This window comes from Microcebus murinus, chromosome 14 (genome assembly GCF_040939455.1).
Source record: "Microcebus murinus isolate Inina chromosome 14, M.murinus_Inina_mat1.0, whole genome shotgun sequence".
Taxonomy (NCBI): Eukaryota; Metazoa; Chordata; class Mammalia; order Primates; family Cheirogaleidae; genus Microcebus; species Microcebus murinus.
The window spans coordinates 73,705,624-73,849,802 of NC_134117.1; the positions used below are offsets into that span (position 1 = coordinate 73,705,624).

At 39.4% G+C, this 144,179-nt stretch overlaps 1 protein-coding gene across 4 annotated transcripts; it reads right to left on the reverse strand.

The window, feature by feature from the left end:
- Nucleotides 1-15,129: 15,129 nt before the first annotated feature.
- LOC142861047 (uncharacterized) lies at nt 15,130-74,199 on the reverse strand. Of its 4 annotated transcripts, none has more exons than XM_076010277.1 (6): nt 73,740-74,199; nt 69,231-69,347; nt 22,705-22,831; nt 22,280-22,408; nt 19,658-19,721; nt 15,130-19,180 (listed from the first exon to the last, which is right to left on the reverse strand). In XM_076010277.1, the coding sequence occupies exons 2-6, from the start codon at nt 69,243-69,245 to the stop codon at nt 18,112-18,114; spliced, it is 1,404 nt and encodes a 467-aa protein (XP_075866392.1). In that variant the 5' UTR covers nt 69,246-69,347; nt 73,740-74,199; the 3' UTR covers nt 15,130-18,111. The 4 variants fall into 4 exon arrangements, with proteins under 4 accessions (XP_075866392.1, XP_075866393.1, XP_075866395.1 ...); XM_076010278.1 differs by having other exon boundaries at nt 73,350-74,199; XM_076010280.1 differs by having other exon boundaries at nt 22,313-22,408; nt 73,740-74,193.
- Between the last annotated feature and the right edge of the window lie 69,980 nt (nt 74,200-144,179).

The following is a 144,179-nucleotide window of genomic DNA, read 5'->3' on the forward strand; positions in this document are numbered from 1 at the left end:
ATTATGTGAGAACTTACTGTATCTAAATTAGTCAAATTCATAGAATCAAAGAGTACCATGGTGGTTGCCAGGGTTGGGGAGAGGGAGAAATGAGGAGTTGCTATGCGACAGGTTCCAGTTATGCAAGATGACTGAATCCTAGAGATCTCCTGTGCAACGCTGCACCTATAGCTAGTAATACTGTATGATAACCTTTGTTACAATGGCAGATCTCATGTTAAATGTTCATATGTGCAACTGAAATAAAAATTTCATGAAGAAAACTTAAAAACAAAAAATAGACTTCTAATTAACATATGAATTAAAGAATAAGTCTCATGAGAAATTAAAAAATATTTTGAATTAAGTGAAAATGCAACCTTTCAAAACCTGTGGATGAACCCACGGCAATGTTATAATCTATGTTTTAAACAGTCATTTATTTTTAAAAAATCAAGATTTAAAAAGCCCTTTTATTTTTACTCAAACATTTACTATTTCTGATGCTCTTTAGTCTTTAAAATCTGAGTTTCTTTCTAGTATCATTTCCTTTCGTTTATAAGAACATCCCTCAGTATTTCTTGAGGGAAGGCCTGCTGGTATAAATTCTCTGAGTTTTTCCTTATTTGAGATGTCTGCTTTTAGCCTTCATTCTTTAAGGACATGCAATTCTAGATTGACCTTTGTTTCTTTCAGTACTGAAAAGATGTTGCTCCATTGTTTTCTGACTAAGTTTTAAATGTATTCTCTTCATTCTTGGTTTTTTTTTTTAGCATTTTGATTCTCATATATCTATATTTGGTTTTCTTCATATTCATTCATCATGTTTAGGATTAAATATTATTTTTATACAATTTTTATACAATCCTCTCTCTCCTTTCCTAGGATTCTAATCCCATGTATATCTGGATTGGTTCCACATGTCTAATGTTCTAATTTTTTTCCAATTCTTTATTTCTATCTCTTCTTTAAATTGGACATTTTCTATTGATTTTTCTTCAAATTCACTTACTCTTTGCTCTGCCATTTCTATTAGACTTATAAAGTCATCCACTCAATTTTTATTTCAGATTTTATATTTTTCTGTTCTAAAATTTCTAATTGGTATTTTTAAAGAATTTCTATTTCTATGCTAGGACTTCCTATCTTTTCACTCACAAGTATACTTTCTTTTATCTCACTGAGTGTAGTTATGATGCATGCTTTAAAGTTCATATCAGATAATTACAAACCTGGACAACCTTGGTGTTGGCCTTTTTTAATCATCTTTTCCCTTGAGAATGAGTTAGATTTTCTTGGTTCTTCCCATATTGAGTAATTTTACATTATATCCTGCATAGGGAAATGTAATGTTGTGGAGACTCTCAATCTTAATGCTCTGGATGATTTTTGTGTTGGCAGGCAATTAACTTGGTTAGATTATAACTGAAAACTTATTTCACTTGCAGTGGGTAGTAGCTGAAACGTAGATTCAGATTGTTTGCAGTCTGTTCTGTACAGATCAGATCCTGTGTGGATCTGGAATCAGTGTCTTGGGAAAGTTCATACAGAATTTAATGTTTCTCTTCTCTACCTCTCCTTTTTTTTTTTTAGGATTCTCCCCTGTCACACTCTAACAGCCCTTGTTCTAGGCTCTTTCTCTTGGTTCATTCAGCCAGAAAAATGGTGAATTTTCTGATAGAATTTTATCTGCCATGCCATGCTGTTCATGTGGCTGCCCTGTCCTATGGACAAGCCACAAAAATGGAAAATTCACCCTATGCTAGCTTTTTAAAAAATTGATGGGCAGGGGGTGTTTTATTTTATCCAGAATTTATAGTTGTTATCTGTGGGAGAGTCAAATTGTTAGGAACTCACTTCTCCAAGGAAGAAGCAGAACTTTGCCTCATTGCTTTCAGACCAGTAACTAACTCAGCATAGCTTAAGTGGGGAAAATATATACAATCTCTGCTGTACTGGGAACTTATTCTGAGGAGGTTTTTGACAAGGCTAATCCTAATAAAGGACCAGGGAAATTGACTAGGAGGGGGTCTTATGGTTATCAGACAAAGGAAGAGTATGTGAGACATAAGACTAGATAGGAGGGAGTACATCTATATGGCACATTCTCCTTTTACTTAGAACTTAATCTTTTGACATGGACATCTGAAGCTGGTTATGATACACTGCTGGGATGGCTTCTTGGCACTTGGATTTAATAATGGAGCACAGCAAGGTAGAGATTGTGGAGTTGCCTTGGATGAAAGGGACCCTGAGGTTAGGAATTTGGGCATGGTAGAATAGATTAATTATGTAAAACTGGAAGACCAACTATTTAACCATGGTACACAGGAGGGCTCTATTAATTCACTAAGGCAATAAGGAAATACCATAGTGGTTGAGACACAAGCATTATTGAAAAGCTCAGTGGTGCCTGTTTTCTATAGTCAGAGGTTAGCAATAGAATATATAGCCAAGGAACTGGCTTCATAGCACCAATGGGAGGACAAGATTCTGGGATAGCAGAGGCCAGATTTTATCACCTAACCAAAATGGATATAATCACCGTAATAGGCAGGATAATTGTCCAGGTGACTTGATCATCTGGGATATGTAGCAATGGGTAGTAGGTAGTGGTGTTCCTTGGGGTGAGACAGATTGATGCCCAATCAGAATATATATAATCTTATGGAACCACTATCATATATGTATTCTGTCATTGACTGAAACATCCTTATGCAGCACATGACTATACTTGTATAATCAGAAAAAAGTTAAGAGCTGAAAGGCCAATGTCATATCCCAAAGGAGAATTATTATCCTCATCCAAGTATTATTTATAAGCCATTTCTCAGTCCCTAATCCCACTGATTTACAGGGTGGCCAGACCTTATTGAGGAAGTACCCTGCAATGGAAGCACAAGTGTTTTCTGTATATATTCTCCTAATCCTTTCTCAAAAGTATTTACAGTCATTTACAAGAGCAAATTAGCACTAGGGAAAGGGCAACATCTACACTCTTGGGGAATCGTGGGCCCAGAGTGCTGACACCATTGTGACTTCAGTTATTAATAGAAGGTGTCTTATGGAGATCGTTGATGCAGGGCCTGTCACAGTTCATTGTCACAGTTAGTGCACCTACAGATCCACCCTGCAGTCATTTCCCCAGTCTCCATGTGTGGGTGGATATTGCTAGAAGAACCCTCATCTTGGTGCTCTACCCTGAGAGTAAGAGTCATTATGGTAAGAAGGGTCAAGTGGAAGCCTCTGGAACTTTTCCCTGGCCAAAATAGTACTTCATCCAGAGTGGTAATTTAGAGACCTTTGAAAACATAAGGATTCAGGGCTGTTTTGTCCACATTATATCCCAATTCGTTTTACTTGTTTGACCCCTGCAAGAACCAGATGATGGCAGATGATGGTGGACTACCATAAACTTAACCAAAATTACCCAATTTTAGAAGTTCTGCTAGATGTGATATCTTTACTAGAATAAACACAGTCTTTCATTTATAATCTGGAAAATGTGTTCTTTTAAACCCCATTTTACTAAAGGATCAAGAGCTACTGCTATTCACTCTCTGTCTTGTTCCAGAGCTGTGGTTGCACACCTTCTCTCTGTCACAAACAATTTTGGGGATCCTTGATCATCTTCTGTAGAAGAGCAAACTAGTCCATCATATTGAAGTCATTGTGCTAATCAGACTTGGTAAACAAGAAGTAGAAATACTCTGGATGCCTTAGTAGTTAGACACATTATGCCAGAAAGATGAGAGAGAAACCATACAAAAAGTGTAGAGCCCTGTCACATTGTTAATTTTTTTCAGGAGCCCAAGGGTCTGGGAAAGACAGGGCATAACTTTAGATAAGCATAATGTTTTGTATTTTGCACCCCTTCCTACTAGAAGGTTCAGCACTGTCTTGGGGTTAAGAAGCAAAACATAATGAACTTGGGAAAACTATTCTGACTCAAGTATTGCTGATTGTTTTGAACAGGGCCCACAAGGAGAATGGACTCTACAGCAGGTGTACTCTTTAGTGCAAGATTTCCTGACACTCAGGCCATATGACCTGTGAGATTCAGTCTTATTTTTCCCAGGCTCCGAATCAGCAAAGCATTTGCCATTGCCAGAGCATCCATGCATATTCACACTTCCCAGCATTTTTTCTATATCTAGAATTGATGACTAGGTTTCCTGCTTACTCAGAGGATATCTCCTCCCCACTGTCAGGCCTGGTTCTCAGGCAGGCTGAAGGACAGCATCAGCTCATTTTTTAAAAAACATTTTTTATTTTAGCGTATTATGGGGGTTCAAGTGTTAAGGTTATATATATTGCCTACGCCCCCCTCCCCCCTTGAGTTCAGCTCATTTTTTAACTTTCACTATCATGCCGTGCTAATCCGTCCAAAACTGGGCCTGGTTCTTTGCCTTCTCCATCAGTAAGAAACCCCTACAAGACAGGGGAGAGGCAATAGGGGCAGGTCACATGTGGGTCTGGGCCACCACTCTGTGCAATATGCCATCGACAGACATTTCCTTTTTATATTGTTGACACTTCATGTTGTTCTCTGCCAATCTTTTCTCTATGTATATATATATATATATACTTTTTTTTACATAGACATACAGATGCACAATTAGTGTCATTTTGTACCTATGCTTGTTGTTTTCTCTTTTCTTTAACCTTATAGTTAACTAGTTTTCCATATTTAAATATAATTTGAAAACATAGATATTAATGGTTATGTAATAGTCTATCATCTATTTTCCATAATTTATGTTCCCCCATCTCCAATTTTATTGCTGTTACATATAACACCATATAAATATCTTTGTCTCCATCCATGACTTCTTTAGGGTAATATCCTAGAAAGGGGAATTAGTGAGTGAAAGGATCAGAGCTATGTTCATGCCATGGTACTACCAAGGAGATTGTGCCAATTTGCATTCCCACCAGCAGTGCAAGACTGTAATTCTCCGAATGCATGCTAATATCATATTTGCTAAATTGGTAAGTAGAAAAAGTTATGGTTTTTTGAGTTTACAATTTGTACTGAACATTTTTCCTTAATTTATTTCCATGTGAATATCTTCTACTGTGTCTTGCCTAACCATATCCTTTGCCCATTTTCTGTTTTCATTTTAGGGTTTTGATTTTCTTGGTAATCCATTTTTATAAGGTATTTTTATGCTTGATATATTAGTCCTTGTTCTCTCCAACACAAGTGGTAAATGATTTCCTAATTTTTTAACTTTTTTTTAATTGACAAATAAAATTGCATATTTACCATGTAAAAAATGACATTTTGAAATATATATACATCATGGAATGGCTAAATTGAGCTAGCTAATCTATGCATTACCTAACATAGATATCATTTTTGTGGTGAGAATACTTAAAATCTACTCTTAGCATTCCTCAAGAATACAGTATATTGTTAATATTAACTATAGTCATCATGTTGTACAATAAATCTCTTGAACTTACTCCTAACTGGAATTTTGTATCCTTTGGCCAACATCTCCCTTACTCCTACCCTACTGCCCCAGCCCCTGGTAACCACCACTCTACTCTCTACTTCTATGAGTTCAACATTTTTAGATTTCACATGTAAGTGAGATCATGTGGTATTTGTCTTTCACTTAACATAGTGTCCTCTGGAATGTACCATTTCCATCGTAAGATAAATTGCTCCTTCATCTGTAAGACCTATCTTAGGGCTGGATATCTTGACAGTAGCCAGTGCCTCGTGCAGCTTCATTTGCATAGTCACCTCTTGTCTTGGTGAGACACTAACAGAGCCAGTAGCATTCCCAGCTTTTCAAATGGAGAAGAGTTCTTTACTGAGAAATATGTTTCTAGTCACAGAAACCTAGGAACTTGCACTGCAACTCTCCTATATTGTGTTTCTCCAAAGATTCTGCACGGCATTCTAATCTAACAGAACCTTTGGAGCTGTCATGTTACAAGGCCTGTGTGTAGGATGGCGTGTCTCATAGCCTGATCCTGTCTGAAAGAATTTGCTCTGCCTCACAGCAGGCCGGCAGTGGGTGGGTAGTGTTGCCCTGAGTGGTGCACGGCGTCTCCCAACCCAAAGAGTCCTATCAACTGCTCTGCCTCTTTCTTAGTAGAGGATGTGGTGCCTTGGAAGGATATCCCATGGGCCCCAGAACACTGTTCTTGAGAGCTTCACTGAGGTGACAAGCCCCACCGGTGCTCCCCCTCTGTGCCTCACCCTCTGTTGCTCCAGTTTCTGATCAGAGCATCTGAGTACTTGCTGCTTGTCACTGACACCATGTTATTAATAGAAGGGTCCCGGTGTTCTCCACAATTCCATGATAATCAAGGTCGCTCAGGGATGTATTGTGATGGAGAAAAGGAGAGTTAACAGTCACCAGGCAAGACAGCAAATGTGTACTGCTGGCCACCCACGTGACCAGTGTTGACCTTTTGAGTTAAATAAGTCAAGCAATGTCCTCATTAATTAGCTGCTGACTGCCTGACTCTTAGGAGCATGACAGTCTACATGCTGTCACCTTGCGTCCCTGGGGGTCAAAGTCCCCTGGTCCCCATTTTGGCCCTGCAGCCCTTTGCAGTCCTTCTGCCCACTTTGCTTATGAGTGTAGTGCTGCTGCCTGGTTGCTGCTGCTTCAGAATTCTGCCGTCTCCACTGCGTTCAGGAGACCAGTTCCACAGCGGTATCTCCTGCCATTAGTCCTGCCCTGCAGAGGGCAGTCACTGCCGTTTCTTTAGTCCTAGCCCCCACAGGGGTCCCTACCCCTTCGTGATAAAACCATTGTAAATTGAGGTTACCTGAGTCATCTGACCCTTTCCTCAATGTGCTGTCAGTGTTGTTGCAGTATCTGCGTCTTTGTGTTGTGGAGTATTGTTCTTTCCAAGATGCAGTGCGCCACTGGGGCCAGCACCAGGTGTTCTTGCCAGGATGCTAAATCCTGACTCATAGGAGGGTGGCTCCATTATCAATAAACTCTCCACATCAAGTCTTAATTCCACCATGCCTAGTTCAGGATCTATAACTTGCATTTATCCAGTTGTATAGCTGGTTTTTTTGTTTTGTTTTGTTTTTGTTGAGACAGAGTCTCACTTTGTTGCCCAGGCTAGAGTGAGTGCCGTGGCGTCAGCCTCGCTCACAGCAACCTCCAACTCCTGGGCTCAAGCAATCCTTCTGCCTCAGCCTCCCGAGTAGCTGGGACTATAGGCATGCGCCACCATGCCCAGCTAATTTTTTGTATATATATTTTTTAGTTGGTCAATTAATTTCTTTCTATTTTTAGTAGAGATGGGGTCTCGCTCAGGCTGGTTTCAAACTCCTGACCTCGAACAATCCACCCGCCTTGGCCTCCCAGAGTGCTAGGATTACAGGCGTGAGCCACCGCGCCCAGTCTGTATAGGTGTTTTGATGGCACATCCATTTTCTCCACTGAGACACTTAATCCATTAATCTCATTTCTCTTTGTAGCCACTGCAGCTTTGGTTTTAAGCCTGAGGGAGAACACCCATTAATTGGTTGTGAAATTCTTCAGTGGATGTAAGCAAAATGTTCTCATATATGAGGCTGCAATTAGAATATAAAATAGAGTATATTGTAAGTAGTGAGAGTATTCTTTCAAGAAAATGTTTTGGGATATCTATTTTCTTAATTGTTTATACAATAGATATACACATTTTTTTCTTCTACCTTTAATACTTTTACTCTAGATATCAATATGGGCTCCTTCCCCTATATCCTTCAGGGTTTCCTCAAGTGTAACCTCAATGAGAACTTCCTTGGCCACACACTGTATGCCTCCTCCATGAATTCTCTACCTTTCTTTCTGAGTTTTTTTCCTAAGAACTTATCATAATCGACAATAATAGGTGTTTTACTTTTTCCTCCTGTCTTCCCCAACTACAATAAAAACTCCATGAGCATATGTGGTTTTCTTTTGCTCACTGCTGTAAACCCCATGCCAAGAATAGTGCCTGCTACATAGTAAGTGCTAAAAAGTTGTTGTATACAGGATGTGCACATTTATGTTTTTATTGTCATACAAACAAAAGTGCATTGTTTAGAGTTGGATTAAGGCTAAAAAACCAGAAAAAAAATCCTCTTTAGAGAAACTCTCATAATCTGTACAAGACCTATATGAGTGTTCGTATCAATAAAAAAAGGATAAAATAGTACAAAATTGATTAGAATAGAATTGATTAGAAAATATAAAACACATCATGGGTAGAAATGGTAAGTGTTGTTTCTGAAACACAATGTTTCAAGTTGATATATGTATATTATTCAGCTTTGAATATATTTGTAAATATATGTATAATTATGTATATTATCTATAAATACCATATATTCGCATATTATATATTCCCACACATATCCACTAAGTCGACTTCCTCATTCTTTAGCTATTTGCTGAAATGTCATTTTCTCATTGAGGCCTTCCTTGACCACCCATTACAATTGAATCACCTCTCTATAATTCCCTATCTACTTTTCTTTTTCAGAATAGCACTGGCCAATCTCACCTACTACATATTTTTACTTTTTATATTGCTCAGACTCGGTTCCTCTCCTCCCCTGCCCTACACTATGACACAAGCATCATCAGGGCAAGGTGCTATTTTTCACTGCTGTGTCCCAGTACCTACAAGAGTTCCTGATGAATGGTACGCGCTCAGGACAATCCGTAAATGAGCTTAGGTATTTGTGGGTGTGTTGAGTCTTAAAATATAACAAATTATTTCCTACAGGGTGTTAAGCATTTTCATGTCTGTGTTGTAGTGTTTTAAAAAAAAGCTTAAAATATGTTTAAAACACTCTCTAAAGAAATTCTTACACGAAGAAAACATGAGCAAAAATTAATTTTCATTACAATAGTGAAATTATTTTACTATATTTCACTACTTATAGTAATGGAAAATTGGAAACATTTTAAATGTTGAACAGTTGAGAAGATTATTGTAGTTTTATAAACTAGAATATTATACATAAGTTGAAATAATCAACTTGAGCTATATAGATCAACATGGATAAATCCCCAAACCACAGAATAGCAAGTTTCAGAAGAGCATATATGTTACCATTTATATAAAAACAAGCAAACCAAAAATACACATTTACAGATACAAACACATGAAGTAAAAGTGTGAATAAGTAGAGGGGATCAACAAACACTGAGCTGAGAGTGGCTGTCCACAGTGGGAGAACTATTGGCTGGGGGATGATTTTGCTAAGGTACACGTGGACATTGAGTTTTATAATCTTTTACTTGTTAACAAGGGAGTAGGTGGTCTTGTTATTCTCTGTTCTTTTCTCTTCGTGTGAAATCCTGTATTTAAAAAATTACCAAGTTTCCTATACCCTAAGAAGGTTGGCTGTATCTCAGTGCACATCCCCTGCCCCCACTGCTTTCTGGGAACTGGAGCCCTGGGGGCCTCTGGGATGGCAGTTCTTCAGCCCTGGGTGTGGAAACGCTGTGCTCCCAGGAGAGGCAGAATACCCTGGGGTAACAGTGTCATCCACTACCACTGGCTCCTCTCAGTCTCTCTTCAGGGGAAGTTTTGACCAATCTTAAGCTTCCCTAAGGACAGCTCTAGAATGAAACAGACAGGCAGGCAGCAAAAGCTGACAGTCCTGTGATAAACAGGTGAAATGCAAAAGTCACAGTTTTGCAAGGCTTCCCGCCAAAGTATGACAAGAGGCTGAGGACAGACTTTCACACCAACGGGATGATGAGATACAGGCACTAAGTGTTGTAGCCTCTGAAAGGATGTCTATAATTAGGAAGTCAATATTTTGTCAAAGAATTACTTAGATGTATTTTGCTTTCTGTACACAAATTTGCTCATATTAAAAAGCTGCTCATTAGACTCTTGTCAATGGACAAATGATGAAATAAGATTCATATGTGAGGGCAAGTAGGCAATTGGAGATACAATGGAAAAAGGAATCTGATGTTTATATTTTTAGGTAAACTTAGTTGGCAGCTAAGAGTTCAGTCTGGGAAGTCCATCTATCCTATCCAGAACACCCAAGAAAATATTAGTTTTCATGGATTCTCTAACAAAACTTGAGAGTTTAGCTGTTGAGTATATATAACAGGTTGTCTCTTGAAAATTTATGTCTGTATCCTATGAATATGTATGTATCCTATGTCTGTATCCTATGAATATCAGCTAGGGCCGATCTGTATTAATTCCCTCATTAGAATTGCTCAATTTCCCTCACTTTGGTCAAAGCAATTTTGACCACGAAATCTTTAGTCTCCTTAACACACAATCATCATTGGGATGTCAGCTGAGCAAACTGGCTGTGTAACAACATTTAAGCATCTGGAAATCATATATATATATATATATATATATAGATAGATAGATAGATAGATAGATATACTCTTTCTATGCAATATTTAACATTAATTTCATTTCTTAGGATTACTCTAGTCAGGAAATTTATTTTAGTCTGAAGGGCCTTTACAATTTAACCTGTTTTGTCATTTATTTCAAAGTAAGAAATAAATAATGAACCATACATTCTGATAATTTTTAGCCATGGTTTTATTCTTGTTATATTTATATAATGGTCATCTTCCAATGTGATTTTAAAGCTTACATTGATTGGTGTCTTTTTTTTTTTTTTTTTTTGAGACAGAGTCTCCCTTTGTTGCCCGGGCTAGAGTGAGTGCCGTGGCGTCAGCCTAGCTCACAGCAACCTCAAACTCCTGGGCTCAAGCAATCCTTCTGCCTCAGCCTCCCAAGTAGCTGGGACTACAGGCATGCGCCACCATGCCCGGCTAATTTTTTCTATATATATTAGTTGGCCAATTAATTTCTTTCTATTTATAGTAGAGACGGGGTCTCGCACTTGCTCAGGCTGGTTTCGAACTCCTGACCTCGAGCAATTCGCCCGCCTCAGCCTCCCAGAGAGCTAGGATTACAGGCGTGAGCCACCGCGCCCGGCTTGATTGGTGTCTTTTTAAACATAGTTAATCTGATTATGTTACTGTCTGCTGAATGGAGGTACTTTCAGATTTGGTGCTCATTGGAAAAAAAGAATTTTAGGAGGCACCACATAAGCCAAAGCCAGCAGCTTTTATTGAAAGACTGAAAGTGAAAATACACCCTCTTGAGAGAGAGAGAGCGGCTGTACCAGGAGAATATGGTTTTTGGTCTTATGAAGTCTTACTAATTGAGGGGAGGAATATTCAGGCTAAGGGGTTGGTTTTTACTAATAATTTGGGTAGTAATCCCTAGAGTTGGGTTCCTTCCCATTTTCACACTTTATATAGTTGTTTCAGAACTTTCATGGTGATTTCAAGGGCGGAGAAAATTTAAAACCACAATGCAAATGATATTGTAATTAGCCAAAGTTCCTGTAAGGTGACCTGGATAGCTGACAGGCTGGTGCTGGCCTCTGGCTATCAACCCCCCTTAGTTAGACTCTAACACCTGCAAGGACTCTGCAAGCCCCTGTATCTGGTCCCAGCCCTGTTTCCTGCTCTAACAATTGTATAATATGTAGAGATGTTTCTGGTGACTTTCCCTTTAGAAATGCAAAGTTTTCACCTGTTGGGCATATGACTATTTACCTGGCATGAGTTATTTGGTAATCTCAATTTGGAATCTGTAAGGGGAAAATCCAAGCCAAGTTTCAGATTGTTCAGTAACAATTTTATATGATGACAGTTTAGAGGTATTCTAAGGTTTAGATCATAGTCATTATCATTAGGGGTAGTTGTAGAACTTTCAGCTAAGGAATATGAACTTTTTTGAAAGTATAGTATATTATGTTAATTATATTTTTTAATTATGCTTTTTAGAATTTTCTGCATCTATGATATTTTGACATTTTAAAAAACTTACTGGCCCCAGAGAGACTGCCCCTCACAAGACTAAACAATTCCTACAGATAGCAACGTGCTCAGCCTGGAGCACATATTTGATTTGCAAACCTACGGTCCCAACCTCAGTCACCTCCTTATCTCACTGTCACACATCAAGCCAGTATTTATCCTACCCTAAATCATCCCAAGGTCAGGTATCAGACCACTAGAGACCAACCCCAAAGCTTGCTGGAATTACTCACATTAGCCAATCCTAAACTGTTTGTTCTACCCTGCTTTTCCGTTTTCCTGGATTTCCCAATAAGGGGCATGGCCTAGGCCTTCCCCTCAATCCTGCTTCTTCCTCCTAACTGACTGGTTCCTCCTCCTAACTGGTGGCTTGCTGTGGCCCTGTGTGGCACATGGTGACCCCTCTCTGGGACCTGTGAGTGTAATAAATGTCTTCCTACCAAGCCTTGTTCTCATTTTCTCCTGTGGCTACACCAACTTTCCCACACTGTGTCCAACATTTACATTCTTAGAACACAGAAAATTTTGAATCGAAAGTAATTCACTTGTTTTATCTTCTCAGAACTTTGTGGATTATGTGGACGATGAAACTTATTTTTAATGAGAGTATCTTCATAGTTTAAGTATTTCACTAGGAAATGAATCTCAAGGTAGGAAAAAAGTCAGAACACTCTTGAATCAAGATATTGGTTCTTACAAGGAAAAGTTTTAATCCAAACAATTTACATAAACTATTCTAAAAACATTTCATGCCTGAAGTAGTTGAATTGAATTCATTTATAAATGTCTAAATGCTCAGTGAGTCCCAAGCCATATCTCAACTTTACAGATAAGGCAAGATCTGATCACCTTGAATCTCTTGCATAAAATCCTTATTTAAAAAAATATGAACAGGTTTTTTTCCTGTTATTTAGGTGTATTCTTTACTATGTAAGTTTCAAGGTCTGAACATAGTTTTAGGTGACACCATGCAGGATAAGACAATTTAATTTCACCAACACTGCTTCTCTTTCATGGAGGAAGATTGTTATATTTGAGTAAGCCCTTTTGAGAAATCAGATTAAACAACTGTCATTCCAAATGGTTGTGAACTTCTAACTGCCACTCACACTGCATAACTATTATTGTGAAAGAAGAGACTGACCATCTAGTTTCTCAAAAAAGCTTGTTTTATTGCTTACTTCCTGTTTCAGTTCAAAATGCCCAAAACTTAATGGCTTAAAACAATGATTTATTTATTACTTCTGTGTGTAGACTGGGTGGTTCTTCCACTCCACTTGGCATTAGCTGGAGTCCCCAATCAGGCCAGCTACCATGTTTCCCTGAAAATAAGACAGGGTCTTATATTTATTTTTCCTCAAGAAGACACCCTAGGGCTTGTTTTCAGGGGATGTGTTATTTTTTTTTAAGTACGGTACAAGAATTTACATTTATTCAAATATAGTAAGTAAAATTAGTAAAATGGCAGCCACAGCTTTCCTCCTTCCCCTTGGGGACACAACACCTAAAGCGGAGCGTCCCGCTCCTCACTTCACTGAGGAGACTTTCCCCTCAAAGCCTCAGCCTGCAGCACGCACAGGATGCCGGGACCCAACAGGGGGAGTGACCTTGTTGGTGGGGCTGCCCGCACCTTCCCGGTCACCTCTGGGATAGTAGCTGTCACGATGGGGCAGATGAGAAGGGCTGTTGGTCTTCTTTACGGCTCCATGACAAAATGCATGGGTTGTGCAGATACACTGTGCAGGCACATCCATCACTAGGTCTTATTTTCGGGGTAGAGCTGATAATGCACAAATATTTAGAAATCCTGCTAGGGGTTATTTTATGGGTAGGTCTTATTTTCGAGGAAAAACAGTGTGTTCAGCCAGCAGAGAGGCTGGGCTGGGGAGACTAAGAAGGCTTCACTCATATGCCTAGTACCATGGGGTCCACCACAGGTGGCTTGACTTTCTTCGTGGCATGTCCACAGACTAGTCCCACTTTTTGCATGATGGTTAGCTTCAAGAAGGAAAGTGGAAGCTGCCACACTTCCTAAAGGGTATGCCTAGAACCTCTGCCATATCCTACTAGGCCAAAGCAAGTCAGAGGCCAGCCCAGATTCAAGGATGGGAAAGAGAATCTCCCTGTTGTGAACAGAGTGGCAGGAGGGAAGGAGTTGGTAGTGCTTCTCTGGCCATCACACTAACCAACGAACCATACTTGCAAATCACAAAGTATGAGATGATACAAGGCTTTGGGAAACAAAGGATTTATGGAATGGTGAGCTTTTGAAAGCAGGAGTGTTGAAGGACTGGCTTTCTTTCAGCTGTAAAGTGTGGTCACTGGGCTGAGCCAACTTGCTAACTTTTCAAAGCGTGGTCAGTGTGAAAGCTGTTGTTGACTGCCTTTCAGAAATGTGTCGCTGTCACAGATTGGGTGGCTTTCATAAACATGTGTGCTGATGAGGGATCGATTAATTTCTATCAATGTCTGATCAGTTGTCTCATCAATTTTGGTGTGACCAATTCATGGAGTGCAACTATGGCCAAGAAATAGTCTCAGGTTTGAATCTGGAGAATAAGAAAATCATTGAATTATTGAATAGGAATATTCCTATCAGCTAGAGTATTTCTTTTAAGTATTCTTGAAAGTATAGGCTTCATTCTTTTTAACAGATTTGCCTTGTCAGTTATTGGACTGTCCCCAGAAAGTACTGATTTCTATTTATTTTTTGATTGAGAAGCCTGAGGAATTTAGAAAGTTTCTTTTATTTCTTTATTTCACACAGGCTGAAATAAAGAATGATCTTAAAGGCCTATATGTAGATAGATGTTACCATAAGCCTCTATCAAGATGGCTTGGTCACACCAGAGCTGAGTAGAATAAAATATTGGTTACAATGTTTCCCCATAGAGTATTCAGAAGTTATAACATGTAAGCACAGAGTATATTAATTAATCACTAAATATCTTCATATTAGGTGTTCATCAGTGCTAAATATAAGACAAATCAGAATGAGGAATCATGCTTAAGAAGTTGAATATCAGTGAAAATAATCTGTATTAGGAAAGAAAAGCAAGATGCTGGCAGGGCTTAGGTTGAAGCAGCATTTGAAAATTACAGGGAATGCAGGCAATAAAATTTTATAGGTTACTAGTAATGTAGCTGGTGTAATTAGTATAAGTTTTTAGTTATTGGGTTATGTAAATTAAATATGACATAAAGATGGTAACTTATGGGAAAGTAATATAATTATAAGATGATATGGCAAAAACTAGCCATTATCTTGGAAGAACATAAAGGAATACTGTGGGGAGGAATCAATTAAGAATTTGATTTAATTTAGACAATATTTATTTCATATATTTACTGCTACATTCCATCAGGAAACATCTTACTTTGATGTTATAACAATTCAGCAAATAAAAAACACATTCTTTGGGAAAAAATACTTCTAAGCGTAGGCTTTTAACATACAAATATAATATCCAAAATAAATATACTGAACCAAAACCACCCACCCACAAATTGCTGTATGCATCATTTCTGAAACACATAACATTTTTCAAAGTGTATCTCTACATTTGTGATGTTTGCAGTTCTAAGTAACAGAAAAACTTATTTTTTGAAGTGCCAATGAGTAAGTACCTTATGTTCTGTGGGCCACATGGTATCTGCCACAGCTATTCAACCCTGCAGGGGTAGTATGAAGACAGCCATAGGTAAAACATAAACAAATGGTTTTTGTTTGTGATAGTGTTCTCAAAACTTTATGGACACTGAAATGTGAATATCATATAATTTTCATGTGTCACAAAATATTCTTTGATTTTTTCATCCATTTAGAAATATAAAACTATTCTTAGCTTACAGGCTAAGTGGACAGTTGGCCAGATCTGTCTGACAGCTATAGTTTGCCAACCCCTGACTTCATCTCCTCAGGACCTGCCCCTGAATCACTTACAGGAAAATGAACTACCAAACCAAATCAAGGCATTAGCAGCAATATGGTGGGGGATGAATTTGGGTAACTAACTTTTTTTCCCAGCACGATTCAGGAAATACAAATTATAATAATAATATCTAACATATAGCTCTTCCTGTGTCTCAGACACTGTTCTAAGTGCTTTAAAAATATTAATTCATTTGGACGTCAAAGCAATCCTAAGGAGTTGTTACTATCACTACACTTATAGAAAAAGAACTGAGGTACAGAGAGGTGAAGTGGCATGCCCCATGCTGGAATCTGGGCCTAGACAGCAGGAGTCCAGAGTCCACACCCTCAACTATGCCGTGTTGCTTCTACTGGCAAGGACAAGGTAGTAAAGAACATTCAGGATGCCCAGACAAAATACAAACACAGATAACTCTGCACCCTGCTAAAACATCAACAGTATGATAGATAATATTTCATACATAGCACTATTCCATTTCATTGTGTAATAAATATTACTGTTTTCAGCTGCTTTAAAAACAGCTCAGGCTTTTGTTATAAATAAAGGCAAAATTTGGCTGACCATGAGACAGTTGAAAATTTTACAAAAACATTTTAGCTTCTTTTTGAAGTATTAGTTTAGTGACAATGTCTACATCTCATTTACAAATAGGATGAAAAGATACATTATAATTTAAAAAGAATATTATACTTACAATAATACATTAACAAGAGTCACTACTGAGACTTAGTGTGAGATATCTTCATATACATACCAGTTATTGAACTAAGGTTATATATTTACCTATGTACAATTATGGATGGGTTCCACATACATGCCAAATACCCACAAGATATGTTTTGTAGCACGCTCACAAAGTCCTGCATACTAAAGGACTCAGCATATGTGATGTTGCCTGATTTTTTAATGTATTTGTGCTTTTTAAAAGTTTCATCTATCTAGACATTTAAAGGTTTCTTTAAAGAAAAAAAATCTTAAAATCAGATCTGCAAGCCGGGCGCGGTGGCTCACGCCTGTAATCCTAGCACTCTGGGAGGCTGAGGCGGGTGGATTGCTCGAGGTCAGGAGTTCAAAACCAGCCTGAGCAAGAGCGAGACCCCGTCTCTACTATAAATAGAAAGAAATTAATTGGCCAACTAAAAATATATAGGAAAAATTAGCCGGGCATGGTGGCACATGCCTGTAGTCCCAGCTACTTGGGAGGCTGAGGCAGCAGGATTGCTTGAGCCCAGGAGTTTGAGGTTGCTGTGAGCTAGGCTGACGCCATGGCACTCACTCCAGCCTGGGCAACAAAGTGAGACTCTGTCTCAAAAAAACAAACAAACAAACAAACAAAAAAAATCAGATCTGCAACAAAACTTCTAGTATAATTGTTTCTCTTGTTCAAATTCTTTGAATTTTTGTTAAAAAACTTTCAAGCATTTAAAGTATCTATTCAAGTACCATTGGTCTGTCAATGAAATATCAATTCTTGATAAAGGCTTCTACATCTGTCACGATCTTTGTAGTAATCCCTGTTGAATTCTCTGATATAAGAGCCCCACTTGTGTAAGAGATTTCTGAATACTCAGGATACTCAAAAGAGTTTCTCATATGACATTTTGCATGTCTAGTGTTGGCTGCCCTGACAGAAAACTTCTTGACATTTATTTTACTTATAGGATTTCTCTGTGTGGTTTCTATGCTATAAAACAAAGTATGACTTCTTTTTTTTTTTTTTTTGAGACAGAGTCTCACTCTCTTGCCTGGGCTAGAGTGCCATGGTATCAGCCTAGCTCACAGCAACCTCAAACTCCTGGGCTCAAGCAATCCTCCTGCCTCAGCCTCCCAGGTAGCTGGGAGTACAGGCATGCGCCACCATGCCCGGCTAATTTTTTCTATTTTTAGTTGTTTGGCTAATCTATTTCCATTTATAGTAGAGACAGAGTCTTGCTCTTGCTCAGGCTGGTCTCGAACTTCTGAGCTCAAACGATCTGCCTGCCTTGGCTTCCCAAGGTACTAGGATTATGGGAGTGAGCCACCATGCCTGGCCAAAGTATGACTTCTAACAGTAAGGTTCCTCTCACATTTTACAAGTTGTATGATTTCTGCCACCTATGCTGTCTGATATTTAGTAAAGTCTACCATATGGTAAAAATTTTTCCCTTATAAATTTACAGAATTTCTATGTTATTTGTAAGGAAAGATTGTGGCTAAAGATTTTACCATTTTGATGATATCTTTAAGAATTCACACCTCAATATCATTATGAATGAACCTTATGAATATCACTCACTATTGATATTTGTAAGGTTGCCCTCACGTGAATCATCTTATTATTCTGAAGGATGAATTCCGACAGGATTTCTCAACTCATGCTACTTGTCAGCTTTTCCCTTCTTTGTGTGTGTCTTCTGATGTGCAGTGAGTTGTGACTTCTGGATAAAGGTCTCTCCACACTCCTGACACTCATAGGGTTTCTCCCCTGTATGTTTTCTCTGATGTATGATAAAATGTGACTTCTGAGAAAAGGATTTCCCACATTCCTTGCATTTATAAGGTTTCTCTCCTGTATGGGTCCTTTGATGTAATCTGAGGACTGAATTCACAGAGAAAGATTTCCCACATTCTGTACATTCATAGGGCTTCTCCCCTGTGTGTTTTCTCTGATGTTTAGTGAGGTCTGATTTATAAAAAAAGTTTTTCCCACATTTATTACATTCAAAAGGTTTCTCTCCTGTGTGAGTTCGCTGATGAACTGTGAGGGCTGACTTCTGGTAGAAGCATTTTCTACATTCCTTACATTCATAGGGTTTCTCTCCTGTGTGAGTTCTCTGATGGGTTTTGAGATGTGAATTCCTAGAAAAGAATTTCCCACATTCCTTACATTTATAGGGTTTCTCTCCTGTGTGTGTTCTCTGATGTACTGTGAGGTGTGACTTCTGGGAAAAGGCTTTCCCACATTCCTTACACTCATAGGGTTTCTCCCCTGTGTGTGTTTTCTGATGTACCATGAGGTATGCCTTCACATAGAAGAACTTCCCACATTCAGTACATTCAAAAGGTTTCTCTCCTGTGTGTGTTTTCTGATGTTCAACTAGATGTGGCTTCTGGTAGAAGGATTTCCCACACTGATTACATTCATAGGGTTTCTCCCCTGCATGGGTTCTCAGATGTCTACTAAGAGATGACAGGTGATAGAAAATTTTCTTACATTCTTTACATTCATACGTTTTCTCTCTGTTATGAGTTTTCTGATGTATTGTGAGTTCTTCGTTTTTAGAGAAAGATTTCCCACATTTATCACAGTCATAGGATTTGTTCTTTGAATGAATATGCTGATGTACTATGAGGGCAGTCTTCTGGCAGAAGAATTTTCCACATTCCTTACATTCATAGGCTTTCTCTCCGGTATGAGTTTTGTGATGTTTTTTGAGTTCTCCATTCCTAGATAAAAAGTTCAAAATTCATTAATATATGAGACTTTTAAGGCTTTTATTTTCCTGCTGTGTGTATTTTCCAAGTAACTCTGAGGGCTAATTTTTAGAGATGTTCCCATATTCATCATATCCACAGGGCTTCTCCACTGTGAGCATTCTCTGACATACACTGTAGTTTAACATCTGATAGAATGAACCTTATCTGCATGGGGTCTCTCAACTGCCTGCATTCTATTTTGTGTATTAAAGCCTTCCTCATTATGTAATTCAGAAAAGTCAAAAGACTACTTCAAAGTTTGAATCTCCTAATCCTGAATAAGGTCCATATGAAAAATGGCATTCCCTTTTGGATTACATTCTTTGAGATTCACTCCAGTGTTAGTTTTCTCCAATTAGTATTAACTAGTGCTCTCCCATTTCCAGTAACCACTACAGGACTCTTTTTTACAAAGCTTCTATCTTAAACATTAATTCTTGAACTTGCCTTGAATTTCCAGCTTGGCTTTCCTGGTTTCTTGCTCCTAGGTCATGAATATTCCTTAGATCTTCTACAAAGGAATCCAAAATTTAATACTTTAATAAATCTTAACACATTATTATGGTCATAGGATTGATTCTTAGCTTCAGGCCAATCTCTCAAAATGAAAGAACTCTCAAATGAAAATTTCCTCTCTCCTATTGTTTTAGAAAAAAAAAACAAACTATAAAAAAACACTGTGGTGGACAGGGAAAGGAACCTGATTATAAACCCAGATACTCTGACACTTTTACAAATATGATCTTAAAAACTGGGAGGAGAAAGTTCAGATAAAAAAGAAAAAATAGGAAGCAGAGAACAAAATATATTCAAAGTGTTGCTAAAAGGGAATGCAGAAATCATAGAGAATGCTGTGAGTCCCTTAAGAACAATGAACAGGAAGTAGGATAAGAAAGAGCTGTGTTCATTGGAAATATCAGGGAAAAGATTAAATTGGATGAAGGAGCTAAAGTATAGGTCTTATCCCCTCAAACCTAGATTACTGTGTTAGGATTCTTAGTAGTTAGCAAACTATAAGCTTCTCCTTTGTTTCCTCTTTATCCATCTACAACAATCTCCATGTCAACACTAAAGTGATTTTTCTTAGAACATCAGTTTCCTCCTACTTAGGGGAATAGTCCTATAGCTGGGGCTTTCACTTTCCATCTAGTTGGCTTAACTGTCACTCGGACAGGAAGGCCCAGGAACACATACATCCAAAAGGAAGGATTTTTTAAAAAGCAGAGGGCAAGGCTTCTATCCAAGGATGAATTCACAGTTGCATCATCAGAGATTTTCAATCCCGAACTTAGACTGAGCACCAAATCCTGCACTTCCAAAGCAGCATTACTCACAACCCAGCACTAGCCTTGAGTTCTGCTTTCATATCTGGCCTCCTACATCCCTACTTCCAATTTACTACATGATCTTTAGAGATGAGATTATTCAACATCATTCTAGAACCTTCACTGACCTTAATATTTATTCATCTTTAAATGCATGGAAGCAAGTGAAAGACTATAAGCAGGGGTTTGGGGTTGGAATCTCATGGCATTTGTGGGTAACACATAAGAAAAGTCATTTGATGGGGACCTGTGTAACTTCAATACACACCAAATAAAATCCTATGTATGGAAAATATTTAAAAGGATGGTAAAATTGAGATTAACATGTGTTTTGGGGCCATAAGGAGAAATAAGAGGCAGTAGGCAAGAAAGGGTCAGAGACTAGTTCTTGACAGAAAATTAATTTAAATGTGTATTGAAATAGTGAGTCAGTATAAGTTTACCATGACAGGCTAGTGGCAATATAAGTTTGCCAGATTATGTAGCTACTATGAGAATTTAAATTAAGAATTTGGTTTTAAAGCTGGGGGTGGTGGCTCACACCTGTAATCCTAGCACTCTGGGAGGCCAAGTTGGGGAAGATAAACTGAGCTGAGGAGTTCGAGACCAGCTTGAGCAAGACAAGACCCTTCTCTACCAAAATCAGAAAAAATTATCCTGGCGTGGGGATATGTGCCTGTAGTCCCAGCCACTTGGGAGGCTGAGACAGGAGGATCGCTTGAGCCCAGGTATATGAGGCTGCAGTGAGCTATGATCACACTGCTGCACTCTCCCCAGGGTGACAGAGTGAGACTCTGTCTCAAAAAAAAAAAAAAAAGATTTTGTTTTTGATTCTAAGAAGGAAGAAAGCAGAATCAGAGGAACTATTTTGTAAGAAGATAAAATATGGGACCAGAATACAAATACAACAAGGATGCTGGACAGGTCGATTTTAGGACTTCTTAGTGTAAAACTCAATGCTTAAGAATGGATGAGCCCTTGCAGGAGTTACTATGAAGCAAAAGATAGAGTCTGTCTCTTGTTAATCAAAATTCATTTCAACAAATATCTAGTGAGCAAGTAATACGTATATGTACCACGCATTGTTCCTGATCCTGACAACACATCAGAACACAAGTCAGAAAATACAAGAAAAACAATGAAAGAAGCAGGATGAGATTATCTTATTGTTATAACACTCCAAATAAGGTGCAGGAGATTGTAGGAAGGATAATTAGCATTTTGTGTGAAAGATAAACACATATCTTTAGATATGTGTTTAGATAGAAGGAAGTATCAATTCTGAAATGATACACTAATAACTGATGAATGGTGTAATGATTTATAATCTGCATTCGGAGTTTACAGAAATAATAGGAAGTTAAAACTGGTGGCAAAAATAATTGAGGCACTTTGTTGTTTGTAAAAGAAGAGAGATGTCATTTGAAAAAAAACTGTAAGTCAGATTTATAAACACTAAGATTATAGTTGTATACTCCAATGCCAGAGAGTAACTGGGAATTCTACAGAAAAAGACAAAATAAAAGACAAGGTTATGTAGGGATTAGAGTTTATATATAGGAAAGAAAAGTAAATCAATTTTTTAAAAGTCAAGCAAAGAAGAGAATTTAAGTGGAGAGACTGGAGGTGTGATTTAGGTTTCTGACATGTGTACATCAAGTGTCCTCAGTCATTTCCAGAAGGATACTTAAGAAAGAGAGTCCTGAAAAACATTTCAAAAGGCAAGAGGCACCAACCACCTCACCAATAACATGGAGTATCATTTCTTCTAGCTCACCAGGGCAGCTCCGATGTGGAAATTCTACTTCTAATACCCATGGCTCTTTTCCTTGCTTCAACTTGAAAACTCCATTTGGCTTATTCACACGATAACCTATTAATGGAAAAGATAAAGGAAATGATACAAATTGCTTGGAATTTAGATATTCTGAAGGATAAAGTAGTTTCAGGAGAACAATAAAGGTCCCACTTAGGTTTGGCAAATTTAGATTCTTTCAGTGGGGATGTAGGGACACAAATATTTTTTCCTACCACCCAAAATGGATTCATTAACTTTGACCTCTGAAATAAACCTGTTATCATTCAACCCTATACAGACCTTATATGTTACAGCAACTGGGAAAAGAAATGCAAACTAATGGGAGCTACATATGGAGAAGTTTTTCTCACCCACTGAGACGAGGTGACGATAGTTTTCCAGCATCACATCCTTGTACAGGGTCCTCTGAGCAGGGGTCAGTAATTTCCATTCCTCCTTGGTGAATTCCACAGTAACATCCTTTAGTGTCACTGGTCCCTGGAACAACATACTTCAGTTCAATCTGAAGTAACCAGAATAGAGTACTATTGAACAGACACATGTGAACTGACTCTTAATATACCAACTGCAGAGTTAACTTTGGAAAGTTATGGTATGCTGCTACATATTTGACCTATGTATCCTGCTGTACACATAGGTCAAATATTTGCTTAATACATGTTTGCTGAGCTACCGCTCCATGTCTGGAACTCCGCTGGAGATACAAAGATGATAAAAGCAACTATAGTCATGCTCTGCATAATGACATTTTGGTCAATGACTGACTGCATATATGACAGCAGTCCTATAATGCTGTATTTTTATTGTAACTTTTCTATGTTTAGATATTTTCTATATTTAGATATGCAAATACTTTCTGTTGTGTTACAACTGCCTACAGTATTCAGTACAATAACATGCTGTACAGGTTTGTAGTAGTCTAGGAGCAAAAGGCTATATAGCCTAAGTGCACTATTTAAGTTGGTATAAGTACTGTATATTCTATGATGTTTGCACGATGATAACATCACCTAAGAACACATTTGTCAGAACATATCCTTGTTGCTAAATGGCGCATGACTGTATTCCTGTTATCAAGGAGCTTCCACTTGACACAGAGGCACAGATATAAGTGCTTAAAATACAATGTACTTGGCAGGTGCTATGACAGAAATATGCACACAGTAAAAGATGGTCACAAATGGGGACAGTTATTTGCATTTTGTATTATCATGTTAGATTTTATTAGATGGTCAAATTGACTAATGTAAACTTTAGGAATAAAGGAAACACAGTTGGCAAAGGCATGGATGTAAGAGAAATGGCAAATTTAGGAAATTACAAATAACAGCATGATACGAGAATAGGGTGTAGAACCAAGATTAGTAAGAAGGTTATAAAGTCAGGTGACAGAACATGAAGAAATTCTGAATTTGTCTTTTGGACCAATAAAATATATTTTACATATTACTTAATAGATCTCTGCTTATTAATATATTACATACATTTATGTTAATCTGTTTATTAAAAATAACAAGTTTTTGTTTATGTGAGAAAAATATAAATATTCTGCTATTTCATACTATGTGGACTGTCTTATACAGTTTTGGGATGCTTACGATTCATGTGCAGATACAAATACAGACAGTGGGAGCTGCAGAAGAGACAGGTGAGCATTGGGGTTACAAGAGTGGATTAGTTTAGAAGAAAACTCTAAAGTGACAAATGGCACATCAGCAGGAAGATACAAATGTGAGTAATACACATTTGCATTAAGGTAATACACATTTGCATTAAGCAGTAGGGGGAAAGAAGTATAACAAAACTTTGTAATTAATTTGGAAATTAATAACCACTGAGAGAAAGGGGAAGGATCATTCCCATTGTGTCTGTATGCTTTGGTAGTAGCTAGAGTCAGAATGCCAATTATTTTCATTCATATGTATTGATAGAAGTATTTAAGGGTATCAAATTTCCTCTAGTCATTACTTTATTTATATTCCATAAAATCTGAAATATAGTATTTTCACTTGAAGATTATCTTTGCTAGATATAAATTCTTGATTCATACTTTTTTCTTGAGTTTCTTTTATTATTTATTTATTTATTTTTATTTTAGTGTATTATGGGGGTAACATGTGTTAAGGTTACATATATTGCCCATGTCCCCCTCCCCCATCAAGTAAGAGCTTCAAGCATGGCCATCCCCCAAATGTTGCACATCTTGCTCGTTGTGGTTGTATATACCTATCCCCACATCTCCCCTCCCACCCTTCCGACACCCGATAGATGTTACTCCTATATGTCCATTAGGTGTTGTTGAGTTTCTTGAAAATAATTGTTCTACCACTCTTGCTTTATATATTTATATGTTGCTTTTAAGAATTAAGTAAATTTTGTTTTCTCTCCTTGCCAAGTGACTTGGACTTTTTCCCTTGAGACCAAAAGTAATGTTTTTTCTTTTCTTTTAAATATGGCAGTTTTAATAGTCTCTCTTGGCATTTACTATTCTGGGTCAATTCTCTCTGGCATTCAGGGGCCCCTTAAAATATGTATATTCAGTCTTATTTATGGAAAGTTTCCTTGGATAATAGTTTAAATATAAGTTTACTTTCACTATTTAGTTTTTGTTACTTTGGGACTCCACTCTTTTTTCTATTTTTAGTACTATCTTCCTCATCCTTATCAATTCTGTTTCGTCCCCAACTTTGGTCTCTTTACACCCATCTCCTCCTGCATGTCATATACTGTACCTTCATTCATCTCTTCTCCCTTGGGCACACTGCAACTTATAAAAAATTTGCAAAGATATAAACTGTAACCAAAATGTTAAAAAAAACACATATTTCGGTGTCAGGCAGGTGGGGGGGGAGGAGAGGATAGGTATATACATATATAATGAGTACGATGTGCACCATCTGGGGGATGGACACACTTGAAGCTCTGATTTGAGGGAGGAAGTGAGGCAAGGACAATATATGTAACCTTAACATTTGTACCCCCATAATACGCTGAAATAAAAAAAAAATTTGAGTTGATTTTCTATTCTGCTACTTATTTCCTGAGTTAATTCACCTATATTTTATATTTACTTGTTTTTCTATTTCTGTTGTGAGTCTTTAACTTCTGGTTTTTAAGGTTCTTTCCTATCTGAAATTACTTAATATTGGAGAAGTACAGTTTTCCTCTAGTTTGTTTATGTTTGGGGGAGATTTATATCAATTAAAAATGTTAACTCATACTTTCTGCTTTTATCTTATATTAGTATTATATAGATGTTGGGTAACTTATTTTATTCATGATCAAATGAAGATAAAAGTTGATTTTTATGGTGGGGAGTAGTGAAGGGGTTACTCTAGGTTTAGTTCAAAAGCTCCCTCTTCTGTTGGCATAGTAAGTTACACATCCTTCCATAGGACCATTTGGAGTGGTGTATTTAGGTTCTGTGATACTCCTGGGAACCCCGATTTCAGCAGCTTACTTTGTTATTAGCCTTCACTATCAAGAATCTGAACCATTCCTTCCTTTCCTGTGAGGTGTTACCTGCTCCAGGTTGCCACCTGTGTTCCTGCACCTATCCCTAATCCCTTCCTTTCTATTCCCAGTGCCAGTGCTTAGACCCCATACATCCTAGACCTCTTCTCCATCCTTCTCCAATCGGTGTTCTTTCCCAGCAGTATGCCTACTTGTAAAGTAGCTGTAAAGTCTGCTTCCTTTATGGCTATAATATCACCAACTCTTCTCTTTCCTCCTGATGTCCTGCTCTGGTGTCAATTCCAAACTGTTTCTGCCATTTGGCAGAAACTGATCTCCCAACTTATATGTAAATTGAAATCCCTTAGTTATATAGTAGAAGCAGGTTATAGCATATTAAGACATTTGAATTTTACCCACTAACATTATTCTATAGCAACCAGGAAATCCATAAATTAAAATAGGAACACAAGGAAAATGATAAGTTGGGCAGAAGGAGGCAATGATTTGAATTTTGTTCATGCCGTGCTTAAAGTGACTATGGAACACAGAGCTGGAATTGCCCATTTTGGCAGATATACATATAAATAAATTTCCACAAATAATGTTTTCACATATATGAAAAAATTCTAGAAGAGCCCAAAAATGAATACATGGGAATAGCACTATTTGAGATGAGGGCAGGAGAAACTAGGCCCAGACAGTGAAGTCTGAGAGAGCTTCTAACTATAAGAGTAGGCCAGGAGGAGAGTGTTTATGAAACGAAAGAAAGGGAGATTCATAAATAAGGGACAGTTCTAGTTCAGAATCCAATTGTGAAAAGTCCAAATTTATTCTATCCCATAACAGCACAGCAAAGGTGTGAAAGCTGTAATCAGTAAGCAAGACTTTTGAGAAATTTTGAAAGATCTAGAATTTACAAGACTAGATAAAAGAATCCAGCTTCTGGACACACATCCTAACAAAGGGCTCATGAAAATTTCTATGTTCAGAGTCAAAGGGCTAGGGTTTGACAAGAGCAGAAGAATGACTGATTTTAGATACAGAAATTAATTAAAGATCTGTCAGTCAAGCTTAATGACTCCTCAGTTCTTTTTTAAACAAACAACATCCAGCAGAAAGCAAAAGATGATGAAAAGAGTTCATCACATAGAGAAGTAATTCAGGTTTCTGAATATGGGCACAATACAGCCAAAAAGAGAAATACAAAATTGTGGTATACACACACACACACACACACACACACTCTTTTACAATACATATGGATTTTTTTAAAATAAGATTTTTGTGAAATATATACACATACTCTTTTTCTAGAGTACAGCAATCCCACTTCAGCAATTAAGAGATCACTTAAAAGAATAATAAAACTGACATACAATTTTTCATATGTAGAACCAAATGCCAAAAGACAAAGGAGGAATGCTCACACATTCTAAAGGACAAAGGTTTTGAACAAAGAATTCCATGCCCTGCCAAATTTTTCATTCAAGGATAAGAAAAAAAAAAAGATATTTTCATAAACACAAAGATGTTAAAAGCATATAAACTACTCACCTATTTTGCTAGGCACCCTAGAATACACTTCACAGAAACCATGAAAGAAAAGCACATGTCAAACCAAATATAAAAGTTAACAGATATAAAAGATTAAGAAATTATTTCTGGTATAGCCATGATAGGAGGCTGTGGAAATTAAAATGGCTTGCTTGCAGAGGAAGTCAGAAGGAAAAGACTGTTCTATATACTAAACAATTACACTGTCCTTCCAAGATATTTATAAATATGTTAGCAAAGTGCTCACATCTTTTCATGGAATATTCACTGAAAGACCATTTCTGGGCCAGAAAACAAACCTGAAACTTAAAGGAATTGAAATCATACAAAATATGTTCTCTGACTCTAGCAGATTTAAACTAGAAATCACAACAGAAAGTTATCTGGAAAATCAACAAATATTGGGAAATAATAAGCAAGCACTTTATTTAATATTAGAAAACAGTAATACTCCAAGTTGGTTCTCTGAAAAAGCCAAGAAAATTGATAAAACTACATCCAACAATCAAGAAAAAAGAAAATACATGTTAACAATATCAGAAATGAAAAGGGGGATAATTACTACAGATCCTACAAACATTAAAAGGATAATGAAAAAATACTATGAACAATTCTATGCCCATAAATCTGACAACTTAGATGAAATGGACCAATTCCTTGAAAGAAACAAACTACCAAAATTTAGGGGAAAAATACCTAAGCTGAAGTCTTTAATCTATTAGTCCTATATCAACATGAGTGAGGGCATAAGAGATGGTGACTTAGGGAGCTCCAAAATTGGACCTTCTATTGAGGCACCATTAAACTTGCAAAAACTGATAGAATCAACTTTTGGAACTCTAGAATTTAATTTAAAAAAACTTATAGCAAACAGTGGAGTACTTAATGAAGAAAGAGGCTGCTAAATTTGGGGAAGAAAGCATGTAGTATTTTTGCTTACTGACCTACTATCGCCTTCTTTCTAGCTCTGGTAGTAGTGAGGACAAGGCCTATGTTTCTGGTGTAGCCTGCTGTGCTACAGGACCTTGTTCTCAAATTATTGCCATGTATTTTGATCTGTCTGACAGTTACCTGATATACAAGTGCAGGGGTGTGCCTTTGTTTCACCCCTCTGAGACTGGAGTAGCTTCCTGGCCACGGTCAATTAAAAGCATTCAAAGACATAGACTATCCACAGTCATGAGGGACACATAGGGCTGGGGATGGAGCATGAGGCAGGCAGAAGACTGTTCCAAGTACCCAGGAAGGAAGAGGGAGAGGAGGATGATACTAGTGAGAGTAGAGCTTTGAAGGACTTTAGCACACAAACTGGGGAATCCAGAGAGCAACATGCATGCCCATGGCTGGATGCATGCTCAGAAAACACCTGCGAGGACACGTGGCTGATTTTAGGACTCTGTACAAGCCAAGAGGTGAAGAGTAAGACAGAGGTATAGGCAGCCTGGCTAAGTGTTGAAGGACTGCCCCAGTTCAAAGCCAATATGTAAAGACTGGGTATTTTATTTTTCTTTTTGGCTCCAGAAATTTAAAAAGACCTCTGTCAGATCACTGGCTGACCACTGAGATAATGGCACAGAGACAACAGTGACCACCCATAACAAAGGATACAGGTTTTTAAAAATAGTTTGGAAAAGTAACCAAAAAATGAACAATTCCAACTTTCAATAAGCAATAATAGCAAACCCTGGGAATGGGGCATAATCTGATTTCCAGAGTAACCACATTATAATATTCAAAATGTCCAGGCTTTAAGAAAAATTACAAGTCATACAAATAAACAGGTAAGTATGATCTATTCATAGGAAAAAGAGAAATTGACAGGAATAGTTCCTGACGTAATTGAGACATTGGACTTACTAGATAAATAATTTAAATCAACTTTTTAAAGTGTGCTCAAAAAGCTAACAGGAAACCATGGACAAAGAACTAAAGGGAACCAGGAGAATGATAAATAAAGAATATCAATAAAGAGACAGAAGTTATAAAAAAGAACCAAAAATAGGCCAGGCATGGTGGCTCATGCCTATAATCCTAGCACTCTGGAAAGCCGAGGTGGGAAGATCTCTCAAGGTCAGGAGTTCAAGACCAGCCTGAGCAAGAGCGAGACCCCATATCTACTAAAAATAGAAAGAAATTAGCTGGACAACTAAAAATATATATATAAAACATTAGCCAGGCATGGTGGCACATGCCTGTAGTCCCAGCTACTTGGGAGGCCGAGGAAGAAGGATTGCTTGAGCCCAGGAGTTTGAGGTTGCTGTAAGCTAGGCTGACACCACGGTACTCTAGCCCAGGCAACAGACCAAGACTCTATCTCAAAAAAACAAAAACAAAACAAAACAAAAAATAACAAAAAAAGAACCAAAAAAAATATGGAGTTCAAAGGTAGAATAACTAAATGAAAAATTCACTAGAGAGGATCAACAGCAGATTTGAGCAAGCAGAACACAAACTTTGCAAACTTGAAGATAAGACAACTGAAATGATCCAGCCTGAGGAGCTGGAAGAAAAAGAATAAAGAAAGATGGACAGAGCCTAACAGACCTCTAGGACACCATCAAGTATACCAACATAAGCAGAATGGAAGTTCCAAAGTAGAAGAGACAAGGAAAGGAACAGAAAGAATACTTGAAAAAATAATGATCCCAAACTTCCCAAATTTGATGCAAGACAGAAATCTACATATCCAAGAAATTCAGTAAACTCCCAAGTAGAATAAACTCCAAAGAGATCTACACTGAGACACAGTATGATCAAATTGTCAAAAGCCAAGGAAAGACAAAGAATCTTGAAAGCAGCGAAAGAAGCGAGACATCATGTACAAGGAATCCTCATTAAAATTAAAGCATTTTCTCAACAGAAACTATGAAAGCCAGATTACAATGTGTGACATGCTATAGTACTGAAAGAAATTAAAAAACCTGTCAATCAAGCAGTCTAATATCCAGCAAGACTATACTCCAATAATGCAGAAGAAATTAAGGCATACTAAGATAAAGAATAGCTAGAGGAGTTAGTTGCTAGATCTGCCCTACAAGAAATGTTAAAAAGAGTCCTTCAGCCTGAAATAAAGGATACTAGACAGTAATTCAAGGCCACATGAAAATATAAAAAACACAGGCAAAGATAACTATATAGGTAAACATGAAATCCCATATTATTGTATTTTCGGATTACAGCTCCTCTTTTTGCTTTCTATATGACTTAAAAGACAAATGTGGCTGGGTGTGGTGGCTCACACCTGTAATCCTAGCATTTTGGGAGGCCAAGGCAGGAGGATCACTTGAGGCCAGGAGTTTGAGACCAGCCTGAGCAAGAGCAAGAACCTTGTCTCTACTAAAAAATAGAAAAATTAGCCTGGTGTGGATGCCTGTAGTCCCAGCTACTCAGATGCTGAGGCAGGAGGATCACTTGGGCCCAGGAGTTTGAGGTTGCTGTGAGCTATGATGACACCACTGTACTCTACCCTGTCTCAAAGGAAAAAAAAAAAGAAACCAAAAAGGACAACTGCATGAAATAATTAACTATATGTTAATGGGCACACGACATACAAAATATAATTTGTGACAGTAACAACATAAAGGGGGGAGAATCAATAGATAATTATAAATTAAGGATGTTAATTGTAATCCCTGGGGTAACCTGGGTAAAACAACTAAAAAAACATTCACAAAAGGAAATGAATAGGAAAGCAAAATGGTACATAGAAAAAAATTAAAAACATAAAGGCAGTAATATAGGAATTCAGGGAAAAGATATAAGGCATGTAAGAAAAAATACCAACGTGTAAAAATAAATCTTTATTAAAAATCACTTAAAATATAAGTAGATAAGACTCACCATTTAGAAGCATAGATGGGCAGAATGGATAATAAAAACATGATCCAAATCTATGCTGTCTAAAACTCACTTTAGAGCCAAAAACACACATAAGGTGAAAGTGAAGGATAGAAAAAGAAGTTTCATGAAAATAGTAACCAAAAGAGGGCTGGCTGGCTATAATAAGATCAGACAAAATAGACCTTAAATTAAAAAAAAATGATACAAGAGACAAAGAAGGACATTGTATGTTGTTAAGAGTGCCTCAAAAAGGTGTAACAGGCTGGGCATAGTGGCTCACACCTGTAATCCTAGCAGTTTGGGAGGCTGAGGCAGGAGGATCACCTGAGGCCAGGAGTTCAAGACCAGCTTCAGCAACATAGCAAGACCCTGTCTCTACAAAAAAAATGTTTTAATTAGTTGGGCATGGTAGTGCACGCTTGTAGTCCTAGCTATTTGGGAGGCTGAGGCAAGAGAGGATTGCTTGAGCCTAAAAGTTCAAAGCTGTAGTGAGCTATGATCACATCACTGCACTCCAGCCTGGGAAACAAAGTGAGACTTTGTCTCTCTAAAAAAAAAAAGATATATTTATAAACATATACTAATCAGAGGCCCAAAACATATAAAGCAAAAAATGACAGACTTCAAAGAAGAAATAGAGAGTTCGACAATAGTTGGAGACTACAATACCTCACTTTTAATAAAGGATAGAACACCTAGACAGAAGATTAATAAGGAAATAGAGGTCTTGAACAACACTATAACCCAACTAAACCTAACAGACATATATAAAACATTCCATCCAACAACAGCAGAATAAACATTCTTCTCAAGTAAACATGGGACATTGTCTCAGATAGACCATTGTCCCATATAGACCACATATGAAGCCTCAATAAAGTTAAAAAGATTAAAATCTTCCAAGGTATCTTCTCCAACCACAATGGAATAAAGGGAAAAATCAATAACAAGGAAAACTGGAATCCACAAAGAAATGTGATAGTTAAACAACACAGTCTTAAACAACCAAAGGGTCAAAGAAAAATCACAAGGAAAATGGGAAAACACTTAAAGAAGAATGAAAATGAAAAAAAAAAAAAAGGCATACCAAAACTAATGGGATGCAACAAAGGCAATGCTTAGAAATTTATAGCACTAAATACCTATATTAAAAAACAAAGAAATTTCAAATCAATAACCTAATTTTATACTTTAAAGAACAAGAAAAAGAGTAACCCCAAAGCTAGCAAAGGAAATAAACAATAAAGACTAGAGTGGAGATAAATGAAACATAGAATAGAAAAATATAGATATCAACAAAATCAAAAGTCGGTTCTTTAAAAAATTGATAAACCTTTAGCTAGAATGACTAACAACACCAAAAAGACAAAAATAATTAAAATCAGAAATGAAAGAGAGAACATTGTTACCGACCTTTCAGAAATATAAAGTATCACAAGAGAATATTAAGAACAATTTTATACCAACAAATTGGATGACCTAGGTGAAATGGACAATCCTAGAAATATAGAAACTAACAGAACTGACTCAATGAAAAACAGAAAGTGTTAACAGGGCTATAATAAAGAGATTGTTATAATCAAACACTTCCCTCTCAAAAGCAGTTCCATGACTAGAAGACTTCACTGGTGAATTCAGTCAAACATTTAGAACTAACATCAATATTTCTTGAATTCTAATTCATTTTATGAGGCCAGCCTTACTCTGATATCAAAGCCTGAAAAAGACATGAAAGGAAAAGAAAACTACAGACCAACATCTCTTATGAATATACAAGTATAAATAATGAAATACTAGCAAATCTAGTAACATAAAAAATAGATTATTGGCTGGGTACAGTTATACCTGGGAGGATGACTTGAGGCCAGGAATTTGAGACCAGCCTGGGCAATACAGCCAGACCCCATCTCTACAAACAATAAAAAAATTAGCCTGGAGTAGTGGCATGTGCCTGAGTGGTCCCAGCTACACAGGAGGCTGAGGCAGGAGGATCACTTGGGCCCAAGAGTTGGAGGTTGCAGTGAGCTGTGATCATGTCACTATACCTGAGTGACAGAGCAGGACCCTGTCTCAAAATAAAAAGTTATATAAGGTAACCTTTGTGAAAGTTGATAATATGATTGGGTCATTCTTGTCATACCCAACTAAAACAGCCAGAGGGAAATGCACTCAGGGCATAAAATATTGCTCCAAAAATGTATTACTCTGAAGCCTGGCGACTGAAATTGCCTGCTGTCCTGAAACCATTTTGATCTAGTGAGTTGAAAAGACCTACTGCAATTCTTAAGACTAGTTTTGCCCACTTCAGTTACCAGTCAGAACCTGCCAGGTCCTTAAAATGTCACCAGTGCCAATGGAATTTTTCAAAGAGCAATAATTTAAAATTTCTCTTTTTTTTTTTTTTTTTTTTTGAGACAGAGTCTCACTTTTTGTTGCCCAGGCTAGAGTGAGTGCCGTGGCGTCAGCCTAGCTCACAGCAACCTCAAACTCCTGGGCTCAAGCAATCCTCCTGCCTCAGCCTCCCGAGTAGCTGGGACTATAGGCATGCACCACCATGCCTGGCTAATTTTTTGTATATATACTTTTAGTTGGTCAATTAATTTCTTTCTATTTTTTTAGTAGAGACGGGGTCTCGCTCAGGCTGGTTTCGAACTCCCGACCTTGAGCAATCCGCCCGCCTCGGCCTCCCAGAGTGCTAGGATTACAGGCATGAGCCACCGCGCCCGGCCAATTTCTCCTTTTTATACAACCTCTAACCTTCTCTTCTCAGGACATACCAAAGACCAGCTGGTCTGCATTGAATTGCAATTCTTTACTCCCAAATAAAATGTTTTGAGAGATTCATCTCTGTATGATTTCCAGACATGCAAAGGTGACTCAACAAATGAAAATCAATTATATTAATAGAACAAAGATATAAAAGTAGATGATTAGTTCAACTGATACAGAAGAAGATTTGACAAAATTCAACACTTTCATGATTGAAAACACTCAAGTTCAGGCAGAGAGCGCGGTGAGACGCGGAGCGGCAGTTCGCAGGCCGGCCGGGCCTTGCAGGCGCTCCAGCCCCGGGTGAGCTGGGGCCCCGGGCCGGCCGGGCCTTGCAGGCGCTCCAGCCCCGGGTGAGCTGGGGCCCCGGGCCGGCCGGGCCTTGCAGGCGCTCCAGCCCCGGGTGAGCTGGGCCCCGGGCCGGCGGCCTGCAGACGCTCCAGCCCCGGGTGAGCTGGGGCCCCGGGCCGGCCGGGCCTTGCAGGCGCTCCAGCCCCGGGTGAGCTGGGCCCCGGGCCGGCGGCCTGCAGACGCTCCAGCCCCGGGTGAGCTGGGGCCCCGGGCCGGCCGGGCCTTGCAGACGCTCCAGCCCCGGGTGAGCTGGGGCCCCGGGCTGGCCGGGCCTTGCAGGCGCTCCAGCCCCGGGTGAGCTGGGGCCCCGGGCCGGCGGCCTGCAGACGCTCCAGCCCCGGGTGAGCTGGGGCCCCGGGCCGGCGGCCTGCAGACGCTCCAGCCCCGGGTGAGCTGGGCCCCGGGCCGGCGGCCTGCAGACGCTCCAGCCCCGGGTGAGCTGGGCCCCGGGCCGGCGGCCTGCAGACGCTCCAGCCCCGGGTGAGCTGGGCCCCGGGCCGGCCGGGCCTTGCAGACGCTCCAGCCCCGGGTGAGCTGGGCCCCGGGCCGGCGGCCTGCAGACGCTCCAGCCCCGGGTGAGCCGGGGCCCCGGGCCGGCCGGGCCTTGCAGGCGCTCCAGCCCCGGGTGAGCTGGGGCCCCGGGCCGGCGGCCTGCAGACGCAGGAGCCCTCGCTGGGGCTGCCCTCCGGCCAGGCCCAGGCCTAGAAGCGGCGGACGTCTCCGCCAACCACCTAGGCGACCTGATGGCGGCGGCCTCCCCGAGGCCGGCCTCCGCGACTGCCGGGTCTCCTGGCCCGGCCCTGCCGACCTAGGCCCTACTTGGTCTGGACAACGGCGGACGAAGGCCGGAGCGGGCGTGGAAGGCGAGCTGGGATGACGACGGGCGGAACGGTTAGCGGGCCATCGGACGGTTGGTCTTCGTTCTGCCACGAGACAGAAGAAAGAATACCACATTTGCAAATGCCCAGCACCTTTGAGAAGATTTACTGGCCGTTTATGGAAGAAGGCTTGCACATATAATATAAAAAAACTGCTCTCAACTTTTCTCCCAGCCTTTGAAAGAAAACGTTTACTACATCTAATCCTTCTAGATGTAAAGAGGTTGCTGACGTATGATAGAGTTAGAAAATAACACATCTTGTAAATGCCCATTTGTTAAAAAAAAAAAAAAAAAAGGAAAAAAATGTCTTCTGCAAATGACTTTTCCAAATGGAATTGTTAGACCACCTCTGGAAGCGACACTTGTCCACATTTGTTCAGTGGGTTTAGAGGACATGGAGCAGAAGACCTTGAGAAAGAAGAGAAGATTCTGTGCCAGACTGGTCATATTTAGAAGACATTTTCATATCATAAGCATTGTTTTGTGTGTGCATTTTATTCCTCATTACTGTTTCTATAGTTGACAAAACGAACTACTTTTTTGAAATATCTAGTCTTTCTAGATGTTCTGAAGTGACTGATATATGTTAATATATGTGAATACCTTTTTGTAAAAGTTCATATGAAATTTTGGGGGGGAATGGCCAAACCACCTCTTGAGCAGTACACATTCTGTTTGTGCAGAGGTTCAGGGGAGGAGGGAGGAGAAGGAAGAGCTCTATGTCAGTACCCTTACAGTGAGGCAAGATTAACCATAGTTCCTGTGTCTGTGCATTTGGTCTTACTTACCTGTGTATATAGTGTATATAAAGGACAAACAAGTCCTAATTTACATCTAGTCTTTCTAGATGTTAAAAGAGGTTGCCAGTGTATGACAAAAGTAGAATTAGTAAACTAATATATTTTGTACATTTTTGTTTTTAAATTCGTAGGAAAGATTGTCTTCAGAAAATTTGAGCATTATAGCCCACTGGGTTGGTGGAGGAGGGAAGGGTTCTAGGCCAGAATGTTCATATTTTAAAGACACTTTCAAATTATAACTGTTACATGTGTGCAGTTTATTTAAAACTGCTGTGTATATAGTGGACAAATTAAATCCTTACTCAAAACATCTAGTCTACCTAGATGTTTAGAAGTGCCCGAACTATGTTAAATGTAGAGGTAATAAAATATCATTTTGTAAATATATTGTTGATAAAATTCACAGGAAATAATGTCCTTTGGAAATAAAATTGCTAAACCATTTCTTTTTTTTTTTTTTTTTTTTTTTTTCACTCGTGTTGAGGTTGAGCTAAACCATTTCTGTGAGCAGTATATATACCATCTATACTCATTCAATGGTTTGGAGGAGGTGGGAGGGAAGGAATTGGCAAAAGGTAATATGCTAGTGTGTTCATACTTGGACATTATCAGATATCAGTTTTCTTATGTTTTGTGCATTTTGTTTTTCTGTGTGTATATAATGTGTATAATGGACAAATGAGTCCTAATTTTGCAATATCTAGTCTCTAGATGTTAAAGAGGTTACCAGTGTATGACAAAAGTACTTAGTAAAATTAGCACATTTTGTACACTTTGTGTTGAAATTCATAGGAAAGCTTGTCTTCTGTAAATTACTTTTGGATATGAATTTGTTGAACCATTTCTAAGCATTACACATGCCTGTTCTTGTCCACTGGATATAAGGCAGAGAGGAGGAAATGAGGAAGGAATGGTTCAAGGCCAAAATGGTTATATTTAGATAATACTTCAGATTATAACAATTGCTATGTGTGTGCAATTTTATTTAACAGTGCTGTATACATGATGGGCAAGTTCTTATATGAAATATCTAGTCTTTTTAGATATTTAGAAGTGCCTGATGTATTTAAAAGTAGAATAGTAAAATAACACTTTGTAAAATAGCTTTTAAAAATGGATGGGAAATATTGTGTTTGGAAGTGGATTGTTAAACCGCCTCTGTGAACAATATACTCTCTGTACTTGTTCACTAGGTTGAGGTAGGGAGGAGGGAAGAAATTGCAAAAAGTCTTTTGCGTGTGCATACTAGAGAATTTCAGCTTATCCCTTGCCCTTGCACATAACATTGAAGTGTTATGTGCATTTCATTTAACTTTGCTATATTGTATATATAATGGGCAAAAATGAGTCCCAATTTTATAATACCCAGTCACTAGATGTTAAAGAGGTTGCCAATGTATGACAAAAGTAGAGTTAGTAAGATAACATTTTGTACACTTTGTGTTAAAATTCATAGAAAGGCTCTCTTCTGAAAAGGACTTCTGGAAATGAAATGACAACATCACATCTGAGTGACACATGTGCCTATATCCACTGGATTGTTGGTGAAGAGGAGTTAGAAGAAATGAAGGATTCTAGACCAAAATGTTCTTTTTTAGAAGACATTTCCAGTTATAACCATTGTTACATGTGTGTATTCAACACTACTGTGTATATAGAAGACAAACTTAAGTCCTTATTTGAAACATGTAGTCTTTCTAGATGTTTCAATATGCATAAAGTATGTTAAAAGTAGAGTTAGTCCCAAAGTGATCTACAGATTCAATGCAATCCCTATTATAATACCAACGTCATTTTTCACAGACATAGAAAAAATAATTTTATACTTCATATGGAACCAAAGAAGACCCCATATAGCAAAAACAATCATAGGCAACAATCAAAAACAAAATGGGGGGTATCGATTTACCAGACTTCAAACTATACTACAAGGCTATAGTAATTAAAACAGCTTGTGATTGGCACAACAGGGACATTGACCAGTGGAACAGAACAGAGAACACAGATATAAAACCATTCTCATATAGCCATCTAATCTTTGACAAAGCAGACAAAAACATACACTGAGGAAAAGAATCCTTATTCAATAAATGGTGCTTGGAAAACTGGATGGCCACATGTAGGAGACTGAAACAGGATCAACACACCTTTCACCTCTCACAAAAATCAACTCATGCTGGGTAACAGACTTAAACCTAAGGTATGAAACTATTAAATTCTAGAGGAAAATATTGGAAATACTCTTCTAGACATTGGCCCAGGCAAAGAATTTATGAAAAAGACCCCAAAGGCAATCACAGCAACAACAAAAATAAATGGGACCTGATCACATTAATAAGCTTCTGCACAGCCAAAGAACCTGTCATGAGAGCAAACAGACAACCTACAGAATGGGACAAAATTTTCGCAAGCTACACATCTGATAAAGGGCTGATAACTAGAATCTATATGAAACTCAGGAAAATCAGCAAGGAAAAATCAAACAACCCTATCAAAAAGTGGGCAAAGGACATGAACAGAAACTTTTCAAAAGAAGACAGAATAATGGCCAACAAACATATGAAAAAATGCTCAACATCTCTCATCATCAGGGAAATGCAAATCAAAACCACAATGAGATAACACTTATCTCCAGTGAGAATGGCCTTTATCAAAAAGTCCCCAAACAATAAATGTTGGCATGGATGTGGAGAGATAGGAACATTCATACGTTGCTGGTTAGACTGCAGACTAATGAAACATCTGTGGAAAGTAATATGGAGATACCTTAGAGATACAAGTAGATCTACCATTTGATCCAGCAATCCCACTACTGGGCATCTACCCAAAAGAACAAAAGACACTCTATAAAAAAGACATCTGCACTCGAATATTTATAGCAGCACAATTCACAATTGCAAAGATGTGGAAATAACCCAAGTGCCCATAAATACATGAGTGGAATACATGTGGTATATGTATACCATGGAGTACTGTTCAGCTATAAGAAACAATGGTGATATAGTATCTCTAGTATTTTCCTGGACAGAGCTGGAACCCATTCTACTAAGTATTCCAAGAATGGAAAAATAAGCACCACGTGTACTCACCAGCAAATTGGTATTAACTGATCAACACCTAAATGGACCCTAAATGGACCCTAAATAGGAATAACATTTATTGGGCGTCGGGCAAATGGGAGGGGGTGGTGGGGATTTAAATACATAGTAAGTGTGATGCACAGCATGGGGGGATGGACATGCTTGAAGCTCTGACTTGGTGAGGGGCAAGGCAATATATACATAACCTAAACATTTGTACCCCTATAATATTCTGAAATAAAAAGAAAAAAAAAAAACAAACGAAGATCCAAGTAACAACAACAACAAAAAAGTAGAGGTAATAACACATTTTGTAGATGTCCTTTTGTTAAAATTCATGAAATACTGTGTTTTGAAAATTGATCAAACACTTGTCTGGGCAGTACACAGTATTTGTGCTGTTAATGGAGGAAGGAGAAGAAAGTGCAAAGGGCTTTATACCAATGTGGTTATGGTGAGGTGAGACTGATTATTGTCCCTTATGTCTATGCATTTTATTTTACTTTGCTGTGTATATAGTGTATATAAAGGACAAATGAGTCCTAATTTATAACATCTAGTCTTTCTAGATAAAGAGGTTGCCAGTATATGACAAAAGTAGAGTTTAGTAAACTAATACATTGAGTAGAGTCTGAGTTAAAATTCATAGAAAAGACTGTTCTTAAAAATGCTTATTGAAGTGAAATTATTAAAATGCCCTGTAAGTATTACAGATGCTTAGAACTATCCACTGGGTTGGTAAAGGGTAGGAAAGGGAAGAGTTCTAGGTTAGAATGTTCCTAATAGAGGACATTTTGAAATTATAGCTTTTGTTATGAGTATGCATTCAATGCTACTGTGTATAGTGGAAAAAAACTTAAGTCCTATTTGAAACATCTAGTCTTTCTAGATGTTTAAAAGCGCACAATATATGTTAAAAGTAGAGGACTAAAGTAACACCCCTTGAATGTTTTTTGTTATTTCATAGGAGTGGTTGCATTTGGGGAATGGAATTGTTAAACTTGATGTCTTAGAGAGTATGCTGTCACTGGGTGGTGGGGGAGGGGAGGGGAAAGTCTGAAGAGAAGGGTTCTGTGCCAGTGAGTTTGATTAGTTAACCATTGTTCTATATGTGCCTTTTAGTTAATGCTGCTGTGTATTAAAGGATAAACAAATCCTAATGCTCAAAGTATGTTAAAAATAGAGGTAGTTAAACAATCCCTTTATGTATGTGTTTTTGTTAGCTTTTAGAAAGGACTGTCTTCTGAGAGTGACCTCTGTTAATCCACTTCTTGAAGCTAGACTTAGTCCTGTCCTTAGTCGCTGGAGTGGGGGAAGAAGAAGAGGAAGGGTGAAGGGATGGGGTCTTTGCTAGTATCTCCATATCTAGAAGATGGCTTTAGATTATAATCATCAGTCTATATGTGCATTTTTAGTAAAGCATATGTTTATTGTGGACAAAGTTCATTATTTTGCAACATCTAAACTTTGGAGATGTCTTGAGGTGACAATGTATGATAAAAAGTAGAACTAGTGAATAGCCATTTTGTGAGTACTTTGTTGTAATTGATAGAAAAGATGCATCTTGGACATGTAATTGTTAAACCACTTCTGAGCAGTGTATATCAGGACTTGTTCATTAGGTTGGCAGCAAAGGGGCAGAAAGAAGTATGAAAGGCGAGAAATATACAGATGTCTTCATATTTACATTTTGATGATAGCCAATGATGTATGTTCATCCCTTTTGGCTATACTATAAGAATATATTAAGTAATTCAATAGAAACATACCTTCTTATTAATACTTTAATGGTATATATCTGATAATGAATTCTCTTAGAAACATTACACTTAGTGTACTCTGTTGCGTTATGTTTGATTTTAAATTGAGCATTAAGGGAATGCAGTATTTTGATTGGAACTCTGCCAGTACTTTTATCTAGAGGACTGTTGCCATTTTTGTCTTCTATGAAATTTTCATCCTAATAAAGGCAGGATTACATTTTTTCCTAACAGATTGAGTTGGTGTAGTGTATTCTTGGCTATCAAAATACTCACAGAGCTTTGGGATTTTGGATTGGTAAATATTCATGATGTGTGAAAAAGCACCATGCATACTGTACTAGCCCAATCCCATAACATTGGATGTTGTGTTTGTCAGGATCTAGAAGGACATGTCAGACTGTGAACTGCTCGTGACTGTGCATGACTTTGTTCTTTGCTTCTTGTGTTTTTCAGTTTCCTATACTGCACATATTAATTTTTTAAAAAAATAAAGGTTATTTTAAAAACTTGAAAAAAAAGAAAGAAAACACTCTGTGAACTAGGAATAAAAAGGAAGTTTCTCAACATGATAAATAGCATTTATGATTGCCTCCTCCTTCCCCCAGATAACAGAGTGCACAATAATAAAAGACTGAAAACTTTCTCACTATGACCAGGAATAAGATATGGCTTTTGCCACATTTAATCAACACTGAACTGGAAGTTCTAAGTAGACCAACTGGACAAGAACAACAAATAAAGGCATGCAAATTGGAAAGGAAAAAGTAAAACTATCTCTATTTGTGGAAGACATGACCTACTATGGAATATTCCAAAGAATCCACCAAGAACCTCACAAACTATTAAAGCTAATAAATTCACAAAATTTCAGGATATAAAATCAATCCACAAAGCAACTGTGTTTCTATGCAACAGCACTGAAAATCCAAAAAGGAAATTAAAACAATTCTATTTAGGGTAGCATCAAATAGAATATCTAGAAATAAATTGACTTTGTGTGTGTGTGTGTGTGCGCGTGTGAAATGTGCGGCACATTACAGATGAACCCTAAGCCCCACGAGCCAAGCCGGAGCTGGGGGGCGGTGTGGAGCCAGGCGCAGTGCTGCGGCCGGCCCTCGGGGGTCGCTGTGCGGCACTGGCTGCCGGGCTGTGGCAGCGGCACCGGCAGCGGCAGAGAAGGAGGCTGGCGGGGAGGGAAGCGGGCGGGCGGCGCGCAGCAGCTCAGCTGCCACCCCTGCCTCTGCCTGGGGATGCCCCGGCCGGCCTCCGGCCGAGACCCAGCGTGAATGTGTGCAAGGGCCCCGCTGAGCCGGCCGGAATGTTTTAACATAAGGAGCTGTTTATCAGAGATAGCCACCTGACATAGATTTGTTGTGTAAATTGAGGACCTGCAGGTTTGTCTTGCATACCCTTAGGCCTGTTACTGGGTCACAAAGGATGTCTCCAAGAAGGGAGGGGGGCATTATGGGGCATGTCTGACTTCCCTCCTGGCAGGCAGTTTGGTTTTAGGATATTCCTTTGGGCACCGGGGGGTCCATTCAGTCAGCTGGTGGGGGTGGGGGTGAGCCTTAAGATTTTATTTTAGTTCACAGTAACATCACTAATGTAGTGTATTTATACTTGAGATCTGCATCAAGTCCAAATCCCTCCTAACCAAGTTATGACAGTAAGCTGAATTCATGTTGATAGAGAAAAGGAAAATTCCACTAAGCTAAATTCCTCCCCTACGTAACTGCTAAACTGCTGCCTCTTTTGCTTCTCTAAACTGCTTGCAGCAACTTCTGCCATGGTGTCACAGCAAGTGTTACAGTGGGTGGTCTCGAGGACAAACTGAGTGGCACATGGAGAGTTTGAAAATCAAAGTTTATTTTGCCAGTGGGCTCAGAGGGCCCTCACCACCAAATTCTGAGCACCATCTACCTGATTTTCCCCACTTTTATTAAGTTGAAGTGGTCCGAGGGGTGGGGTACCAGGTGTAGGTTAGTTGATGTGTCATTCAATAGGTTAACATTATGTTGAGGCAATAGACTTAGTGTTATGCTGATGCCAGGCAATAGACTAGTTGATGGGCCAGGAAACAGGTTAGTATTATGTTGATGTGGGTCTTCTGTGAGTGGCAGGGGGGGAGGGGTGTCTCTGGTGCCTGATGCACCAAGTAACAGATGGAGGTTTCCCTTATCATTCCCCCCTTTGATGCCCTTATATGTCTACTATGCATCATTTCCCAGTGAGTGATAGCCTGGTAAGGCCATATGTGAGCTGTTGCTCTCCAGGTTACAGTTGTCTATGAATTTTATAATCACACTCAATACGCAGGGGCCTGTAATGGTGCCAGTCCAGTATTTCTTTCCCACTGGCACACCTGAGCCCGACTATAACACGTCTTTGGCATGTAGGTGCGGACTGTGAAACTTCCCATGGTCCAGAAGCGTCCAGTAATCCCATTAGTGGGGGGGATCTAAATCCTAGCATAACAAGCCTCAGGGCAGTGTTTCTCTGCCATAGTTTTTAGGGCGAGTGCCCCAACCAGGAGGAGGGTAGGGACTGAGGCAGGAGTAGACATCCTATAATGAGCCAAAACACCACAGTTAGAGACGCTCTCTGCAGTACAGCCCAATATCCCGGGGCTACCAAGAAGAGTCCAATCCCCAGTAAAGTCACTACAACCCCAATGAGGTCCAGGGCCAGTGGTCCCATTTACTCCTGTTCAGTCATGGGTGTGGCTGTCCTTGTTGGGAGATGGTTAAGCTGGATCTTTAGTGGGTTCTGCTAGTCCTGATGCACAGTCCAGAGATCAGTTTCGTTGTCTGGTTCACCCTTTTTCACCCAGGAGTGATGGATCCACGGGGTGATACCTGCTTTAACAGCAGTGGGAGTAACCAGTACCACAGCATGAGGATCCTTCCAGGTGGGCTCTAAGGGTGTTCTTTTCCAGTCCTTTACTCAGACTAGATCCCTTGGTTGGTGGGGGAGGACAGGGAAACCCAGGGTGATAGGGATTTTTCTAGGATGGTGTGGTGGATATGGTGCATAGTTTTGGCTAAGGCTTGGAGGTGTGTGTTTATATTCAATTCCCCTAGTTGTCTAATGTCTCCCCTTAATCACCTGATGAGTGGGGGAGGTCTAACGAACAGGATTTCAAAGGCTAAATATCCTGTAGGCCCCAGTGTGCACTGGATTCTGAACAGGGCTAGGTTTAGCATGTCTACCCAGGGTAATTGTGTTTCCTGACATAGCTTTGCTAAAGTGGTCTTGAGGGTACGGTTCATGCCCTCTATTTTCCCTGAGCTCTGTGGCCTGTAGGCTGTATGTAGTTTTTTTTTTTTTTTTTTTTTTTTTTGAGACAGAGTCTTGCTTTGTTGTCCAGGCTAGAGTGAGTGCCGTGGCGTCAGCCTAGCTCACAGCAACCTCAAACTCCTGGGCTCGAGCGATCCTTCTGCCTCAGCCTCCCGAGTAGCTGGGACTACAGGCATGAGCCACCATGCCCGGCTAATTTTTTATATATATATCAGTCGGCCAATTAATTTCTTTCTATTTATAGTAGAGACGGGGTCTCGCTCTTGCTCAGGCTGGTTTTGAACTCCTGACCTTGAGCAATCCGCCCGCCTCGGCCTCCCAAGAGCTAGGATTACAGGCGTGAGCCACCGCGCCCGGCCTGTATGTAGTTTTTATTTGATTCCTAGTGCCGTGGTGAGGGTTTGTATGACCTCTGCAGTGAAGCTTCATCTGCCAGGCAATTGCTGGTGACAATTGGATCTGTGCTCTTTTGGTGCCCTCAACAGCGGATGACTGCAATTTATTTTGGCTCCCAAACTGCCTCCAGTAGTTGGAGGATTTCATTCCTATTTTTGATCTTCTTTCCTCCTGTAGTCAGCAATCCCTTCTCCTTGTATATTGCCCAGTGGATATGTATTATGGCAAAGGCATATTTAGAGTCTGTGTATATGTTTGCCTTCTTACCCCGGGCATGCCTGAGGGCTTGGATGAGGGCTCATAGCTCTACCCTTTGTGCCTACCACCCTTGGGGCAAGGGAGCTGACACGATGACCTCATCAACTGTGGTGACTGGGAAGCCCGCCAGTTGTTTCCCATTCTGGACAAAACCACTGCCATCTGTGTAGAGTTCTAAGTCCAGTGCCAGTAGTGGACTGTCTTTAAGATCTGGCCAGCTGGCATAGACCTCCTCTACCACCTTGGTGCAATCATAGTCCTGGTGACCTGGCTCGGTGGGTAGGAGGGTGGCGGAATTCAAGGTCTGCACAGTCTTCAGGGTGACCTGCAGATTTTTGCACAGCAGTCCCTGGTATTGCACTAATCGGTTGCTTGAGAGCAACTGGTACCCTGAGGTGTTCATTAGAGATATTACTGAATGAAGGACTCGCACACGGAGGTTTTGTCCCAGTGTGAGTTTCTCTGCTTCCTTGACTAGCAGGATGGTGGCTGCCAGAGTGTGGAGGCAAAGTGGCCATCCTGCCACTACTGGCTCCAATTGTTTTGACAAGCAAGCCACTGGTCTCTGCTACAGGCCCACAGTTTGAGTCAAAACCCCCAGAGCCACTTGTTTCTTCTTATGTACAAACACGTTGAAGTCTTCGGTGAGGTCAGCTAACCCTAGGGCGGGAGCTCTTTCAGTAAGTCTTTTATTTCCTGGAAAGCCCTTTCCTGACTCTCGGCCCATTCCAATTCTTTGTCTTCAGGCCCATGTAGGACCTTGTACAGAGGATTGGCCTTTAGGGAGAAACTTGGGATCCAGATGTGGCAGAATCCGGCCACTCCGAGGAAATCTCTGAGTTGTCTCTGACTGGTAGGCCTGGGAATTCTACAGATGGCATTCTTATACTCATGTCCCATTGTCCGGCATCCCTGAGTGACATGGAAACCCAGGTACTTCACCTGTTGCCTGCAGATCTATGCCTTCTTCCAGGAGACTTTGTATCCTGTGTCAGTGAGCAGCTGGAGCAGGCACCAGGTTCCCCGGTGGCAGTCTTCCCTGGTTGGGCTTGCTAGGAGGTCATCGACGTACTGTAGAAGTGTGCAGTGGGTTTCTTCTTGTGTAAAGGAGATGAGGTCAGTAGCTGGAGCCTCGCCGAACAGAGTTGGTGAATTTCAAATCCCTGTGGTAGCTGTGTCCAGGTAAGTTGGGTTCTCCTTCTAGTCTGAGGATCCTTTCACTCGAAGGCGAACAGGGGCTGGCTCTTCGGAGCAAGCCTCAGGCAGAAGAAAACATCCTTCAAGTCCAGGCAGGATAGCCAGGCAGCATCAGGTGGAATGAGGCCCAGGAGGGTGTATGGATTCAGTACCACTGGGTGAAGAGTCACTGTGGCCTCACTAATCAGTTGCAGGTCTTGGACAGGCCAGTATCCACCTCTATTGGGCTTTTTGACAACATAAAATCCTGCCGAAGTCAGACAGGTTCTGTTGCTCTTTGGCCTCATCTTATAGCTTCCATTCTGATTCCTGGGGCAAGAGTGACTGCCATTATGAGAGTCTCTGGGGCGCCGAACATGAGGCTTGTGGTCCCTTCCAGGTGGGAGGTGATCTGGGCTTGCAGTTTGCTCAGGAGATCTCGACCTAGAAGGGGAACAGGACAGTCCGATATTATAGGAATTCAAGTCTTATCTAGTGGCCCCCCCATCTGGCATATTTGGGATTACCAGATGGGCCGAGCTACTAAAGTTCTTGTGGCTCCTCCATTCTGACCATAGGCTACCGGAGGCCAAGAGTCAGGGAACCTGGTCAGTCCTATTCTGAGTTGACCCCAATGAGACAGATGAGGTCCTGGGTCTCTGACTCCTACTGGAAGCCCCTGGGCAGGTTCCTGTTTGGCAGTGGGTAGTTTTATTGTTGGGGCATTCATGCTTCCAGTGACCAAACTCCTTACAACAGGCACACTGGTCAGGCTTCAGGGTCCCTCGTCTCCCAGGTCCTCCTTCCTGTGATGGCCCAGGTCTCTTGGCTGGGTCAGGTCTTCCAAGGGCAGTGGCCAGGAGAGCAGCTTTCTGTTTCATTCTCTAGTCACTGTCCCTCTGGGCAGTCTGGTCTCAATTAACGTAGGCCTTCTGGGCCACTTCCAACAGCTGTGTGATGTTCATTCCTGCAAACCCATCAAGTTTGTGGAGCTTCCATCGGATGTCAGGATAGAACTGCCAGGATAGGACTGCCTAACAAACGCAGCTTTCACCATCTGCTGATTTTTGTCTGCCTCTTGGGTCGAAGGGTGTGTAGACTCCGTAGGCCTCACAAACGCGCTCGGCGATTCCTCTGGCTTCTGGGTGATCAGAGCAACTTTGCTCATGTTGATTGGTTTTCTGGCTCCCTCGCAGACCCCGTGGAGGAGAGCTTCCTGATACTTTCTGAGTGCCTCTCATCTGCTCAGGGAGTTGAAATCCCAATCCAGGTTGGTCTCGGGTGCTGCTCTCTGCACCCACTGCCCCATGTCCAAGGTCCCTGCTGAAGCCTGGTCCTGGAGCCACCTCTGGGTCTCAGCTACAATCCAGTGTTGTTCTTCTGTGTTAAAAAGGGTCAAAAGGAGTTAGCAGCAGTCTTCCCTAGTGGGATGGTGGGTCTGGAAGATGGATTCCAGAAAGACAACAAGGGCCTGAGGTTACTCGGAGTATGGCGGTGTGTGGTGCTTCCAGTTCAGAAGGTCAGTGGTGGAGAAGGGCTGGTAATACAGGACTGGTTGACCTGGCTAAATGGACCCATCGTCTGTAACCTGCATCGGACCTCACACCTCATGCAGGGGCATCTGGAGGGCTGAAGTTGGGGCCTGAGCTGACCGTAGCCAGTGAGTGATGGGAGTGTCAGCACCCAGTTGGTCTGGAACTGGCAGGGAGACTGACAGTGGTGGGGTGTCTGGTGGATTTGGGGGTACTTCATGAGGTGTCATGGTAAGGTTGTAGGGCAGTGGTGGTGGATCCTCTTTAGAAGCTTCCTGATAGGTTTGGACAGTTTGGAGTCTCTGGCTCTTTGGGCCACAAAAATCCTGCTCTGTCCCTTATTAGCACAGAACCGGACCCCAAGGGGGCATGGTCTGAGCAATCTCTAGCCATGAATCTATGTAAGGAAATTGGTCAGGGTGGCTGGGAATCCCAGTCACAATTCTCCAAACTACTGGCACTGTGAGGAGGTCTAAGGTTCCTGTTGTGGGCCAGTCAAACCCGAATGTGGGCTGTTCCTGTTCACAGAGGGCCCTGAGTCTACTGGGATTCAGTGTGATGCCATGATCTCCCATGAAACCCTTATTAAAGTTCTTTAATATGCATTAAGGACTGTAGGCTTAGATTCTACCTTACCCATCCTAGACCCCTGAATGGTGTCACAACTTAACAGACAAAGGGGGAGGGTTTCTCTCAGGTGTCCGCCTGGCTGCGTCCCTTGTGGGAACGCAGACATGTCTTGGCTAATGTGTACCTAAATAAACCCTGGGCCAGGTCACTCCCTTTGGGGGAGTGAATCACCGTTATGCCAAACAGAATCACAGGTTCTGTAGCCGTGGAACCACAAACAGTCACTCTTCATTCACTCACTCAGATAGGCAGAGGTTACACATTCCCACCCTGGGAATTCCCTGCACTCAGGAGGTGATCAAGCTCCTCTTCCATCAACTGACCGGCCTGACTCAGACTGGTCCTGGGACCTTACCTGGTCCAATGCCTCCAGACTTGATTTGACTTATCCTTCCCTCCAGCGTGTCCAGGCAAGTTTGGGACTCTGCGGCTGACGGGAGCTCCCGAGGAGAGAAGATATTCTGCAAAATGGCGGTTGGTGCCAGTTCGCTTCTGTCGCTGAGGTCCCGCCGGTCGCTGTGCCCGTCCCTGGACTGGTGACTTCAAGGGGCCAGCACGGTCGGTTTTCCCAGTCAGGGAACCAAAATGTTAAAGCAAGTGTTACGGTGGTCCCGAGGACAAACCAAGCAGCACACGGAGAGTCGGAAAATCAAAGTTTATTTCACCAGCGGGCTCAGAGGGGCCTCACCACCAAATTCTAAGCACCATCTACCTGATTTTTCCCACTTTTATTAAGTCCAAGGGGTGAGGTACCAGGTGTAGGTTAGTTGATGTGTCACTCAATAGGTTAACATTATGTTGATGCGTCAGGCAATAGATTTAGTGTTATGCTGATGCCAGGCTAGACTAACTAGTTGACGGGCCAGGAAACAGGTTAGTATTATGCTGATGTGGGTCTTCTGTGAGTGGCAGGGGTCTCTGGTGCCTGATGCACCAAACAGATGGGGGTTTCCCTTATCAATGGTAAGATAAGACAGGAAGAAATTCCATAGAAACTCTATACCAAGAACTGGGGTCGCTCGAGACCCTGCCCTGCTAAAGATAACCACACTGTAACTGTGCCCTATATCCTCCCTCAAATGAAATGTACACACTCTGTTCAGGGCTCAGTTTGGTAGCAATCCCCCTCTGGGCCCACTGGAGTAAATAAACCTGGTTCTCTCCACCCTTTTGGTGCCATTCGGTTTGTTCTTGGTCAGCTGTGCTGTAACAACATAACCCAGCAAATTGTAAACTGAGACCCTTCCCATGTGAAAGCAAACTGTGGTTAGCTCTTTTCTGAAATTAAGATATAGAAGGTATTTGAAGGTCAATCACTGAGTACCAGTCTCCTTTGACCTGTTGTATATTATGTATGGCTGAAACCATGTCTGGGACTGCTGAGCCTCTGGGCAATACAACTTTATTCAAGCCTCAATAGTCTACTGTTAGAAGCATCCACCTTTCTCACTAGTCACACAGGATTACTGTACAGACTTTATTTGGTACCAGCACTCCAGCTTCTAGCATGTCATTGATTAAAATGGTAACCTCTTTCTGCCCTCCAGGTATTCTATATTGTTTTAAATTAACTACCTATGTGGATTTAGGCAGTTATAGTTGTTCCTATTTAGCATGGCCATTCAAGACTGGCCTGAGGGTGGACTTACATGCCTTCTGTTTTACAGTATTAGGTAGAAGAAGTGATTCCCAGGTAGATATAATACCTATCCCAATAATACAATCAGGAGATTATAATATAAAGGAGACATGACCACCTCATATAAAGTTTGTTTAAAAGTCTGAATTTTCATCCAAACCTTCACCTTAGTCCCATCAACTGCTATAAGTCCATATCCTCCCAGTCTAACCTTAGCCACCATTAAGATTCGGCTTCAGAATCACAGTGTATTAGGCTGCTGTGTCAAGGAGTATCAAAAAGGTTTCTTGTCCCCTATCTGGCCATTTTACCTACACCTATACAAATGGCCTCAGGTCCCCAGTGGAGGTGGGGGGACTGGGGAATATTGTGGGGGTTGGACCCGGAGACCCTGACCTGTCAATCATTACCCTGATTAATCATTGTAACCATCCTCCAAGGTGATTCCAGGTGGGGTTTCTCATGTAATCTTTGGCTTCTGACTTCTTAAATTCCTCCAGACTAGGATAATGGAGCAAACTTACTTGGGGCATTTTAAGGTCAATGGTTAGTAATGGAGCGGGGGGGTGGGGGAGGGTGGGTCCCAAGGTGTATCAATACCTTAGTTTCAGCCCCATCAACGTCTCCCACATTCATCCCATTTTTTAATAACCAAAGTTCCCTGATTCTCCCCTCTGCCTCTCTCCCCATTTTCTTTTTAATCAGTTTAATATCCATGGTATCAGTAAGACCAATACAGGGAAATTAAGACAGCAAATCAAGTAAGGTTTCAAGTAATGTCTGCCTCAGTGCAGAAGGGACACCCTTAACCACAGCATTTACCATAACCTGGGTAATGGGAATATTTAGTAGGTAAATATCCCAGTCATCATGAAGCCAGTGCCACACTGGTTGCATACGAAGCAGGTCAGCTGCTTCCTCTGGGGTCCTCCACTTAGCATTTATAGGGAGAGTTGGGCAGTTCCCTTTCTCAGGATAAACACACTTTATAGTGGTTTTTATTGATAGTCCTCCAGGCTGGCCATTCCCTCGGGAAGAACCTTCCATGTGTCTAGATCATGTATAGCCATCTCCGACTGTTACATAGTAAGCTGTGGGTCCTGCATCACTTAAAACATGTTCTTCCATTCTGCAGCATTTAAAACCAAAGATACTGTCCCAAATGAGTTATCCTAACAATCCATTTTAGTAAAAGCTCCTTAGGAAGCTGATGATACCAATCCACAAATGAGAAAATTCCTTCACATTATACCTCCTGATCTCAGTAGTTTCTTGGTTTTTCCCTCCCCCAACATTGACTACTTTCTTGGTAACCAAAGGTTGCAGAGGTACTTCCTATTGTCCTGGCATAATCTTCCCCTTTGTGGGTGGCTTTGAGGCTAGTGGCCTGAGCTCAGACAGACCCACATCTGAACTTGGTAGAGCCTTAAGGCCCAGCCCAGCACTGCTCTTTTACTTTCATTTTATAGATAGCAATTACCAAGAGATTATGTCTATCATGATTCTTATTATTTTGCATTTCCTTAAGTATCCAATGAGCCAACTACCCTGGAATTGGGTCTACCCCCATCTCTAAATTCCATTGATAATTTTTACCTTTAGTCACTGAATGCAGAGCAGGTGCAGTTTCATATTATGAGTGTCTAGGGGGCTCTCCAAAGAGCAAAGGTTCCTCATCCCCCATCCTTTAACCCCTTCTCTTCCCTAATCACGTTTCTGTGAGCTAGGGCTGTTCTAGGAAATCTTGTGTCACTGACACCAAATGAGTAAAAAAACCAAACAAACCATTTTTCCTCTGCTTTCACCCTACAACAATCAATACAGAATACTTCTGTGACCAAATGTGTGGGGTTATTTCCCCGCAAACTAAGAAAGCAATCAATTCTGCAGTGGATTCCATCTGAGTGTCGTTTGATTCAATTCAATTTTGACTCTATCTACTGGGAGACAGTGTTATATCCCACAGGTTGAAGATGCAGTCCCACAAGACTGAGCTCCACTTCTGATGCCAATCACAAGCCCAAGGTTATTTTTTGTTTTGGGGGTTTTTTTTTGCCTGTGCTTCTGACCAACTCAATAAATCAGAGTTCCCACAGCCCTCGCCTTGGATTAGATTAATTGCTGGAGCAGCTCACAGAACTCAGGGAAACAGTTACTTAGGTTTAGCAGTTTATTACAAAGGATATTTTAAAAGATACAAATAAAGATGAAGACATACATAGGGCAAAGTCTGCAAGGGTCTCAAGCACAGGAACTTCTGTCCCTGTGGAGCTGGATTGTGACATCCTCCCAGTTCATGGATGTGTAAACCACCAGTGTTCAACTCTCTGCAAGCTCCCTGAATCCTATCTCTTTTTGATTTTTTGTATAAGCTTCATTAAGTAGACATGATTGATTAAACCACTGGCCACTGGTGATCAACTTAATCTTTAGCCTCCTCCCTCTGGCCTCCTCCCTTCCTAGAGGTTGGGGGTGGGGCTGAAAGGACCAACCCTCTGAGCTTGTGGCTGGTTCCCCTGGCAACCAGTCCCCATCCCTTGGTATCTAAGGACTTTCCAAAAATAGACTCATTAGCATAAGCTCAGGTGTGTTTGAAAGAACTTGTCATTCATAACAAACGACTGTCTTTCACCTTTGTCATTTAAGAGCTACTTTCGAGAATCAAGAAAAAAGACCAAATAATTTAATAAAAGATATTCTTATCACTCTAGTCACTTTTGAAATGAAAAGGTTTATAGAAGCTGAGAGCCAAGAGTCAGGGAGAGAAAAATCAAAATATATGTATAATAATATCACAAGTAGTGTTTGCTAGTTTTCTCCACTGTAAAGTAACTATTTTTTCTTTTTCTTACTTTATTCTTTAACCACTTCGGTATGAGCGTCAACCATAGTCATAGCCACGGATGAACGCACACAGCCAAGCAATGACTTCAGCTGACAGCCGTGATATGAAGGCACACAGCCAAGCGTCAACTTTAGCGTTAATAACAAAACTTGACTTTTCTAATTTTTCATTTATCAAAATAAAATTGTGAACATTTAAAAACAATGTAATAAAAACATATATGTAAATGTTATCTATTCTGATTTACAAGTAATGCTGCCTGTAAAGTAAAACAAGCTTTCAGTGCTTTCAAGCTTTCCTCATCACACAAGAGCAAAATGGATTCATCATCAATGCACAGCACAAACTATCATGTTGACTATGAGTACCAGCTGTGGGCAAGGTTTTGTGGCTGATGAGCTCCGTACCAAAGTGGTTAAAAGCAAATCAAAGTCCAGTCCATACTCAAGGAGGAAGGGAATAAGCTCCACCACCCACAGGGGACAGTATCTACACATATTATTTGGAATTCATAAAGAAGAGTTGTCTCTTCTACCAATTTATTGATTTATTCAATTGTTTATTTTTATCAATATGGCCTTGTGTGTTTATTTTGTGCTTTAAGTAAGAATCCAATACTGTGTTATTTGTTTTGTTGCTCAAATCATTCCAGCTTTGCCTATTAGGAGCTATTTCAGGTCATCTCCTATGTCTATTAATATTTAACATGTCTCCATCATTTTGTAAAGCCCTTTCTTACTTTCTGATACCACAAAATGGTCTGAGCTTATTTTGCATTTCCCTTGCCTGGGTCCTATAATCAAGCAATTCTCCACAAAGTTCTAGTTCGTTTCATTGGAGAATAGTATCCAAGATCTGGATGCTAAGATACTAGGATATTTCTTTGAGAAAGAAAAGAAACTTTTTATCTGAGGAATCAGAGCCCCCTTTAATTATCAGGCCCAGAGAGGCACTGAAATGCAAGAGCAGTCATGTCTCACTCTTCCCTTGAGCTAAATTATTACCTCTTGAAGCCACTTGCTATATGGCTCTAGACTAAGACCAAGTAGCCTTAAATGCCATATGCAAGACACCATAACTCATATCCTATAGTTCTACAATGTACAGCCATTAACTAATCAATGAGTGATTAGTATTGAGAATTCCTGTCAAATAACTTTCTAGCTGCCCACTTCTAGTCCCCTTTGTCTTTAAAAACCTGCTTGTAACAAAGGCTGAAAAGAGCACTCCCCAAGGAAACTTGGAGTGTGTCCTGGGTGCTAGTCCTCAACCTTGGTCCAAATAAACTCTGTATATTAATTTTGCCTCAGTTCCTTTCTTTAGCTCGACAGCATCTAGGCCTTCTAAGCACAGTTAGTAAATACTTGTATGTAAGTATATTAACCCATTTATTTACACATATATATAATTATTTACCCATATCCCTGTTAAGCCAATATATATTAAGATAATATAAATATACACATAGACACATTACTTTCCAATTAAAAATCACCTCAAAATGAAACACACAGAGAGGTGGAGCAAGATGGCGGATGAGAAAAACCGCCAGCCAGAGTGGCTCTGCAAAAAAGACAGATTTTTGGAAGAAAGTAGAAGAAATAAGTAAGTAGACAGGCATACATCAGACAAGGGTCAGAAGGAGGGGTACCTGAGACTAGGGGAAACCCCATGGGAAGAGGCTGCAGAGAAGAAATGGAAGAAGAGACCTCCCGAGAAGCTTGGAGACCAGTGACAAGGGTAGGTGGAGCAGTTAACTTTCCCCTCCCTTGCATCTCGGACTGCTGGTGGGCTCCCCAGCAGTTGGAGAGACCTGCGGACACCAGCCCAGAGACGGCCACTGCCAGTGAGCGGTGAGCCTGTTGTGGACATGGCACCAGGCTCCCAACTCCCTTGGGGCACCTCCCTGTGGACAGACCTGAGCTGCTCAGCAAGTGCCATATTGCTATATTCTACCCTCCCCCTTCCCTATCCGGGCTGCTGAGAGAGACAATTTAGCCACCAGCCGGAAGCATCTCCAGGGAATGGGACCTTTCCTTTTGGGTCCCTGCAGCTGAAAGAGAGGTACTCTGACAGTGAGCTCCCTACCTGCTAGCCCTCCCAGGTGCTGCTGGCCTGGTGACTCCAGGAGAACAGGGAAGATCCTGAGGCTGAGAGACATCAACCCAGCTTGGGTACCCCGTGGGTGACTTAGGACCAGCACTCCTCTCCCTGGCAGGGTCAGGGATTGAATTCCAGGGCCCAGAGAACAGGCCTGCAGACCAGATCCCGTGCACCCAGGTCTCATATTGCCCTGGGCACAGAAGGGATATTTGTGAATAAGCCTACTGAGGTGTGTCTGCCTTCACCGGGGGATGAATGTGATTGAGGGGCAACCCTCCTCCCACAGGAAGGCTGTGAGCCCAGCCCAGGCTACGATCCTGCACAGGGAACCTCCCAGCCCGCATCACAGCCAGGGGAGACCCGCTGGCCTGAGATCCTGCCTACTGGCAGAGGCATAGGAGAAGCTGTGGAATGGGGGAGGGTGGAAAGGAGCAAGGCATGCTCCAGACTGCAGGTCTCAGACAGCCCCACCCCCACATGCAGACTTTTCGGCTAAATGGGGGCATTGCAGCTACTCCCGACAGTTTTGCCAAGAAGCAGAGAACAGACCTTTGACCCCTGCTAACAGCATCTGTGGTGCTTGACAGCAGGCTCACCCAACCCAGCTCTGCCCAGACTCACTCCTAGACCTGCCCTCACTGAGGTGGAGAAGAAGGATACACGTGGTAGTCCCAGGGCCCCATTCACCATGTGAGGCACAAGAGTGCCTCTCCAGAGGAAGAAGAGCTGGTTACAGGACCCCAAAACAACACGGTAGCCTGCTACTCACAGCAAGTACCATCTACTGACAGGGAGGTCATTCTGCACACACTTTTACTGCATCTATTGACTCATCATACAGGGTGTGGTCGAATCTCACGCACAAAGACCACCTACTGGCTCAGAGACTAAACAGGGCGAGTCATTATCCAAACAAAAATCTAAAGGTAAGAAGCAACAACTGATCCAGATGGGAAGAAATCAGTGAAAGAACTCTGGAAGCATGAAGATTCAAACAGAAAGCACACCCCCAAAGAGGAACACCAGCTCTCTAGAAATGGATATCAACCAAAATCAGAACACCAAAATGACAGAAGAAGAATTTCAAACATGCATTGTAAGAAAACTCAATGACATGCATGAAAAAATGGATAACCAACACAAAGAAACCACACACAAAAAAATCCAGGACCTGGAAAGAAAAATTAACTAAAGAAATTGACATATTAAAGAAAAATCAAACCGAACTCTTGGAAATGAAGAATCTATTCAGGGAACTACAATACACAGTGGAAGGCCTCAAGAACAGGGTAGATCAAATAGAAGAAAGAATCTCAGAGCTTGAAGATAACACCTTCCAATTAAATAAGTCAATCACCGAGATAGAGCAGAGAAAAAGAGAAAAGAACAAAGCCTACGAGAAATGTGGGATTATGTGAAGAAACCTAACGTGATGGTTATGGGTATTCTGGAATGGGAAGAAAAAAACACGCAAGGATTGGATAAGCTATTTGAAGATATAATAGAAGAAAATTTCCCAGGCCTTGCTAAAAATCTAGATATCCAAGTACAAGAAGCTCAAAGGATTCCTGGGAGATACAATGAAAACAGGAAGACACCATGACATGTAGTCATCAGACTGACCAACATATCAACTAAAGGGGCCCTTCAATGAGCTGTAAGGTGAAAGAAGCAAGTAACATATAGAGGAAAGCCAATCCGAATAACACCAGACTTCTTTACTGAAACCTTACTGGGAAGGAGAGACTGGGGCCCCATTCTCACTTTTCTGAAACAGAATAATGCCCAGCCTAGATCTTGTACCCTGCAAAACTAACTTTGTATATGAAGGAGAAATAAACACATTCTCAGATAAGCAAATACTGAAGGAATTCACCAAGACAAGACCAGCCCTGCAAGAAGTACTCAAAACAGTGTTACCCACGGATCAGCACAATAAACACTCATGTAAAACCACTCAAAAGCTAAAGATAAAGATAAAGGCCAGATACCACAATGTCTCAAGAGAGAAAACAGAGCAACAAAGTTCAACCCAAAAGGATGAACAGAAATTTGCCTAACCTATCAGTTCTCTCAATAAATGTGAATGGCTTGAACTCCTCACTCAAGAGACATAGGCTGACTGAATGGATACAAAAATACAAGCCAAGTATCTGCTGTCTTCAGGAAACACATCTAACCTGCAAGGATGCATTTAGACTAAAGGTAAAGGGGTGGAGAACAATATTTCAAGCAAACAGAAGCCAAAAAAAGGCTGGTGTGGCGGTTCTGATTTCAGATAACTTAGTTTTTAAATCAACAAGAGTAATAAAAAGACAAAGAAGGTGACTATATAATGGTGAAGGGCACAGTCCAACAACAAGAAATAACAATTTTAAATATATATGCACCCAACTTAGGTGCACCCAGATTCATAAAGCAAACCTTACTGGAGCTAAGCAAATGGATTAATAGCAACTCCATAATCGCCGGAGATTTCAACACCCCACTGACGGCACGAGACAGATCCTCCAAACAGAAAATTAATAAAGAAATAATGGACTTAAACAAAACTCTACAACAATTGGGTCTGACAGACATCTACAGAACATTCTACCCAAAATCCACTGAATATACGTTCTTCTCATCAGCTCACGGGACATTCTCTAAGATTGACCATATCCTAGGACACAAAGAAAATCTCAAGAAATTAAAAAATAGAAATCATACCATGTACCTTCTCAGATCACAGTGGAATAAAACTAGAAATCAACCCTAACAGAAACTCACATTTCTACACAACAACGTGGAAATTAAACAACCTCCTACTAAATGATTACTTCGTAAATGAAGAAATCGAGACGGAAATAAAAAAGTTCTATGAAGAAAATGACAATGGAGAGACAAGTTATCAACTCCTCTGGGACACAGCTAAAGCAGTTCTGAGAGGAAAATTTATCTCCATAAAATGCCTATAACCAAAAGACAAGAAGATCACAAATAGACAATCTAATGAAACGACTCAAAGAGCTGGAAAAAGAAGAACAGACCAACCCCAAACCCAGCAGAAGAAGTGAAATCAACAAGATCAAATCAGAACTAAACGAAATTGAAAACAGGAAAGCTATTCAGGAGATTAATAAAACAAAAAGTTGGTTCTTTGAAAAAATAAACAAAATTGACACACCATTGGCTAAGCTAACGAAAAGCAGAAAAGAGAAATCTCTAATAAGCTCCATCAGGAATAAAAAAGGAGATATCACAACTGATCCCAAAGAGATACAAGATACAATTTATGAATACTACAAAAATCTTTATGCACACAAACTGGAAAATGTGGAGGAAATGGACAAATTTCTAGAAACACACAGCCTCCCTAGGCTCAACCAGGAAGAAATAGATTCCCTGAACAGACCAATCTCAACAGCTGAAATAGAAACAGCAATTAAAAATCTCCCTAAAAAGAAAAGTCCCGGTCCAGATGGCTTCACATCTGAATTTTACCATACTTACAAAGAAGAACTAGTACCTATCTTGCAGAAACTATTCCACAACATCGAGAAGAACGGAAACCTCCCCGACACCTTTTATGAAGCGAATATTACTCTGATACCAAAACCAGGAAAGGATGCAACAAAAAAAGAAAACTACAGACCAATATCCCTAATGAATATAGATGCAAAAATTTTCAACAAAATCTTAGCTAACCGAATCCAGACACTTATCAAAAAAATAATCCACCACGACCAAGTGGGCTTCATCCCAGGGATGCAGGCATGGTTCAACATACGTAAATCTATAAATGCAATTCACCACATAAACAGAAGCAAAAACAAAGACCACATGATTCTTTCAATAGATGCAGAAAAAGCTTTTGACAAAATTCAACACCCTTTCATGATACGAACACTTAAGAAAATAGGCATAGAAGGGACATACCTAAAAATGATACAAGCCATATATGACAGACCCATAGCCAACAGCATACTGAATGGGGAAAGATTGAAATCATTCCCACTTAGAACTGGAACCAGACAAGGCTGCCCACTATCTCCACTTCTGTTCAACATAGTGCTGGAAGTCTTGGCTACAGCAATCAGACAGGAAAATGGAATCAAAGGTATCCAAATAGGGGCAGAAGAGATCAAACTTTCACTGTTTGCTGATGATATTATATTGTATCTAGAAAACCCCAAGGATTCAACCAAGAAACTCCTGGAACTGATCAATGAATTTAGTAAAGTCTCAGGATACAAAATCAATACACAGAAATCAGAGGCATTCATATACACCAACAACAATCTAATTGAGAACCAAATCAAAGACTCAATTCCCTTCACAATAGCAACAAAGAAATTAAAGTACCTAGGAATATATTTAACCAAAGAGGTAAAAGACCTCTACAGGGAGAACTATGAAACACTGAGGAAGGAAATATCAGAGGATGTAAACAGATGGAAATCCATACCATGCTCGTGGATCGGCAGACTCAATATCATCAAAATGTCTATACTACCCAAACTGATCTACAGATTCAATGTAATACCTATTAAAATCCCATCAGCATTCTTCACAGATATAGAAAAAATAATTTTACGCTTCGTATGGAACCAAAGAAGACCCCGAATATCAAGAGCAATTCTAGGCAACAAAAACAAAATGGGAGGCATTAATATGCCAGATATCAAACTATACTACAAAGCTGTAGTAATTAAAACAATATGGTATTGGCACAAAAACAGGAATATTGACCAGTGGAACAGATGTGAGAATCCTGATATAAAACCATCCTCATATAGCCATCTCATCTTTGACAAAGCAGACAAAAACATACGCTGGGGAAAAGAATCTCTCTTCAATAAATGGTGCTGGGAAAACTGGATAGCCACCTGTAGAAGGCTAAAACAGGACCCACACCTTTCACCTCTCACAAAAACCAACTCACGCTGGATAACAGACTTAAACCTAAGATATGAAACTATTAGAACTCTAGAGGAAAAAGTTGGAAACACTCTCCTAGACATCGGCCTGGGCAAAGAGTTTATGAAGAAGTCCCCAAAGGCAATCACAGCAGCAACAAAAATAAATAAATGGGACATGATCAAACTACAAAGCTTCTGCACAGCCAAAGAAATAGTCATGAAAGTAAACAGACAACCTACAGAATGGGAGAAAATTTTTGCATCCTATGCATCCGATAAGGGACTGATAACTAGAATATACTTAGAACTCACGAAAATTAGGAAGAAAAAATCAAATAACCCCATTAAAAAGTGGTCAAAGGACTTGAACAGAAATTTTTCTAAAGAAGACAGAAGAATGGCCAACAAACATATGAAAAAATGCTCAACATCTCTAATCATCAGGGAAATGCAAATCAAAACCACAATGAGATATCACTTAACCCCAGTGAGAATGGCCTTTATCAAAAAGTCTCCAAACAATAAATGCTGGCGTGGTTGCGGAGAGAGAGGAACACTCCTACACTGCTGGTGGGACTGCAAACTAGTTCAACCTCTGTGGAAAGCAATATGGAGATACCTTAAAGCGATATAAGTGAATCTACCATTTGATCCAGCAATCCCATTGCTGGGCATCTACCCAAATGATCTAGTGACACTCTACAAAAAAGACACCTGCACTCGAATGTTTATAGCAGCACAATTCATAATTGCAAGGCTGTGGAAACAGCCCAAGTGCCCATCAATCCAAGAAGGGATTAATAAAATGTGGTATGTGTATACCATGGAGTACTATTCAGCTCTAAGAAACAATGGTGATATAGCACATCTTATATTTTCCTGGTTAGAGCTGGAACCCATACTACTAAGTGAAGTATCCCAAGAATGGAAAAACAAGCACCAGATATATTCTCCAGCAAACTGGTATTAACTGAGTAGCACCTAAGTGGACACATAGGTACTACAGTAATAGGGTATTGGGCAGGTGGGAGGGGGGAGGGAGGCGGGTATATACATACATAATGAGTGAGATGTGCACCATCTTGGGGATGGTCATGATGGAGACTCAGACTTTTGGGGGGAGGGGGGGGAAATGGGCATTTATTGAAACCTTAAAATCTGTACCCCCATAATATGCCAAAATAAAAAAAAAATTAAAAAAAAAAAGAAGACAAAACAATTCTAAATATGTATGCACTCAACTTAGGTCCACCCAGATTCATAAAGCAAACTCTAGTTGATCTAAACAAATTGATAAACAACAACACCATAATAGCCAGAGACTTTAAAATCTTGTTGACAGCACAGGACAGATCCTCCAAACAGAAAATTAACAAAAAAATAATGAACTTAAACAGAACTCTAGAACCAATGGGCCTGACTGAGATTTACAGGACATTCTACCCCAAAACCACTGACCATATGTTCTTCTCATCAGCTCATGGGACATTCTCTAAGTTTGACCATATCCTAGGCCACAAAGCATGTCTCAAAAAATTCTAAAAAATAGAAATTATGCCATGTATCTTTTCAGATCACAGTGGAATAAAAATAGAAATCAACCCTAAAAGGAACTCTCATTTCTACACAATGTCATGGAAACTAAACAACCTTCTGCTGAACAATCACTTCATAAATGAGGAAATCAAGATAGAAATCAAAAGATTCTTTTAACTAAATGACAAAGGAGATACAAGTTATCAAAACCTGTGGGACACAGCTAAAGCAGTCCTGAAAGTTTATTTCCATAAATGCCTATATCTAAAAGTCAAAAATATCACAAATAGACAACCTAACAAATCAACTGAAAGAGCTAGAAAAAGAAAAACAGACTGACCCCAAACCCAGCAGAAGTGGTGAGATCATTAAGATCAACTAAATGAAATAGACAACAGGGAAACTATATGGAAGATTAATAAAACAAAAGTTGGTTCTTTGAAAAAATAAACAAAATTGAAAAGCCTCTGGCTAGACTAACAAAAAGCAGAAAAGAAAAATCTCGAATAAGCTCCATCAGGAATAATAAAGTAGAAATTATAACTGATGCCACAGAGATACAAGATATAATTTATGAATACTACAAAACCTTTATGCATACAAACTGGAAAATGTGGAGGAAATGGACAAATCCTTAGAAATACACAGCCTCCCTAGGCTCAACCAGGAAGAAATAGAATTCCTGCACAGATCTATATCAAGTATTGAAATTGAAACAGCAACAAAATACCTTCCTAAAAAGGAAAGTCCCAGACCAGATGGTTTCACAACCAAATTTTACACCATGTACAAAGAAGACCTGGTGCCTATCCTGCAGAAATTATTCCACAACATTGAGAAGGATAGAATCCTCCCCAACACATTTTATGAAGCAAACATCACACTGACACCAAAACCAGGAAAGGATGCAACAAAAAAAGAAAACTACAGATCAATATCCCTTATGAATATAGATGTAAAAATTCTCAATAAAATCCTCGCTAACGGAATCCAGGTGCTTATCAAAAAAATAATCCATCACAACCAAGTGGGCTTCATCCCAGAGATGCAGGGATAGTTCAACATATGCAAATCTATAAATGTAACTCACCATATAATCAGAATCAAAAACAAAGACCACATGATCCTCTCAATAGACGTAGAAAAAGCATTTGAGAACATTCAATATCCTTTTATAATAAGAACACTTAACAAAATAGGCATAGACGGGGCTAAAAATGATACAAGCAATACATGACAAACCCACAGCCATCATCATACTGATGATGAAAAATTAAAAGCATTCCCACTCAGATTTGGACCAAGGCAAGGTTGCCCACTATCTCCAGTTCTGTTCAACATAGTGCTGGAAGTCCTTGCTATAGCAATCAGACAAGAGAGCAGAATTAAGGGTGTCCAGAGGGGAGCAGAAGAAAACAAACTCTCACTCTTTGCTGATGATATTATATTATATTTAGAAAACCCCAAGGAGTCAACTATGAGACTCCTTGAATTAATAAATGAATTCAGTAAACTCTCAGGGTACAAAATCAATACACACAAATGAGAGGCATTCATATATGCCAAAAACAGTCAAAGAGAGAACCAAATCAAACACTCAATTCCGTTCAAAATAACAACAAAGAAAATAAACTACCTTGGAATATATTTAAGGAGGTAAAAGACCTCTACAGGGAGAACTATGAAATGCTGAAGAAGGAAATAGCAGTGGATGTAAACAGGTGGAAGACCACACCATGCTCCTGTGTTGGCAGAATCAACATTGTTAAAATGTCTATACTACCCAAAGTGATCAACAGACTCAATGCAGTCCCTATTAAAATGCCATCATCATTTTTCACAGATATAGAAAAAACAATTTTACACTTTGTATGGAACCAGAGAAGACCCCTTAGAGGAAAAGCAATCATAGGCAATAAAAACAAATTGGGAGGCATCAATTTACCAGACTTCAAACTATACTAGAAGTCTATAGTAATTAAAACAGTTTGTGACTGGCACAAGAACAGGGACATTGACCAGTGGAACAGAACAGAGAACCCAGATATAAATCCATCCTCGTATAGCCATCTAATCTTTGACAAAGCAGACAAAAACATCCACTGGGGAAAAGGATCCTTATTCAATAAATGGCGCTGGGAAAACTGGATAGCCACATGTAGAAGACTGAAACAGGAACCATACCTTTTACCTCTTACAAAAATCAACTCACACTGGGTAACAGACTTAAACCAAAGGTGTGAAACTATCAGCATCCTAGAGGAAAACATTGGAAATACTCTTCTAGACATTGGCCTAGGCAAAGAATTTATGAAGAAGACTCCAAAGGCAATCACAGCAACAATAAAAATAAATAAATGGGACCTGATTAAAAAGCTTCTACATAGCCAAAGAACCTGTCATGAGAGCAAACAGACAACCTACAGAATGAGACAAAATTTTCACATGCTAACACATCCAATAAGGAGCTGATAACTAGAATCTATTTAGAACTCAGGAAAATTAGCAAGAAAAAAAAAGCAAACAACCCTATCAAAAAGTGGACTAAGAACATGAACAGAAATTTCTCCAAAGAAGACAGAATAATGGCCAACAAACATACGAAAAGATGCTCAACATCTCTAATCATCAGAGAAATGCAAATAAAACCACAATGAGATATCACTTATCTCCAGTAAGAATGGCCTTTATCAAAAAGTCCCAAAACAATAAATGTTGGTATGGATATGAAGAGATAGGAACACTCAGACACTGCTAGTGGGACTGCAAACTATTTCAACCTGTGTGGAAAGCAATATGGAAATATCTTAAAGTGATATAAGTGGATCTACCATTTGATCCAGCAATCCCATTACTAGGCATCTACCCAAAAGAACAAAATACACTCTATAAAGAAGACATCTGCACTCGAATTTTTATAGCAGCACAATTCACAATTGCAAAGCTGTGGAAATAACCCAAGTGCCCATCAATACATAAGTGGATTAATAAAATGTGGTATATGTATACCATGGAGTACTATTCAGCTCTAAGAAACAATGGTGATATAGCACCTCATTTATTTTCCTGGATATAGCTACAACTGATTCTACTAAGTGAAGCATCCCAAGAATGGAAAAACAAGCACTACATATACTCACCATCAAATTGGTAGTAAGTGATGAACACCTAAGTTCCTATGTAGTAATAACATTTATCGGGCATCGGGCACATGGGAGGGGGATGGAGGGCGTTGGTATATACATACATAATGAGTGCAGTGTTCACCATCTGGGTGATAGACATACTTGAAGCTCTGACTTGGTTGGGCAAGGGCAATATATGTAACCTAAACATTTGTTCCCCCATAGTATGCTGAAATTAAAAAAAAAAATTGAAAAAATAAAGATCCTACAATGTATATACAGTAAAAAGAAAGAAAAAAAGAAAAACGAGCTCTTAAAACTCAACAGTAAGAAAACACCAAATTTTAAAATGGACAAAAGATATGAAGAGATACTTCACAAAACAAGATATATGGCCAGCAAATAAACACATCAAACAATGTTCAATATCATTAGTTGTTAGGGAAATGCAAATTAAAACCATAATGAGATATTAATATGCACTTATCAGCATGACTTAAAAAAAACCTGACAATACTAAGTGCTGTCAAGTAACATGAAGCAAATGGAATTCTACGAAATTGTAGTAGGAATATACAATAGTACAGCTACTCTGGAAAACAGTTTGGTAGTTTCTTATAAAGTTAAACATAATACTTATCAAGGACTCAACAAGTGTATTGCTAGGCATTTACCCAAGAGAAGTGAAATCTATGTTCACACAAAAATCAGTACACGAATATTTGTAACAGCTCTGCTCATAATTGCCAAAAAACTGGAAACAATATTTTCAATGTTTGTTCAACTAGTGAATGGATAAATAAATGGGGTACAATTTATTTATCCCATTATTTATTCTACAATGAATACTATTTAGCAATTAAAAATAATGTATTACTGATACATGCAACAACATATTCAAATCTTAAATGTATTATGCTAAATTAAGAAATATAAGTCAGAAAAATTTCATACTATATAATTCGATTTATATGACCTGCAGGAAAAGGCAAAATTATATGAATGAAGAATAGATCAATGATTGCCAGGAACTAGTGGTGGGAGGACTACAAAGAGGGAGGTGATAGAGCTGTTCTATAGCTTGACCATGGTAATGAGAATGAGTATGTGCTTTTATGCGTATGCCAAAATTCAATGAAATGTTCACCCCAAAAGAATAACTTTTGCTGTGAGTTAAAAAAAAATAAAAACACAACATGAAACAAAAACAAAACCTCTTTACACTTATTAGGATGGCTATCATCCAAAAAACCCAGAAAGTAACAAGTATTTGTGAGGATGTGGAAAAACTAAAAACCTTGTGTATTACTGATGGGAATGTAAAATGGTGCAACTGCTATGGAGATCAGTATGACAGTTCCTGAAAAAAAAATAAACATAGAATTACCATATGATCCAGTATTCCACTTCTGGGTATATACCCAAAAGAACTGAAAGCAAGAACTTATACACAGATATTTGTATCGTGTTCATAGCATTATTATTCACAATGGCCAAAAGATGAAAAGTAACCCACGTGTCCATCAATGGATGAAGAGATAAACACTATGTGGTATATACAAACAATATAATATCATTCAGCCTTAAATACAAAGGAAATTCGACACATGTTATAACATAGATGAACTGAAGACATTATGCTAAGTGAAATAAGATAGTCACAGAAGGACAAATACTGTATGATTCCACTTACACGAGATGCTAGAGTAATCAAATTCATATAGACAAAAAAATAAAGTTGTGGTTGCCAAGGGCTGGTGGAAAAGAGTATAGAAAGTTAATGAGTACAGAGTTCAAGTTAAAAAATAAAACACAACATGAAACAAAAACAAAACCACTTCACACTCATTAGGATGGCTATCATCCAAATAACCCAGAAATTAACAAGTATTTTTGCAAAATGAAAAAAGCATTAGACACGGATGGTGATGACAGTTATACAACAATATGAATGTGCTTAATGCCACTGAATTGAAAGCTTAAAAAATGGTTAAAATGGGCTAGGTACAGTGGTTCATATCTATAATCCTAGCATTCTGGGAGGCTGTGGTGGGAGGATTGCTTGAGGCCAGGAGTTAGAGACCAGCCTGGGCAACATAGCAAGATCCTGTCTGTACAAAAAATTTAAAAATTAGCTAGTATGGTGGCACATGCCTGTAGTCTAGTCCCAACTACTTGGGAGACGGAGATAGGAGGATTGCTTGAGCCCAGGAGTTGGAGGTTGCAGTGAGCTATTTATATAATAGCACCACTGCACTCCTGCTCTGACAACAGAGCAGGACGCTGTCTCAAAAAAAAAAAAAAAAATTAAATCAAGGTGAAATAAAGACATTTTCAGAAAGGAAAGCCAAGTGAATTTGTCACCATTAGTCCTGAGTACATTAAATGATAAAAATAAGCTGTTTAGGCTGAAGGGAAAAGATATGACCAGAGAATCCCAGACCTGTAGGAAGGAATAAAAAGCCTCTGAAGCATATATATGTATGCTATTTTATTTACATACACATAGATTTTTTAAAGATTAATAATTGTTTACAGCAAAATTAACAAGTATTTGAGGTTAAAATATATGAGAAATGAAATATGAGACAAAGACCACAAAGGGTAAAAAGGAAGTAAATAGGATAATACTACTGAAAGTTTATTACATTGTCCATTAAAAAGTATATTATTATTTGAAGATGCTATGATAATTTAATTATGCATATTATAATCTCTAGGCTAATCAACAAACACCACAAAAAAGTACACCTTAAAAGTCAATAAAGGAAATACAGAGTAATACTCAAAACACTTAAATAATCCCAAAGCAGCACAAATAAATTTCATTGGGATAAAGAGAAATCCACACATAAATACACTAGAGTAAAAGATATCTTAAAAGCAGCTAGCCCTAAAATAGACTTGCCTCAAAGGTCTGGCAAATTGACAAGTGAATTTTCAACAGCATCAATAGTTGAAGACAGTGAATGCTTTTCAATGTTTCAAAGGATGAAAACTGCCAACCAAGGCTTCCATACACCATGAAAAAGTTCTTCATGAATATTTTAGATAAACAAACTGAAAGGTTTCCACCAGTAGATCCTCACTAAAACAAAATAACAGTAACTATGAAGAATGTTTCTGAGCAGGAGAAATTTATTCCAATAGAAGTTTAGAGACATAAGAAAAAACGCAAAAGATATCAAATCTGACCAAAATGGCTATGAACAAACAAAAAGTTAGAGGATCTGCATCAAGTAAACTTTTCCAGGAGTCAGCAGTGACAACTGCACTCAAAATTACTTCAAAAAACAAAAAGGCTAACTAGTTATTTCAACTATTCAAGACCATTCAGCAGTTAGTTATAGAGCATAATGTAGCGAAAACATCATGTATACTCTCCAGTGAATTTTGGATAAGGAGAATTTAACATAAAAGTCAGAATTATGTTCCAGATCAACTGAAGCAGAACTATAGAATAGGTTAAATTGTTTGAATTTCCTCTTACATTTTTCTCCTTCTTTCTAGAGATTTTCTCTCTACCAAGATGCCCAAACGCCGTGGTTTGGAAAGACAAGCAGATGGTGTTGACACTGAAATTTGACACATTGATAACACTCCAAAAGGCGGTTGGGAGGATTATGTGAAACAATGTCAGGTTCTTAACAGAGGGTTAGGTGTTTAATTAATTGCCAATTATGTTGTTTTGTTTATAAACAATTAAATTTTAAAAAGCAAGGAAATAGTTATCATAGAATTCAGGATTCATTTTCTCTGGGTGATAGTAGAGATGAAACTGAGAAGGGGCACACAGGGGCTTCAAAGTACTAGTAATTATCATTTCTTAAGCCAGATAGGGGATATACTGGTATTTGCTTTATCAATATCACCTAAATCATACATATGTTATATATATTATATACATTTTTTTTATTATATAAAAAGAAAGATTTTTAATTTTTTTAAGACAAGGTCTCACTCTGTCACCCAGGCTAGAGTACAGTGGCATCATCATAGCTCACTGCAGCCTACAACTCCTGGGCTCAAGTGATCCTCCTGCCTCAGCCTCCTAAGTAGCTGGGACTATAGACACATATCACCACACCTAGCTAATTTTTAAATTTTTGTAGAGATGGGATCTTGCTATTGCTCAGGCTGGTCTTGAATTCCTAAACTCAAGTGATCCTCCTACCTTGGCCTCCCACAGTGCCAGGATTATAGGCACTGTACCTAGCCAATTTTTCAATTAACAAATAAAATTAAAGTTGCCTACAGTGTACAAGGTCCTATGTGTTCCAGCTTTCCTTTCCTCTTTGATCTTACTTCTTACCAGGATTTCCCTAAGTCACTTCTCCCTAGCTTCAATTTTCTCAAAACTGTTTCTAGAACATGCCTCAAAGTGTTTGTATTTGCTATTCCTCCTACCTAGAATGTTCTTCCCACAGATTTCTATCTTGCTCCCTCTCTCATTTAATTCAGGACTTTCCTCAAATATTACCTTTTGGAGTGTCATTACCTAATCAACCTATTATCTGTTCCTTTCTTATCTGTATCGCTGTGTCCTCAAAAATTGCTGAGTTTGTCTCTGAGTACACACCTTAGAAATATTACTCAAACATTGACATTTTATTATAAAATACTTTAAAAATCATATTTGTTAGTATTGGTGTCATTGTCTTAATTCATGCCAAACAGGCAGCAATCTATGTATTACTTTTATACCATCAATACAAATATCTGCTAATACTATGCATATGGATCCCACAGACCTCTTGAGAGGGTCTTGGGGCTCCCAGGGATCTGCTGACCACACTTTGAGAACTGCAGTTTTATTCAAACAGTATTTTCCCTGAAGGTGATTTTTAACTATTTCCACTTTTCTAGTTCTACGGACTGGTTCTTTCATAAAATGCATTAAACACACACACAGTGAAACAAAGTAAGGGCTAAATAAATGACTCACCCGGAACTTGTTCATTTTCTGCTGTTCTTGGGAAAGGGTAGAAACTATGAAACCAGAGCAGGGAAAGTTGGAAGACAGAAGTCATAAGAGACCTTATCTTGCAGCTCCAGGAATCACCTGTGAGAAATTTCCATACAACATTTTAGTAAGCTATACCTCTGGGAAAATGTCCTTATGACCCATCAGAAGGATTAGGAAGGAACATGATAAAGTAGTACCCACATATCCACGGGTGACTCTCAAATAAATCATGATGAACCTAGGATATTTCTGAGGGAATCTAAACATTTCTTTCCTATTGGCTGTTTTGAAAATTATGAGTCTGTTTACTGAATAATACAAAATAACTGAAAACAAATATCCAATAGTAGCAGATTATTAAGAACAGGTGTTAATATATCCAAAGTATGGAATCCTATGCTGACATTAGAAGTGATGTTGAGAGACATATTTATTGAATACATAAAAGCTGTTTTAAGTGATATCATAATTTTTCCTATGAATATTATAAACCCCACAGGGTTGTAAAGTCTTTTTAAAAGTTCTCAAAAATAAGATGTTTCTTCACCTAAATTGCAGTTTCTAAAAAACCACTTCTCCAAGAACCTTTCTCTGACTTAAATATGATATAGCAAACCTGGAGACTTCAGTTCTACCCCTAGGCTCAGTTCTACCCGAGGCTCTGCTATTAACAAACCTAATGATTGTCTTGGTTTCAATGATTCATTTTTAAAATGAAGAGGAATTAGATAATCTTGAACAAAACTTCATGTGCCATTATGATTCTATAAGTCTTCACATAGATTCACAAATCCAGACAGGGTATCTGGAATTCACCGTACCCTCAAAACTTGGGCTGGGCCTAAGGTAAAATTTAATTAGATCTTGATGAACTCTGATATGGCCATCTAATCTGTTGTTATGACACAAATATAGCTTCTAAAATAATAGTTTGGCACCATAATTCCCAAACAGGTACTTTACGTATATAGCAAAAGACAACCAGATGCCTTAATTCTGAGATCCTTTTCATAAGCAGCAGAAACCATAAAGGGCATCCAAATTGGAATGGAGGAAATCAAGTTATACTTGTTCACAGACAACATAATACTATATTTAGAAAAATCTGAAGATTTTGCCTAAAAATGGTTAGAACTTATAAAAGAATTCAGTAAAGTTGCAGGACACAAAATCAAGATACAAAAATCAGTAACATTTCTACACTAACAGTGAACAATCTGAAAAAAAAATCAAGAACACAATCCTATTTATAATAGCTACAAAAAATATTACCTAGAAATAAATTTAACCAAGTAAGTGAAAGATCTCTTCTATAAACTATATAACTATAAAACACTGATGAAAGAAGTGGAAGAGGACACACACAAAAATGGAAAGACATCCCATGCTCACGGATTAGAAGAATTAATGTTAAAATGCCCATACTACCCCAAACAATCTACAGATACAATGCAATTCCTATCAAAATACCAACGATATTCTTCACAGAAATAAAAAAAAAATCCTAAAATTCATATGGAACCACAAAATACCCTAAATAGCAAAAACAATCTTGAGCAAAAAGAACAAAGCCAGAGGCATTGCACTACCAGACTTCAAAATACACTATAAAGCTACAGTAACCAAAACAGCATGGTGATAGCATAAAAACAGACATATAGGGCAGTGGAATGGAAGAAAGAACCTAGAAATAAATCCATGCATTTACAGCCAACTCATTTTCAACAAAAGTGCCAAGAACATACACTGGAGAAAGGACAGTCTTTTCAATAAATGGTGTTGGGAAAACAGGACATCCATATGGAGGAGAGTAAAATTAGAACCTATTTCTTACCACATATAAAAATCAACTCAAAATGGATTAAAAACTTAAATCTAAGACCGGAAACTATGAAACTACTAGAAGAAAACACTGGAGAAATGCTTTAGAACATTGGTGTGGGCAAAAATTTAGGGGGCAAGATCTCAAAAGCACAGGCAACAACAGCAAAAATAGACAAATGAAATCATATCAAATTAAAAAGCTTCTGCAGAGCAAAGGAAACAACCAACAGAGTGAAGAGATAACATAAAGAATGGGAGAAAATATTTGCAAACTACCCATCTGACAAGGGACTGATAACCAGAATATATAAGGAACTCAATTTGATAGCAAAAACCAAATAATCCAATTTAAAAATGGACAAATTTTCTGAATAGACATTTCACCAAAGTCATACAAATGACCAAGTATATTTAAAAAATGCTCAAAATCACTCATAAGGGAAATGCAAATCAAAACCACAATGAGATATCATGTAACCCCAGTTAAAATGGCTATTATCAAAAAGACAAAAAATAACAAATGTTGGCAAGGATGCACACTCATACATACACTGTTGGTGGAAATGTAAATTAGTACAGCCATTATGGAAAACAGTATGGAGGTTTCTCAAAAAATAAAATATAGATCTACCACATGATCCAGCAATCCTACTGCTGGGTATATAGTCAAAAGAAAGGAAATCAGAGCCGGGCGCGGTGGCTCACGCCTGTAATCCTAGCACTCTGGGAGGCTGAGGCGGGCGGATTGCTCGAGGTCAGGAGTTCGAAACCAGCCTGAGCAAGAAAGAGCAAGACCCCGTCTCTACTATAAATAGAAAGAAATTAATTGGCCAACTAATATATATATATATAAATTAGCCGGGCATGGTGGTGCATGCCTGTAGTCCCAGCTACTCGGGAGGCTGAGGCAGGAGGATCGCTTGAGCCCAGGAGTTTGAGGTTGTTGTGAGCTAGGCTGACGCCACAGCACTCACTCTAGCCTGGGCAACAAGCGAGACTCTGTCTCAAAAAAAAAAAAAAAAAAAAAGGAAATCAGTACATTAAAGAAATATCTGCATTCCTATGTTTATTACAACACTATTCACAATAGCCAAGACATGGAAGCAATCTAAGTGTCCATCAACAGATGAATGAAGAAATATAGTATATATACACAATAGAATACTAGGAAAGGAAATCCTGTCATTTGCAGCAACATGGAACGAATCGGAGGATATTATACAAATATCACATGTTCACATTCATGTGTGGGAGCTAAAAAAGGCTGATCTCATGAAGATAAAGAGTAGAATGGATACCAGAGAAGGGAGGAGATAGGGGAGAGGGGGGCGATGAACAGAGGTTGGTCAATGCGTACAAAAACGGGGTTACATAGGAATGAATAAGTTCTAGTGTTTGATAGCACAGTATGAAGACAATAGTTAACAATAATTTATTGTGTATTTCAAAATAGATTTGTGATGTTTCTAACACAAATAAATGATGAATGTTTAAGGTGATGGATATGCTAATTACCCTGTTTGATCATTACACATTGTATGGATGTATCAAAATATCACATGTATCCCATAAATATGTACAATCATGATATAACAGTAAAAAAACAGAAAAAATCTAAAAAATAAACAAAAAACAGCAGAAACCACTTCCACCCAGCTTGGTGCTCACAAAATGCCTAATAAGCTCAGATATCACAAGCCTGTCTGAGACATTATATCACTAACATAATATGGAGCATGAATAAATTAGTTTTCATCTTTAAAAAAAATCTGTTCCATTTCTCTCTTTAGAAACTAGCCTCTGGCCTAGATAGGATTCCCAGCTTCTCCAGTAAAATTTAAAATTGAGGGCTCAAATTGTGGTTTCAATTTACGTGTTTAACAGTCCTCTGAGAAGACAGAGACAGTTTGGAAGATGCTGGATGGATGGCCTTAAATAACATTTTGGCTGACGGGTTCAGAAGACTCCCCAAGCATTTTCGGAAATAGAACACTACATGAAAGATCAGGTTTAGTACACTCCACAACTATGTTCTGGTGGTGCTCAGGAACAACTGGTGTGCTAAATACAAGCCCGAACTGTGGGTTTTAGCGTGGGATAGAGTAAAACAAGTGAGAATTTAAGTGCCACCTGCTAATACTGGGTAAACTAATCTCTGAAGGTTTAGTACTCTTATTTATTAAAATGGAGGTGGTTAAAGGGAAAGGATGGTTGTGACGCTTCAATCAACCAATAACGAACACAGCATGCCTTGTAATAATAAAAGCTGCTCACCTTTATTGAGTCCTTGACCATACTTTATAACTACTACCCCACTCAATGCGGCAAGCGACCCTAAAGGTTACTGCCACCATTTCACAGACGAGTATCTGAGACGCTGGACCCCAGCCCAGGCCCTGCGCTTTCCAGCCGGCGTCACAAGCAGCCCCACGCGCGGGCCGGGCCACGTCACCGGGGCCGCTCCCTCCGGGAGCCCCGCTTTCCCGGTCGCCCCAGACCTCCTGGGCTGCCCCGAGGCGGGGCGCGGAAACAGCTCCTGGAGAGGGACGCGAGGGCAGACGGCCGGCCTCGTCGCCAGGGCCGCTCCCACCCGGGGCCCCCGCGGGGCCCCCCGCGCGACGCCGAGACCCGCTCCCGGCCAGCCCGCAGACGCCTTCGACACACCTGCGGGGGCTTTTCCTCTGCTCTCAGCCCGCTCGGAGCCGGCCCCGCCCTCTGCCGACCGCGGAGGCCTGGAAGGTGCGGAGTCCGCTCCCCTGAAGCAGGGGACACTACGCCAACGCCCGGACGGAGCCGGCACTGCCCCTGCGCACAGCGCGCCTCTGCCCCGCGGCGAAACTACGCTTCCCAGCAGCCCCGGCGCGCACGCCGCCGCGCACAGCGTGGGGGCTCCCCCTGGCGGCGCGGGGCTGCTGCTGCGTGCCCGGAGGCGCGGCCGTCCGGCGCAGGGACGCAGGCGTGGGCTTGGCGGCCGCTGCCCGCGCGGGGAGGCGGAAGCTGCCGTGATGTGGCGGGAGCAATGTCCGTGGGTAATTTAGTTAAAGTACTTGGAACTAAGTACGTACAGGAATGCATTCAAAGAATAATGCCCCGTAAGAGCTGACTTTATCTTAGGCATGCTAGCTTTCAATATGCAAAATACAAATGGTCCGTGAAACGTGTAATAAACTAGAAAACGTGTAAGCTGAAACATGACGAGGGCCACATGTGTCACTTCTCAAAAGAAAAAAACGCTTAATGTTATGTATACATTGTCAGATTGTTACACAGATTTTATCCTCGTGGTATTGAATATCATGGCTATCATTTCTCTAGGGAATATTATACAGTCCTCCTCCTTATCCACGGGGTCCATGTCCGTGGTTTCAACCAGCCTTGGATAGAAAATATTTGTGGGGAAAATTGCCTCTGTACGGAACATGTACTAACTTTTTCGTTTGTCATTATTCCATAAACAATACAATGTAACAACTATTTACATAGCATTTACATTGTATGACGTTTATAAATAATCTGGAGATGATTTAAAGAGTATGGGAGGATGCACGTAGCTTGTATACAAATACAAGACCATTTTGTATTAGGGACTTGAGCATCTTCAGATTTTGGTATGGGGGAGGTCCCAGAGTCAATCCTCCACAGATATTGAGGGATGCCTTTACTGAATATGTAAAATAAATTACATGATTTCTTGGTCCAATGACTATATGAAATTAACTCTTTTTTAAAGTTTTTTATTTATTACTTTTTTATTTCATCGTTTTATGGGGGTACGTCAACTATAGAAATGAGTTTCCATTCGAAATAGTTTCAAAAATATTAAATTTTTGTAATAAAATTTAATTTAAAACATGTAGAATCCATATAGAGAAAATATATATATACAGACACATATGACATCTATCTATCTATATATATATAAACACTTTTCTGGATGGGAGGTTGGGGAAATAATAAAGTCTTTTTGCCAATCCATAAAATGCTCCCCACAGATGGAGAAAAGAACAAAACCGTTTTATTATTCAATAAACATTAAACCAGACTGTGATGAGCATCACAGGCAATACACTAATGAGATTTCAAAGACAGAAAGAAACATCACATTTTTATATAGCCACACAGGTACAACTCATCCCATTTTCTCAAAATGAAAAATAACTTGTCCTCAAGTAGTTATGCTACACATAATTCATCCTAAATTCACCTGGTAATTGGGATAAACATCTGTGTTAGTTAATTTCCTTTATCCAAATGAAAAATAAAGCTTCTTGTATTTCTATGACAAGAAGATAGTTGCACATATAGCCAGGAACCTGAGAGTTTACCACAAAGACAGAGAAAATGAGGTGCAATCTTCTTTGATGTTCACCTTTCAAAGACATAGCTTAAGGTCATTAGGAAAAACCTTCTTGGGTTGTAAAACTAGCAATAAACTTGCTTACTTTTTAGAAAGATTTGCTAAATCTCAAAGGGTCAGAGGAAGGATTTACACTTGCAAGTTTTCTCAAAGAAATGCTCTAAGAAAAGAGAAGGAGAAAAGGTCTTTTTCCCTTTTTGCAAGAGGGAAAATACAATCTTTTATTTTTATATTTACCATTACAGAAAACTGTATTAAAATTTAACACAATTTCAATGAAAATCTCAATAAAAATTTTTGATGTAGAAGTTGGTTTTGTTTTACTTGACAAAGCAATTTTTACCTTCCTCAAGAAATAACTTTGGAAAATAGCCAGGAACATTTTTGAAAATGCAAATTATAAAAGTAATTTAGGCCAGCGCGGTAGCTCACGCCTGTAATCCTAGCATTCTGGGAGCCCAGATGGGAGGATTGTTTGAGCTCAGGAGTTCAACACCAGCCTAAGCAAGAGTGAGACCCCGTCTATATTAAAAATAGAAAAAAAAATTAGCCGGATATGGTGGCGCATGCCTGTAGTCCTTGATACTCAGGAGGCTGAGGCAGAAGGATTGCTTGAGCCCAGGAGTTTAAGGTTGCTGTAAGCTAGGCTGATGCCACTGTATTCTAGCCTGGACAACAGAGTGAGACTCTGTCTCAAAAAAAAAAAAGCATTTAAAAATTTGGTGCTTGTTTCAGAAAGGTACAGAAACAGATCCAAATATATAATACATGAGAATTTAGTGTATGTTAAAATTGCCATTTCGAACAATAGAGATAGTGTGGATATTGCATTTTTTTTTCTTTCTAATTTGGTCTTGGGGGGTCTCTCTCCTGAGGGTGGCTATGAATTCTAGCCCTGCCCTGACAGGGCTCCAGGGACTTTGTCATGGATGTTGACAGTGTGCCCTTCATGGATTACTTCTTTATTATGGTGGACACCCTACTGCCTAAGTGTCTGAAATATGACAAGGTGTACCTCTTACTGGAGACCTTTTTATACAGCAGATACCCTGTGGCTCTTGTCTGACTCAGGTTCAGTTTTTACCTACCAAGATAGCCACTCTCTAGAAGAACCCTAACTGGAAAGAGAGTTAGGTTCAGATGTGTCAATCAGGTGAGACACAGAGGAAGCAGCACAACAAAATACATGAAATAACAGAAGCAGTTTTTATTACTTAGAGATTCCAGAGACAAGAAGGCAGCCCACCTCCACGGGCCAACGAGGAGACAGCCATCTGTGACATGCATACTCAACCAGCAGGTGGGGAGCAAGAGAGAGAGGGCATAAGAGACCTGGTACCAAAGCCTTTTTAGGGGTCTAGGTCATTATTCAAGCAGGTTTCCACAAAGGAGCCTAATTTGTGGGCTTAAAATAAACAGGCACGGGTTTCAGGATTTCACACTGTGAACCAGAGGTGGTCGCTCACAATCCATGCCGGGTGTGGACGTCAGAGGGTGAATCAAGTAGTTGTATCCAGTTGTCCCATAGGAAGGTAGTCACCAGGAGGTGGTTGCATAAGGCAGGTATCTAAATGGATCATTTTGAGGAACTGGGAGAGGCAGAGAACTAGAAACTGTGTCAATGGGACTATATGGATTCTGAGGCAACATAAAATTATACAGTGAAGTATATCAGTTTACAATAGTGAAGTATAATATGTAGTAAGTGGTGTTGAGAAAATAATATTAGACAGTTATCTCACGCATGAAAACAAATACATATATTCAGTATTTAAAATTTTCAAAAAGTAAAACATTAATTACTTAAAATATAAATAAAAGATTTTAAAGAACACATAGTTTGGGATAACACAAAAAGCAGAAACCACAAAAGATATAAACATTTTGCTATGAAATATTTAAAAGTCCAATTTCAAAAGAAAAAAAGTTAAAACACTGAGAGAATTTATTCAACACTTATGAGACACAGTATTCACACTCTTGATAAACGACTCTTACTAATCAATTACAAGGTTAACATCCAATATGCAATGAAAATAATATAAGAATAGCCTATTCTTTTCATCCAATCAAGCATGCCATGGATTGCCAGATACTCCATTGTTTTTACTGCAAAAGAAAATATTTGGTCAAACTGTGACATGCCATTGACTTTAAGATGTTTTATAAAATGCAATTTCAGAGGTATTGAAATAAAATATGAAAAATGCATGTGTCAGAAATATTGAAATGCAGTTATGAAAAAGAAAGTACAATTAACCTCTAAGTATATAAAAATATATTCTATCACTAAAAATCAAAGAAATGTTAAAACAAACATGAAGTGCTATTTTATTTCAAATTTTTATTCTCTTTCAAATATACTGCCTTAACTGAAACACCAAATAAAATGTTGCCCAAATTTATTTTCTTCACACAGTTTAGCCCAGTAATTTCTGTATGAGTGATCCTGGGGGATGACAGTAGGATAAATGTGTAGACTAATACTATTCATATGGCCATTTTATTGTCAGGTATTTTTGGAGTCAGGTCAGAGCATTTGAGTCTGACTACATTTCTCCAGTTTCTAGATTCCCCTGAACTATATAGTTATTTGCTGCCTGTCCAGAGGGACTGGTTCAAATTTACTGAAAGTCCAGCCTTAGTTTCTAGGAGTCCATAAGTTCCAGAAGAAGTGGCAATTTGGGGTCATTTGTAAAGTCCTCAAATAAAGTGAATTTTTTTCTTTGGGCTTCTCTACAGCACAGGAATAAAACTATTATTTTGAAATAAGGAGGGGGGGCAGCAAGAAGCACATGATCCTGACTTGAGGCCTTTCACCAGAGATTTAGGAAAGAAGTCACAGAAGGCAAGTGATCCTGGAGTTGTTACATCTGGATCAATTCTTTTTCTTTTTAACTTTTAAAATGTTTTTATTGAAGCATTAAAAAATATTAAAGTGCACATAGAATAAGTATATCATTGTATATTTGATACATGAATTACAAAAAGAGCTGAACACATCCATATAAATACTGAGAATTCAAACAGAACATCACTAGTGTATGAAGTTCTGAAGTCCCCCTTAAGGACCCTTTCCCTATTATTAGTTTTCTTCTCAAAAGTAGACACATCTTGACTTCTAACACTAAAAACTAATTTTGTAATTTGTTACTGTAATTTCTTTTATCCGTTTGTTTTGTAATAATCTTTTTTTCTTATTTATTTATTTAATATTTTTTCTTTTCTTTCTTTTTTTGTTTCACCTCAGCTTCCCTCAATAGTCCTATGTAATAATCTTTAACTTATAAAAAAAGTTGCAAAATAGGATAAAGAACTCCCATATATACTTCACCAAGATTCTTCAAGCATTAATTTTTCCATATTTGCTTCATAATTTTTGTGTGTATAGTACGTATTTACTTTCCCTCCCCTCCCCTCCCCTCCTTCCCCTCCCTCCCCTCTCTCCCTCTCCTTTCTTTCTTTTCCTCTCTTTTCTATCTTTCTTTCTGTCTTCTTTCTTTCAACAGACAACAGAGTTTCTTCTGTTGTGGTGTGATCATGGCTCACAGTGACCCCAAACTCCTAGGCTCAAGCAAGTCTCCTGTCTCAGCCTCCCAAGTAGGTGGGAGTACAGGTACATGCCATCGTGACTAATTTTTTTCTATTTTTGGTAAAGATAGGGGTCTCACTCTTGTTCAGTCTGGTCTCGAATGACTGAAGCATCTTGGTGAAGGATATATGAGAGTTCTTTATCCTATTTTTGTAACTTTTTTATAAGCTAAAGATCATTACAAAATAAATGGATAAAAGAAATTACAGTAATAAATTACAAAATTAGTTGTAATCCCAGAGTGCTAGGATTACAGGTGTGAGCCACCGCGCCCAGCTGGTATTTATTTTTCTTAGTTATTTGAGAGTCAGTTGTAGGAATATTTCCCCTTCTAAATTCTTAACTGTATATTTCTTATAAGCAAGGATGAAATTCTTATATAAGCATAATACAGTGCTCAAAATCAGAAAAATTTAACAAAGATAAAATACTAACATATAATCTACAGTCCATGTTCAAAAATTTCACTAAGTGTCTCAACTAAGACTTTAAAGGATAATATTTTCTAATTCAAGATCTAATTCACAGACTCTCTGTTTCTGGCCAAGGTAGAGTAACAGGGACTAGATTTACCCTCCTGCTTGAAACAACCAAAGAAACCAGATAAAATATATGAAACAATGGTTTCAAGACACTGGATATTAGGCAACTTTAAGCTGCCTAACATAACATGAAACTGAAGTCCACAAGAGAAAGCAGGGGGAGATAGAAAAATTATTTGTAAGATTAATAGCCAGAAATTTTATGAAAACCATAGTTGAGAAAACCATGAAGCTCAATAAACTATAAATAAGAAATATTTTCTAAAAACCTGTGCTTAAATGTCATAATCAAATTTCTCAATACCAGTAATAAAGAGAAAATCTTAAAAGAAGCCAGAGTAAAAAGACACATTATGTAGAGAGAAACAAAGATGTAAAGATGACTCTGTTTCTCTTCAGAAAAAAATGCAAGAAGATAGTGCAGAAACATGTTTAAATACTCAAAAATTATCAACCTAGACTATATAACAGAGCAAAAATAGCTTTCAAAAATAGCTTATTTTAGGCATACAAAACTGAGACTAATCACTAGGAGATACAAATTCTAAAAAATGTTAAAGGAAGTCATTCAGTAGAAGAAAAATGGTACCAGATGAAAGCATGGATCTATGTAAAGAAATGAAGAACATCAGAAATGATAAGTATATAAGTAAATATAGAAGTATTTTTCTTATTATTTAAATCTCTTTAAAAGGTAATTGCTTAAAAATAGGAACAATGTATTATGGGGTTTATGACATATGTAAAAAATAAAATGTATGATATTAGCATAAAGGTCAGCAGGGGACAAATGAAGCCAGACCACTGGCAGGTCTTATAGTATATATTTGAATGTTATAATATCATGTGAAGGTAGCCTGTGATAAGTTAAAGATGTACATTATGAATGCTAAAGCAATCAGAAAAACAAAACAAAGAGTTATAGTTAATAAGCCCACAAAGGAGATAAGAAAAAATCATAAAAAAAATACTCTATTCCAATGAAAGTAGAAAAAGATTTTTAAAAGGGAACAAAAAACAGATGAGACAAATAGAATAGGAATAGCAAGATGATAGATTTAATCTTAATTATATCAATTATCACATTAAATGTAAGTTGACTAAAGACCCTGATTTAAAGGTATAGATTGTAAGGTTGAATTTAAAAAATAAGAATCAGGCCGGGAGTGGTGGCTCATGCCTGTAATCCTAGCACTCTGGGAGGCTGAGGCGGGCGGATGGCTCAAGGTCAGAAGTTCGAAACCAGCCTGACCAAAAGTGAGACCCTTTCTACTAAACATAGAAATAAATTAATTGGCCAACTAAAAATATATAGAAAAACTGTAGTCGCAGCTACTCAGGAGGCTGAGGCAGGAGGATCTCCTACACCATGGCACTCTAGCCCGGGTGACAGAGTGAGACTCTGTCTCAAAAAAAATAAATAAATAAAAGAATCAACTATATGTTGCTGATTAATATAAAGACAAAAATAGGTTAAAAGTAAAAGTATGAAAATATATACCATGCCTAAACTGGTTGAGAAAGAAAGCCAAAATAGATATGTTAATATGAGACAAAGTAGATTTCAGAGGAAAAAAATACAATAAGATAAAAAGAAGATTATATCATAATAGATAAAGGGGTCATTTTTATCAAGAGGGCATACAATCCTAAATGTTTACGTGCCCATGAGGGAGCTGAAAAAATACATAGAAGTTATTCATAATTACAATTTGAGATCTCATATCCCTGTCCTTTTTTTAGACATACAAAATGTTATATTTGGTAGAATAAATAGAAAATCAGCAAGGATATATTAATAAAAGACTTAAACAATCTAGTATCTATAAAACACTCTGTGCTTCAATGCAAAATACATGGAATATTTACCAAAAGATACTATATTTGGGGCCACAAAAGAGGTCTCATAAATTTAAAAGAATTCAAGTCATTGAAAATGCATTCTCTGACCATATTGGAGTTAAATTATAAATTAATACCAGAATATATCTGGAAAATAATCAAATGTTTGGAAACTAAATAACATGCTTCTAAATAGCCCATGAGTCACAGTGGAAATCAAAAGGGGAGATTAGAAGGTAATTTGAACTGGATGAAAGTAAAAGCACATGAAAATTTGTGTGATGCCACTACAACTGCACTCATAAGGCACTAAACACATTTTTTTAAAAAAGGATTAGTCTTTAATGAAAGACCTCAGATTTGACCTTCAGAAACTAAACACATAAGAGCAAATGTAACTAAAAGTAAGCGGAAGAAAGAAAATAATAGGCATCAGAATGGAAATCAATGTAATAGAAAAAAAAGGGAAAATCAGTAGACTCAAAAGCTTGTTCTTTGAGAAGATAAATGAAATTGATAAACCTCTAGCCAGAGTGGTTAAGAAAAGAGAGGGAACAAACAAATGACCCATATCAGTAATGAGAAAGGTTACATCACTAATGAGTCAACAGATATTAAAATAAAAATAAGTGAATATTGTGAACAACAATTTGACAATAAATTTGACAATGTAGATTAAATAAAAAGATTCCTTGAAAACACATATTACCTAATCTCATTTATGAAAAAAATTATACAAACAACCCTATATTTATTAAAGAAATTGAATATATTTTATGAGTCTTCCCACAAAGAAAACTTCAGTTCCAGATGGCTTAACTAGTAAAATAATAATATTGATTCTACACAAAATCTTTCAGAAAATCAAAGACAAGAGAATACTTCCCAAATTGTTTCATGATACCAACATTAGTGTGACATGAAAGCAGACAAAGATACTGTAAGAAAATAAAACTATGGGCCAGTATTCCTCAAAACATACATGCAAAATTTCTAAACTAAATTTTAAGCAAATTGAATCCAACAATAGTTTTAAAGGAATAATATGTCATAGCCAAGTGGATTTCTACAAGGAATGAAAGGTTGTTTTAACATTTGAAAATCAGTTTGTTGTAATTCATTATATAAATAAACCCAAAAAAGAAAAACTATATAATCATATCCATAGATGCAGGAAAAGAATCTGACAAAATTCAACAACCATGATAATAAATCTGAGCAAATAGGAATATGAGATAATTTTTCAATTCATAAAGAACATTGTTAAAAATCTCACAGCTAACATTGTACTTAATGGTGAAACACTGAATGCTTTCCCCCAAGATTGGGAACAAGGCAAGGATTTCCACTCACACCACTTCTATTCTACATTGTTTTAGAGGGTCTACTAGCAGAAAAATAAAGTAGTTGACTTCTGTAATGACAAAATGAGGATTTCCATCGACCTTCTCTCTAGTGTAACAACCTTAATTAGTGAAAAATATTTTTTAAAAAAGCAGCCATTTAATGTTTCTGGAAGTTGTTTTAAGGGTATACAGAAAATGAAGAAAAGGTTACTCAAGAAAGTCCACTAAATCTCAGTAAGCATAGCAAGAGTCTTTGACATTTGAACCATGAACTCTTTTCTTCCGTCCACTCAGCTCAACATAATGGGAGCTCCAGTTATGGGCAGGTGCAGCAAAGAACACGGTTCCCGTTCTGTTCACCTTCCTATATCTCTCTGGAAAGGACAGGCCACTAGAATCTCTCATCACTCTTCCAGAGGATATATTCCAGGTAAGTATACTGAGGTGTCAGAAGCTCCCTTTCACTACCCAGACCCTGCTCATAGAGCACAGGCTCTATTGCAGCCATAGCAGACTGAAAATAGGGGACTCTGATTGCCCTTGCCACAGGATATCTATAGGGTGAAAGTTTCATGCCAGGTGTCCAAGCCAATACCAAAGATCATTGTCCTCATCCAGTGGCTTGCCTGCAAAGCAGGGCTGTCACTCAGAGAACTGGACACTGTTCCTGCCCTGACTCCAGAGCAGTGGCACAGAGGTTTCTGCACAGAGGGAGAAACAGGCCCCAAGAACAGAGAGCTTTGAAGCTGTCTCTGTGAGAACTGACTGTATTTGCGACAGAGTGTAGGAAAGTTAAAGCTTAGGAAGCTGTTGAAAACAATGGAGATTTGGGGGTGTTGGCAATTAAGGAGGTGACTAGCTCAATGAGAGCAACAATCTAAACCATAAACCAATTAGAAGTTCCCAGAGAAAAGCAGGCAAAAAGATAGCTATGAAGAATGCTCCTGGAATCAAAATGAATCTGAAAGCCTGACCTCAAAGACTACACTGGCAAAGGGGCCTGAATCTAAATGGATCACTGCAGAGCAACTTATGCTCTAGGGAATTGTGAAAATGATAGCTCTATCAGCTGGAAATTAGTAATGACTAGCCAACGAGACAGACAGCTTAATAAAGAAATCAGGGAAAGAGACAGTCTAAAAGACCCTTGCTAGAAACCCTGCTATTCTAGGGTAACTGTACATTTGCCCAGGGCTGAGCTTTCTAAGGAGCAGCATCAGAGGCTGTATGCTACATGCAAGGGAAATGGACGTCATTATAATAGTCCAGACAAGTTATTAAACACAAGAATATACCCTGGGGGGATCAAACTGGATATTTTTCCAGCTATTGATAGCCACACTTTCTACAGTATATTATGAAAAATATCCAGTTTTCAACAACAACAAAAAATGAAATGCAACGAAACAGGAAAGTGTAACCATGTGCTAGCAAAAATGCAGGTAACAGAAACTGCCTTTGAGAACCCAGATCATATGTAGCTAAGAATTAAAAGTAGCTCTAATAAATATGTTCAGAAAACTAAAGGAAACTATAACCAAGGTCAAGCTCATTACCACTCACTGCTGAACAGCCAATAAGTCAAGAGGCAAAGTGATGGGGTAAGGGAAGTGACTTTTATTCAGAGAGCCAGAAAACTAGGAAGACAGAGGACAAATGTCCTCAAGAACTACCTTAAGTGAGTCTGAACTTTAGGCATCTTTTTCTTTTAAGGCAAGGGGGAAAAACAGGGAATTTGGGTTGCAAGAGGTAACCAAGGACTGTAGACATCTGGGAGTCAGCAAGTGTCTGAAGAGATTGTAAAACTTCTCTGTTCTTGGTCTGCTAACTTTGAAAGTCAGGATGTTTCTACATATCTTCAATATAGCAATTGTTACCCATATTATGCTTTCCTTATCTCTCTAGGAGTTGGTGTTTAAAAAGAGATTGTTATCACCTTTCTTCTAGCCTACTGCCAAACTAAGCAGAAGTTTTTAACCCAAAAGATATTACTATAGGGGGTCAGAAACAAAATGGAGCTAGTTACGTTACACCTCCGTTCCACTGTTAACAACATTTAAGGAAATAAAGATATAAAGACAATAATATCTCATCAAATGGAAAATATTAATAAAGAGAGATAAAATATTATTAAAAAGAACCAAATGGGGGGGGGTAGTGGAGCAAGATGGAAGACAAGAAACACTGCCAGACAGAGTGTCTCTGCAGAAAAGACAGATTCTAGCAGAAATGAGAAAAAAAAAGCAAGAAGACGAGCATACAGCAGATGAGGGCCGGAAGGAGGGGTACCTGAGACCCCGGGAGACTCCACGGGAGGAGGCTGCGGAGGAGAACTGGAGGCTGAGACCACCGGAGCAGCCCGGAGACCAGCAGCAAGGGTAGGTGGATTTGCCATTTCCCCTCCCCTGCATTTGGGACTGCTGGTGGGCTCCCCAGCGGGTGGAGAGACCTGTGGACACAAGCCCAGAGACGGCCGCCGCCAGCCAGCGGAGAGCCTGTAGCAGATGTGGCACCAGGTTCCCAACTCCCTCTGGGCACCTCCGTGAGTACAGACCGCGTGGCAGGCTCCATGTTGCCTCCTCCTCCCCTCGGCCGACCCTACCCGTGGCTGCCCAGAGAGACAATACAACCACCAGCCAGAGGCACCTCCAGGGAATGGGACCTTCCCTTTCGGGACCCTATGGCTGACTCAGGGGAACTCAGACTGTGAGCTCCCTACACGCCAGCTCTCCCAGGTGCTGCTGGCACGGTGTTCCCAGGAGAACAGTGCAGACTCAGAGGCTGAGAGACATAGACCCAGCTTGGGCTTCCTGTGGGTGAATTGAGACCGGAACTCCTCTCCCTGCTGGGGATACAGTTTGAACTCTGGGACCCAGAGGTCGGACCTGCAGACCTGATCCCCTGCACGACGGCTAGCATTGCCCGGGGCACAGAAGGGTTATACGTGATCAGCCTACTGAGGTGTGTGTGCCTTCAGGGGCAGATCAGCTTCCTAGAGGGCAGCCCACCTCCCAGGAGGAGGCCATGCACCCAAACCAGGTGGCCTTCCTGTGCAGGGAAACTCCTCACTGGAATCACAGTCCAGGGAGGCCTGGTGGCTTGTGGTCTGGCCTGCTGGCAGAGGCCCAGGAGTAGCTGCGGAGTTGGGGAGGGTGGAAAGAAGCGAGGCCCGCTCCAGACTGCGGGTCTCAGACAGCCCCACACCCACACCCAGAATTTCTGGCTGAGCAGGACCATTCCAGCCCTGCCCTGACAGCTTTTCCTGGAAGCAGGAAACAGAACTTTGACCCCTGCTAACTACCAGAGGGCAGGCTTACCCAACCCAGCTCCGCCCAGAACAAGAGCTGATAACAGGACACAAAATCAACAGCATAGCCTGTTCCTCCAATAAAACGCCACCTACTGACAGGGACGGCATCCTGTACAGCCTTTTCACGGCACCCACTGACTCAATATACAGGGAGTGGTCCAATATCACCCACAGACACCAGCTAATGCCTCAGAAAGTAAACAACGCGAGTGAATACCCAAACAGTAACCTAAAGGAAAGAAACAACAACTAATCGACATGGGAAGAAATCAGCGAAAGAACTCATGAAATATGAAGAACCAAATGGAAAACACACCCCCAAAGAGGAGCACCAGGCCCTTAGAAATGGACACCAACCAAAATCAGGCAACCAATATGACAGAAGAAGAATTTCATATGTGGATCATAAGAACACTCATCGACCTGCAACAACAACTCAATAACCAACACAAATAAGCCACAAAAAGCCGCCAGGATATGGAAAAAGAAATAGACACAATGAAGAAAAGTTTAACCAAACTCCTGGAAATGAAGAATCAATTCAAGGAACTACAAATACAGTGGAAAGTCTCAAGAACAGGGTAGATCAAACAGAAGAAAGAATCTCAGAGATTGAAGATAACACCCTCCAATTAAATAAATCAGTCACAGAAATAGAGCAGAGAAACAAGAGAAAAGAACAAAGCCTACAAGAGCTGTGGGATTATGTGATGAAACCTAACGTGAGGATCATAGGGTTACCACAAGGGGAAGAAGACAACACTCAAGGGTTGGAGAAGCTATTTGAAGATATAATAGAGGAAAATTTCACAGGCCTTGCTCAAAATCTTGATGTACAAATTCAAGAAGCTCAGAGGACCCCTGGGAGATTCAATGCAAACAGGAAGACTTCACGACATGAAGTCATCAGACTGACCAAAGTATCAATTAAAGAGGCCCTTCTAAGAGCTGTAAGACAAAGGAAGCATGTAAACAACAAGGGAAAGCCATTCGAATAACATCAGACTTCTCTAATGAGACTTTACAAGCAAGGAGACACTGGGGCCCAATTCTCACTCTTCTGAAACAAAAGAATGCCCGGCCTAGAATATTATTCCCTGTAAAACCAAGCTTCATATATGAAGGAGATATAAAAACATTCTCAGACAAGCAAAGGCTCAGAGAATTCACCAAGAGAAGACCAGCCCTACAAGAAGTACTTAAAACAGTGTTACACACGGAATATCATAATAATAACCCACGAATATAAAACAACCAAAACCCAAAGATATTAAAGGCCAGATATTACAATGGCTCAAGACAGAAATCATAGCAACAACATCCAACCCAACAGAATGAACAGTAATCTACCTTACCTATCAGTTCTCTCAATAAATGTGAATGGCTTAAACTCTCCACTCAAGAGACATAGGCTGGCTGAATGGAAAAGAAAATACAGGCCAAGTATATGCTGTCTTCAGGAAACACATCTAACCTGCAAGGATGCATATAGACTAAAATTAAAAGGGTGGAGATCAATATTCCAAGCAAATAGAAGCCAAAAGAAGGCTGGTGTGGCAGTTCTAATTTCAGACGATTTAGTTTTTAAACCAACAAAGGTAGTGAAAGACAAAGAGGGTCATTATATAATGGTGAAGGGCACAGTTCAACAACAAGAAATAACAATTTTAAATATATATGCACCCAATTTATGTGCACCCAGATTCATAATGCAAACCTTACTGGAGCTAAGCAAATGGATTAATAGCAACTCCATAATCACCAGAGATTTCAACACCCCACTGAGGGCACGAGACAGATCCTCCAAAAAGAAAATTAATAAAGAAATAATGGACTTAAACAAAACTCTAGAACAATTGTGTCTGACTGACATTTACAGAACATTCTATCCAAAATCCACTGAATATACGTTCTTCTCATCAGCTCATGGGACATTCTCTAAGACTGACCATATCCTAGGACACAAAGAAAATCTCAAGAAATTTAAAGAAATAGAAATCATACCATGTACCTTCTCAGATCACAGTGGAATAAAAGTAGAAAGCAACCCTAACAGAAACTCACATTTCTACGCAAAAACGTGGAAATTAAACAACCTCCTAGTAAATGATTATTTCATAAATGAAGAAATCAAGACGGATATAAAAAAATTCTATGAAGAAAATGACAATGGAGAGACAAGTTATCAACTCCTCTAGGACACAGCTAAAGCAGTTCTGAGAGGAAAGTTTATCTCCATAAATGCCTATAACCAAAAGAAAAGAAGATCACAAATGGTCAATCTAATGAAACGACTCAAAGAGCTGGAAAAAGAAGAACAGACCAACCCCAAACTCAGCAGAAGAAGTGAAATCAACAAGATCAAATCAGAACTAAATGAAATTGAAAACAGGGAAGCTATTCAGGAGATTAATAAAACAAAAAGTTGGTTCTTTGAAAAAATAAACAAAATTGACACGCCACTGGCTAAGCTAACGAAAAGCAGAAAAGAGAAATCTCTAATAAGCTCCATCAGGAATAAAAAAGGAGATATCACAACTGATCCCAAAGAGATTCAAGATACAATTTATGAATACTACAAAAATCTTTATGCACACAAACCGGAAAATGTGGAGGAGATGGACAAATTTCTAGAAACACACAGCCTCCCTAGGCTCAACCAGGAAGAAATAGATTCCCTGAACAGACCAATCTCAACAGCTGAAATAGAAACGGCAATTAAAAATCTCCCTAAAAAGAAAATGTCGGTCCAGATGGCTTCACACCCGAATTTTACCACACTTACAAAGAAGAACTAGTACCTATCTTGCAGAAACTATTCCACAACATCGAGAAGAACGGAAACCTCCTCAACACCTTTTATGAAGCGAATATTACTCTGATACCAAAACCAGGAAAGGATGCAACAAAAAAAGAAAACTACAGACCAATATCCCTAATGAATATAGATGCAAAAATTTTCAACAAAATCTTAGCTAACCGAATCCAGACACTTATCAAAAAAATAATCCACCACGACCAAGTGGGCTTCATCCCAGGGATGCAAGGATGGTTCAACATACGAAAATCTATAAATGCAATTCACCACATAAACAGAAGCAAAAACAAAGACCACATGATTCTTTCAATAGATGCAGAAAAAGCTTTTGACAAAATTCAACACCGTTTCATGATACGAACACTTAAGAAAATAGGGATAGAAGGGATATACCTAAAAATGATACAAGCCATATATGACAGACCCATAGCCAACATCATACTGAATGGGGAAAAATTGAAATCATTCCCACTTAGAACTGGAACCAGACAAGGCTGCCCACTATCTCCACTTCTGTTCAACATAGTGCTGGAAGTCTTGGCTACAGCAATCAGACAGGAAAATGGAATCAAAGGTATCCAAATAGGGGCAGAAGAGATCAAACTTTCACTGTTTGCTGATGATATGATATTGTATCTAGAAAACCCCAAAGATTCAACCAAGAAACTCCTGGAACTAATCAATGAATTAAGTAAAGTCTCAGGATACAAAATCAATACACAGAAATCAGAGGCATTCACATACGCCAACAACAATCTAATTGAGAACCAAATCAAAGACTCAATTCCCTTCACGATAGCAACAAAGAAATTAAAGTACCTAGGAATATACTTAACCAAGGACGTAAAAGAGCTCTACAAGGAGAACTATGAAACACCGAGGAAGGAAATAGCAGAGGATGTAAACAGATGGAAATCCATTCCATGCTCCTGGGTCGGCAGACTCAACATCATTAAAATGTCTATACTACCCAAACTGATCTACAGAATCAATGCAATACCTATTAAAATCCCATCAGCATTCTTCACAGATATAGAAAAATAGAAAAATAGAAAAATAATTTTACGCTTTGTATGAAACCATAGAAGACCCCGAATATCAAGAGCAAGTCTAGGCAACAAAAAGAAAATGGGAGGTATTAATATGCCAGATATAAAACTATACTACAAAGCTGTAGTAATTAAAAGAATCTTGTATTGGCACAAAAATAGGAATATTGACCAGTGGAACAGATGTGAGAATCCTGATATAAAACCATCCTCATATAGCCATCTAATCTTTGACAAAGCAGACAAAAATATACGCTGGGGAAAAGAATCCCTTTTCAATAAATGGTGCTGGGAAAACTGGATAGCCACCTGTAGAAGGCTAAAACAGGACCCACACCTTTCACCTCTCACAAAAACCAACTCACGCTGGATAACAGACTTAAACCTAAGGTATGAAACTATTAGAACTCTAGAGGAAAAAGTTGGAAACACTCTCCTAGACATCGGCCTAGGCAAAGAGTTAATGAAGAAGTCCCCAAAGGCAATCACAGCAGCAACAAAAATAAATAAATGGGACATGATCAAACTACAAAGCTTCTGCACAGCCAAAGAAATAGTCATGAAAGTAAACAGACAACCTACAGAATGGGAGAAAATTTTTGCATTCTATGCATCCGATAAGGGACTGATAACTAGAATATACTTAGAACTCACGAAAATTAGGAAGAAAAAATCAAATAACCCCATTAAAAAGTGGGCAAAGGACTTGAACAGAAATTTTTCTAAAGAAGACAGAAGAATGGCCAACAAACATATGAAAAAATTCTCAACATCTCTAATCATCAGGGAAATGCAAATCAAAACCACAATGAGATATCACTTAACCCCAGTGAGAATGGCCTTTATCAAAAAATCTCCAAACAATAAATGCTGGCATGGTTGTGGAGAGAGAGGAACACTCCTACACTGCTGGTGGGACTGCAAACTAGTTCAACCTCTGTGGAAAGCAATATGGAGATACCTTAAAGCAATATGAGTGATTCTACCATTTGATCCAGCAATCCCGTTGTGGGCATCTACCCAAAAGATCGAATGACACTATACAAAAAAGACACCTGCACTAGAATGTTTATAGCAGCACAATTCATAATTGCAAGGCTGTGGAAACAGCCCAAGTGCCCATCAATCCAAGAAGGGATTAATAAAATGTGGTATGTGTATACCATGGAGTACTATTCAGCTCTAAGAAACAATGGTGATATAGCACATCTTATATTTTCCTGGTTAGAGCTGGAACCCATACTACTAAGTGAAGTATCCCAAGAATGGAAAAACAAGCACCACATATACTCACCAGCAAACTGGTATTAACTGAGTAGCACCTAAGTGGACACATAGGTACTACAGTAATAGGGTATTGGGGAGGGGGGAGGGGAGAGGGAGGCGGGTATATACATACATAATGAGTGACATGTGCACCATCTGAGGGATGGTGGATGCTGGAAAATCAGACTTGTGGGGGGGAGGAGGAGAGGGCATTTATTGAAACTTTAAAATCTGTACCCCCATAATATGCCAAAATTAAAAAAAAACGTTTATACATTAAAAAAAAAAGAAAACGAAACAAAAAGTAAAATGGTAGTTTTAAATCCAATTATATCAATGATAAGAATTAATGTGAATGGATTCCCCAATTCAATCAAAAGTCAGAGATTGTCAGGCTGAACTAAAAAAAGTATATGCTAGGCTGAGCGCAGTGGCTCACACCTGTAATCCTAGCACTCTGGGAGGCCAAGGCAGATGGATCACCCAAGGTCAGGAGTTCAAAACCAGCCTGAGCAAGAACAAGACGCCATGTCTTGTAAAAATAGAAAGAAATTAATTGACCACCTAAAAATAAAAAGAAAAAATTATCCAGGCATGGGGCGCATGCCTGTAGTCCCAGCTACATGGGGGGCTGAGGCAGAAGGATTGTTTGAGCCCAGGAGTTTGAGGTTGCTGTGAGCTAGGCTGATGCCACAGCACTCTAGCCCAGGCCACAGAGTGAGACTCTGTCTCAAAAAAAAAAAAAAAAAAAACATAAAAAAAGTATATGCTATCTATATAAAGTTTGTTTCCAACACTTGAAGAGTCCTGAGTAGACAGAAAGGGTAGGACCCTCCCCCACATCTGTCAGACCACTTTCTGAGAAGTCCCATAAAGCCAGCCTAACAAAGCAAAAACAAACACAACTGCCTCCTGTTATCATTTTGCAACAATAACTACTCTATCGTTATCCCAATAAAAGCCCAAGCCAATAATCCTCAGGACTGGTATTCCTTCTTTCTTTTGTGCCATGCCCTCTCCTGTCTTGGAAAGTAAAATAAACTTTTTGCTTTAAAATCTATCCTAATCTTTGAGTCAAGAAGTATCTCTCAGCCCACACTATGAGCTCCTACCCTAACTGACATCTATATGGCACTTCACCCAACAACAGTAGGAATATATATTCTTATCACATGCACACAGAATATTTTCTGAGATAGACCATATAATAATACATAAAACAAATTTCATAAATTTAAAAGGATTTAAATTGTACAAAGTATGTTCTCCAACTACAATGAAATGTTTTAGAAATCAATAACAAAAGAGATTTCAGAAGTTAAACAGCATATTCCTAAATGACCAATGGGTTATAGAAAAAATACAAGGGAAATTAGAAACTTATGATATGAATGAAAATGAAGGCACAATGTACCAAAACAATGGGAATCAACTAAAGCAGTATTTTGATGGAAATTTATAACTTAACACAAATATTAAAAAGAAGAAAGAGTCATATTATCTCAATAGATGCAGAAAAAGCATTTGATAAAACCTAGCACCTCATCATTGAGGTGAGGGTTGTTGAGGGTTAAAAACCCTCAACAAACTAGGCATAGAAGGAACATACCTCAAAATAATGAAAGCCATATATGACAAACCCCATGTTGCCAACATCATACTGAATGGCGACAAGTTGAAAACATTACAATCTCTAAGAACTGGAACAAGAAAAGGATGACCACACTATCAGCACTTCTATTCCGCGTAGTACTATAAGTCCTAGCCAGAGCACTCAAGCAAGAGAAATAGAGGGCATCCAAATCAAGAAAGGGAGACAACTATCCCTGTTTGCTGATAATATTATCTTATATCTAGAAAACCCTAAAGACTACACCAAAAGAACTGCAGAATTGATAAATGAATTCAGTAAAATCTCAGGTTGCAAACAAAGTTTCAGGTTACACAAATCAATAGTATTTCTATATACTAATAACAGTCAAGCTGAGAGATCAAGAACCTAATACCTTTAAAATAGCTGCAAAGAAAATAAAATACCTAGGAATATACTTAACCAGGAGGTGAAAGAGATCTATATAAGGAGGACTACAAACCACTGATGAAATAAGTCATAGAAGACAAACAAATGGAAACACATCCTGTGCTCAATAGACAACCCACAGAGTGGGAGAAAATATTTGCTCTCTACACCTCTGATAAAGGTCTAATAACAAGAATCTATCTAGAACTTAAAAGAATTAACAAGAAAAAATCAAACAATCCCATCAAGAAATGGGTGACAGAAATGAAAAGAAACTTCTTCAAAGAAGACAGGATAATGGCATGCAAACATATAAAAAAAATGCTCAACTTTTCTAATTATTAGAGAAATGCAAATCAAAACTACAATGAGATATCACTTAACTCCAGTGAGAATGGCCTTTATCAAAGTTTCCAAATAACAAATGCTGACGTGGATGTGGAGAGAGAGGAACACTCCTACACTGCTGGTGGGACTGCAAACTAGTTCAACCTCTGTGGAAAGCAATATGGAGATACCTCAAAGCGATACAAGTGAATCTACCATTTGATCCAGCAATCCCATTGCTGGGCATCTACCCAAAAGATCTAATGACATTCTAGAAAAAAGACATCTGCACTAGAATGTTTATAGCAGCACAATTCATAATCGCAAGGCTGTGGAAACAGCCCAAGTGCCCATCAATCCAAGAAGGGATTAATAAAATGTGGTATGTGTATACCATGGAGTACTATTCAGTTCTAAGAAACAACAGTGATATAGCACATCTTATATTTTCCTGGTTAGAGCTGGAACCCATACTACTAAGTGAAGTATCCCAAGAATGGAAAAACAAGCACCACGTATACTCACCAGCAAACTGGTATTAACTGAGCAGCACCTAAGTGGACACATAGGTACTACAGTAATACGGTATTGGGCAGGGGGGAGGGGGGAGGGGGGGCAGGTATATACATACATAATGAGTGAGATGTGTACCATCTGGGGGATGGTCATGCTGGAAACTTAGACTTGTGGGGGGAGGGGGGAAGGGCATTTATTGAAACCTTAAAATCTGTACCCCCATAATATGCCGAAATAAAAAAAAAAACTATGGTTTTCAAATGGTGGCAATGCTCACTAGGGATGGGGGGGAGGGGACCCAATCTTAGGGAGGTGGCGAGCACTTTGGAGGGGAAGAGCATAACTCTAACCCTTCTTAGGGAGAGCCAAAGATATACAATGTAACCAAAATGGCAAAAAAACCCATAACTTTTTATCGGGCAGTGGGCAAGTGGGAGGGGAGAGGAGGAAAGGGGTGTATGTTTTCATAACATGTGTGGTGCACACCACCGGGGGAGTGGACACATGGGGGGGGGAGCGAGGGGGGAGGGGCAATATTTTTAACCCTAACAATATTTGTACCTCCATAATATGATGAAATAAAAGAAAAAAACAACATCCTGTGCTCATGTTAGAAAAACCAACATTGTTAAAATGTCCATACTGTGCAAAGTGATTTACAGATTCAACACAATTCCCATCAAAATACCAATGTTATTTTTCACAGATCTAGATAAAACAATCCCAAACGTTATGGAACCAAAAAAGAGCCTGAATAGCCAAAGTCGTCCTACGTGTGAAAAGAACAGATCTGGAAGCATCACATTACCTGACTTCAAATTATACTACAAGGCTACAGTAAGCAAAATAGCATGGTACTGGTATCAAGGTAGACACATAGATCAATGGAACAGAATAGAGAACACAGAAATAAATCCATATAACTACAAGCACTGATTTTTGACAAAGCAGTCAAAAAACATACACTACAGAAAGGACACCCTATTCAATAAATGGTGCTGAGAAAACTTGAATAGCTACATGCAGAAGAATGAAACTGGATCCCTATTTCTCACTGTATACAAAAATTGACTTAAGATGGATTAAAGACTTAAATATAAGACCTGAAACCATAAAAATCCTACAAGAAAAGATAGGAAAACCTCTTGTGGACATTGGCCTAGGCAAAAAAATTATGAATAAGACTCCAAAAGCAAATACAGAAATGACAAATATAAATAAATGGGACTTAATTAAACTAGAAAGTTTCACATCAAAGGAAATAATCAATAGAATAAATAGACAACCTACAGAATGGGAGAAAATATTCACCAACTATACGTGCAACAAAGGACTAATATCCAGAGTCTACAAAGAACTCAATCAACAAGAAAAAATAATAACCTCATTAAAAAGTGGATGAAAGACATGAACAGATTTTTTTCCAAAAGAAGGTAGACAAATGAATAATAAACACATGAAAAAAATGCTCAATATCACTAATCATCAGGGAAATGCAAATTAAAACCACAATGAGATACCACTTTACCCCTGTCAGACTGGCCATTATTAAAAAGTCAAAAAACAATGGATGTTGATATGAATGTGGTAAAAAGGGAAGGCTTATATACCCTTGGTGGGAATGTAGACCTACCACTTGATTCCACAATCCCATTACTGGGTATCTCCCAAAGGAAAAGAAGTCATTTTATAAAAAAGACACTTGCATCCGAATGTTTGTCACAGCATAATTCACAATTGCAAAGATGTTGGATCAACTTAAGTGCCCATCAACTGATGAGTAGGTAAAGAAAACACACACACACACACACACACACACACACACACACACACACATAATGGAATACTACTCAGCCATTAAAAGGAATGAATAATGTCTTTTGTAGCAACTTGGATGGAACTGGAGACCATAATCCTAAGAAAGTATCTAAGGAATGGAAAAACAAATACCACATGTTCTCACTTATAAGTGGGAGCTAAATGAGGGATATATATGGTCATAAAGTGGTGTAATGGACATTAAAAACTAAGAAGGAGAGAATGTGAGAAGGATAAAAATTTACTTATTGGGTACACTCTGCACTATTTTGATGATGGGTACACTGAAAGCCCCAACTTTAGCATTATATAGCCATCCATGCAACAAAAATCACCTGTACGATCTAAAGCTATTGAAATAAAAAAAGAGAGAATCTACAAGATATTTTTAAAAAATTCTTACAACTCAGTAATAAAAAGATAAATAACCTAATTATAAATAGACAAGTGATTTGATTAGACATTTCTCTGGAGAAGAAATACAAGTGGCCAAAAGCACATGAAAAGATGTTTGACAGTAGTCATTAATGACATGAAATCAAACCATGAGATAACCACTTTTAATCTAATAGGATGGCTAGCATCAGAAGGTCAGATAACAAGTGCTGATAAGGAACTGGAGAGATCAGAACTCTTATACACTGCTGGTGGGGATGTATTAGTAAAATGGTGCAGTCATTTTGGAAGACAGTTTGTCAGTTCCCCAAATAATTCAACATAGAATTTCCATATAACTCAGAGATTCTACTTCTAGAGAAATGAAAACATACATCAACACCAAAAACTTATACATGAATGTTTATAGCAGCATTAATAATAATGGTCAAAAGACAGAAACAATCTACATAACCATCAACAGATGAACAGATTAACAAGAATGTGGTATATCCATACAATGGGATATTATTCAGTTATAAAAAGAAAGGAAGAAAATGGTGGAGTAGAGGTAACACCTCGGACTCCTGCTCCCAGAGAAGGAGACACGGATCTTGGTCTCCTATACTCAAGTAGATCTCCCCACTACAAGGACAGCATCAAGAATCCGCAGAGGTTCAGCATGGGACTCTCTCAAAAAAGGAAAAACAAGGTGATCGGGAGATAAGATCGTGTTCTCTGGAGACTGCAAAGCAAACAATAGGGCGTGTGGGAGGGCGCTGGGTGGCCAGGCCAGGGGGTGAAGTGGGATCAGACCCACAGGAGAACTCCTTGCTTCCCCATCGACCTCCACGCCCACCTAGCCAGGGACCTGTCTGAAACTGGTGCAAAATCTCGGCAGGAGAAGAGGGTGCTGGAGAGTGCCATCATTGGGGGAAAGCACCGTGAACTCCCCTGAGCCCCGCGCTAGGACAGCTCCAAGACAGAGGTAACTGAACTGAGCTGATAGAGGAGGCAGTTAGATGTCTTGCCTCTGGTAACCAGTGGAGCCAGCCCTACAGAGCTGTTCACTAAGTCGGGGACTCTAAGCTGGAACTGCCCAGGGTGAATAAGACTGCACAGGGCGGGTCAGTAAGAGCGAGGGCTATGGCTGAACAGGCAGTCGGGCAGGCAGCATAGAAGAGGCTATGACCCAGGCTCCCAACCCGGCACCTGCTGCACCCTAAACAGTCGCCTCCAGTGCTGGTGCCCTGGGAGTGGGCAAGTGGTCACCACTGAGGGGGTCCACAGCTCAGCTGTTATACAGGGCAGCAGGCAACCCCCCTCCCCCGACCAGCCTAGAGACTCTCCTGGAAAATTCCGCCCCTACACAATCTGTGATCGGCTCGCCAGGCCTGGCTCCATCAACAAACTACTGAGAAGTCTAACAGCTGAAGGGAGTTACAGCCACTGGGGTGCCAGGGTGCAGGGCAGATTGGGGAGATACCTCCTCCTTGTAGCCTGCATCTCTCCTGCTGAAAGTGGTAGACTCCACCCCTGGAGGCAGAGTAAGACAGGAAAACTCACTCTCCCCCAGATCTAGGGAAACCTGATAGGCCTGTGTAGTGCATAAGCAGGCAGTATAAAAGACTTGGCTTCTCAGAACAGCTTAGGTCACCCAGTTGAACAAAAAACTGGGACTGGATCTCCTCCCTGGTCAGGGGTAAGCTATATGAGCAACCCCTCCCATCAGGGGAACCTTCCAAGTGTGGTGGAAGAGCTCCCTTCAGTGGCTGATAAAGAAACTACAGAAGAGAGGACGCCTGAGCACTATCAATTGATCCAGATGGGGAGACCCCATCGTAAAATTTCTGGAAGTTCAAAAAACCAAACTGAAAACACTCCCCCTAGGAGATACACCATCTCTCAAGAAATGGGGACTGAACAAACCCAAAACACTAAAATGACAGAAGAAGAATTTCAAAATTGGATTGTAAGAAAGCTCAATGATATGCAAGAAAAAATGGATAACCAACACAAGGAAACTACAAAGAAAATACAGGAAATGGAACAAAGATTCACCAAAGAAATCAAGATCTTGAAGAAAAATCAACCTGATATCCTGGAAATGAAGAATCTATTCAGGGAAATACAAAACACAGTGGAAAGCCTCAAAAATAGGGTGGACCAAACAGAAGATAGAATCTCAGAGATGGAAGACAACACCTTCAAATCAAATAAGTTAATCACAGAGTTAGAGCAGACAAATAAGAGACATGAGCAAAGCTTACAAGAATTGTGGGATTATATAAAGAAAAATAACCTGCAGGTCCACTGGATTCAAGAGAAGGAGGAAGAAAAAACCCAAGGGTTGGATAAGCTATTTGAAGAAATAATTGAGGAACATTTCCCAGGTCTAACCAGTAACTTAGAATTAGAAATACAAGAGGCCAAAAGAACTCCCGGGAGATACAACACAAACAGGAAAACACCACGGCATGTAGTCATCAGATTGACCAAAATATCAACAAAAGAAACCCTCCTTCAAGCTGTAAGGCGAAAGAAGTAAGTTACATACAAAGGAAAACCAATCCGAATGATGCCAGATTTCTCAACTGAAACAATACAAGCAAGGAGGGAATGGGGACCCACTCTCACTCTTTTAAAACAAAACAACACCCAGCCTAGCATCTTGTACCCTGAAAAACTAAGCTTTATATATGAAGGAGAAATTAAGACATTCTCAGATAAACAAAGTCTCAGAGAATTCAGCAAGACAAAGACCAGCTCTACAAGAAGTACTCAAAACAGTGTTACGCACGGAATAGCATAATAGAAACTCACGAATATAAAAGCAACCCAAATCTAAAGATTAAAGTCCAGATATTACAATGGCTCAAGACAGAAATCCAAGCAACAACATCCAACCCAACACAATGAACAGTAATCTGCTTTAACTATCAGTTCTCTCAATAAATGTGAATGGCTTAAACTCTCCACTTAAGAGACATAGGCTGGCTGAATGGATAAGAAAATACAGGCCAAGTATATGCTGTCTTCAGGAAACACATATAACTTGCAAGGATGCATATAGACTAGAAGTAAAGGGGTGGAGATCAATATTTCAAGCAAGTGGAAGCCAAAAGAAGGCTGGCATGGCATTTCTAATCTCAGATGATTTAGTTTTTAAACCAACAAAAGTAGTGAAATACAAAGATGGTCATTACATAATGGTGAAGGGCACAGTTCAATAAGAGGAGATAAAAATATTAAATATATATGCACCCAACCTAGGTGCACCCAGATTCATAATGCAAACCTTACTGGAGCTAAGCAAATTGATTAACAGCAACTCCATAATTACCAGAGATTTCAACACCCCACTGACTGCACAGGACAGATTCTCCAAACAGAAAATTAATAAAGAAATAATGGACTTAAACAAAACTCTAGAACAATTGGGTCTGGCTGCCATTTACAGGACATCATACCACAAATCCACTGATTATACATTCTTCTCATCAGCTCACAGAACATTCTCTAAGATTGACCATATCCTAGAACACAAAGTAAGCCTCATGAAATTTAAAAAAATGGAAATCATACCATGTATCTTCTTAGATCACAGTGGAATACAAGTAGAAATCAACCCTAAGAGAAACTCACATTTCTACACAAAAATGTGGAAATTAAACAACCTCCTACTAAATGATTACTTCATAAATGAAGAAATCAAGATGGAAATAAAAAAATTCTTTGAACAAAATGACAAAGGAGAGACAAGTTATCAAATCCTCCGGGACACAGCTAAAGCAGCCCTGAGAGGAAAGTTTATTTCCATAAATGCCTATAACTAAAAGTCAAAAAGATCACAAATAGACAATCTAATGAAACGACTCAAAGAGCTGGAAAAAGAAGAAGAGACTGACCCCAAACCCAGCAGAAGAAGTGAAATCAACAAGATCAAATCAGAACTAAACGAAATGGATAATAGGGAAGCTATACAGGAGATTAATAAAACAAAAAGTTGGTTCTTTGAAAAAATAAACAGAATTGACACACCTTTGGCTAGGCTAACGAAAAGCAGAAAAGAGAAATCTCTAATAAGCTCCATAAGGAACAAAAAAGGAGATATCACAACTGATCCCAAGGAGATACAAGATACAATTTACGAATATTATGAAATTTTATGCACACAAACTGGAAAATGTGGAGGAAATGGACAAATTTCTAGAAACACACAGCCTCCCTAGGCTCAACCAGGAGGAAATAGAACTCCTGAACAGACCAATATCAAGTGATGAAATAGAAACAGCAATTGAAAATCTCCCTAAAAAGAAAAGCCCCGGTCCAGATGGTTTCACACACAAATTTTACCACGCTTACAAAGAAGAACTGGTGCCTATCTTGCAGAAATTATTCCACAACATAGAGAAGAATGGAAACCTCCCTGACACCTTTTATGAAACAAATATTACTCTAATACCAAAACCAGGAAAGTATGCAACTACAGACCAATATCCCATATGAATATAGATGCAAAAATTTTCAACAAAATCTTAGCTAACCGAATCCAGATGCTTCTCAAAAAAATAATTCATCACGACCAAGTGGGCTTCATCCCAGGGATGGTTCAAAATATGCATATCTATAAATGTAATTCACCACATAAACAGAAGCAAAAACAAAGACCACATGATTCTTTCAATACATGCAGAAAAAGCTTTTGACAAAATTCAGCACCTTTTCATGATACGAACACTTAATAAAATAGGCATACAAAGGACATACCTAAAAATGATACAAGCCATATATGACAGACCCATAGCCAGCATCATACTAAATGGGGAAAAACTGAAAGCATTCCCACTCAGAACTGGAACCAGACAAGGCTGCCCACTATCTCCACTTCTATTCAACAAAGTGCTGGAAGTCCTGGCTACAACAATAAAACAGGACAGTGGAATTAAAGGTATGCAAATAGGGGCAGAAGAGATCAAACTTTCACTGTTTGCTGACGATATGATATTATAGTTAGAAAACCCCAGAGATTCAACCAAGAAACTCCTGGAACTAATCAATGAATTTAGTAAAGTCTCAGGATACAAAATCAATACACAGAAATCAGAGGCATTCATATACGCCAACAACAATCTAATTGAGAACCAAATCAAAGACTCAATTCCCTTCACAATAGCAACAAAGAAAATAAAGTACCTAGGAGTATACTTAACCAAGGAGATTAAAGACCTCTACAGAGAGAACTATGAAACACTGAGGAAGGAAATAGCAGAGGATGTAAACAGATGAAAATCCATACTATCCTCATGGGTTGGCAGACTCAACATCATTAAAATGTCTATACTACCCAAACTGATCTACAGATTCAATGCAATACTTATTAAAATCCCATCAGCATTCTTCACAGATATAGAAAAAATAATTTTATGCTTTGTTTGGAACCAAAGAAGACCCCGAATATCAAAAGCAATTCTAGGCAACAAAAACAAAATGGGAGGTATTAATATGCCAGATATCAAACTATACTACAAAGCTGTACTAATTAAATAAATATGGTATTGGCACAAAAATAGGAATATTGACCAGTGGAACAGATGTGAGAATCCTGATATAAAACCATCCTCATATAGCCATCTAATCTTTGACAAAGCAGACAAAAACATACACTAGGGAAAGGAATCCCTTTTCAATAAATGGTGCTGGGAAAACTGGATAGCCGCTTGTAGAAGGCTAAAGCAGGATCCACACCTTCCACCTCTCACAAAAGTCAACTCACGCTGGATAACAGACTTAAACCTAAGGTATGAAACTATTAGAATTCTAGAGGAAAATGTTGGAAACACTCTCCTAGACATCGGCCTAGGCAAAGAATTTATGAAGAAGACCCCCAAAGGCAATCACAGCAGCAACAAAAATAAATAAATGAGACATGATCAAACTAAAAAGCTTCTTCACAGCCAAAGAAATAGTCATGAAAGTAAACAGACAACCTACAGAATGGGAGAAAAATTTTGCATCCCACACATCTGATAAGGGGCTGAATCTACTTAGAACTCACAAAAAACAGCAAGAAAAAATCAAGCAACCCTATCAAGAAGTGGGCAAACACATGAACAGAAATTTTTCAAAAGAAGACAGTAGAATGGCCAACTAATATATAGAGAAAAAATGAGCCGGGCATGGTGGCGCATTTCTGTAGTCCCAGCTACTCGGGAGGCTTAGGCAGCAGGATTGCTTGAGCCCAGGAGTTTGAGGTTGCTGTGAGCTAGGCTGACATCATGGCACTCACTCTAGCCTGTGCAACAAAGCAAGACTCTGTCTCAAAAAAAAAAAAATGTGGTATATGTATACCATCGAGTACTATTCAGCTCTAAGAAACAATGGTGATATAGCACACCTTGTATTTTCCTGGTTAGAGCTGGAACCCATACTACTAAGTGAAGTATCCCAAGAATGGAAAAACAAGAACCACATATACTCACCAGCAAACTGGTATTAACTGAGCAGCACCTAAGTGGACACACAGGAACTACAGTAATTCGGTATTAGGCAGGTGGAAGGCGGAAGAGGGGCAGATGTATACATACATAATGAGTGAGATGTGCACTGTCTGGGGGATGGTCACACTGGAAGCTCAGACTTGTGGGTGGGGGAAAGGCATTATTTGAAACCTTAAAATTTGTAACCCCATAATATGCTGAAATAAAAAATAAGAAATGGAGTACTGATACATGCTATTAATATAATATTGATGAAACTTAAAAGCATTATACTCAATGAAAAAAAAGCTGGTCACAAAAAGTTACATACTATAAGATTTCATCTCATATGAAAGTTCAGAATAGGGAAATCTGTGGAGACAGAAAGTACATGTGTTAGTCATGATTCTCCTGAAAAATAGAACTAATTGAATGTACAGGTACATATAACCATCACACACATTTAAAAAATGCATTCAAGGTCAGGTGCAGTGACTCATGCCTGTAATTCCAGCACTTTGGGAGGCCAAGGTGTGAGGATCACTTGAGGCCAGGAGTTCAAGACCAGCCTGGACAATATAACGAGACTCCATCTCTACAAAAAAATAGGAAAAAAATTAGCCAGATGTGAGTGCACGATCCTGTAGTCCCAGCTACTCAGGAAACTGAAGCAGAAGGGTCACTTGAGCACAGGAGTTGGAGGCTGCAGTGAGCTGTGACCATGCCACTGCACTCCAGCCTGGGTGACAGAGCAAGATCCTGTCTATGAATAATTAAATAGCACATCTAGACAGAAGGTCATTGATGTAATGAATCAAAGTGATGTCTTGTGGAAGGGCAGGGTGATTGAGATCTTTGTGTTTATAAAAACTGGTGTTTATAAAAACAACTGTGCGCCATAGCTAGTCATGTTGACACATAACATTAACCATTACAATCCACTTCTTATCAACTTGGCAGTCATACATATTTCCTTATGTGTGGTCATAACTCCACCTAACATGATACAACTATCCTGTATAAAACAAAAATGCACTAATTCTTCCTTGGAAGATAATATAAAGCCCTTGAGTGATGCTGACTGCACTTGATATCCAGTAACTTAAATACTATGATATTAAGGTTGCATATATATGTTATATTATAATGGGACAAAAGAGGGAAGAAAACAAAGAATTATGTATATCTATACATATACATATATATATACATGTGCATATAAGCAATATATATATATATATATATATACACGCACGATTTGATACACAAAATAATGAAGAAATACTCTTTAACAATTAGAGTCCTCATAACAATTACAGTCCCTAACTATCCAGCCAAATCATGGGCCACACCCCATGTATGGGTATACCAATTAACATCTGGCCATTTCTCCTTCCAAGCAAAGTGAGTAACTAGTCACACTGCTGCAAGTTCTGCCTGCTGGGAGGATTTCACTTCACCTGTGCTCGTCAAAGATGGTCCCAGAGAGGGCCTGCAGGTTGCAGAGTGGCAGCCCTCCACTTTTGGGTGGTACCTACATATCACATAGAACCATCTGTCAGGTTTGAGTTTGCTTTCTTTTCCTCTGTCAATCAATCACAGAGAACTCCCCATGAGGCCATAGGTGTAGGCTGGGAGAGAGAAGGTAATACAGCAGGAGTGGGGGCCATTGTCATTTGGGTCATATCCTCATGTAAGTTATTTGTATGTACCAGGCCCACTCCAGCCCAATATCATATCCACCACTTTCATTTGATGATGGAGTATTGCTGTGCATACTTGACCTTACAACTTGGTGACTCAGATAATACCCAGTTTATGATGGGTATCTCGGGTCACACAGTAACTTGTTGGCCCTTGCATTTGTAGAAACTAATGCCTAAGCATTTAGTTTCTACTAGGCCTGGAAACTGGCCAAACTGCCACTCAAAAGGAGAGTAGTTACCTGCGAATGATGGCAGGGCCTTGCTCTGAAATCCTAAAGGCCTGCACTGTGAATCACATATAGGGGCCTGCCAAAGGCTCAGAACAGCATCCCTATCTAACACTGGCACTTTAAGCGCCATTAGATTAATTGGCTCATATGACCCAAGTGGCAGAACAGCTTGCACAGCAGCCTGGGCCTGTTGCAGAGCTGCCTCTTGTTCTGGGTCTCACTCAAAAGTAGCAGCTCTTTGGGTCATTCAGCAAATGACCCAAAGTAGCACAGCCCAGTTGAGGGATATGTTGCTCCCAAATCCCAAAAATCCTGCGAGGTATCGTGCCTCTCTTTTGGTGGTGCTACTCAAAAGTAGCAGCTCTTTGGGTCATTCAGCAAATGACCCAAAGTAGCACACCCAATTGAGGGATATGTTGCTCCCAAATCCCAAAAATCCTGTGAGGTATCGTGCCTCTCTTTTGGTGGTATAAGGAGCCAGATGTGACAAATTATTCTTTACCTTCAAAAGGGTGTCTCAACATGCCCACACCACTGGCCTCCTAGAAATTTCACTGAGTTTGAAGGCCCCTGAATTTTTGTCAGATTTATTTCCCATCCCCCCAACACAAAAATGACACACCAATATAACTAGAGTAGTTGCTACTTCTTGCTTCCTAGATCCAGTCAGCAGAAGGTCATTGATGTAATGAATCAAAGTGATGTCTTGTGGAAGGGCAGGGTGATTGAGATCTTTGTGAACTAACTTATGATAGTGCTGGAGGATTGATTTACCCCTGAAGTAGAGTAGTGAAGGTGAATTGTTGAAAGTAAGCTGCTTCTGCTGGTCTGTACTAACAGATATGGAGAAAAATGTATTTGCCAAATCAATTGCTGCAACACAGGCTCAACCAATGAGACCACATCTGGTACAGCATATGCAATTGGAGTCACTATCTCATGACTCAAAGTCTACTGATTTAAATATTAATTATATCTCAAAAAATACCTTCATAGCAACATCTAGACTGGTGTTTGATCAAACATCTGGGCATTATAGCCTAGACAAGTTGACATATAATATTAATTGTCACACCAGACAAATCTTTAATGAACTTTTGATGGCTACAGGTGGGTAGACGTAACTGATTAGCATTCTAAAGACCACCACTTAGAGTGTAAGTATGCACTCACCTGCTAACTCATTCCCACAGGGCCTTTTCCAATTGCTTAGGGTAGTATCCCAAAAGCCAAGAGTGGGAACACAATTCCCACTGAGGAATGCTCCCCTAAGTAAGGTAAAAGTTGTGGGAGGTGAGCTAAGAAAAACTACTCCAGAAACTCTTGGAATTTAGAAATCAAAGGTGGGAGTGTGGCAAAGTAACTGAAGGAAATCCCTGAGTATTCTGGGCCTTCATAGTCTATAAAGAGGCCACTCTCAACTGGTGCAAATCAGCAGAAAGTTATCCTAATGCACAGAAAGCCAGGAGAACTCAGTGACCCAAACATCTGGCAACCAGGTTGTAAAACAGAGAGAGCTCTCCCATCATTTTGATAGCTGGAGTTGTGACTGAAAACAAAAATAGATCTTTGGAATATTGCAGAGCTCTGATCCCAAACCCTATGTAAAGGAAATTCTGATCACTACTCTCAAAATATTTCAAACCAAAGTTGTTATGGACTACATGTTTGTGTATCCCCCAAATTCATATGTTGAAACATCCCCAATGTGATGGTATTTGGGTATTTGGGTACATGAGGCTTTTAGGAATTAGTAAGTGTTATATTGGCTCATGAAGGTAGGGCCCTTATCAAGGGACTAGAGGCTATGTAAGAAGAAGAGAGACAGGTATCCCTCTCTTTCTCATCACATGCATGTACCAAGGAAAGGCCCTGTGAATACACCACAAGGAGGTGGCTGTCTTCAAGCCAGGAAGAGAGAAACCAGAAGCTGAATTGATCAGCACCTTGATTTTGGGCTTCCCACTTTCCAGAACTGTAAGAAATAAATTTCTGTTGTTTAAGCTACCCAGTTTATAGGATTTTGTTATGACAGTATGAGCTAACGAATGGTGAACTGAGTCAAATTACAGTTGCAACACATCCCAGACCCAGTTTTAAGGGTAGATCACATTTACTCAGCTTCTCACTCTGTCACTCAGATGCAAGGAGTGTGAACTTTTCTGAAGGGAAAAGTTCACATCTCCATTCTTTTTTAAAATCATATTTTCGGAATACAATTGACCTCTAAAAACGCAAGAGTTAGGGGCACCAAGCCCCTGTGCAGTTGTAAAGTCTGCATATATCTTCTGACTCCCTGAAAATTTAACTATTAATACAATAACCTGCTGTTGACCAGAGAAGCCTTACTGGTACAATAAACAGTCAATTAACACAGATTTTGTAAGTTACATGCATTATATACTGTTTTACCGCAATAAAGTAAGCTAGAGAAAAGCAAATGTTAAGAAAATCATGAGAAAGAGAAAATATATTTACTATTCATTAAGTGGAAGTGTATCATCACAAAGGCCTTCATCCTCATTGTCTTCACACTGAGTAGGCTGAGGAGGAAAAAGAGAGGTTGGTCTTGATGTCTCAGAGTGGCAGAGGTGGGAGAGAATTCACATGCAAGTGGACTCATGCATTTCAAACCTGGGTTGTTTGAGGGTCAACTTTATAATAAAAAAATGACTTCATGTAGAAGACAATAAAATGTAACTCATGATGAGAGGAAGTAGTTAATACAAGTAAACCCAGTGATGGCCTAGAGGGTGAAATTATGAGATAGAAACCTTAAAATAATGATGCAAAAAAACTTAAAGAAAATTCCAAGTGTTTTCCCAAGACAGTTGTGCACTCCTATAGCTGTGCATAAGATTTCCAGTTGTTGTACATCTCTGCCAATATTTAATGTTGTCTATCTTTTTATTATTAGCCATTCTTTTGAATGTGAAGTAGTATCTTACTGTACTTTTAATTTAAATTCTTTGTCATATACTTATTATGCATATATGTATTTATTCTAAATTTGTATATTTTCAGCAAAATGTCTGAATATTTCACACACTGTTTACTAGGTTGTCTTTTTACTATTGATTTGAAGGCATTCTTTATATATTTTATGTATTTTCCTTTTCCGATATTAAGTAATGTGAATTTTTTTTAAATATGTGGCTTGCAACATTTAGAAAAATTATTTAAGAAAAGTTGCAAGCACACCACAAAACGCCTGTGTTCTTGACTTAGATTCACCAAATGGCAACATGCAAAGGAACCTCTCTTTTATTACACCTCTCTCTATATATATGAATGTTGGGAGCTGTCCCGAACACGGGAGAGTTAAAGTGCGGTTGCTGCCCGGAACACTGGGGTCCTTGAGACACAGCACCTGGCGCCTTAACTCATAGCTCTGACATTCTTGGCCTTTCTTCTAGGTCACGGAGGGTGCTGGAGATAGCAGTAGCAGTTATAGAAGGTCACTGAAGTAATCCTGTGCACACAGCCCTCGTAGCTTATAGCCCCCCCAGGCCCTGCACACTCCTTTCTCAGAATTGTTAATTACGCTTGGGTGCTCTTTCCTTGAACTGCCTGAGTGATCATAGTTGAGTATTTGTAGCTTTTTTGATATCAGAAGAAAGTTAAGTTGTAGATTAGAAAACTTCTTAAGCAAGGAAAGGGGCTATCAAAGTGACGTAAGGTTAAAAGAAACAAGAACTGTTTTGTTTTCTGGTTTAATGAAGACATGCACCACCTGTTCCTTTGCATTTTGCTTCTCCTTTGTTCTTATCTGTATAAATACAGCAACGGAAATAAACGCGGCGTGGCAGTCAGCAAGGACTTCGTCCTCCCGCCCCCATCTTTTAGTTGTCTCTTCATTTCTCAGCCTCGCCCCCTAACTCCAGGTGCCGCACGTCGCCGGCTGGCTCCGGCATATGAACACATATATATATATATATGAACACATGTAGTCTTTAACTGTTTGAAGGCAAGGTGTAGACATGATTATCTAAACATTTTAGTGTATATTGCCTCAAAACAAAAGCATACTCCTACATAAGCACCATATTGCCCCAAAATAAAGAAGTTGATATAATTTACTACTATTTGATCCAGACACTATTAAAATCTCACCAACTATCACAAAAATGTTGTTTTTTTCTGTCTGCTATAAGTTCTGTCCAGGAACACTTTTTCAATCACGTTTCAGGTCTCCTTAGTATCCTTCAACCCAGAACAATAACTAAGCCCTTCTTTGTCCGTCCTGCCCTAAATAGGTACTGTCAAATAGAAATATAATACAAGCTGCATATTTAACTCAAAATATTCTAGTAGTCACATTAAGGACAACATAAAAAGAAAAAAAGATAACATATTTAGCTTAGTATGTCAAAATATTATCATTTTAATATGTAATCAATATCAAAATTATTTAATATTAATGAGGTATTTTGTATTCTTTTTTTCTATACTAAGGCTTTGAAATCTGGTGTGTTTATACTTAAAGTACATCTCTGTTTATACTTATCACATTTCAAGTATTCAGTAGTCACGTATGGCCACTGCCCACATTGGGCAGTGGAGCCCGAGACAATTTTAAACAGCAGTTCGGGACTATTGCTCTGTAGCCTGATTCTAAATCTGGATCCAGGTGTCTTTCCTGATGACCAGTGTCAAGTTATGCATTTCTGGCAGAAATATCACTAGAGTGATGCATTGCCCTGCTGAACTCATTGAATTAGGATGTTGACATGTTCCACCATTGGTGACATTAACTCTAATAAACTGATCATGTTAGTGTCTGCCAAGCTTAGTTAGTGCTATGGTTTGAATGTTTTTCTCCCTTCCAATACTCATGTTGAAACTTAATCCCCAATGCAACAGTGTTGGGAGGTGGGGCCTGATGGGAGGTTTTTAGATCACAGGGGCTCTGCCCTCATGAATGGATTAATGCCATTATAAATAAAGGGATGAGTTGGGGCCCTGTTTGCCTCTTTGCCCTACAGTCTTCCACCATGTGAGGGCATAGTGTTGGTCTTCTCCATAGGATGCGGCAAGAAGGCTCCCTCACCCGGATGCAGGTGCTTTGATCTCAAACTTCTCAGCCTCCATAACGATGGGAAAATAAAGTTTGTTCTTTATAAATTACCTAGTCTCAAGTATTCTGTAGCAACAGCACAAACTAAGAAAGTTAGTATGGAAAAAAAATGAACCTTGATCTTGTCTTCAAATCTTCTAGAAAAATTAATTCCCAGACTACATCAACACCTAATCCTCATCAAATCCCCTGCCTGATTCAATCACTACTGATGATTGCCAAATGTTGATTTTTGTATTTCCACTCTTCCTTACATATTCTTGCATTGCTTGTGATTTTTGCAAGAAAGCATCTAGTTTTTCATCATTAAGTATGATGGAGTAATAAGTTATTTTTACAGATGTTCTTTATCAAGTTGAGGAAGTTCCCCTCGATTTCTAGTTTGCTGAGAGTTCTTGTCATTAATAGATGGTGGATTTTGTCAAATGCTTTTTCTTTGTCTATGAAACAATTGTGAATTTTTCTTCCTTAGCCTATTGATGTGATGGATAACATAAGCTTATTTTCAAATGTTGAACCATCCTTGCATATTTGAAATAAATCCCACTTGGTCCTGGTATATAATTCCTTTTATACATTAGTGGATTCAATTTGTTAATATTGTGTTGAGGATTTTTGCATCAGGGAGATACTGGTTTGTAGTTTTTTTTCTTGTAATGTCTGTTTGGTTTTGGTATTAGGTTTCATGGAATGAGTTAGGGAGTGTTTCCTTTGCTTCTGTCTTATGGAAGATAATATTGAAAATTGGCATCATTTCTTCCTTAAATGTTTGATAGAATTTGCCATTGAATCTATGGGGTCTGGTGCGGCTTGTTATGGAAGGTTATTAATTATTTTTTAACTTATCTGTATTTGTTACAAGTTTTAAGTGGATTGTGACTTGGGCACTACATTTCTATTCACAAGCCTCATTTTCAAAACAGTTTTACAACACATATGGGTAGGGCTTATAATTTGGCTCCTCTAAACAATACTACTTCTTTGGAAAATAAGCCCTGTGTAGAGTTTCAAGTTGCTTTACTTCACACATACTTATTTCTAGAGGACTAGTAGTACATGCAGAGGAAGGTTATTATTTATTGATTCAATTTTTTAATGTATATACAGTCCTATTCAAATTATCTCCTTTTCCTTTTGTGAGTTTTGGTGGATATCTCTCAAGGAATCGGTCAATTATATTTGAGTTATCAAATTTGTGGGTATAAAGTTGTCCATAATATTACTTTATATCCTTATAATGTCTATGAGACCATTAGAGATGGTCCTTCCTTAATTTATGACATGGATACTTTATATCTTCTCTTTTTTCTGAATTAGTCTGGGTAGAAGCTAATTGACTTTTTTTTATCTTTTCAAAGACCTAGCTTTTGGTTTTGTTTATTTTCTCTATTGATATCCTATTTTCAATTTCATTAATTTCTGTTTTAATTTTTATTTCTTTTTCTAATTTTCTAAATTTTATTTCTTTTTCATCTGCTTACTTTAGATTTAATTTTCTCTTTTTCTAGTTTCTTAAGACAGAAACTTAGACTATTGATTTTAGATCTTTCTCTTTTTCTACCATGTGCATTCAATTCTATAAATTTCCCTCTGAGCACTGTTTTTGCTGCATCCCACAAATTTTGATAAGATGTAAAATTTTTAAATTTCCTTTGAAATTTCTTCTTTGATCCATGCTATAGACTAAATGCCTATGTTCCCCCCAGATTTGGGGATTAGGTTATATTTATAACCTAATCCCCAATGTGACCATATCTGGGAAGTGATTAGGTCTTTAGAGCTCCCTTATGAATGGAATTAGCACCCTTCTAAAATACAGCCCAGAGAGCTCCCTGCCTCTTCTGCCATATGAGGACACAGCAAGAAAATGACCATCTATGAACCAGGAAGCAAGTCCTCACTAGGCACCACATCTGCTAGTGCCTTGATCTTATGGTGCCTTGATCTGAATTTCCCAGCCTCCAGAACCATGACAAATTAACTTCTGTTGTTTGTAAGCCACCCCATCTGTGGTATTCTGTTGTAATAGCCTGAATGGACTAAAACAAGCCATGTGTTGTTTAATCTCCAAATGTTTAGAGATTTTTCAGCTTTCTTTCTCTTATTGATTTCTAGTTTAATTACGTTGTGGTCTGAGCATACACTGTATAATTTCTATTCTGTTAAATTTGTTAAGGTGTGTTATATGGCCCAAAATGTGGTCTACCTTGGTGAATTTTCCATGTGAGCTTGAGAAGAATTTGTAATCTGCTGGCTGGATGAAGTAGTCTATAGATGTCAATTATAACTAGTTGATTGATAGTGCTGTTGAATTCAACTATGTCCAACTGTGTCCTTTTTGCCTGGAGGATCTGTCCCTTTCTGATAGAGGGATGTTGAAGTCTCCAACGATCATAGTGGATTCATCTATTTCTCCTTGCATACATCTATTTCTCCTTGTATACACATTAAGGATTATTATGTCATCTTGGAGAATTGACCTCTTTATCATTATGTAATGCTTCTCTTTATCCCTGATAACTTTCCTTGCTCCGACATTTACTCTGTCTTTACTTAAGATAGCTACTCCTGCTTTCTTTTCATTAATGTTGTATGCTATACCTTTCCCCAACCATTTACTTTTTGAACTCCTGGCCTCAATCAATCCTCCTGTCTCAGCCTCCCAAAATGTTAGGATTACAGGTATGAGGCAACACACCTGGCTGCCCTTTACTTTTAATCTATATGGGTTTCTGGTAGATAACATATAGTTGGGTCTTGTTTTTTGATCCACTTTGATAATCTCTGTATTTGAATTTGTCTATTTAGACCATTGATGTTTAAAATGATTATTGATGAAGATGGATTAAAAGCTACCGTATTTATTACCGTTTTCTATTTTTTGTCCTTACTCTTTGTTCCTATTTTTGCCTTCTACCCTTTTTATTCCTTTTTTGTTTTTGTTTTTATATATGTTTGTTTATTTATTTATTTATTTATTGAGACAGAGTCTCACTCTGTTGCCAGTGCCAGAGTGCCGTGGTGTCAGCCTAGCTCACAGCAACCTCAAACTCCTGGGCTCAAGCGATCCTCCTGCCTCAGTCTCCCAAGTAGCTGGGACTACAAGCATGCGCTACCATGCCTGGCTCATTTTTTCTATATATTTTTAGTTGTTTGGCTAATTTCTTTCTATTTATAATAGAGATGGGGTCTCGCTCAGGCTGGTTTTGAACTCCTGACCTTGAGCGATCCTCCCACCTCGGCCTCCAAGAGTGCTAGGATTACAGGCATGAGCCACCATGCCACTTTTTTGTTTTTCATTGAGCATTTTGTAGAATCCATTTTTATCTCCTTTCTTAGCATATCAATTACAATTCCTTTTTAAAAACTTTTTTAGTGGTTGCCCTAGAGTTTACAATATACATTATGACTAATTCAAGTCCACCTTCAAATAACACTACCCACTTTATGTGTTGTGCAAGTACCTTATAATAACAAAATATTCCTAATTCCTCCCTACCTTCTCTTTTATCATTACTGCCATTCATTTCACTTATTCATAAGCTATAACTATTCATTGCAATGTTGCTATTATTATTTTAAATAAACTTATCTATTAGATAAATTATAAATAATATAAAAGCTTTTATTTTATCTTCACTATTCCTTCTCTAATTCCCTCCTTTCTTTACATAGATCTGGGTTTCTGACCTATATCATTTTTTTCCTCTGAAGAACTTCTTTTAATATTTCTTGCTAGGTAGATCTACTGGCAGTAAATTTCCTCATTTTTTTTTTTTAAGATAGAGTCTTGCTCTGTTGCCTGGGCTAGAGTGTAATGGCATCATCCCAGCTCACTGCAACCTTGATCTCCTGGGCTCAAGTGATCCTCCCTGCCTTAGCCTCCCAAGTAGCTGGGACTTCAGGCATGTGCTACCATACCCATATAATTTTTCTATTTTTTGTAGAGATGGGATCTTGCTCTTGCTCATCATGGTCTTGAACTCCTGGCCTCAAGCCATCCTCCTGCCTTGGCCTCCTGGAGTGATAGGATTACAGGTGTGAGCCACTGTGCCTGGCTTTTCCTTAATTTTTGTTTGTCTGAGGAGTCTTCATTTAGCTTTTACTTTTGAAAGATAATTTTGCAGGATAAAGAAGTCTAGGTTGGTGGTTTATTGTTGTTGTTTTTTTTTTTTTTTTATCTCAACAGTTTAAATTTTTCACTTCACTCTGTTCTTGCTTACATGGTTTTTATTTTGCTTTGTTTTGGAGGCAGGGTTTTGCTCTGTTTCCCAGGCTGGAGTGGAGTGGTGTAATCATTGCTCACTGCAGCCTTGATCTCCTAGGCCTCTCCCACCTCAGCTTCCTCAGTAGCTGGGACTACATGTGCATGCCACTGCATCCGGATAATTTATTTTGATTTTTTTTGTAGAGATGGGGTCTCACTAGGTTGCCCAGGCTGGTCTTGAACTCCTAGCCTCAAGCAATCCTCCCACCTCAGCCTCCCAAAGATCTGGGATTATAGGTGTGAGCCACCATGCCTAGCCCTTGCTTGTATAGTTTTTGAGGAGGAGTTGGGTATAATTCTTATCTTTGTTACTCTGTTGATGAACTGTTTTTTCCCACTGACTTCTTTCAGACTGCTTTTATTTATCTTTCATTTTCTGTAGTTTGAATATAATATGCCTGGGTTTAGATTTTTTTTTCTTTTTTGGTATTTATCCTACTTGCTGTTCTCTGAGTATCTTGGATCTATGGTTTGGCATCTGACATTAATTTAGAGAAATTTAAGTTGTTATTGCTTCAAATATTTGTTCTGTTCCATTCTCTTCCTTCTGGTATTCTCATTATATGTATTTACACCTTTTGTAGTTGCCCACTTTTCTTGGATATTCTGTTCCATTTTGCCCCCAGTCCTTTTGTCTCTTTGCCTCATAGTTTTGGAAGTTTCTATTGACGTATCATCAAGAGTAGAGATTGTTTCCTCAGCTGTGTCCAGTCCCAGTGAGCCCATCAAAGGCATTCTTCATTTCTGTTACAGCGTTTTTGATCTCTAGCATTTCTTTTTGATTCTTTTTCAGAATTCCCACCTCCATGCTTTCATTATCCCATCTGTTATATATGTTGTCTACTTTTTCCATTAGAGCCTTTTGCATGTTCATCATAATTGTTTTCAATTCATGGTCTGATAGTTTCAACATTGCTGCCATATCTGTCTCTTCTTCTGATGCTTGCTCTGTCTCTTCAAACTGTGTGTTTTTGCCTTTTACTATGCCTTGTGATTTTTTTTTTTTGATTGAAATATAGACATGATGCACTGGGTAAAAGGGACTTTAGTAATCAGAACTTGAGTGATATGATGATAAGGTACAGGGGACAGGAAAGGGGACTTATCATCTATAGTCCATAGTTAGGTCTCAGTAATTTTTGGTTTTTTTTAGACAAAGTCTCTCTCTGTTGTCTGGGCTAGAGTGCCATGGTGTCAGTCTAGTTTACAGCATCCTTAAACTCCTGGGCTCAAGCAATCCTTCTGCCTCAGTCTCCCAAGTAGCTGAGACTACAAGTATGCGCCACCATGCCCAGCTAATTTTTTCTATATATTTTTAGTTGGCCAATTAATTTATTTCTATTTTTAGTAGAGACAGGATCTTGCTCTTGCTCAGGCTGGTTTAGAATGCCTGACCTTGAGTGATCCGCCCGCCTCAGCCTCCCAGAGTGCTAGGATTACAGGTGTGAGCCACCGCGCCAGCCAGGTCTCAGTCTTTTAGTGAGCCTGTACCCCTGGGCTGTGAACTTTACCAGTCCTTCTCAGTTTTTCCCCCTCTTAGGTGGGAAAGGATGGCTAGGCAGGGGCTTGAGTTGGGTATTTCCCTTCCCCCAAGTCAATTATTCTCTGAAAAACTCCCATAGGTTAAGCTCTAGTTAAATAGTTTCTCTTGAGGGCAGACCTGTCAAGTAGATTGGAATGCTCTGGCATATTCCAAATGGTTACTTTTGAGGACTGACCTCTGACCTTTTTCCTTGCTAAAATCTCTTTCTAAGGGGCCTACGAGAGTCAGCATGATAAGCCATAATTGTAAGGCTGGTGGTGGGGCCCCCTCCTCTCCCTAGATAAAAAAGAAAAGGCTCACGAGACCAGAGCGCCATAAAAACAACTGCTAGGCCCTGCTGAGAACAACCACACCCGGATGTTCACCCAGATAAGAAAGTTTCGGTTCCTGGAGTCTGCAGATACCACCAGCCCCTCCTCCTGGAATCTGCAAATACTGCCAGCCCCTCCCATTTCTCAAGAACAGACAAAGGGCCACAGTGGAAAATCCCCAGTTCTTCCTGTCAAAAGTTCCCAGCCCACCTCAGGCAGCATAAAAGCCCCCACCCCTTTCAAACAGGCACAACTTCTCTGACCCCTCTTTCGGGACCTGTGAACCTCACCTGGGAGCGCTCAATAAAGTCACGTTGTTTGGTCCTACTTTGTCTGTCTTTTCCTCTCATTGCCAAAAATTTTACAATAATATCTTGTTTTTTACAGCAAGTGTTACAGCAGGTGGTCCTGAGGACAAACTGAGTGGCACACAGAGAGTCGGAAAATCAAAGTTTATTTTGCTGGTGGGCTCAGAGGGGTCTCACCACCAAATTCTGAGCACCGTCTACCCAATTTTTCCCACTTTTATTAAGTTGGGGTGATCCGAGGGGTGGAGTACCAGGTGTAGGTTAGTTGATGTGTCACTCAATAGGTTAACATTATGTTGATGTGCCAGGCAGTAGATTTAGTGTTGTGCTGATGCCAGGCTAGTTGATGGGCCAGGAAACAGGTTAGCATTATGCTCATGTGGGTCTTCTGTGAGTGGTGGGGGTCTCCAGTGCCTGATGCACCAAATAACAGATGGGGGGTCTTTTTGACCCAGCTTATTGTGGCTTACTTTCACAAACCTGACTCTGATATGGCATCACATGACAGACAATAGACCCCCTTATCTTAAGCATTCTCTTTTACAGACTCTAAATTTTTAAACAAAGATTAACTCTTCCAACCAATTGTCAACTGAAGAATCTCTAAACCCACCTATGACTAGTAAGCTTCTGCTTTGAGATATTCCACCTTTTGGGGCCAAACCAACGCATACTTTGTGATTTTACCTGCAATTCTTATCTCTCTGAGGTATATAAAACCAAACTGTAACCTGTTTCAGCACACTTTCCCAGGACCTTTTGAGACTATTTCCCTGAGCTGTGTTCACTCACATTGGCTCAGAATAAACTTCTTTAAATATCTTGGCAGAGTTTTGTTTTCCATCAACCCCTTTTCCTCTCTCCCTGTTTGAAGCAGGAGAGGATTCTTCATATTCATTGTGAGAATCGTGTAGAGCTTCTAGAGGTAAAACTCATGTGCAGGGACCCTGCATGACAGTTCCCCTGGAGTTTTCAACTCTCAGTTGTGGCCACATTGAGCCTCCAGCAAGTTACCACTTATAGTCTAAGTTTTCTTACTGGGAACTAAAATAAAATCTTAAGGCTCCCCACCACTGGCTGACTGAATAGAATCCCTCTTGGCCAAGGGGATATCCTAGAATTAAATTGCCAGCCAGGAGAAGGGGGGTCAGACAGGCCTCATCATGCCCCCCTCCCTTCTTGGAGACATTCTTTGTAACCCATTAACAGGCCTAAGCTATGCAAGACACACATGCAAGTCCTCAATTTACACAACAAATATGTCTGGTAGCTTGTCTCTGATTAACAGACTTACTTGTCTTAAAACAGGCATCCTCAAACTACAGCCCACAGGTCACATGCCACCACCAAGGACATTTATCCGGCCTGCTGGGTGTTTTTGCCACCGCTGCCTGTCCTGCTTAGCAGCCAACTCATCCCAGGCCCACAGTGCGCACTCTCCAATGATCTGAGGGACCAGGAACTAGCCCCCTGTTTAAAAAGTTTGAGGACCCCTGTCTTAAAACATTCTAGGCCTTTAGACTTGGACTTCATGTCTTTAACCAATTACAAGTCAAAGGATGTTTAAACCCACTTATAACCTGTAAGGCCCTGCTTTGAATTGGCCAACTTTTTTGGGCCAAACCAATGTATGCCTCCCATGTATTGATTTGTGACTTAACCTGTAACCCCTGTCTCCCTGAAATGTATAAAACCAAACTGTAACCCAACTACAATGAGTCCACTTGCTCAAGGCTTCTTCTTCTTCTTCTTCTTTTTTTTTTTTTTTGAGACAGAGTCTCACTTTTTTGCCTGGGCTAGAGTGCCATGGCGTCAGCCTAGCTCACAGCAACCTCAAACTCCTGGGCTCAAACAATTCTTCTGCCTCAGCCTCCTGAGTAGCTGGGACTACAGGCACATGCCACTATGCCTGGTTAAATTTTTTCTATATATTATTATGTGTTCAAGTAATTTCTTTCTATTTTTAGTAGAGATAGGGTCTCCAACTCCTGAGCTCAAACGATCCGCCCACCTCTGCCTCCCAGAATGCTAGAATTACAGGCATGAGCCACCATGCCCGGCCCTGCTCAAGGCTTCTTGAGTATGGCTCCAGGTCATGGTCCTCAAATTTGAATCAGAATGAACCTCTTAAAATTATTTTACAGAGTTTGGCTTCTTTTCCATTGACATTACCCTGGTCCTGGTTCCCACCGAGGTTCCTGACTTGGAAAGTGGTAGTTATCTGTAATTGCCTTTCTGTCTTTCCAATTTTGTGGCGATAGTTTGCCATGAGACCTCACTTCTCTGAAGTATTTAAGAAAAGTTGTTGATTTTTCAGTTTGTTCAGCTTTTCACTTGTTGTTAGGAGGAGTGATGACCTTCAAGTTCTTTCCAAGGTGGTTTTGTATATGCTGAAGTGCTTGTTTAAGTATATTTAATTCTGTTTTGAGTATACTTAATGATTTTCTTAGGCTTTGTGTTTTGTTTTGCTTTGCTTGTCTGAGTGTTACCAAAAGCTCGGCCACTTGTCCATGAGGCTGAATCAGAAGAACGAGGACAAGTGGCTTGGGGAGGAAAGAAAGAGATATTTTTTTTTTCGGCATATTATGGGGGTACAGATTTTAAAGTTTCAATAAATGCCCTTTCCCCCCTCCCCCCACAAGTCTGAGTCTCCAGCGTGACCATCCCTCAGATGGTGCGCCTATCACTCGTTATGTATGTATATACCGCCCCCCCACCCCCCTCCCCAATACCCTATTACTGTAGTACCTATGTGTCCACTTAGGTGCTACTCAATTAATACCAGTTTGCTGGAGAATATATCTGGTGCTTGTTTTTCCATTCTTGGGATACTTCACTTAGTAGTATGGGTTCCAGCTCTAACCAGGAAAATATAAGATGTGCTATATCACCATTGTTTCTTAGAGCTGAATAGTACTCCATGGTATACATATACCACATTTTATTAATCCATTCTTGAATTGATGGGCACTTGGGCTGTTTCCACAGCCTTGCGATTATAAATTGTGCTGCTATGAACATTCGAGTGCAGGTGTCTTTTTTGTAGAGTGTCATTGGATCTTTTGGGTAGATGCCCAGCAATGGGATTGCTGGATCAAATGGTAGATTCACTTGTATCGCTTTAAGGTATCTCCATACTGCTATCCACAGAGGTTGAACTAGTTTGCAGTCCCACCAGCAGTGTAGGAGTGTTCCTCTCTCTCCGCATCCACGCCAGCATTTGTTATTTGGAGACTTTTTGATAAAGGCCATTCTCACTGGAGTTAAGTGATATCTCATTGTAGTTTTGATTTGCATTTCCCTGATGATTAGGGATGTTGAGCATTTTCTCATATGTTTGTTGGCCATTCTTCTGTCTTCTTTAGAAAAGTTTCTGTTCAAGTCCTTTGCCCACTTTTTAATAGGGTTATTTGATTTTTTTCTTGCTGATTTTCGTGAGTTCTAAGTATATTCTAGTTATCAGCCCTTTATCAGATATGTAGGATGCAAAAATTTTCTCCCATTCTGTAGGTTGTCTGTTTAGTTTCATGACTGTTTCTTTGGCTGTGCAGAAGCTTTGTAGTTTCATCATGTCCCATTTATTTATTTTTGTTGCTGCTTTGATTGCCTTTGGGGATTTCTTCATAAACACTTTGCCTAGGCCGATGTCTAGGAGAGTCTTTCCAACATTTTCCTCTAGAATTCTAATGGTTTCATACCTGAGATTTAAGTCTGTTATCCAGCGTGAGTTGATTTTTGTGAGAGGTGAAAGGTGTGGGTCCTGTTTTAACCTTCTACAAGTGGCTATCCAGTTTTCCCAGCACCATTTATTGAAAAGGGATTCTTTTCCCCAGCGTATGTTTTTGTCTGCTTTGTCAAAGATTAGATGGCTATATGAGGATGGTTTTATATCAGGATTCTCACATCTGTTCCACTGGTCAATAATCCTATTTTTGTGCCAATACCAGATTGTTTTAATTACAACAGCTTTGTAGTATAGTTTGATATCTGGCATATTAATACCTCCCAATTTGTTTTTGTTGCCTAGAATTGCTCTTGATATTCGGGGTCTTCTTTGGTTCCATACGAAGCGTAAAATTATTTTTTCTATATCTGTGAAGAATGCTGATGGGATTTTAATAGGTATTGCATTGAATCTGTAGATCAGTTTGGGTAGTATAGACATTTTAATGATGTTGAGTCTGCCAATCCACGAGCATGGAATGGATTTCCATCTGTTTATATCCTCTGCTATTTCCTTCCTCAGTGTTTCATAGTTCTCTCTATAGAGGTCTTTTACCTCCTTGGTTAAGTATACTCCTAGGTACTTTAATTTCTTTGTTGCTATTGTGAAGGGTATTGAGTCTTTAATTTGGTTCTCGATTTGATTGTTGTTGGCATATACGAATGCCTCTGATTTCTGTGTATTGATTTTGTATCCTGAGACTTTACTAAATTCATTGATCAGTTCCAGGAGTTTCCTGGTTGAATCTTTGGGGTTTTCTAGATATAATATCATATCATCCGCAAACAGTGAAAGTTTGATCTCTTCTGCCCCTATTTGGATACCTTTAATTCCACTTTCCTGTCTGATTGCTGTAGCCAGGACTTCCAGTACTATGTTGAATAGAAGTGGAGATAGTGGGCAGCCTTGTCTGGTTCCGGTTCTAAGTGGGAATGCTTTCAATTTTTCCCCATTCAGTATGATGTTGGCTATGGGTCTGTCATAAATGGCTTGTATCATTTTTAGGTATGTCCCTTCTATGCCTATTTTCTTCAGTGTTCGTATCATGAAAGGGTGTTGAATTTTGTCAAAAGCTTTTTCTGCATCTATTGAGAGAATCATGTGGTCTTTGTTTTTGCTTCTGTTTATGTGGTGAATTGCATTTATAGATTTACGTATGTTGAACCATCCCTGCATTCCTGGGATGAAGCCCACTTGGTCATGATGGATTATTTTTTTGAGAAGCGTCTGGATTCGGTTAGCTAAGATTTTGTTGAAAATTTTTGCATCTATATTCATTAGGTATATTGGTCTGTAGTTTTCTTTTTTTGTTGGATTCTTTCCTGGTTTTGGTATCAGAGTAATATTCGCTTCATAAAAGGTGTCAGGGACATTTCCGTTCTTCTCGATGTTGTGGAATAGTTTCTGCAAGATAGGTAGTAGTTCTTCTTTGTAAGTGTGGTAAAATTCGGGTGTGAAGCCATCTGGACCGGGACTTTTCTTTTTAGGGAGATTTTTAATTGCTGTTTCTATTTCAGCTGTTGAGATTGGTCTGTTCAGGGAATCTATTTCTTCCTGGTTGAGCCTAGGGAGGCTGTGTGTTTTTAGAAATTTGTCCATTTCCTCCACATTTTCCAGTTTGTGTGAATAAATATCTTTGTAGTACTCATAAATTATATCTTGTATCTCTTTGGGATCAGTTGTGATATCTCCTTTTTTATTCTTGATGGAGCTTATTAGAGATTTCTCTTTTCTGCTTTTCGTTAGCTTAGCCAGTGGCGTGTCAATTTTGTTTATTTTTTCAAAGAACCAACTTTTTGTTTTGTTAATCTCCTGAATAGCTTCCCTGTTTTCAATTTCATTTAGTTCTGATTTGATCTTGTTGATTTCACTCCTTCTGCTGGGTTTGGGGCTAGTCTGTTCTTCTTTTTCCAGCTCTTTGAGTCGTTTCGTTAGATTGTCTATTTGTGATCTTTTTGACTTTTGGTTATAGGCCTTTATGGAGATAAACTTTCCTCTCAGAACTGCTTTAGCTGTGTCCCAGAGGAGTTGATAACTTGTCTCTCCATTGTCATTTTCTTCATAGAATTTTTTTATTTCTGTCTTGATTTCATTTATGAAGTAATCATTTAGTAGGAGGTTGTTTAATTTCCATGTTTTGTGTAGAAATGTGAGTTTCTGTTAGGGTTGATTTCTACCCTTATTCCATTGTGATCTGAGAAGATACATGGTATGATTTCTATTTTTTTAAATTTCTTGAGATTTACTTTGTGTCCTAGGATATGGTCAATCTTAGAGAATGTCCCGTGAGCTGATGAGAAGAACGTATATTCAGTGGATTTGGGGTAGAATGTCCTGTAGATGTCAGTCAGAACCAATTGTTCTAGAGTTTTGTTTAAGTCCATTATTTCTTTATTAATTTTCTGTTTGGAGGATCTGTCTTGAGCCGTCAGTGGGGTGTTGAAATCTCTGGTGATTATGGAGTTGCTATTAATCCATTTGCTTAGCTCCAGTAAGGTTTGCTTTATGAAACTGGGTGCACCTAAGTTGGGTGCATATATATTTAAAATTGTTATCTCGTCTTGTTGAACTGTGCCCTTCACCATTATGTAATGACCCTCTTTGTCTCTCATTACCTTTGTTGGTTTAAAAACTAAATCGTCTGAAATTAGAACTGCCACACCAGCCTTCTTTTGGCTTCCACTTGCCTGGAATACTGATCTCCACCCTTTTACTTTTAGTCTATATGCATCCTTGAAGGTTAGATGTGTTTCCTGAAGACAGCATATACTTGGCCTGTATTTTCTTATCCATTCAGCCAGCCTATGTCTCTTGAGTGGAGAGTTTAAGCCATTCACATTTATTGAGAGAACTGATAGGTAAGGCAGATTACTGTTCATTCTGTTGGGTTGGATGTTGTTGCTGTGATTTCTCTCTTGAGCCATAGAGATATCTGGCCTTTAATCTTTGGGTGTTGGTTTTTTTTTTGTTTTTTTTTATATTCATGAGTTTCTATTATGGTGTTCCATGTGTAACACTGTTTTGAGAACTTCTTGTAGGGCTGGTCTTGTCTTGGTGAATTCTCTGAGGCTTTGCTTGTCTGGGAATGTCTTTATTTCTCCTTCATATATGAAGCTTAGCTTTGCAGGGAATAGGATTCTAGGCTGGGCATTGTTTTGTTTCAGAAGAGTGAGAATGGGGCCCCAGTCTCTTCTTGCTTGTAAAGTCTCATTAGAGAAGTCTGATGTTATTGGAATTGGCTTTCCCTTGTATGTTACTTGCTTCTTTTGTCTTACAGCTCTTAGAAGGGCCTCTTTAGTTGATACTTTGGTCAGTCTGATGACTGCATGACGTGATGTCTTCCTGTTTGCATTGAATCTCCCAGGGGTCCTCTGGGCTTCTTGAACTTGTATATCGAGATTTTGAGCAAGGCTTGGGAAATTTTCCTCTATTATATCTTCAAAAAGCTTGTCCAGCCCTTGAGTGTTGTCTTCCTCCCCTTCAGCTAACCCTATGACCCTCACGTTCAGTTTTTTCACATAATCCCACAGCTCTTGTAGGCTTTGTTCTTTTCTCTTGTTTCTCTGCTGTATTTCTGTGACTGTTTTATTTAATTGGAAGGTGTTATCTTCAATCTCTGAGATTCTTTCTTCTGCTTGATCTACCCTGTTCTTGAGACTTTCCACAGTATTTTGTAGTTCCCTGAGTTGATTCTTCATCTCCAGGACTTCGGTTAAAGTTTTCTTCACTGTGTCAATCTCTTTGTTGAACCTTTGTTCCATTTCCTGGAGGCTTTTTGTGGTTTCTTGGTGTTGGGTATTGAGTTGTTGTTGCAGGTCAGTAAGTGTTCTTATGATCCACATTCGAAATTCCTCTTCTGTCATTTTAGTTGCCAGATTTTGGTTGTTGTCTGTTTCTAAGGGGCTGGTGCTCCTCTTTGGGGGTTTGTTTTCCGTTTGTTTCTTCATATTTCCAGAGTTCCTTCGCTGATTTCTTCCCATTTTGCTCGGTTGTTGTTTCTTTCCTTTAGGTTTCGTTTGGGTATTCACACGTCTTGTTTAGTTTCCGAGCCAGTAGATGGAGTTGCTCTCTGTCAGCAGCCTTCGCTGGGGTGGTGTCTGCAGGTCTCTCAACCCGCTGGGGAGCCAGCAGTCCAAGATGTAGCGGAGGGGAAACAGCTAATTACCCTACCCTTCCTGCTGGTCTCCTTAATTACACAGGTGGAAATAGATGGCAGGAACCAGAGCAGTTCCTCTCTCAGCTCCACCCCCAAGGCGGGGCTAGAGACTTTGGAGTCACCAGAGTGTGTGGGTTGTAATGTCTCTCTGTCTAGTATTCACCAAAGGCTGCTTCCTACAAGGCTCAGCTGTGCCCAGGCAAACTCCAGGGCCTGGACACCGAGCGCAGAAGACCTGTGCAGACAGAGATTGGCCTGAAGCCGGCAGGCCCGTAGCCAAACCCAGGGAACCCCGTCTTCTGTCTCTTTAATTGCACAGGTGGAGATAAGCGGTAGAAATGGGAACAGTTCCTATCTCAGCTTTGCCCCCAAGGCGGGGACAGAAACTTTGGAGCCAGGGCTCAGCCACAAGAAACAGGACGGTGGTAGATGTAAAGACTCTCTGCCTTATAGCAGCTAAGGGCAGCTCTTTCGTGGGTATCTTCTGCCAGATGGGCTCTGCACTCTGGACACAGAGCGCGAGAGACCTGTGCAGTGAGAGATTGTCCTGAAGCCAGACCCACCAGGTCCCTTGTTCTGTCTCTTTAATTCCACAGGTGGAGATAAGCGGCAGGAATGGGAGCAGTTTCTATCTCGGCTCCACCCCCAAGGTGGGGATACAAACTTTGGAGCCAAAGGCCTAGCCCCAAATCCCCGGATGTGGGGGTCGTAAAATATCTCTGCCTTATAACCACTGATGGCTGCCTCCTGCAAGGCCCAGCGCTCCACACTCTGGGCACAGCGTGCGCGCGGGAGACCTGTGCTGGGTGAGACTGACCAAGAGCTGGCAGGCAGTCAATGAGACCCACCTGTCCCTGCCTTTTGTTGCTTGAATTACCCAGGTGGAGATAAGCGGCAAGAATGAGAACAGTTTCTATCTCAGCTCTGCCCCCAAGGCTGGGGCAGAGACTTTGGAGCCCAGAGCGGGGCTCCGGGTCGCAGGAGAGTGTGGAAGTCACCCTTTCTCTGCCTTAAATTCGCCAAGGGCAATCAATCTCCCCTGTAGCTCTGCCCCATCCAGGCAGGGTCCACTCTCTGAGCACAGAGTCAGTGCCGCTTGTGCAGCAAGTGACGGTCCAATATCAAATTGGTGGAGCAGGGGCGTGTACCAGCGGTTTCTCTGCGCCTCCTCTCCAAACCCCGAGCGCAAGTCAGCGCCGGAATGCAGGCGGGAGCGGTGCCGGAGGGCAGAGGGAGGGGGGTCCTAATGGATCAAGGAGTCTAACTTTGCGCACTCTGACCTCTCAGTGCTATCCCAAACCTCCTCCAAATCCAAAGTCAAAGCCTCCTGCTGTGTAAACTCCCCTTACCCTTGACCTGGGAGTGTGCTGCAGGGGGATGCCCAAGTGCGCTCTGGTTCCTGCTGCACGGAGAGCGGTTGCTGCGCGCGCAGACCCTCCCCCACCTTAAACCGCGGCCGCTGTGTGCTCTGGCGAACTCAGCGCGTTCCCTACTCTAGTCTCCTCTCCACACGGCTTAATCCCGCGCTGCCACTTCTCACCAACTTCAGGCACCTCCCGGCCTACGTGGGAGTGGAGCTCGGTGTAGGAAGGGGTGTTTCTCAGCGCCGGTTAGGGCTGGTGCCACTGCCCGCTGGCAGCGGCTTAATCCGCGCCTCGCTCCCTCCCTGCTGTGTGCCTCCGAATCCCCGAATCCCCGAGTTTTGCGGAAGAATGATCGGTTCACCTTTGCTTTAGGCTGTAAATGGTCTTATCCCTCCATTTCCTGTTGGATATTCTGCAGGCTTGCGAAGCTGGTCTCGTGGAAGTGTAGATCGCTGGAGTGTGGCTATCCGCTTTCTTCACTATTTGCTCTGGGAGCAGAGAGCCAGGAGGGCACCCCTACTCCGCCATTTTCTCTGGAAAGAGATATTTTTATTCTCTTGCCAGCAAAGGGAGGAAAAATGGAGACTATCATCTCAAAATCCAAATTTCCTGAACATAGGCAGAAATACAGAGCTTTTAAAGGGAGGGTTCTCAGCTTCAGGCAATTACTGTGGTTGACTATTCTAATCATTCCATCTTTGCCCAAGACAAAGCCTGTGAACTCTACAGCCACGTATGGTGGGAGTGGGGAGGGCAGGTGCCACCTGGGAATTTTAACATAAAAGACTCAACCTGCCTCAGGGTTGCAGGCCAGAATGCAGTGCCCAAAAAGAATGGAAGAAGTTTTAAAGAGACAGAAAAACTTTTTGCCGTTTTTTTTTTTTCAGTTATATATTCCCCACTCTCAATATTTGCCTTCCATATCTATTGGAGGAGGGGTGACTACTCTGTTACAGGAGAGATTTCTGCAGTTGATTTGTGTGAAAATTTGTATGCTGATTTTATGCAATATTTTAATTTCATCTTGTGCCTTTTCATAAAATTGGGCAATTTTTACATAATTCTTAGTTTAATGGTTCCCTTTTCTCTCTAGTGAGTTTTTTAATTTGTCTGGTTTGTTGCTAAGGGATAGCTATTCTCTGATTTTGTTGTTCTTTGTCTTACAAGGCCCTACAATTTTCCCTTTTTCTTCTTTTCCCCTTCATCACCAAGTTGTCAAACAACTCTTCTTCCTTACTTTTTGCCTTTTTTTCTCCCCTAGAAGCTATGCCTTTGAAGACTGTCACATTAAGTCAACTTTCTTTCTTTACAGAGTCTGTCCCTTCAGATTAAATGCCAGGACCTTAAATGGCTTCCTGTTCCATTAAGTGACACATACTCTGAAATGCCTTACCTTCAGTCATGCTCTGCTAGGCCTGGATTTTTTTTTCAGTATTTTCAGAGTCAAGAGAGACTTAATATTGCTAGAAGTTCTTCCAACTCTCTTAAGACATATTTTTGAAAATGTTGTTAGTTAGGGTAATGTTATCTTCCTAAAGGGAACTGAGAATTGCTCCCTCCCACTCAATTTTGTGGAAGAGTTTGTATGGATGTTGTGTCATTTATTATGTATCCTAAGATGGCTTCACTGGCAAATTCTACCAAATATATTAAGTAATTCTCAGTTCCCTATAGGAGGATAACATTACTCTAACTAAAGACATTTTTAAAAAGAAAAAACAAAAGAATACTACTACTACACAACAATATCCCTCATGAATGTAGCTGCAAAAAGTCTACCACTAATTTAAAGAAATCAACCCTAGAAATATATAAAAAATAGGACACATCACAATAAAATGGAATTTATCACAGAGTGCAACATTTGTATTATATAACATTTGAAAATCCACAAATACAGTTTACTATGTTAAGAGACTAAAACACAAACATACAATCATCTAAAGGGAATCAGAAAAAGAATGCAAAATCCATTGTCTATTCTTAACAAAAATTCTCAACAAACCAGGAAAGTACATTTTAAAAACATTACAGCTAACACTATATTTAATAGTGAACAACTGAATGCTTTCCTGCCAAGATTCAGAATTAGGCTCACATGTGTACTGGCACCATATCTTTTGGATAGTGTAGTAGAGGTTCTAGCCTATGCCACAGAGCAAAAGAAGAAAAAGAAATCCAAATTGGACTGGAAGAAGTAACACTGCCTTAATTTGTGTATTATATGATTGTATATGTAGAAAATCTTACAGTAGAACAAACATATTTGAAATTTTGCATGATACAAGATCAATATACAAAAGTCAATTGCATAAATAATGCAATGAGCAACTGAAAATTTAAATTTAAAAATACATTCTGTAATTGCATAAAAATATGAAGTACTTAGGGATAAATCTGACAAAAATGTGTAGAACCTGTACAGTTAAAAGTATAAAACACTCCTAAGAAAAACTAGAGGAGACCTAAATAAATGGAAAGATACATTATATTTATGGATCAGAATATTCAATTATTAAGATTACAGTTTTCCCAAACTGATCCATAGATTTGATGTGATCTCAATCAAAATACCAGCCAACTAGTTATAGAAATTGATAAGCTGATTTCAAAATTTATATGAAAGTGAGAGAGCAAATCAGTACATGAAAAGATAATATCATTTGTCATTAAGGAAATGCTAATTGAAACCACACTGAGATACCTTTCCACACCCATTAGGCCATCTAAAAGTAAAAACTAACCATATTAAATTTTTCAAAGGTGTGAAGCAAATGGAACTCTCATACATTGCTTGTGGGAATATTAATTGTCACACACACTTTAGAAAACAGTTTGTTAGTTTCTTAAATAGTTAAAGGTTTACCTACCATGTGATCTAGTCATTTCACTCTTATTTACCCAAGAAAAATGGGCATATGTCCACACAAAACATTATAGAAGAATGTTTGTAGCAGCTTTGTTTTTAATAACCAGTTTTCTGATTATTAAAACTGATTATTAAAATGTCCATAAAAATGTCCATAAACAGGTGAATGGCTAAACAAATTATGGCATCCATAAAATGGACACTACTTATGAGTTAAAAAGGAACAAACTGCCGGGCGCTGTGGCTCACGCCTGTAATCCTAGCTCTTGGGAGGCCGAGGCGGGCGGATTGCTCAAGGTCAGGAGTTCAAAACCAGCCTGAGCAAGAGCGAGACCCCGTCTCTACTATAAATAGAAAGAAATTAATTGGCCAACTGATATATATATAAAAAAATTAGCCGGGCATGGTGGTGCATGCCTGTAGTCCCAGCTACCCGGGAGGCTGAGGCAGAAGGATCACTCGAGCCCAGGAGTTTGAGGTTGCTGTGAGCTAGGCTGACGCCACGGCACTCACTCTAGCCTGGGCAACAAAGCGAGACTCTGTCTCAAAAAAAAAAAAAAAAAAAAAAAAGGAACAAACTGTGGACACGCGTGATGTGGATGATGCTCAGCCTAATTATGCTGAGTAAAGAGGCCAGTCACACAGAGCACATGCTTGGGGTGGTTAATTTTGTGTCAACTTGACTGGACCATGTGGTGCCCAGGTTAAACATTATTTCTAGGTGTGTGTATGAGAGTGTTTCTGGACGAGATTAGGGCATGGGTGCAATGGGAGGCAGGCTGCAAAGAGATCAGCTACTTCTCCCCATGTAAAAGCAGGGTCCCTTAGGTAGTTGTTGCCACAGACCATAAGAAATTGATAGGAAATAGAATAATGGAAATAAAAAGACTACACAGAGACAAAGATATAGTTTTATATAAAGAAATCAGATAAAGCAGGGGTACCCAGGTACCCTCCTCCAGTAGTGCAGTCGTGAGGTTACATTCACATAGGTTTTTATAGTCACAGATATCAATTACCAGTTGCCAGGGTAACAGATTTACATATCCGATAATTTTGGTTACTATGGGTAATAGGTAGTGGGCTAGGGTCAAAAGTCCTTTCAAAGGGCTTCTAACAATTTCTAATCTATCTAGGTGAACAAACAGGTACAAAATCTTTCAGGGACTAACTTATAAGTTCTAAGAGATAGTTATCAATTAACAGAGGAATAACAAAGAGGTATGTGGCTCTATATTTCTTTGATCTAGTTATTGTGGACTTAAGGCAGACAGTAAGGAGAGAGCAGTAAGCCCATCTCTACAAAACAAAGTGTTCATAACCATAGGGGTGCGTCTCTTGCCTGGGGCACTCACTGTCTCCGGCTTCCATCCTGTGAGCCAGATATTTACCTGTCTTGTCTTTCAAGAACAGGAATGCCTCACAGAGAGATAACCAGGACGCCTCCTGGAATACATCCTTATTGGAGCTTTGAGAGCTCTCCCAAGGCAAGGCAGCCCTTTTTTTAGGGGAACTAATGAGTTCACATATTCCTTCAGGGCAAAACCCTGCAAAGTCCTGTTTCTGTCTTTAATATAGCAATATCGAGCAATGCAATAAAATAATCATCTTATGAGCCACATCTCATTAATTCCTCAATCATATTTCTAAACAGATTAGCATTTGACCAATGAACTCAATAAAGTTATTGCCCTCTCGGTGTGGATGAGCACCTTCCAATCTATTGAGGGCCTGAGTAGAACAAAAAAAGGAGAAAGGAAGAATTCATCCCTTTTTTCTGCCTCACTAGTTAAGCTGGGACATCTCTCATCCCATCCTGCCCTTGGACTAGGATTTACACCATTGGCTCCCCTGGCTCTCAAGTCTTTGCACTCAGACTGAATTTTATCAAGGGCTTTCCTAGGTTTGCAGCTTACAGACAGCAGGATGTGATACTTCTCAGCCTCCACAATTACATGAGCCAATTCCTCATAATCTCTCTCTCTCTCTTTCTGTCTCTCATCTCTCTGAAGCAGCTGCATGTGGAGAAGCTGTGTGGTGGGAAAGCATTCAGGAATGGCAAGAGAGAGGTCTTCCAGATGGTCACAAGGAAATTTTTGAAGGTTGTGAATGGGTTCAGTGTTTTGATTGTGGTGATGGTTTCAAGCTTATACAAAAACAAAAATTATCAAATTGTACTTTTTTTTTTTAAGAGAGAGGTCTCTGTCACCCAGCTAGAGTGCAGAGGTACCATCACAGCTCACAGAAACTTTGAACTCATGGGCTCGAGTGATCCTCCTGCCTCAGTCTCCTGAGTAGCTGGGACTATAGGCGTGTACCACCATGGCTGACTAATTTTTCCTATTTTTAGTAGAGACGGGGTCTTGCTCTTGCTCAGATTGGTCTCAAACTCTTGAGCTCAAGCAATCCTCTTGCTTCGGCCTCCCAGAGTTCTAGGATTATAGGCATGAGCCATGTGCCTGACCCAAACTGCATATTTGTAACATGAGTAGTTAATTGTGGGTCAATTAGGCTTCAATAAATTTATTTTTGGTTGTGTTATATCAGTCAGGTCAGGCTACCATAACAAAATATCATAGACTGGGTGGCCTACACAACAGAAATTTATTTTCTCACAGTTCTGGGGACTAGAAGTACAAGATCAAGGTGCCAGCCAAGTTGGTGTCTGGTGAGGACTCTCTCCTTCAGTTGCAGATAGTCATTTTATCCTCATATAATCTTTCCTTTTAGTGGAAGTAGGGCAAGAGAAAGAACATGAGAGGGACAAACATTTCTATTTTCAAATATAGTCACATTAGTGGTTAGGGTTTTGACATATGAATTTGGGGAGGACACAAGCAGTCCATAGCATGGCAAGAGGCTTAAATCATGATGTATGATTTCTATGTTGCATAATATATTGCTATAACTTTATGGCTTAAAATAAGACATAATTATTATCTCACAGTTTTCTTGGGCCAGGAGTGCAGGTGTGGCCTTGATAGGCCCTTTGCTTAGAGTCTCACAAGGCTGTAATCACGGCGTTGGCCGTAGACGTGGAGTCCTCTTCCAAACTCACATGGTTAGAAAGTTCATTTCCTTACAGCTGTAGAACTTGAGTAGCTCCAGCAGCTTCAAGGCTAGCATGGGAGTTTCTTCATTCTTCTGTGTCTGAGCTCCAGACCCTCTTTTAAATGGATCATATCACTACGTCAAAGCACAAAGGATAACCTCTCTTTTAATTAACTTAAAATCAGGCCACGCATGGTGGCTCATGCCTGTAATCCTAGCACTCTGGGAGGCCTAGGTGGGTGGATAATTTGAGTTCAGGAGTTCCAGACCAGCCTGACCAAGAACGAGACCTGGTCTCTACTAAGAAATAGAAAGAAATGAATTGGCCAACTAAAAACTACAAACAAAAAAAAATTAGCCGGGCATGGTGGCGCATGCCTGTAATCCCAGCTACTCAGGAGGCTGAGGCAGGAGGATTGCTTGAGCCCAGGAGTTTGAGATTGCTGTGAGCTAGGCTGACGCTACGGCACTCTAGCCCAGGCAACAGAGTGAGACTCTGTCTCAAAATAAATAAATAAATAAAATGATTAGGGACCTTAATTACACCTGCAAAATCTCTTCATCTCTTCCATAATCACAAGAGTGATATCCCATCACCTTTGCCATATTTTACTGATTAGAAGCAAATTACTGGTCTTTAAAGGGTATGAGTCGTTGAGGGACATCTTAGAATTCTGCCTGCCACAGATTCTGCCTACCACATCCTGGGAAGCTATGAATGTGATTACTATTTTCTGATAAAGGATAATTCACACATAAAACTATGCAAGTATTCTTACATAATAAATATATCACTTTTATTTATTGATATGTTTGTTTAGTACCTGCCTTATTCTCAAGAGAGCCTGAGGCAATCATTTCCACAATTGATGGACAGGCACACACAAAATAAACAACTCATATACAAAAATAACCTTTAATTAAAAGATATATACACATACGCTAGCACAAAAAATACAACATGCATATAAGCTGACTGGCCACGATAGATAACATCCATTTGAGTGCTCACCTTGTGCCAAACACTGCCATGATCTTCAGGGGTACATAAAATACTTAACATAGACTACTCAGTTTTATTACTGGAGTGTGTATTTTTTTCAATTTCCAAATACATTGTGAACATTTCTTATGTGATTTGGTACACTTACATTGTTATGACATTTAAAGGCTGCTGCTTGTTATTGCACCTTGCGGATTACTACAATTTCTTTTCCCCATAAAATCTGTTGAACATATGTATTGACTCAATTAAACTGTGAGAGATATTCTAGTATGTAAATCTTTGAACAGTTGTTCTATTAGCGTGTAACACTAGAAAAGGACTTGCTCATACAGAGCTTTCATACAGAGTAGCCTCCAGAAACCTTCATGAATTACACTGACAATAGAAATGAATGAACAATTTCTCAAACTCATGTAAATCCTGAAAAATACTCATTTTCCTTCAATTTTATATGCCAAATATTATCCTTTTTTAAGATAGCATTTAATTTTTTTCTCATGACTTTTTCCATTGTTCATCTTGCTCATTTGCATTTTCTTTTTTGTTAAACATGTTTGTGGTTAGCCTGTTGCAGGTTTACTAATTACTTGTCTCATATATTCAACAAATATGTTTTTCTAGCTTATTAGGTTCTATACCTTGTTCATTTTCCCCCCTGACACTAAAGTGTTTAATATTTCTCTAATAAAACTTTTTGGTCATTAACTTTGTGGTTTCTGCCTTTAGTATTTAGTATCATGTTTTCTTAACCCAAGAACATGAAAAAAATGCACATAGTTAAGAATCTTTAATCCATGAGAAATTTATTTATTGTAATGTGTGAGGTAATGATAGAACCTTATTTTTATTTCAGATTGCTAACTATTAGTCCCATGACTTATTGAATCTTCCATTCTTTCCCACTACTTTCAATGTTATTTTTATAATAATTATTTTAAATGATTCTTAAATACTTATTCCTGGAACTAATCTTCTATGGTGTCTTATTATAAAAAATGCTGAGATTCAAATGCCAGAGAAGGGGTACTATTCAAGCAGTTGCAATAAAGAAAACAAAGACAGTATATTCCCTGAAACAGTTTTATAGGGGAAAGAAGAGCCTTAGGGTGCCCTGTACAAGTTTGGCAAATTTTGGTCCAGTAGATATTGTGAAAGATCACAACAAAGAGTTGTACGGGAATTGGTTTTGTTTGTAATTTAACCTATCTCTGACCGTTATGTCCTGTTCTCACAAGTGCTGACTCCCGGAAGGAATTTAAAGAAAGTGGGTACAGTCTCTTGGTACACAGAGTGATGGGGTCAGTGTAAGTTCAGAGCAGAAAATTTCACAGTTCTACATTATGGAATCAAGACAAAATAATTTTAAATATTTTACTAATATAATATGTTAAAAATTGACAAGTGTTATTATATTTTTAAACCTTTTACTGGCCATTTTCCAAATTTTCTTTTTTGTTTTTTTTCCTCTTTTTTTTTGAGACAGAGTCTCACTCTCACTCTCTTCTTTTTTTTTGAGACAGAGTCTCACTCTCACTCTCTTCTTTATTTTTGAGACAGAGTCTCACTCTCTTGCCACTCTCTTGTCGTGGCATCAACCTAGCTCACAGCAACCTCAAACTCCTGGGCTCAAGCAATCCTCCTGCCTCAGCCTCCCGAGTAGCTGGGACTACAGGCATGCGCCACCATGCCCAGCTAATTTTTTTTTTTGTATATATTTTTTAATTGGCTAATTAATTTATTTCTATTTTTTTTAGTAGAGACTGGGTCTCACTCTTGGTCAGGCTGGTCTGGAACTCCTGAGCTCAAATGAACCACCCGCCTCAGCCTCCCAGAGTGCTAGTCATGAGCCACCGCGCCTAGCCTCCAAATTTTCTTTCTTTGAGATGAAATTCCGTTCTGTTCTGCAATTGTTGTTAGGCAAATAAAGTTCAGATGTTCCTGGACTTACAATGAGGTTACATCCTCATAAAATATTTTCAACTTACCCTGGGTGTAAGCCAAACATACATTTGACATGTGCATTTAGCCTACCTTAAACATGCTCAGAACATTTACAATTGCCTACAGTTGGGCAAAATCATCTGGCCACACAGTGCACTGTAGAGTATAACTGGTGGCTGCCTGGGAGCTGCAGTTTGCTGCCTCTGATCAGGACCTGGAGAGCATGTGTACCACACACTGCTAACCTGGGAAAGATCAAAATTCAAAATTCAAAGTACAGTTTCTATGCAATGCACATCACTTGTGTACCATCATAAAGTTGAAAAATCATTAAGTATAACCATCATAAGTCAGGGACCATCTCATCTGTATATAAATGACAGACAAAAACCATACACCCCAAAATTTGTTAAGATACTCAAAGTTGTCAAAAAATACTTAATTTTTAATCTAAAAATGTCATTTTATTCAAGTCTTTTTCAATGTCAAAAGGCAAGTTTTATAAGCTTCTTCACATAAGTTTCATCCTTTAAAAAGTATAGTTCTTTCTTTTGCTATTGTAATTGGGAGTTATTTTCTATCTTATCAGTGGGATATAACAAATAATTCATGTTATAAAGCAATATTTTCTAAGGAAAATATTGAGGATATATTGTCTACTCAATGGATAATCATAACTTTTTACACGATCCTGTGCACCTAATACTTAAGCAGTTATCTCTGGGAGATTTTGCGATATTCACTTTCTCCTTTTTTCTTGTTTCCATAATTTTGAAATTACTTTCCCTTTCTCCAATTTCGAGACAAACTCTGTTTGGCAGAGATGTTATGCTTATTGTATTACTGAACTCCATTTTTAATATTTTATTTAGGTTTCCCCTCCATATTCACAAACGATAAATGAAATATGCTTTCCCTTCCCTTGTGTTTTAACTACAGTCCAGTTTTTACTTTTTCCTCTTTTTATGAAGTTTCCATTTTCAATCATACAGAATAATGAAGAGCAAAAATGAGCACCTATATACTATGTCAATAGTGAAAGATGTCACATTTGCTATATTTTCTTTACCTCATTGTTGGCTAAAATATTTTAAATAGAGCTATATTTCATTCCCATTAAGGACTATGCATCTTCAAACTAAATATATATATTAATATATATAAATTTATATATAAAAATAAGTTTATATACATATTTATTTATATATTTGTATAAATATATATTTTTATATAAATATATAATTATATGTATATTTAATATACACATAATAAATATATTTTTAATATATATTTGATAAATATATATATAAATAAATTTATATATATATATTTTTTTGAGACAGAGTCTTACTCTGTTGCTTGGGCTAGAGTGCCGTGGTGTCAGCCTAGCTCACAGCAACCTCAAACTCCTGGGCTCAAGCAATCCTCCAGCCTCAGCCTCCTGAGTAGCTGGGACTACAGGCATGCGCCACAAGGCCCGGCTAATTTTTTCTGTATATTTTTAGTAGTCCAGCTAATTTCTTTCTTTTGTCTTTTTTTTTTTTTTTTTTTTTTTTTTTTTAGTAGAGACATGGTCTCACTCTTGGTCAGGCTGATCTTGAACTCCTGAGTTCAAACGATCCTCCTGCCTGGGCCTCCCAGAGTGCTAGGATTACAGGTGTGAGCCACTGGCCGACCCTAACCTAACTATATTCTTTAAGAGTGCATTCACCTTCAAATTTCCACAACTGTCCCTGAATGTCTTTGGAAGAGATTTTTTTTTCCAAATCAGGATGCAGTAAAGGGCCACAAGTTACTTTTACTTGTTATTGTAGGTAGAGCCAGGGGCGGAGGCAAGGAGAACTCCAGACGCACATGCTTTCCAGAATAACGATCTCCCCGTCTGTTAGATAAGACGGATTTTACGGAAACAGCCATTGTAAGAAGCGCGAAGCTTCATGGTAAAGGCAGCCCCCAGCGGAGCCGGTGTCCCGCGGACTCTGCTGCCTCCTGCATGTGTGCCGCTTGGCCATCTTGGGGGTCGCCCTCTTGGACCTACCGTGTTTCCCCTAAAATAAGACAGGGTCTTATATTTATTTTTCCTCAAGAAGACACCCTAGGGCTTATTTTCAGGGGGTGTGTTATTTTCCCCTCAAAGCCTCAGCTTGCAGCACGCACAGGATGGCCGGGACCGACAGGGGGAGCCGCCCCTGTTGGTGGGGCTGCCCGCACCTTTACGGTCACCTCTGGGATAGCAGCTGTCACGACGGGGCAGATGAGAAGGGCTGCTGGTCTTCTTTACCACTCTGCAACGAAATGCACGGGTTGTGCAGATGCGCTGCGTAGCCACGCCAGTCACTAGGGCTTATTTTCGGGGTAGGGCTTCTATTGTGCACATGTTTAGACATCCTGCTAAGGCCTATTTTATGGGTAGGTCTTATTTTTGGGGAAACATGATAGATCCATGAGGCAGTACTTCCAACACTTCCAGATTTCCCGACGACCCTCACAAACCTGGCCTCCCACCATCCCGGACATACCATGCGGAGGCGGCCAGTGCTGAAGGTAGGGAGAACCGCACAGTGAAGTATTCACTTTGTCGGCCTACTGAGTAGGCTGTCACTACATCCATAAGTCAGTGGGACAGTGAACATTTGAGCACAAGTTTTACAAGTTAGAGATAAGCTAGGGTGGGGGACAGCAAAGGGCAGCTGGCAGAGGAAATGTCATTGCCTTGTGGAGTCATAACGGCAGGGTCAGGGAAAGGAAGTCACTGACCACAGCCAAGGAAGCTCCCTCTGCAGCCTTCCCTAAGCAGCTTCACCTTCCTTGGCCCATCCTCCTTATTTACAGACATTTTTTTCTCTCTCTTCTTTTTTTGTTTGTTTCAGCATATTACAGGGGTACAAATGTTTAGGTTACAAATATTGCCTTTTCCCCACCCGAGTCAGAGCTTCATGCAGGTCCATCCCCCAGACGGTGCACACCGCACCCATTATGTGTGTATATACCCATCCCTCCTCCACCACTACCTGCCTGACTCCTAATGAATGGTACTACTATATGTGCACGTAAGTGTTGATCAGTTAATAGTAATTTGATGGTGAGTACATGTGGTGCTTGTTTTTCCATTCCTGTGACACTTCACTTAGTAGAATGGGCTCCAACTCTATCCAGGATAATACAAGAGGTGCTAGATCACCGTTGTTTCTTATAGTACTCCATGGTATACATATACCACATTTTATTAATCCACTCATGTGTTGATGGGCACTTGGGTTGTTTCCACATCTTTGCAATTGTGAATTGTGTTGCTATAAACATTCGAGTGCAGATGTCTTTTTTATAGAGTGTCTTTTGTTCTTTTGGGTAGATGCCCAGTATTGAGATTGCTGGATCAAATGGTAGATCTACTTGTATCTCTTTGGGGTATTTCCAAATTGCTTTCCACAGAGATTATACTAGTTTGCAGTCCCACCAGCAGTGTAGAAGTGTTCCTATCTCTCTGCATCCATGCCAATATTTATTGTTTGGGGACTTTTTGATAAAGGCCATTCTCACTGGAGTTAAGTGATATCTCCTTGTGGTTTTGATTTGCATTTCCCTGATGATTAGAGATGTTGAACATTTTTTCATATGTTTGTTGGCCATTCTTCTGTCTTCTTTCAAAAAGTTTCTGTTCATGTCCTTTGCCCACTTTTTGATAGGGTTGTTTGATTTTTTCTTGCTGTTTTCTGTGAGTTCTAAGTAGATTCTAGTTATCAGCCCCTTATCAACCTTACACATCTCATAAAATCCAATATAAAACAAAGTGGAAAATAAAAAACAACTCACCTGGTATTTATTCATTTTCTGATCTTCTCAAAAAAGCATAGAGAACTCTTCACTGTAGTTTTGGGATTGAATGTTCCATAAATGTCACTTAGGCTTAGTTTGATGATAGTGTCGTTTAGGTCTTTTGCAGTCTTTCCAATTTTCTTTTTACTTCTGTCAGTTAATGATGGGAATATTGAAGGGTCCAACTATAATTACTTTTTGTCCATTTTTCCTTTCAGTGAAGTTTGTTTTCTTTCCTTTTCATATTCCTCAACAATTTTTAGTAGCGATCCACACATCTTTGGTAGGACTCTAGACTGAGGTGACTAGATCATATTCCTGGAAATGGGCATGACTTTCCTGCTAGCCTTTTAGTCTAGGGGGTTGTGTTAACAAAGTTAGGAGCTGGAGAAAGTTTGAGGTTGTTGCTGTCAGTACCCTCAGTACACCACAGGGTTCCAACTGCTGTGGAGATACCTTGTGTTTTAGGATGGGAGCTTAGAGCTGTGTTTCATTTCTGAGTTTTGGATCTTCTCTGTGTCTCAGACAGGGTTTCTTTGCAGGCTGTTGTTCCTCACCTGCCCTTCTCTCAGCAATGTCCTGCTATTACTTCCTGTTCTCAGCTTGCTAGCTTGGCGGTGGGAAGTAGTGGACCAAATATGCAGTTGTGGGTACGCTGTGTGTCTCTGGGTCTTGGTCCTTCTGCCCCTTGTAGCTGTGGGCTCAGTGCACAATCCTGTCCTTCCTCTAGGAACAGAATGAGTGCCTCGTGGTCTCATGGAGAAAAAGCCTTTAAGAAGATGCAAGCCCGCTCAATGTTTGGCCCACAGGGTTTCACAATATTGTCGGCCCACCCCCAGTCTTCATCAATGTGCTGCCGATTCCAGCTGAATTCTTCTTTTTTTTTTTTTTTTTTTTAATTATTTTTTTTTTATTTTGGCATATTATGGGGGTACAGATTTTAAGGTTTCAATAAATGCCCATTTCCCCCCCTCCCCCCAAAAGTCTGAGTCTCCATCATGACCATCCCCCAGATGGTGCACATCTCACTATGTATGTATATACCCGCCCCCCTCCCCCCTCCCACCTGCCCAATACCCTATTACTGTAGCACCTATGTGTCCACTTAGGTGCTACTCAGTTAATACCAGTTTGCTGGAGAATATATCTGGTGCTTGTTTTTCCATTCTTGGGATACTTCACTTAGTAGTATGGGTTCCAGCTCTAACCAGGAAAATATAAGGTGTGCTATATCACCATTGTTTCTTAGAGCTGAATAGTACTCCATGGTATACACATACCACATTTTATTAATCCATTCTTTGATTGATGGGCACTTGGGCTGTTTCCACAGCCTTGCAATTATGAATTGTGCTGCTATAAACATTCGAGTGCAGGTGTCTTTTTTGTAGAGTGTCACTGGATCATTTGGGTAGATGCCCAGCAATGGGATTGCTGGATCAAATGGTAGATTCACTTGTATCGCTTTAAGGTATCTCCATATTGCTTTCCACAGAGGTTGAACTAGTTTTCAGTCCCACCAGCAGTGTAGGAGTGTTCCTCTCTCTCCGCAACCACGCCAGCATTTATTGTTTGGAGATTTTTTGATAAAGGCCATTCTCACTGGGGTTAAGTGATATCTCATTGTGGTTTTGATTTGCATTTCCCTGATGATTAGAGATGTTGGGCATTTCTTCATATGTTTGTTGGCCATTCTTCTGTCTTCTTTAGAAAAATTTCTGTTCAAGTCCTTTGCCCACTTTTTAATGGGGTTATTTGATTTTTTCTTCCTAATTTTCGTGAGTTCTAAGTATATTCTAGTTATCAGTCCCTTATCGGATGCATAGAATGCAAAAATTTTCTCCCATTCTGTAGGTTGTCTGTTTACTTTCATGACTATTTCTTTGGCTGTGCAGAAGCTTTGTAGTTTGATCATGTCCCATTTATTTATTTTTGTTGCTGCTGTGATTGCCTTTGGGGACTTCTTCATAAACTCTTTGCCCAGGCCGATGTCTAGGAGAGTGTTTCCAACTTTTTCCTCTAGAGTTCTAATAGTTTCATATCTTAGGTTTAAGTCTGTTATCCAGCGTGAGTTGGTTTTTGTGAGAGGTGAAAGGTGTGGGTCCTGTTTTAGCCTTCTACAGGTGGCTATCCAGTTTTCCCAGCACCATTTATTGAAGAGGGATTCTTTTCCCCAGCGTATGTTTTTGTCTGCTTTGTCAAAGATGAGACGGCTATATGAGGATGGTTTTATATCAGGATTCTCACATCTGTTCCACTGGTCAATATTCCTGTTTTTGTGCCAATACCATATTGTTTTAATTACTACAGCTTTGTAGTATAGTTTAATATCTGGCATATTAATGCCTCCCATTTTGTTTTTGTTGCCTAGAATTGCTCTTGATATTCGGGGTCTTCTTTGGTTCCATACGAAGCGTAAAATTATTTTTTCTATATCTGTGAAGAATGCTGATGGGATTTTAATAGGTATTGCATTGAATCTGTAGATCAGTTTGGGTAGTATAGACATTTTGACGATATTGAGTCTGCCGATCCACGAGCATGGTATGGATTTCCATCTGTTTACATCCTCTGCTATTTCCTTCCTCAGTGTTTCATAGTTCTCCCTGTAGAGGTCTTTTACCTCTTTGGTTAAATATATTCCTAGGTACTTTAATTTCTTTGTTGCTATTGTGAAGGGAATTGAGTCTTTGATTTGGTTCTCAATTAGATTGTTGTTGGCATATATGAATGCCTCTGATTTCTGTGTATTAATTTTGTATCCTGAGACTTTACTAAATTCATTGATCAGTTCCAGGAGTTTCTTGGTTGAATCCTTGGGGTTTTCTAGATACAATATCATATCATCAGCAAACAGTGAAAGTTTGATCTCTTCTGCCCCTATTTGGATACCTTTGATTCCATTTTCCTGTCTGATTGCTGTAGCCAAGACTTCCAGCACTATGTTGAATAGAAGTGGAGATAGTGGGCAGCCTTGTCTGGTTCCAGTTCTAAGTGGGAATGATTTCAGTCTTTCCCCATTCAGTATGATGTTGGCTACGGGTCTGTCATATATGGCTTGTATCATTTTTAGGTATGTCCTTTCTATGCCTATTTTCTTAAGTGTTCGTATCATGAAAGGGTGTTGAATTTTGTCAAAAGCTTTTTCTGCATCTATCGAAAGAATCATGTGGTCTTTGTTTTTGCTTCTGTTGATGTGGTGAATTGCATTTATAGATTTACGTATGTTGAACCATCCCTGCATCCCTGGGATGAAGCCCACTTGGTCGTGGTGGATTATTTTTTTGATAAGTGTCTGGATTCGGTTAGCTAAGATTTTGTTGAAAATTTTTGCATCTATATTCATTAGGGATATTGGTCTGTAGTTTTCTTTTTTTGTTGCATCCTTCCCTGGTTTTGGTATCAGAGTAATATTCGCTTCATAAAAGGTGTCGGGGAGGTTTCCGTTCTTCTCGATGTTGTGGAATAGTTTCTGCAAGATAGGTACTAGTTCTTCTTTGTAAGTATGGTAAAATTCAGGTGTGAAGCCATCTGGACCGGGACTTTTCTTTTTAGGGAGATTTTTAATTGCTGTTTCTATTTCAGCTGTTGAGATTGGTCTGTTCAGGGAATCTATTTCTTCCTGGTTGAGCCTAGGGAGGCTGTGTGTTTCTAGAAATTTGTCCATTTCCTCCACATTTTCCAGTTTGTGTGCATAAAGATTTTTGTAGTATTCATAAATTGTATCTTGTATCTCTTTGGGATCAGTTGTGATATCTCCTTTTTCATTCCTGATGGAGCTTATTAGAGATTTCTCTTTTCTGCTTTTCGTTAGCTTAGCCAATGGCGTGTCAATTTTGTTTATTTTTTCAAAGAACCAACTTTTTGTTTTATTAATCTCCTGAATAGCTTTCCTGTTTTCAATTTCGTTTAGTTCTGATTTGATCTTGTTGATTTCACTTCTTCTGCTGGGTTTGGGGTTGGTCTGTTCTTCTTTTTCCAGCTCTTTGAGTCGTTTCATTAGATTGTCTATTTGTGATCTTCTTGCCTTTTGGTTATAGGCATTTATGGAGATAAACTTTCCTCTCAGAACTGCTTTAGCTGTGTCCCAGAGGAGTTGATAACTTGTCTCTCCATTGTCGTTATCTTCATAGAAGTTTTTTATTTCCGTCTTGATTTCTTCATTTACGAAGTAATCATTTAGTAGGAGGTTGTTTAATTTCCACGTTGTTGTGTAGAAATGTGAGTTTCTGTTAGGGTTGATTTCTAGTTTTATTCCACTGTGATCTGAGAAAGTACATGGTATGATTTCTATTTTTTTAAATTTCTTGAGATTTTCTTTGTGTCCTAGGATATGGTCAATCTTAGAGAATGTCCGGTGAGCTGATGAGAAGAACGTATATTCAGTGAATTTTGGGTAGAATGTTCTGTAGATGTCTGTCAGACCCAATTGTTCTAGAGTTTTGTTTAAGTCCATTATTTCTTTATTAATTTTCTGTTTGGAGGATCTGTCTCGTGCCGTCAGTGGGGTGTTGAAATCTCCGGCGATTATGGAGTTGCTATTAATCCATTTGCTTAGCTCCAGTAAGGTTTGCTTTATGAATCTGGGTGCACCTAAGTTGGGTGCATATATATTTAAAATTGTTATCTCCTCTTGTTGGACTGTGCCCTTCACCATTATATAATGACCCTCTTTGTCTTTTACTACTTTTGTTGGTTTAAAAACTAAATCGTCTGAAATTAGAACTGCCACACCAGCCTTCTTTTGGTTTCTATTTGCTTGGAATATTGATCTCCACCCTTTTATTTTTAGTCTATGTGCATCCTTGCAGGTTAAATGTGTTTCCTGAAGACAGCATATACTTGGCCTGTATTTTCTTATCCATTCAGCCAGCCTATGTCTCTTGAGTGGAGAGTTTAAGCCATTCACATTTATTGAGAGAACTGATAGGTAAGGTAGATTACTGATCATTCTGTTGGGTTGGATGTTGTTGCTATGATTTCTGTCTTGAGCCATTGTAATATCTGGCCTTTAATATCTTTGGGTTTTGGTTGTTTTTATATCCGTGGATTATTATTATGATGTTCCGTGCGTAACGCTGTTTTAAGTACTTCTTGTAGGGCTGGTCTTGTCTTGGTGAATTCTCTGAGCCTTTGCTTGTCTGAGAATGTTTTTATTTCTCCTTCATATATGAAGCTTAGTTTTGCAGGGAATAATATTCTAGGCTGGGCATTGTTTTGTTTCAAAAGAGTGAGAATGGGGCCCCAGTCTCTCCTTGCTTGTAAAGTCTCATTAGAGAAGTCTGATGTTATTCGAATTGGCTTTCCCTTGTATGTCACTTGCTTCTTTTGTCTTACAGCTCTTAGAAGGGCCTCTTTAGTTGATACTTTGGTCAGTCTGATGACTGCATGACGTGATGTCTTCCTGTTTGCATTGAATCTCCCAGGGGTCCTCTGGGCTTCTTGAACTTGTATATCGAGATTTTGAGCAAGGCCTGGGAAATTTTCCTCTATTATATCTTCAAAAAGCTTGTCCAGCCCTTGAGTGTTGTCTTCCTCCCCTTCGGCTAAACCTATGACCCTCACGTTAGGTTTTTTCACATAATCCCACAGCTCTTGTAGGCTTTGTTCTTTTCTCTTGTTTCTCTGCTGTATTTCTGTGACTGTTTTATTTAATTGGAAGGTGTTATCTTCAATCTCTGAGATTCTTTCTTCTGCTTGATCTACCCTGTTCTTGAGACTTTCCACAGTATTTTGTAGTTCTCTGAGTTGATTCTTCATCTCCAGGACTTCGGTTAAAGTTTTCTTCACTGTGTCAATCTCTTTGTTGAACCTTTGTTCCATTTCTTGGAGGTTTTTTGTGTTTTCTTGGTGTTGGTTATTGAGTTGTTGTTGCAGCTGGGTGAGTGTTCTTATGTTCCACATACGAAATTCCTTTTCTGTCATATTGGTTGCCTGATTTTGGTCGGTGTCCGTTTCTAGGGGGCTGGTGCTCCTCCTTGGGGGTGAGTTTTCCGTTTGGTTCTTCATATTTCCTGAGTTCTTTCGCTGACTTCTTCCCATGTCGATCAGTTGTTGTTTCTTTCCTTAGGTTATTGT

Excerpts from the sequence above, each read along its gene's own strand:
- LOC142861047 (XM_076010277.1), bottom strand. Across the intron at positions 22,409-22,704 it reads TCGTCACCTCGTCTCAGTGG|GTTATCGTGTGAATAAGCCA; the intron begins GTGAGAAAAACT and ends TTCCATTAATAG. Across the intron at positions 19,722-22,279 it reads AATGATACTCCATGTTATTG|AAGATCTAAGGAATATTCAT; the intron begins GTGAGGTGGTTG and ends ATTCCTTTGTAG.